Here is a 134,137-nt window from a genome sequence, read left to right as displayed (position 1 = left end):
ACTTATAGATGACCTGGAGCCAGTGGGTTTGGCGACAAATATGTAGTGAGGGCCAGCCAACAAGAGCATACAGGTTGCAGTGGTGGGTAGTATATGGGGCTTTGTTGACAAAACGGATGGCACTGTGATAGACTACATCCAGTTTGCTGAGTAGAGTGTTGGAAGCTATTTTGTAAATGACATCGCCAAAGTCAAGGATTGGTAGGATAGTCAGTTTTACGACGGTATGTTTGGCAGCATGAGTGAAGGAAGCCGATTCTAGATTTAATTTTGGATTGGAGATGCTTAATGTGAGTCTGGAAGGAGAGTTTACAGTCTATCCAGACACCTAGGTATTTGTAGTTGTCCACATATTCTAAGTCAGAACCGTCCAGAGTAGTGATGCTAGTCGGGCGGGCGGGTTCGGGCAGCAATCGGTTGAAGAGCATGCACTTAGTTTTACTAGCATTTAAAAGCAATTGGAGGCCACGGAAGGAGAGTTGTATGGCATTGAAGCTCGTTTGGAGGTTTGTTAACACAGTGTCCAAAGAAGGGCCAGATGTATACAGAATGGTGTTGTCTGCGTAGAGGTGGATCAGAGAATCACCAGCAGCAAGAGCAACATCATTGATATATACAGAGAAAAGAGTCGGCCCAAGAATTGAACCCTGTTGCACCCCCATAGAGACTGCCAGAGGTACGGACAACAGGCCATCTGATTTAACACACTGAACTCTATCTGAGAAGTAGTTGGTGAACCAGGCGAGGCAGTCATTTGAGAAGCCAAGGCTATTGAGTCTGCCGATAAGAATGAGGTGATTGACAGTCGAAAGCCTTGGCCAGGTCGATGAAGACAGCTGCACAGTACTGTCTTTTATCGATGGCGGTTATGATATCGTTTAGGACCTTGAGCGTGGCTGAGGTGCACCCATGACCAGCTCAGAAACCAGATTGCATAGTGGAGAAGGTACGGTGGGATTCGAAATGGTGGGTTATCTGTTTGTTAACTTGGCTTTCAAAGATTTTAGAAAGGCAGAGCAGGATGGATATAGGTCTATAACAGTTTGGGTCTAGAGTGTCTCCCCCTTTGAAGAGGGGGATGACCACGGCAGTTTTCCAATCTTTGGGGATCTCAGACAATAAAAAAGAGAGGTTGAATAGGCTAGTAATAGGGGTTGCAACAATTTTGGTGGATAATTTTAGAAAGAGAGGGTCCAGACTGTCTAGTCCAGCTGATTTGTAGGAATCTAGATTTTGCAGCTCTTTCAGAACTGTCTGGATTTGGGTGAAGGAGAAGCGGGGGGAGGGGGGGGTTTGGGGGGGGGCTGGGCAAGTTGCTGCATGGGGTGCAGAGCTGTTGGCCGGGGTAAGGGTAGCCAGGTGGAAAGCATGGCCAGCCGTAGAAAAATGCTTATTGAAACTATCGATTATCGTAGATTTATCGGTGGTAACAGTGTTTCCTATCCTGGGTGCAGTGGGCAGCTGGGAGGAGGTACTCTTATTCTCCATGGACTTTCTTCATGGAATTAGAGCTACAGGAGGCAAATTTCTGTTTGAAAAAGCTAGCCTTACCTTTCATAACTGACTGAGTATATTGGTTCTTGACTTCTCTGAAAAGTTGCATATTGCGGGGGCTATTCGATACTAATGCAGAACGCCACAGGATGTTTTTGTGCTGGTCAAGGGCAGTTAAGTCTGGGGTGAACCAAGGGCTATATCTGTTCTTAGTTCTACATTCTTTGAATGGGGCATGCTTATTTAAGATGGTGAGGAAAACACTTTCTCATTCTTGAGATCGAAGAACTGTGCAGTGGTGTAAAGTACTTAAGTAAAAATACTTTAAAGTACTACTTAAGTAGTTTTTTGGGGGTATCTGTACTTTACTATTTATAGTTTTGACTACTTTTACTTTTACTTCACTACATTCATAAAGAAAACGTTTTACTCCATACGTTTTCCTTGACAACCAAAAGTACTCGTTACATTTTGAATGCTTAGCAGGACAGGAAAATAGTCCAATTCAAGCACTTAATCAAGAGAACACATGGTCATCCTTACTGCCTCTGGCCTGGCAGACTCACTAAACACAAATGCATTTTTGTAAATAATGTCTGAGTGTGCCCCTGGCTATCCATACAGTAAAAAAAAATATAATAAGGAATTTTAAATGATTGATACTTTTACCTTTGATACTTAAGTATATTTTGGCGATTACATTTACTTTTGATACTTCAATACATTTAAAAACAAATACTTTCAGACTTTTACTCAAGTAGTATTTTACTGGCTGACTTTCACATTTACCTGAGTAACTTTCTATTAAGGTATCTATACTTTTACTCAAGTATGACAATTGGGTACTTTTTCCACCACTGAAACTGTGGAATGAAAATGTGGCTATTTTGAAAAACGTTTCTCACACGCCTACTACAAAATCGCGTTTCAAAATTGGTGTTTGACCTTTCCGAGTTCCGTATGCATTGTTCATACGCTGTGATAACAGCGTCTACAATCCAAAGAAAAGGGCCCTTTCTCTTCTGACAGTGTGAGGAAAAAGGTACATTTCCAGCCAACTATTCCATATGAGTTTGTTGTTTTTGAAAGAGAAAGATAGCTAGTTATGTTATTATTTTAGTAAACCTGTAGCTTGCATTACCTTATGGCTGTTATTCTTCCAGCACACTAACGTTAGCTGGCAGCATGTAAGAAAGCTTCCTACACTACAGTAACTACTAACGTTAGCGTAGACAAGTGTGTTGGTGTTTGCTCAGCAATAATCAATATCGATGTTATAATAAAACCCACACAATTGTGAAATCGTGTGTAACTTAGCTAATATAGCTAGCTTGGTCGATTGGTTAACTATATGCAAGCCTATATGGATATTTTGATTAAGTAGCTAGCTAACGTTAGTGGCTAGCTACTAGCCAATTCATCGCAGACTTCCACCGGGTTGTTTTTCTCATGGCGAGTTAGCTAACGTTAGCTAGCTAAATACGGATTGATTTCTGTTAACGTGACATAATATGTTGATAAAATATTGAATCTATTTATATTTGTTGCCCTCTGTTCCAGCCAGCTATAATTCAATTCAATGGGCTTTGTTGGCATTGGAAACATGTTTACATTGCCAAAGCAAGTTAAATGGATAAACAAAGTGAACCGTAAATATTACACTCACACAATATTACAGAGCCACCAAAAATGACAACAGCCGCGAGACCGACGTTTGAGCCGGCGAGAGGAGGGAGAGGGAAGGGAGAGGGCGATCTCAGTGCGTTGTCCAAACAGTACTCAAGCCGAGATCTGCCTGGTCACACTAAGATCAAGTACAGGTGAGTGACACAACACCAGCTGGCCTTGTGGCATCTTGGCATCAGTCTTTGCCCTTGTGGCCAAGTCTTGCACCAGTAGTTGGGAACAGGTCCCTCTGGTTAAAGATATTGTGCTGTCTCATCCAGTGTGTCTCCCTGTGTGATCCCCTCAGGCAGCTCACCCAGGATGCCCCCGAGGAGGTGCGTGCCCGGGACTTCCGCAGGGAGCTGGAGGAGAGGGAGCGTGTTGCTGTCCGGGAGAAGACTAGAGAGAGGGGACCGAGAGGTGAGTCTCCAGGCATACAAATAAACCTAGACTCGAGATACATTTTGACCTGAACGTAAAATATGTCTGTGTTTAACTGGGTGTAAAGAAGAGCAATGGGATTTTTGCATCTGACATACTATTATGCCCAAAGTTTTGTTTATTTTGTTGACATGAGTCATCTGCAGGGGATTCAAGCCAGCATCAATAAATGGTGGTTTGTCTCTCTTCAATTTTCAGAACACACCACATCCTCATCTTCATCCTCAAAGAGGCCCAGACTAGATCAAATCCCTGCTGCCAACCTGGATGCAGATGACCCTCTCACTGACGTAGGTGCCACCTGTTCATCCACCAGTCACCTTAAAGTCTGTGCTTTTTTTGAAAGCTCAGCCTCTAACCTTCATTGTTTTGTGGTGTAGGATGAGGAGGAGGATGATGACTCTGAGGAGGACAGTGATGATGATGACACTGCGGCTCTGCTGGCTGAATTGGAGAAAATCAAGAAGGAGCGGGCTGAGGAGCAGGAACGCAAGGTAAGTCGCTACAAGACAATCAATCGCTGCTAGGTCAGTTACGCCAGTTGAGTCCAACCAAGTGCAAATATTTTTCAGGTGTTGCTGAGTAGGAGCAGCGAATAGGGCTCTATTGACTCGTTAAATTAATGGATTGTTTTGTTTGATATTATCTCTGACATTTTCAGACTTTAAAGGTCATCTAATGTAGAGAGGAGCATCTGTTGTGTACATCCAGCCTATTTCAGCTATTCATTTGGGATTGAGGCATTTAGCTAGAGTTACAAAACAGATTGTGGGGAATGTGAAATCATTCTTGATTTAGATCACTTGAGGTCTGAAAATATCGGACATAATTTGATCATGTGAACTGTAACATTCTAACGGTGTAATTAATACATCGCAAAAATAATCATTTGGCTGTGTTTATGAAGGTCTTAGGTAACATTAGAATATGAAAAAATATATATATTTCAAATAATACTAGTATTTGTATTATTTTATGTTACTGTAGACTATATTTAAAACAAAAAACACCAAGATTCAAGTGTTAAATCAGTTTTATTCATAGGGTGCCTTTGTTACAACAATGAAAACAGAAAGCATATTTGTTGAAACACGGCAATAGCTTTTTTTATAACCTCAAAATAAATAGATAAATAATCCAACCAGCAAGACGCACAGTCAAAATGAAAACATCCGAGATCTACACATCATTATAAGCAAAACTGTGGGCTTGATAATTAGTGAAAATCGGCACAAAAGCAATAATGGCATTATAATGAATGTAAGTGTCGATATGGCAGCAGTCAAAACATTTATTGTCAGCTTGTGCTTACACGGTGTGCGTATTCACGAAATGGCATCAGTTGGAGTATGTCCATGTTACATAAACAACGAAAGCTGGTGAGTGCATTGCTGATGTTGTTTTTTGCTTGAGATGTAGGGTCTGCGCTCTGTGGTTACATTTTGGGCTGATAATCGGCCTGTAGCACCGGCTTGTTCTACCAAACTGCCGTCCCTTCCTGTCTCACCTTTCATTTGTTTCTGTCTTTTTTCGCGCGTAGGCCTCGGTTCAGGCTGAGGCTGAGGCTCAGAATCAGAAGAATAATCATCAGAGGTCATGGTTAATTTCTTCCCCGAGTCGTTTTCGTTCAGATTTTGTAGCAATGCTAACTCAGCATGTGCATCCATTCGTCTTGGGTCTTCTTGCCATTGTAAATTACACACACTTTCAATGTGTAGCCTACTCCAAGTAGACCAGGGTGGACTGATATAGGGTACATACCATTTTGAGATTCTAGTTAGAATAGATCAATACAACAGAATGGCCGGCACTGTTCTTCATTCACAGTTGGTGATTACATTATTTATGCATCGATGAGCGAGGGGAAGCAAACAACACCCATTCTCCCCCATCATACTTCATTTATTTCATCTGTTATATGTGTTCAGTTAGTTTTGGTTTAGGTTCAGTTTCGAGGAAATGATTGCATTGATTATCAACTGAGCACGGCACCTTCAGCTATCGGGAAGAGCGGAGCAGCCCTACTGTTGGGAGGGGGGGCAACGGGTGGGGGGGGGCATTCAAAAAAATGACTTGCCCTCCTAAAACGGGTTATAGCTCCAGTTCTGTTTGTGATATTAATATTCTAACGACAGTGTTATACAGACTTATTTAGGAAAAATCATGACTTCAAACATGTCGGAGTAATAAAAAGTTGTCGTTAATGTGCAGTCCAAATGACTGCTTTAGCAGTTCTAGTGTTAAACATGTTGACCTTTTTTTTGTAGATTCTTTTTATTTTTTTAGATTAGTGCTTGTGTGCAACCATCTTTAATCAAGGCCAATCAGAAAGCGTTGCTAAGAGCAATACTTCAGCGAATGAGAGCTTTGCGCATGGTCCTCTCTGACCAACATGTTTCGTGTCCTGTGCCAGGAGCGGGAGCAGAAAGCAGAGGAGGAGAGGATCCGCATGGAGAACATCCTTAGTGGGAATCCTCTGCTCAACCTGGCTGGACAGCAGCAGCAGCAACAACAACAGATGGTCCCCACCCCGACTGCCTTCAGCGTCAAGAGAAGGTGTTGAGAGACACACACACACACACACACACACACACACACACACACACACACACACACACACACACACAACTTCTTAGGGCATGGCTGTGGATGACTGTTGTTTTACATCCTCTCCTGTCTCTTTCTCTCTAAGGTGGGACGATGACGTCGTGTTCAAGAACTGTGCAAAGGGAGTGGATGAGGCACGCCGGGAGAAACGCTTTGTCAACGACACTCTGCGCTCGGAGTTCCACAAGAAATTCATGGAGAAATATGTGAAGTAGGACTGCTATGAAGGTGTTCTATTTCTCTCTGCTCTGTTCCCAGTTCTAAGAGGACAAGGAGGACGTGATAGAGATTGGTCTGAAAACATTGAATGAGCCTGAAGAATGGTGTCATCCGTTGACATGGAACACGTGCGATATCCTCTGTATATAAAGTCATCTAATGCCTGACCTGAAAACAAATTTAAACTCGTTTTGTTTCGTGTACAATCATTTTCCACCCCTGAAAGGAATGGTTGCAATAGTGACATCATCAATGTCAACTTTGTTGTTATTGAACTTTTACCTTTTTTAAGCGCCAATGTCAATAAACGACAACAAAAAAGAAAACTCTATGTCTGTGAGAGGGCCTTGATGCTTTTTTCAATGATTTTAGCTTTGTGCCCGGGAGTTAGAATTTGCAATGACTTCCATTAAAAGCTCGGCAGCAAGCCTTTTTTCCTGTCCTTTCAACAACAACAAAAAGGGCTTTGTGGTACATTACCTTCATGACTGATGCCTTTCATTGAGGCGATGAAGAGGAGGTTCAAACCTTTGTAGAGGATGTTAAGTCTAACTGAAGTGAAGTTTATGTTCAATTCTGGAGCTAACCCAGGATAACTGACAACTGCATAGCAGTTGCATTGTTATTATTTAGGCGATGTCGAGGTGTAACTGCGTTGAAGCTATCAAATCTGTGAGCGGCTGCTCTTGTCATTGTCGCGAAACCACATCCGTCCTTAAATCCCTCTCGCGTTAGAAGTTCAGAACGAGAAAGTGTAGGCTATATGGAAATGACACTCAAATTGAAAATCGTGAAACATAATAAGGATTGATATCAGCCTAATTGAGGTGTAGATTACAACACACATTCCAGTGTTTGAACTTGTAACAGGTTGCGTGGGATTTATCCTAATGTGACTTGTGCATCCAATGTCAATGTCCACGATAGGTATAACGGGAGCCACTTGCTGATTTCACAGCTTCAACACAGTTACACCTCCAACATCGCCTAAATAATAAACAATGAAACTGCTATGCAATTGTCAGTTATCATGGGTTAAGGCTGATCTGATTGATTCAAGCCCACGTCTGTGAGCACAGAATCTGGACTCTGGGGTAGATGTAACATAATAAATGTAAATCTGTCTCCATACATTTAGTATATGTTACATTTTGTATGTATTAATTCATTAACTAAAATTCTTAAGTTGTCTGTGATGAGATCCGAACACGCAACCTTTGGGTTGCTAGACGTTCGTTTTTCTACGCCCCCACCCTGACCAACCTCCCTCCTTTTTAGTTTTTGCCTCATGTAACCTGTCTTATGTAACCAAATGTTTAAAAAAAAATCTCTGTGCCCTTGAGCAAGGCACTTAACCGTAATTGCTCCTGTAAGTCGCTCTGCATAACTAAAATGTAAATGTAACGTGAAATACTAACTTGAGTGTCCCGGATTTATATTTGCTATGTTACGTTTAATCTGAGACCAGGCTGATATTGTGCACCACACAGTTCAACATTGCAGAGAAACATGAAAAGATTCATAGAGAACTGTTGTCTAACTATGATGAGCTAAGCTGTTCCCACTGAATAATGGTCTTTTTAGAGCAAAGGTATGGTTTCTCGCATGTGAATTTAAGCTTGCCAGAAATAATTTTGTCTCATGGTGAAAACGGAAAAGCTCTGTATATTTGTATATATACTGAACAAAAATATAAACGCAACATGTAAAGTGTTGGTTTCATGAGCTGAAATAAAAGGTCCCAGAAATGTTCCATACGCACAAAAAACCTATTTCTCTCAGATTTTATGCACAAAGTTGTTTACCTCCATGTAAGCGAGCATTTGTCTTTCTCCAAGAAATCCACCTGACAGGTGTGGCATATCAAGAAGCTAATTAAACACCATGATCATTACACAGGTGCACCTTGTGCTGGGGACAACAAGGCCACTCTAAAATGTGAAGTTTTGGCACACAACACAATGCCACAGATGGATTTGAAGTTTTGAAGGAGCATGCAATTGGCATGCTGACTGCAGGAATGTCTGCCAGAGAAATGAATGTTAATTTCTCTACCATAAGCCGCCATACACAGTCTGCCAAATCCTTTAAAACATTGTGTGGGTGAGCGGTTTGCTGATGTCAACGTGGTGCCACATGGTGGCGTTGGGGGTATGGGCAGGCATAAGCTATGGACAACAAACACAATTGCATTTTATCGATGGAAATTTGAATGCACAAACATACCGTGACGAGATCCTGAGGCCAATTTTTATTTTTGATATCTGTGACCAACAGATGCATATCTCTATTTCCAGTCTTGTGAAATCCATATATTTGGGCCTAATGAATTTTTCAAATGACTGATTTCCATATATGAACTGTAACTCAGTAAAATCATTGAAATTGTTGCACGTTTATATTTTTGTTCAGTATACTTTTTCAGCTCCTAGTGGCGCAAAGGTCCTCAGCGGTTCATCTTCACTCCAGTGAACTCTGTTCTAGGCAGTTTTCTTGACTTCATTCCATGTGGTTCCTGCTTTCATCTTCTACTTACTTCAAAGTTAGTAGTAAAGAATGGTACACACTGTTTTCGGGAGACAGGTAATTGAGTATGTCTTTTTGCGAAACATAGCAAAATAGTTTACTGACTGAATGCAACCCATGTTTTGGTTTGTTCAATTATGATTTTCAGTAAATGTACAATGTTACTTTTCTGACCTTGTAAACAAGGTTTTCAAACATTTTCAGAGGAAATGGAAATAAAATATGAGCGAATGCACTTCAGTTTGTTCTCTAACCATGCACTTTGGTAGGTGAAGACAGTATGCTTTTTCCTTGTCACTTAACAGGAAACAAGTTTTGACTGATAATCTTTGGTATTCCAATACCCACAGTCCTCAGATGTATAGGAATCATTATATTCTCTTCTGTTCTCTTTCACTTTCACTCAAAGGATGATCGCTAATCATAAAACGATTTTCTGCTTAAAAAAAAATAATATAAAATGGCATTTAAATCGGTATAAATCAATAACTAATTCACTGTTTGTCACAGAAACATAAAACTATGTATGATTTATTCTATAAATGTCTAGCATACTTTTACAACCTTTGTTTTGAGGAAAAATTCCAGTTTTGATTTAATAGAAATGCATAAAAACTATAAAATGCCATTTAAAGCGGTAAAAATCAATAACTAATTCACCGTTTGTCACAGAAACATAAAACTATGTATGATTTATTCTATAAATGTCTAGCATACTTTTACAACCTTTTGTTTTGAGGAACAATTCCAGTTTTTACTTGATATAAATACATAACATCTACAAGAAATCTGCCTCCAGAAATGACAGCTTCTTCCAAGTGGGTGTGTGACACCTACCCCCATTGCCTGCTGCACTGCTGCTTGGATTCCACCTGGCGATCTGTTCACCGTCTGCCTTGGCCTGTCTCCCCCTGTCTGGTACAGGTACCTCCACCACACTCACCCCTCTCTCCCGAGTTTTCGCTCACCTCCAGCCCACACGCACTGTTGGGGCGAGTGACTCTGAGCTTGGCTAGCCCCAAGTCATTATATACTGCTCAAAAAAATAAAGGGAACACTTAAACAACACAATGTAACTCCAAGTCAATCACACTTCTGTGAAATCAAACTGTCCACTTAGGAAGCAACACTGATTGACAATAAATTTCACATGCTGTTGTGCAAATGGAATAGACAACAGTTGGAAATTATAGGCAATAAGCAAGACACCCCCAATAAAGGAGTGGTTCTGCAGGTGGTGACCATAGACCAGTTCTCAGTTCCTATGCTTCCTGGCTGATGTTTTGGTCACTTTTGAATGCTGGCGGTGCTTTCACTCTAGTGGTAGCGTGAGACGGAGTCTACAACCCACACAAGTGGCTCAGGTAGTGCAGCTCATCCAGGATGGCACATCAATGCGAGCTGTGGCAAGAAGGTTTGCTGTGTCTGTTAGTGTAGTGTCCAGAGCATGGAGGCGCTACCAGGAGACAGGCCAGTACATCAGGAGACGTGGAGGAGGCCGTAGGAGGGCAACAACCCAGCAGCAGGACCGCTACCTCCGCCTTTGTGCAAGGAGGAGCAGGAGGAGCACTGCCAGAGCCCTGCAAAATGACCTCCAGCAGGCCACAAATGTGCATGTGTCTGCTCAAACGGTCAAACAGACTCCATGAGGGTGGTATGAGGGCCCGACGTCCACAGGTGGGGGTTATGCTTACAGCCCAACACCGTGCAGGACATTTGGCATTTGCCAGAGAACACCAAGATTGGCAAATTCGCCACTGGCGCCCTGTGCTCTTCACAGATGAAAGCAGGTTCACACTGAGCACATGTGACAGACGTGACAGAGTCTGGAGACGACGTGGAGAACGTTCTGCTGCCTGCAACATCCTTCAGCATGACCGGTTTGGCGGTGGGTCAGTCATGGTGTGGGGTGGCATTTCTTTGGGGGGCCGCACAGCCCTCCATGTGCTCGCCAGAGGTAGCCTGACTGCCATTAGGTACCGAGATGAGATCCTCAGACCCCTTGTGAGACCATATGCTGGTGCGGTTGGCCCTGGGTTCCTCCTAATGCAAGACAATGCTAGACCTCATGTGGCTGGAGTGTGTCAGCAGTTCCTGCAAGAGGAAGGCATTGATGCTATGGACTGGCCCGCCCGTTCCTCAGACCTGAATCCAATTGAGCACATCTGGGACATCATGTCTCGCTCCATCCACCAACGCCACGTTGCACCACAGACTGTCCAGGAGTTGGCGGATGCTTTAGTCCAGGTCTGGGAGGAGATCCCTCAGGAGACCATCCGCCACCTCATCAGGAGCATGCCAAGGCGTTGTAGGGAGGTCATACAGGCACGTGGAGGCCACACACACTACTGAGCCTCATTTTGACTTGTTTTAAGGACATTACATCAAAGTTGGATCAGCCTGTAGTGTGGTTTTCCACTTTAATTTTGAGTGTGACTCCAAATCCGGACCTCCATGGGTTGATAAATTGGATTTCCATTGATTATTTTTGTGTGATTTTGTTGTCAGCACATTGAACTATGTAAAGAAAAAAGTATTTAATAAGATTATTTCATTCATTCAGATCTAGGATGTGTTATTTTAGTGTTCCCTTTATTTTTTTGAGCAGTGTATATATTTATTTTTCTTGTACATTTTGCTATTTGCCTCATGACTCCTGCATACTTTGTTGACTACAAACTTTCTTTACCCAACCGTGGGACAGACTATGTTCCCACACTTGGGACTCTGACTCTCTATTGGTTACATGGACTTTTGGCCTCCCATCCTATTCTAACCACCTCTCGCCGGTTTTGTATTAATGTTACCTGATGAAGTTGCTGTACAATATGATCTTGTTGCCGTCTGATGCACATTCAGATGTCATAAATCAGCACTGCAGATCTCTCCCCGTACTATGCCGTGCCTTGATTGTATTACTGTTGATGATATCTGGAAATGTGCATGTACACCCTGGCCCATCTACTGTTGCTAGCCCCAATTCTGACTTGTGCTCTGATATCTGCTTCACTGATTTCTGCTCTCGTAAAAGCCTGGGTTTTCTGCATGTTAACACTAGAAGCTTATTACCTAAAATGGATCAATTGAATGTGTGGGTTAACAGCTCCAATCCAGATGTGTTGGTCATTACTGAGACGTGGTTAAGGTGTTTTGAATACTGATGTTAACCTTTCTGGTTATAACCTTTTTCTGCAAGACAGATCTTCCAAATGTGTGTGGGGGGCAATCTTTACCAAGGATCACCTTCAGTGCTTGGTTGTCTCTACCAAGTCTGTCCCCAAACAATTTGATTTGCTGTTTTTAAGCGTTAAACTTTCAAATAGCTCTTTGTTTACTGTTGCTGGGTGTTATCGTCCTCCATCAGCACCGGCCTGTACCCTACCTGCTCTAAGCTCTCTCCTGGCCCCTTACACTAAGTCTGAATTTGTCCTCCTAGGTGACCTAAACTGGGCATGCTTAAACCACCTGACCAAGCCCTAAAGCAACGGGACTCCCTAAATCTTTCTCAGATTATCACCAATCCCACAAGGTATGACTCAAAACACCCAGAAAAGGCTACTCTCCTCGATGTTATCCTCACAAATAATCCTGATAGGTATCAGTCTGGTGTTTTCTGTAATGACCTTAGTGATCACTGTTTTACAGCCTGTGTTCGTAATGGCTCCTCAGTGAAACGACCTGTCCTGATTTGTCATAGACCCTAGCTAAAAAACTTTAATGAGCAAGCTTTCCTTTATGAACTGGCCTCTGTAAAATGGTATAGAATCAGCTTGATCCCCTCTGTCGAAGACGCTTGGACCTTCTTTTTTTATATTTTCAGTGGTATTGTTAACAAACGCCCCCATAAAGAACAGGTTCAGCCCCTGGTTCGACCCCTGGTTCAAGAATTGCATTTGGCGAATGGCTCGGCACACGCATACTCAGGCTGACTGGCTATCGTTCAGGCAAATGAGAAATAAGTGCGTTCAGGTTTTCCGAAAGGCCAAAGTTAGTTACTTTAAGGAGCAGTTCTCTCTCTGTGGGTCCAACCCCAAGAAGTTCTGGAACACGGTTAAAGACCTGGAGAATAAACCCTCCTCCTCACAGCTGCCCATATCCCTTAATGTTGATGATGTGGTTGTTACTGACAAGAAGCACATGGTTGAGCTCTTTAATCACCACTTTATTAAGTCAGGATTCCTATTTAACTCAGCCATGCCTCCTTGCCTGTCCAACATTTCTTCATCTCCCACCCCTTCTAATGCGACTATCCCCGATGCTTCTCCCTCTTTTCCCCCTGCCCCACTACAGTTTCTCCCTGCAGGCAGTCACTGAGTCCGAGGTGCTAAAGGAGCTGGGTCAGATGGTTTAGACCATTTCTTCTTTAAGGTTGATGCCCCTATCATTGCAAAGCCTATCTCCAACCTTTTTAACCTGTCTCTCCTTTCTGGGGAGTTTCCAATTGCTTGGAAGGCAGCCACAGTTCGTCCCTTATTTAAAGGGGGAGATCAAGCTGATCCTAACTGTTATAGGCCTGTTTATCAAAAGTGTTGGAAAACTTGTCAATAATCAACTGACTGGCTTTCTTGATGTCTATAGTATTCTCTCGAGTACGCAATCTGGTTACCGCTCAGGTTATGGATGTGTCACTGCAACCTTAATGGTCCTCAATGATGTCACCATTGCCCTTGATTCTAAGCAATATTGTGCTGCTATTTTTATTGACTTGGCCAAAGCTTTTGATATGGTAGACCATTTCATTCTAGTGGGCTGGCTAAGGAGAATTGGCGTCTCTGAGGGGTCTTTGGCCTGGTTTGCTAACTACCTCTCTCAAAGAGTGCAGTGTATAAAGTCAGAAAATCTGCTTTCTCAGCCACTGCCTGTCACCAAGGGAGTACCCTAAGGCTCAATCCTAGGCCCCACCTTCTTCTCAATTTACATCAACAACATAGCTCGGGCAGTAGGAAGCTCTCTCATCCATTTATATGCAGATGAAAGTCTTATACTCAGCTGGCCTCTCCCCGGATTTTGTGTTAAATGCTCTACAACAAAGCTTTCTTAGTGTCCAACAAGCTTTCTCGACCCTTAACCTTGTTCTGAACACCTCCAAAACAAAGGTCATGTGGTTTGGTAAGAAGAATGCCCCTCTTCCCACAGGTGTTATTACTACCTCTGAGGGTTTAGAGCTTGAGGTAGTCACCTCATACAAGTACTTGGGAGTATGGCAAGACGGTGCACTGTCCTTCTCGCAGCACATATCAAAGCTGCAGGCTAAAGTTAAATCTAGACTTGGTTTCCTCTATCGTAATCGCTCCTCTTTCACCCCAGCTGCCAAACTAACCCTGATTCAGATGACCACCCTACCCATGCTAGAATATGGAGACATCATTTATAGATCCGCAGGTAAGGGTGCTCTCGAGCGGCTAGATGTTCTTTACCATTCGGCCATCAGATTTTCCACCAATGCTCCTTATAGGACACTTCACTGCACTCTATACTCCTCTGTAAACTGGTCATCTCTTTATACCCATCGCAAGACACACTGGTTGATGCTTATTTATGAAACCCTCTTAGGCCTCACTCCCCCCTATCTGAGATATCTACTGCAGCCCTCATTCTCCACAAACAACACCCGTTCTGCCAGTCATATTCTGTTAAAGGTCCCCAAAGCACACACATCCCTGGGTCGCTCCTCTTTTCAGTTCGCTGTATCTAGCGACTGGAACGAGCTGCAACAAACACTCAAACTGGACAGTTTTATCTCAATCTCTTCATTCAAAGACTCAATCATGGACACTCTTACTGACAGTTGTGGCTGCTTTGTGTGATGTATTGTTGTCTCTACCTTCTTGCCCTTTGTGCTTTTGTCTGTGCCCAATAATGTTTGTACCATGTTTTTGTGCCTCTACCATGTTGTGTTGCTACCATGTTGTTGTCACGTTGTGTTGCTACCATGCTGTGTTGCCATGTTTTGCTGTTATGTTGTTGTCTTAGGTCTCTCTTTATGTAGTATTGTGTCTCTCTTGTTGAGATGTGTGTTTTGTTCTATATTTTTATTGTATTTTTTTATTAATTTTTCTAATCCCAGGCCCCCGTCTGCGCAGGAGGCTTTTTGGTAGGCCGTCATTGTAAATAAGAATTTGTTCTTAACTGACTTGCCTAGTTAAATAAAGGTAAAAAAATATATAAAAACAAAATGTCATTTAAAGCTTTATAAATCAATAACGTTTTCACTGATTATGACAGAATCATCAAACTACGTTTGAATTATTCTATAAATGTCTAGTATACTTTCACAACCTTTGCTTTGAGTAGAAATATCAGTTTTGATTTGATAGAAATACATAAAATCTATAAAATACCATTTAAAGCGGTATAAATCAATAACTAATTCACTGTTTGTCACATAAACATCAAACTAGATATGATTTAGTCTATAAATGTCTAGTATACTTTTACAAACTTTGCTTTTAGTATAAATTCCAGTATTGATTTGATAGAAATACATAATATCTCAAATATTGCATTTAAAGATGAAGAAATCTAATTCAGTGATTGTCTCAGAAAAAAGTGAAAATATGCATTTATTTGCAATAACTTTAAAGAAATGTTAATTTCAAGTGCAATTTGTTCTATATGAAGTTAGACAATGTTTACATAAAGTTGTACAATGTTTACAATCTTAAGTTGTATGCCAAATCAATGTTCGCATTTTTAGTGCAACAGTTCCACATTTTAAAGTAGTTACAAGGCACAACAGTCCTTTATTTATACGTCTCTAATCTAACAGCAGAGGCCCCTTCCAATCATTTTCTACTTTGGCTTTGTTGAAGTCCTTCTTTGTCATCCCCAGACAAGCTGAATGGTACCATCTCTGGTACACAGAGCATTCTATCTGCAGTATTAAAAACATAAAACAGGGTTATGTTTATTTACCTGTAAATTACAGTTCTGGAATACCCAAATTCTGTTACATGCTTTTACAATTAGGAACATTTTCAAATCAAATTGTTAAATTGACTTTAAATGACATGCATTTGACCACAACCCTGACAGAAGCACACATAACTGAGGTGTTAATCATCGTTGAGTATTCAGGCAATATAAATCACATAGTAATAAAGGCATACATTTGCAAAAAACGTATGCGTTGATAAAAAAGGTATCACACATCAATGTTGTAATATCAAACATTACAATAATGGCAGTCTTTGAAATCCAAATCAGTTTAATCGTCACTTGTGCCAAATACAACTTGTGTACCTATTACAGGGAATTGCTGTCATAGTATATATCTAGTATCTTTCATAGTAGAATAATAAAATAGAGTCATGATAATAGAACATTAGAGCAATAACTAGGCTTGCAAAGGGCCAGAATATTTCCCAAAATTCATCAAAAAAGTTAGCTTATAACAGTGAACCTTTTTGTGGGATACACATAAGGCAATTCTAGGTATTGTGGCATATTTTGGTTAAACTATCCCCAATTCAATGGAATTGCAACCCTCTGCATGCACAGTGCATTCTTCCATCACAAGTACAGTGCACTCTTCCAATACATGTACCACTGATTCTCAAGATCTTGCACACTAATGAGATGCTATTGAGCCCACGCCACTACACTGTCTGACCCAAGGACTACATGCTTTCTGGTAAGTTTTGATTCTAATATTGAGTGGGGTGAATATATTTTCTATGACATACATGATTTTCTGTTAACTAGTAAATAGTAGCCTACAGCAAAGTGTGTTTAATACATTTCTAACTTGTTACCAATTTCTGCTAGTTAGTTTTTGCTAACATGTGGGGTTTAGCTTGCTTGAGCCTGCTAACTGAGGAGTATTAATTCACCTGCTTTCATACATGTTTCATTTTAAAACATGTATCTTACAAAGTCGTTTAATCTAACTGCTTAACTATTTATCTGTACATGGAATTGTATTTGTTGTTTTTTTTACTCATTTTTTGTAATCTTTACAGGAAAATGCCACGGGCACTATCTGATGTGTGGAGACATTTCACTGCAGCTAATGTAGAAGGAAAATTTGCAAATACTGTGCCAAATCATATGTGAAGACTGCAACAAAGATGCAGAATCATCTGGCCAAGTGCATAAAGTTCCCTCAGCGCTCACAACAAGCAACCTCTGACAAAAGTCCCTCTACTTCTATTTGAGGTGAAAATGATGAATCAGACACCTTATCGATAGTAACAGCTCATGGTCCTCCTGGAATCACAAGTTTTTGTTGCCTCAATGGAGGAACGTAGTCAGAGAAATGCTGATGAATGTCTTGCTCGAGCTGTGTATGCAACTGGTTCACCTCTGATGCTCACAGGCAATGTGTATTGGAAGAGATTTCTGAAAGTTCTTCGCCCAGCATACACCCCTCCAACCAGACATGCTTTATCTACTCATTTGCTGGATGCAGAGTTCAACAGAGTTCAAGTGAAGGTTAAGCAAATCATAGAGAAAGCAGACTGTATTGCAATCGTCTCTGATGGGTGGTCGAATGTTCATGGGCAAGGAATAATTAACTACATCATCTCCACCCCTCAACCACTATTCTACAAGAGCACAGACACAAGGGAGATGAGCTGAAGGCAGTCATCAATGACCTTGGACCACAGAAGGTATTTGCACTGGTGACAGACAATGCTGCAAACATGAAGGCTGCATGGTCTAAAGTGGAGAAGTCCTACCCTCACATCACACACATTGGCTGTGCTTCTCATGCATTGAATCTGACAATGCCATCCTGTCTGATGTTCAGACACTGCTTGCAGATGTAAGAGAAGAAATCCGTACTGCCCTGCCCACTTCACTGTTGCTCCAAGCAGAGGAAACTGCAGTTCTGAAATACATCAAAAAGCATGAAGACTTCTGCCTACTCGCCGCGCAGACATGTTGGACCCCAAGTATGCTGGCAAGAGCATCCTGTCTGGTGCAGAGATCAACAAGGCCTATGGTGTCATTACCACCGTGCCTGGCCACCTTGGCCTGGTTGAGGGCAAGGTTCTTGGCAGTCTGGCAAAGTACACTTCCAAGCAAGGGCTTTGGGATGGAGATGCGATATGGCAGTCGTGCCAACATATCTCATCAACCACCTGGTGGAAGGGACTTTGTGGATCTGAGGCTCTTTCCCCTGTTGGCTCCATCATCCTCCAAATCCCACCAACGTCAGCCGCCTCAGAGCGCAACTGGTCCTTGTTTGGGAACACACACACCAAAGCACGCAACAGGCTGACCAATACAAGGGTTGAAAAATTGGTGGCCATCCTGGCAAATTTGAGGCTTTTTGAGCCTGACAACGAGCCATCCTCAACAAGGTTGGAAAGTGACAGTGAAGATGAGGCCTCAGAGTCTGATACTCAAGAGGTGGACATTGAGGAGGTCCAGGGAGAAGACATGGAAGCCTGAGAGGAAGACAACCAAAGCTTTAGTTTCGAGACTATCATTTTACAGATGTATGTTGAAAGTATTTTTGGGAGATGCGATGGATCATTGGGAATCATTCAATATTCTCTTTGTTTTGTTGTTCAGTGAAATCATCCCATGTGAAGAGTCAACTCATTTAATTCAAGTTCAATTCGTAACTAAATTGTTTTATTTCTATTGGAAGGATTTAATAATTTGCAATTTGTCTACTTATGATAAGGTAAAAGGTTTATGTTTCTGTCTCCATATGATATTGTAAATGTTTCTAATGCAAAAAACATCTACATTTAAATGGTATTAATATTAATTTGCATATATTTCTGTGAATTCCCATATATTCCTGTTAATTCCTATATATTCCTGTTAATTCCCACAGAAAGTTTCCACCTCTGAATATTCCCCAAAATGTTCAACCCTAGCAATAACACAAGGATAACCCTGATAAAAAAGTGTCAAGACAAAGTCTGATACTTCTAAATGTCTTGAAGGATGAAACTGCATGAGTTTTCATAGCCTCCTATTATATTACACCAAGACAAACCCAGTTGGTCAGATGATCATCAGTTTTCTCTGGATGATGCAAAGCACACATGGAGCCATCTTGCTTCGCATTGAAGACTGGAAAAAAAGAGGACCCCATTTTTATGTATTGTTGACACATTTAAAGATGCTTTCTGGAACCCATAGTTCAAAAGGTTGTGCTTCAAAGACAAAATCTGTCCCTCACAGTTGCATACTACATTGTTCTCTCACTGTCTGTGCTTTGCCCCCTTCCCACACCCTGTACCAAAGGGTTCCCCAAAGATCGTCTTTCAGCTTTATACGACCCATTGGAGTCAGAAGTTTACCTGGAAAACACCTAGTCAATCTTGTTGTAAGGTACTGTAAGTCTGAGAATCTCCCTCCTTTTTCTGTATTTCCTGTTAGCCTAATACAGAATAAAAAATAACACCTCTCCCTAGTGGCCAAGACATAAAAACAGCAAGTTTCCATGAGATCACCATGTGGGATTTAGAAATACAGTCGTGGCCAAAAGTTTTAAGAGTGACACAAATATTAATTTTCACAAAGTTTGCTGCTTCACTGTTTTAGATATTTTTGTCAGATGTTACTATGGAATACTGAAGTATAATTACAAGCATTTCATAAGTGTCAAAGGCTTTTATTGACAATTACATGAAGTTGATGCAAAGAGTCAATATTTGCAGTGTTGACCCTTTTTTTGTCAATTAACTTCTGGGCCACATCCTGACTGATGGCAGCCCATTCTTGCATAATCAATGCTTGGAGTTTGTCAGAATTTGTGGGGATTTGTTTGTCCACCCGCCTCTTGAGTATTGACCACAAGTTCTCAATGGGATTAAGGTCTGGGGAGTTTCCTGGCCATGGACCCAAAATATCGATGTTTTGTTCCCCGAGCCACTTAGTTATCACTTTTGCCATAAGGCAAGGTGCTGGAGTCATGCTGGAAAAGGCATTGTTTGTCACCAAACTGTTCCTGGATGGTTGGGAGAAGTTGCTCTCGGAGGATGTGTTGGTACCATTCTTTATTAATGGCTGTGTTCTTAGGCAAAATTGTGAGTGAGCCCACTCCATTGGCTGAGAAGCAACCCCACACATGAATGGTCTCAGGATGCTTTACTGTTGGTATGACACAGGACTGATGGTAGCGCTCACCTTGTCTTCTCCGGACAAGCTTTTTTCCAGATGCCCCAAACAATCGGAAAGGGGATTCATCAGAGAAAATGACTTTACCCCAGTCCTCAGCAGTCCAATCCCTGTACCTTTTGCAGAATATCAGTCTGTCCCTGAAGTGGCTTCTTTGCTGCCCTTCTTGACACCAGGCCATCCTCCAAAAGTCTTTGCCTCACTGTGCATACAGATGCACTCTCACCTGCCTGCTGCCATTCCTGAGCAAGCTCTCTACTGGTGGTGGTCCAACCCTGCAGCTGAATCAACTTTAGGAGACGGTCCTGGTGCTTGCTGGACTTTCTTGTGTGCCCTGAAGCCTTCTTCACAACAATTGAACCACTCTCCTTGAAGTTCTTGATGATCCGATAAATGGTTGAGTTAGGTGCAATCTTACTGGCAGAAATATCCTTGCCTGTGAAGCCCTTTTTGTGCAAAGCAATGATGACGGCATGTGTTTCCTTGCAGGTAACCATGGTTGACAGAGGAAGAACAATGATTCCAAGCACCACCCTCCTTTTGAAGCTTCCAGTCTGTTAATCGAACTCAATCAGCATGACAGAGTGATCTCCAGCCTTGTCCTCGTCAACACTCACACCTGAGTCAACGAGAGAATCACTGACATGATGTCAGCTGGTCCTTTTGTGGCAGGGCTGAAATGTAGTGGAAATGTCATTTGGGGATTCAGTTCATTTGCATGGCAAAGAGGGACTTTGCAATTAATTGCAATTCATCTGATCACTCTTCATAACATTCTGGAGTATATGCAAATTGCCATCATACAAACTGAGGCAGCAGACTTTGTGAAAATTAATATTTGTGTCATTCTCAAAACTTTTGGCCACGACTGTATATGTAACATGAATTTCAATAATTACAGTATGTACATCAAACCTACATCAAAATACATTAAACCTCCCAAAATGTATTTTGCAGTATCAGTATTTCCTTTTTCAGGCTTTTTTCCTGGCAATAGATTCAACTGTTCAACACTTACAGCCAAATTTTTAATACCCCGGGTATTCCCAGAACACATTCTGGAAAGTCCACAGATTCAGTGGTCACTTTATTAGGTACAACCCCCTTTGCATCTGGAACAGCGTGAATTCAAAACAGTTGATGGAACTGGGAAAGGAGATAGACTGTTTTTAAGTCCAGTTGGAGTTTATTATAGTCAGTACAAACTGAGTGTTGGAATTATTAAAAAAGCAGTTTTGGAACTTTTCTGAGTTACCAAAGACCATAACAGACTGTGCTGTCATTTTGCACATTCTAAAGTTCAAACAAACAGTAACAGAATACCTGAATACTTCTCTGCATGCTTTAGTGTCTAGCACGCCAAGACCACTGGACTTGGTGTATGTAGGAGCAATTTATTTTCGTGAATAGGGTGGATGAACCTAATAAAGTGCCAACTGAGTGTAGATATCACAAACAACTCCTTTTGAGCAGTGTCTGTCTGTTATAAGTTTGATCAATGGGTATAATGGTAAATATGATCCCCAAGGACCTCATAGGCTCACTTGGATATATAGAGTTGGAGACCTGGAAGCCAGAAATCTTTCTGATTGAGAGGGGGTCAAATACTTATTTCCCTCATTAAAATGCAAATCATTTTATAACATTTTTTACATGCGTTTTTCTGGATTTTTTTGTTGTTATTCTGTCTTTCACTATTCAAATAAACCTACCATTAAAATGATAGACTGATCATTTCTTTGTCAGTGGGCAACTGTACACAATCAGCAGGGGATCAAATACTTTTTTCCCTCACTGTATATATACAGTGTATACGTATGTTATGGTTGACTCTTAGTTTTCCTTATCTCCATTGTGGAATGTCCATGTTGATCCTCTTGGTTATCTTGGTCCTCTTGATCCATTCACCTGTCTTCTTTGTTAGTCAGGCCTGACCCCTTCATCCCATAGTTTTTTCCTGTAATCTAATTTAATATGACTGAAGATGCAGAATTTTCTGCCAGGCCCCTTCCAATAGGGTATAACAGACTCGTTAGAACTTCGACCACACGCCCTCTAAACGAACTACATGCCCTCTATCAAATCAAAACTGGAATTTTTCCTCGAAACAAAGATTGTAAAAGTATGCTAGTCATTTATAGAATAAATCATATCCAGCTTGATGATTCTGTGACAAACGGTGAATTAGTTATTGATTTTTACATTTTAAATGGCTTTTGGCGAATGTCTGTTGAATGTGTGAATACAAAACCAACTTTACCCCTTAACAGCAACCGTCTAATCGTTTTTCTCTGACATTTGTCTTGGCACTCAAAATGAAGCCGGGAAATTAGGATAGCTTTTCTCAAATAGTTTTTGTTTCACCAAAACACACATTTCTACAAAGACAATCACCACTACATGAACTTTCTTTGCAGAGAATCCAATTATATGTAGGAGCAATGTCATTAAAAAACGATGTCATGACGTGGCCCTCTTTGGGTATAGCGAGTGCCTTCCCGCGCTCTCCCGCTTACACTCACGTTCTGTTATCTCAGGTCGTAAATTCCTGGAGGTGACTCTCTCCCTCATGCAGTATAGAGAGAGGGTTCACAGTAGAACAAAGGAACTTCTTCTACCTCACAGAACTTGAGAACTGAACAATATCCATGTTTTGGAGAATGTGTAAACGGTTGGTGGAGAATCCAGCTACGACCGGTCCATTTTGTCTAATGTTTGTGACCTCATGAGAGACAATACAGCCACATTACCATAACTCTGTTTATACAAGAGTCTCCGTTATGAGATTTGCATCTAATTATTGTATAAAATGAATGAGTAAAGATGAAACTATTTGTGAAATGATGTAATGTGAGTTTAAACAGTTTAATGAAAGAGAATCCAATTCACTTTAAAATTTAACTAAGTCATTGGTCCGCCCCATGAGCACAGACATTGATCTGGCGTCACAGCACAGCCCTTTTCTGCTGTTCCAAATATAAACCCCACCTGGAGAAGCCCACTTGAGACCATGCGTACCTCGATTACCGAGAGGGTTAAGGTTTGAGTAGAGACCATGCATTCCTCGGTCATCTGAGGGAACTAAGGTTGCAACGATTGTTGAATTCCTAACCAAACCACATGGAGCATTGGCTACACTGGTGGAAATGGTTAAACTCTGAGACTATCGATACCGACAGAATAAGAGAAAATCTTCGATACTAATTACTAGTCTGCAGCTAGAATTTATGTCGAACTGGAATGCGAAGACCGACAACTGCCGAAACATCTATTTTATGAGAACATTTCTGAATGGGACTCTGAAGTATCCATTCTAACTACGAAAGACTCCAGGGACACAAAGAGATGTTCAGATGAACTTTCCAATACAAAGACGGACAATTCCAACAGAGATCATGACGACACACTGAGCGTAAATATACACTGCTCAAAAAAATAATGGGAACACTTAAACAACACATCCTAGATCTGAATGAAAGAAATAATCTTATTAAATACTTTTTTCTTTACATAGTTGAATGTGCTGACAACAAAATCACACAAAAATAATCAATGGAAATCAAATTTATCAACCCACGGAGGTCTGGATTTGGAGTCACACTCAAAATTAAAGTGGAAAACCACACTACAGGCTGATCCAACTTTGATGTAATGTCCTTAAAACAAGTCAAAATGAGGCTCAGTAGTGTGTGTGGCCTCCACGTGCCTGTATGACCTCCCTACAACACCTGGGCAAGCTCCAGATGAGGTGGCAGATGGTCTCCCGAGGGATCTCCTCCCAGACCTGGACTAAAGCATCCGCCAACTCCTGGACAGTCTGTGGTGCAACGTGGCGTTGGTGGATGGAACGAGACATGATGTCCCAGATGTGCTCAATTGGATTCAGGTCTGAGGAATGGGCGGGCCAGTCCATAGCATCAATGCCTTCCTCTTGCAGGAACTGCTGACACACTCCAGCCACATGAGGTCTAGCATTGTCTTGCATTAGGAGGAACCCAGGGCCAACCACACCAGCATATGGTCTCACAAGGGGTCTGAGGATCTCATCTCAGTACCTAATGGCAGTCAGGCTACCTCTGGCGAGCACATGGAGGGCTGTGTGGCCCCCCAAAGAAATGCCACCCCACACCATGACTGACCCACCACCAAACTGGTCATGCTGGAGGATGTTGCAGGCAGCAGAACGTTCTCCACGTCGTCTCCAGACTCTGTCACGTCTGTCACATGTGCTCAGTGTGAACCTGCTTTCATCTGTGAAGAGCACAGGGCGCCAGTGGCGAATTTGCCAATCTTGGTGTTCTCTGGCAAATGCCAAACGTCCTGCACGGTGTTGAGCTGTAAGCACAACCCCCACCTGTGGACGTCGGGCCCTCATACCACCCTCATGGAGTCTGTTTCTGACCGTTTGAGCAGACACATGCACATTTGTGGCCTGCTGGAGGTCATTTTGCAGGGCTCTGGCAGTGCTCCTCCTGCTCCTCCTTGCACAAAGGTGGAGGTAGCGGTCCTGCTGCTGGGTTGTTGCCCTCCTACGGCCTCCTCCATGTCTCCTGATGTACTGGCCTGTCTCCTGGTTGCGCCTCCATGCTCTGGACACTACGCTGACAGACACAGCAAACCTCCTTGCCACAGCTCGCATTGATGTGCCATCCTGGATGAGCTGCACTACCTGAGCCACTTGTGTGGGTTGTAGACTCCATCTCATGCTACCACTAGAGTGAAAGCACCGCCAGCATTCAAAAGTGACCAAAACATCAGCCAGGAAGCATAGGAACTGAGAACTGGTCTGTGGTCTCCACCTGCAGAACCACTCCTTTATTGGGGGTGTCTTGCTTATTGCCTATAATTTCTACCTGTTGTCTATTCCATTTGCACAACAGCATGTGAAATCTATTGTCAATCAGTGTTGCTTCCTAAGTGGACAGTTTGATTTCACAGAAGTGTGATTGACTTGGAGTTACATTGTGTTGTTTAAGTGTTCCCTTTATTTTTTTGAGCAGTATATATATTGATTGCAATTATTCCAAATGAGTGAGCGTTCACGTGCAAAGGATTAGCATTTCAATTATTATAATTATCAACTGTGTAGTGTCTCTTGTCTTTCCCGGTCTTCTCAGTCCACACCCACTTCCCTTATCATTTCCTTGTAACCATATATATTGTTGTTTGTTTATGCATTTCTGTGATTATTTAGTTAGTTATTAAATAAATTATTAAGACAATTGATGTATGGATGATTCATAGCAAAGACTGGGTTCGTGCAGATAACTAACAACATTCGACGTTTGGAATGAGACTAACGTGAGGTAAAGAATGATTCATTAATTAGAAGACTAATTGGTCAGATATTAAAATATCTGAAAAGTTATATTAGGAAAATTATAACTTTTTAATCTGAAGATTTTCCTTGGTGCCCCCGCTTCCTGGTTAATTACAGTTACACGATTAGTTTAATCACGTAATAATAATTACAGAGAATTGATTTGATAAAATAAGTCTTCACTTTAATGATGCCGAAGACAAGACATATAAGAAATTGTTAAACTTACATTTAAATCAAATGTTAAACCAAATTCAATTTGGTGGAAATGTTGGGGTTTTCCTACCAAGGTCATTGCTAAGGTTTACCAATTTAGAGCCAATCATTTCCAGACACTACATGTCTCTTAGCTGAGTACTTCAGTATTACAAAAGGAAAGGGATTCCATGATTTGTATTGAAACACCACTGGCCGGTCTCTCTCCAACTCTCCAACTCCTGTCCCCTTTCTGAGTTATCAAGGCTGAGCTACAGTATGACCACAGTGATCTACTGTCTGTCCCTCCTCGACTACCTGGGCCCCTCTGTCCCTCTGACTCACCACAGACCACAACAGACTCAGATGTTTTTCCTACATATTAAACTCTACTATTACCTCCTCACTTCTCATAGGCTGGTTTTTGCCCAGGCACACCAAGGTAAAGGTAAAGAAAAGAGTGTCACCTAGTAGTGATTGAACTCTGATTAAGGCTCTATTCAATCTGTATCACTGAAGCGTTATAGATTACACGATAGACATCAAAAGATAATTTCCTATTGAGACAACATATGCAGTGTTTACCGTGAACGCAGTCTCCGCTAACGCGGGAACATTGCCTTCAAATTTCAATCACGCTGTAATGCTGACCTTCCGGTTTGTTTACATAGTATGCTAGGATAACTGACATGGCAGGTTAGAGAACTAAAACAGCTGGTTATGTGAATTAAGGTAGCAGGTTATGAGAATGGGGTTAAGGTTAGGAAAATGGTTAGGGTTATCTACAATGCTAAATAAAGGTTACAAAAAAAAGCTACAATGCTGTTATCAACAACTGTTGTCCCCGATGCAACCACTAGATGGCGGAGTAGATTTAGGCTACTCCATCTAGCCACAACCGTAAAACAACCTAAACAAACCATCTGTGGCGACAAATCATCAGTATCTTATTTAGACTACGTACAATCGGCCCACGTCTATTCATGTTGTTCCAGTCCCAATATATAATTTATCATGGCATTAAACAAGATGGTATGCTACTGATTACGGGATCCCATGGCCATTTCACAAAACAGTGAGGGAGCTGTCCTAATATGAACCATATTAACTTTCCAAATGAGAAACTCAAGATCCTATTATATAATCTCCCTGAAGTACCCATAGTCCTTCTCGGACTTTGCTATCAAAGTAGGACTCTTTGGTGTGCATGGGCCTTGTGGATATCGATTACCACACGTAATTGCATCCTGGGAGGAACAACAATAAACACCTTAACCAGCTTACAGCAGATGGTTCATTCAACCACTTTCCCTTTCTTCAGGGGGCTGGAGGTCATACTCGAAGCCTCACCAGTCCCATTTGGGTTAGAATTTCCGAAAGAGAAAGTGTAGGCCAGAGGTGTGGACTTGAGTCACATGACTTGGACTCGAGTCAGACTCGAATCACAAATATGATGACTTGCAACTCGACTTTGACGTTAACACCAATGACTCGGGACTTGAGCCTTATGACTCGACCTGACTTGATACCCTCCCCAAGCCCAAATATTAAAAATGATGTGTGCAGCGCATCAACTCTTTATTTAACGGATTACAGTTTGAATCGGACAGCAGCCAATCAAATTGTGCCAGCTGAGAAAAAGTTGTGCCTGGCAGTGCAGAGGAACGTCGGTGGGTGAATTCAGATGGAGCCCTTGGAAAGATGATACCTAAAATTAATATTTTTGGATATAAAGAAGACGCTGTATCAACAAAAAACGGATTGCAAAACTTGCAAAACATGCGGGAAGAAAATTACAGACTGAGGCGCAACAATTTCCAACTTTGTTCGACATTTGAAGCTGCACAAAGAATGGTAAATCGTGGCTAATATAGCCGACAGCTATATATTTTATTACTTTACTAGTGTATCATGTAGGCTAACGTAATGTTAAATCAATGAGCCTCCACACAGTCAGTCAGTGCGGGAACGTGATCATTGCACCCAAGATTGAGCTACAACTGGCTAGGCAGTTGGTAGCCTGGTGTAGGCTATATAGAAATAATTACGCTCAAATTTAAAAAACATTAAACGAAATAATGAGGATTTCTATCTAATGTCGTAGGTGTAGATTACATCTCACATGCCATGTTTCCGAATTTGTACAAGGCTGCATGGGTTTTCTCTTATTGCGACTCCGTGCAGCCAATGGCAACATCTGCTTTAGGTATAATGCCAGGAGCTGCTTGTGGATATGATTCCTCCTATTCCTTTTGTAGATTAGTCCTAATCTTCAATTTGTTGAAGGCACAAAGACCCCTGAGTACTAAAAGCGGTGAGGCAAATTCTTTCTGTACCGTTATCTAGTGTTCAAAGTTAACAATCATTCACTAATCTCTCAGCTGTTCCTAGGATAGGACATCTGGTATCACAGATCCTATGATAATTGTGGAATGGCATCATATTCTATTATTTTGCATAATATCAATGACAATAGCAGCAGAAAAACCTGCCAAATTACATTTGGTTGATCTCCTATTAACAATCTCAGCAGTGTACAGTCGTGGCCAAAAGTTTTGAGAATGACACAAATATTAATTTTCACAAAGTCTGCTGCCTCAGTTTGTATGATGGCAATTTGCATATATACTCCAGGATGTTATGAAGAGTGATCAGATGAATTGCAATTAATTGCAAAGTCCCTCTTTGCCATGCAAATGAACTGAATCCCCCCCCCAAAATTCCACTGCATTTCAGCCCTGCCACAAAAGGACAAGCTGACATCATGTCAGTGATTCTCTCGTTAACTCAGGTGTGAGTGTTGACGAGGACAAGGCTGGACATCAGTCTGTCATGCTGATTGAGTTCGAATAACAGACTGGAAGCTTCAAAAGGAGGGTGGTGCTTGGAATCATTGTTCTTCCCCCGTCACCCATGGTTACCTGCAAGGAAACACGTGCCGTCATCATTGCTTTGCACAAAAAGGGCTTCACAGGCAAGGATATTGCTGCCAGTAAGATTGCACCTAAATCAACCATTCATCGGATCATCAAGAGCTTCAAGGAGAGCGGTTCATTTGTTGTGATAAAGGCTTCAGTGCGCTCAAGAAAGTCCAGCAAGCGCCAGGACCGTCTCCTAAAGTTGATTCAGCTGCGGGATAGAGGCACCACCAGTACAGAGCTTGCTCAGGAATGGCCTGGTGTCAAGAAGGGCAGCAAAGAAGCCACTTCTCTCCAGGAAAAACATCAGGGACAGACTGATATTCTGCAAAAGGTACAGAGATTGGACAGCTGAGGACTGGGTTCAAGTCATTTTCTCTGATGAATCCCCTTTCCGATTGTCTGGGTCATCCGGAAAAAAGCTTGTCCGGAGAAGACAAGGTGAGCGCTACCATCAGTCCTGTGTCATGCCAACAGTAAAGCATCCTGAGACCATTCATGTGTGGGGTTGCTTCTCAGCCAAGGGAGTGGGCTCACTCACAATTTTGCCTAAGAACACAGCCATGAATAAAGAATGGTACCAACACATCCTCCGAGAGCAACTTCTCCCAACCATCCAGGAAGAGTTTGGTGACGAACAATGCCTTTTCCAGCATGACTCCAGCACCTTGCCTTAAGGCAAAAGTGATAACTAAGTGGCTCGGGGAACAAAACATTGATATTTTGGGTCCATGGCCAGGAAACTCCCCAGACCTTAATCCCATTGAAAACTTGTGGTCAATCCTCAAGAGGCGGGTGGACAAACAAAACCCCACAAATTCTGACAAACTCCAAGCATTGATTATGCAAGAATGGGCTGCCATCAGTCAGGATGTGGCCCAGAAGTTAATTGGCAGCATGCCAGGGCGGATTGCAGAGGTCTTGAAAAAGAAGGGTCAACACTGCAAATATTGACTCTTTGCATCAACTTCATGTAATTGTCAATAAAAGCCTTTGACACTTATGAAATGCTTGTAATTATACTTCAGTATTCCATAGTAACATCTGACAAAAATATCTAAAGACAGTGAAGCAGCAAACTTTGTGAAAATTAATATTTGTGTCATTCTCAAAACTTTTGGCCACGACTGTATTACATGTAATATGCCTCATAGGAATGGCCTCCCAAACTCCAACACCTGTCCACTGCTTTGAGCTGCAGGTGACTAGTCCTCCTCCCTGGTACAATTATCTAATAGGATAATGAAAAACATATAATATATTTAGATTTATTCATGATTTATTCAATTTACAATATTTCAGTGTGTGTGTGTGTGTGTACTTATGTGATTGGACTATCAAAATGAACAAATCCTGCAGAAGGGGCCACTGGTCTAGATTTGGTCATGAGTCACTGAAATTCAGAGATATTAATTGGAGTCAGATTATAAAATAAGAAATAAGAGAGAAAGCTATATACAGGGTCAGTGTCAGTACCAAATTTACAATGATACTGCAGTATTTGAGGTAGTTGCAGTGCTTCAGAAATTATTCATACCAATTGATTTATTTGACATTGTGTTTCAGCCTGAATTCAAAATGGATTAAATTCATTTTTCTCTCTAACCCATCTACACACAATATCTCATAATGACACATTCAAAATATGCTTTTAGAATGTTTTGCTAATTTATTGAAAATGAAATACAGAAATAACTAATATAAATACATTACCAGTCAAAGGTTTGGACACACCTACTCATTCCAGGGTTTTTCTTTATTTTTACTATTTTCTACATTGTAAATGTAATGGCTGTCTTCGTCCTCAGACGAAACAGAGAAGTCATCGTCTGAGAAAGTGGACCAATACGCAGCGGAGTTAGTGTTCATCTTTGAATTTAATTAAGCAAGAACACTATACAAAAACAAAACAAGGAAACCGACAGCCAAACACTCCTGTCAGGTGCAAAACACTAAACAGAAACAATCCCCCACAAAACCCAAAGGAAACACATGCTCCTTATGTGTGATTCCCAATCAACAACAACGAACTTCAGCTGTGCCTGATTGGGAGCCACACACGGCCCAAAACAAAGAAATACAAAAACCTAGAAAAAGAACATAGAACGCCCACCCAATGTAACACCCTGGCCTAACCAAAATAAAGAACAAAAACCCCTCTCTATGGCCAGGGCGTTACAGTAGAATAATAGTGAAGACATGAAAACTATGAAATAACACATATGGAATCATGTAGTAAACAAAAAAGTGTTACACAAATCAAAATATATTTTATATTTTACATGCAGCCACTCTTTGCCTTGACAGCTTTACACTCTCTTGGCATTCTCGCAACCAGCTTCATGAGGAAGTTACCTGGAATGGATTTCAATTAACAGGTGTGCCTTGTTAAAAGTTCATTTGTGGAATTTCTTTCCTTCTTAATGCGTTTGAGCCAATCAGTTGTGTTGCGACCAGTGGCAAATTTAGCATGTAAGTCTTGGTGGGGAAAAAAATAAATAATTGTGGAATGCATGCCAGAAAAGCCACTACACAACACAACACTAAACAATACATTAATTGCACAATAAAGGTGACAAACTGTGCCCAAAAACTGTTAGGGCCAACATAAAGCTGTCCCAACATCTTACCACTGCTACACCTGGCTATCAGCGGAGCATTGTCTCGCAGCGAGACAGTTCAATCAGCCTCATTTACTGCCTTTTAAAAAAACATAGCTGATATTGCTGACTTGCTTAAACAAATGTGGTTTCTGAAGACAATTGAGATGTACAAACGATGGCATAAGGGGACGACAAGCGGATAAGAGGCAATCCGTTATTTCGATTAAGACATTAATGAGCGAGCTAGGACGTAATGTTCGTCAATATAACTATTTATTTAGCACTTTTGAAATGTACAGCGACAGAATTCAGATCATGGGCCGTTCTTACAGTGTTCTCCCTGTACACCAAGTCAGAACCGTAGGATAAATAAAGGGGGAATATAATCAGACAATGAGCGCACTTACAATATTTGATGATTACATTTCTCTAAAACAGGTTAAAGGCTACAATAGAACAGTCAGAACAGTAGTCGAAATTAAGAGGGGTAAATAGACCAAATTATTAGGGTGAGGCACATGGGCTACTAACATCTTACTACACAACATACACTTAGTATTACTTTCTTAGCTACAGTGTACATATCTCCCTGGCATATTACATAATTTACGAAGCAGCATACAATACATTTTTGGACTCACATTGTTCATGCTGTGCTCACTTGAACTGGAAGGTGGCGCGGCGGTCCTCCGAGTTAACAGTTGTTTTGAGCGCTGCACAAGTCCTGCTTCATTGACAGCATGGTCAATATTGAATGTTTATCATTCTAAACTTGGAAAAGAGCCCCTTTATCCCAGATTTGGGACCACACAGCAACTCCATTGATTACTTCCAAACCACTCGTTGAATTTGCGATTTCCAACTTGTTGTGTAATGTTTATGTCCAATGGCCAATGAGCACTGATACGTTTTATCTATAATTTCTCTTCATTATTTATCTTCATATGACACAGATTAAAAAGGATTTGCCAGTAGATTGTCAACTTGATTCATGATGATGACTGCTAGCTAAGATTTTGAAAGTATAATGTTGATATGATCAGTCCAATCAAAGCTACTGTACATATAATGTGATTTGACGTCATTTATCTGTGGCTAATGACCTTGAGCCTTCTTGGATGGGCACTTTTATGGCAGCAGCCGAAGGGCTAAAATGTTCAAGGTTTCCTCTTACACATGGCAGTGATGTAAGATAGAACACTGAGTCAATCACAGCGCAACGCTCCGTATTTTCTGCTGTCTTGCCCCACCACCACAGAAAGCACTGAGCTAGGCTGAAACACCTGCATTTAGGAGCTGCCTTACTCAAGAAAACAAAAAAGAGACCTGTTTGTATGCGGCTTTCAATGATATATATTATTTTTTACATTGTTTGCAAACTGATATGTGACACGTATTAATGGCAAAATAACATGCCAAACAGGCAAGCCCCACCTGCCCTGAATGATGGGTCGCCACTGGTTGTGACAAGGTAGGGGTGGTATACAGAAGATACCCCTATTTGGTAAAAGACTAAGTCCATATCATGGTAAGAAAATCTCAAATAAGCAAAGAGAAACGACAGTCCATCATTACTTTAAGACATGAAGATCAGTCAGTACAGAACATTTCAAGAACTTTGAGTTTCTTCAAGTGCAGTCGCAAAAACCATCAAGTGCTATGATGAAACTGGCTCTCATGAGGACTGCCACAGGAAAGGAAGACCCAGAGTTATCTCTGCTGCAGAGGATAAGTTCATCAGAGTTAACTGCACCTCAGATTGCAGCCCAAATAAATGCTTCACAGAGTTCAAGTAACAGACACATCTCAACATCAACTGCTCAGAGGAGACTGTGTGAAAATTCATGGTTGAATTTTGACAAAGAAACCACTATTAAAGGACATCGATAATAAGAAGATACTTGCTTGGGCCAAGAAACACGAGCAATGGACATTTCACTGGTGGAAATCTGCCCAAATTTGAGATTTTTGGTTCCAACCGCTGTGTCTTTGTGAGACCCTGTGTGGGTGAACGGATGATCTCTGCATGTGTGGTTCCCACCGTGACGCATGGAGGAGTTGTGAGGGTGCTTTGCTGGTGACACTGTCAGTGATTTATTTAGAATTCAAGGCATACTTAACCAGCATGGCTACCACAGCATTCTGCAGCGATACGCCATCCCATCTGGTTTGCGCTTAGTGGGACTATCATTTGTTTTTCAACAGGACAATGACCCAAAACAGACCTCCAGGCAGTGTATGGGCTATTTAACCAAGAAGAAGAGTGAAGGAGTGCTGCATCAGATGACCTGGCCTCCACAATCACCCGACCTCAACCCAATTGAGATGGTTTGGGATGAGTTGGATCGCAGACTGAAGGAAAAGCAGCCAACAAGTGCTCAGCATATGTGGGAACTCCTTCAAGACTGTTGGAAAAGCATTCCAGGTGAACCTGGTTGAGAGAATGCCAATAGTGTGCAAAGCTGTCATCTAGGCAAAGGGGGGCTACTTTGAAGAATCTCAAATCTCAAATATATTTTGGTTACTACATGATTCCACGTGTTATTTCATAGTTTTTATGTCTTCACAATTATTCTACAATGTAGAAAATAGTATAAATAAAAACCCTGGTACTGCAGGTTGTAACAACTTTGATGTTTTGAATACTTCTACTCTATTCATTGTAGCTTGTAATGAATAATAGTAATACATAATAATTAGTAATAGCATTGTAACATGTGAAATTGCTTGAGACTTACATGTATTCTCAGTCCATCTGCAGTTTTTGTATTTTCCTAAACACTGTCTTATCATTCCTTAAGAATAACTGAACATCCAACCATAAACACCCTTTTGATATGTTGTAGTGTTGTCAGTTTTATTCTTGTGTGGGGTGATTTCATAATCAAAATTAACAACTTGAATCAGACTTCAATAAGCCTCTATTTTTATTTAAAAGAACAAAAACACTTGAATATCCTTTGTCATACAGTGATTTACCTATGAAACCAAAAGTGCGTGGTACTTTACAAAGAAGTTGGGACAGTCAGTGCATCATTGTGTCTGTGGTATATAAGACACAAAAATAAGAACCAACAGGACCATCTACATTAATATGCAAGTGAAATAAATAGCAACTAATATCTAACATCAATCAATATGAAACTGTATAAAAACAGACTAACAGCAACATCTCATACTCATTTTGAAGGATTGCTTTGAAGTATTGCTAAATAACATTATGAACATAAATACTGCACCATTAGAGTAACACTAGCGACTTTCTCTACAGTCTCTTCCATTCCACATGCACTTTACACACAAACATGCTTTATACTTCAATGCACATTGGCTGCGTTTACACAGGTAGCCCAATTCTGGTCTAATCAGATCTTTTTTTTGTTGTTGAGACAATGCAATTGCTTAAAAGACCAATTAGTGGAAAAAAAGATCTGAATTGGGCTGGCTGTCTAATTGCAGCCTTCGATACTTAGTCCTAGATTCAATCAGATCACATGTTAACCGGCGATAGCTGACACCCGCATAGCTGGTCTTTTTGCGGTGTCGGATGTGGAACTGCATTAGAGCTGTCAAATCAGAGCGGCTGCTCGTGTGGTCATTGTCACGAAGCCACACTAGTCCCACTTACATTAGAAGTTCAGAAGAAGAAAGTGTAGGCTATATAGAATTAATGACACTCAAATTGAACTAAATAAACTAAATAAGGATTTACACAGTGTACAAAACATTAGGAACACCTTCCTAATATTGAATTGCACCCCCTTTGCCCTCAGAACAGCCTGAATTCATCGGGGCATGAACATTACAAGGTGTTGGAAGTGTTCAACAGGGATGCTGGCCCATGCTGATTCCAATACTTCCCACAGATGTGTCAAGTTGGCTGGATGTCCTTGGGTGGTGGACTGTTCTTGTTACACACAGGAAACTGTTAAGCGTGAAAAACCCAGCACCGTTGCAGTTCCTGACACACAAACTGGTGCGCCTGGCACCTACCATACCCCATTCAAAAATCTTAAAAAGCTTAAATCTTTTGTCTTGCCCATTCACCCTCAATGGTACAGATACATAATCCAAGTCTCAAGGCTTTAAAGTCCTTCTTTAACCCATCTCCTCCCCTTCATCTACACTGATTGAAGTAGATTTAACAGGTGACATCAATAAGGGATCATAAGCTTTCACCAGGATTTACCTGGTAAATTACTGTCATGGAAAGAGCAGGTTCTCCTAATGTTTAGTACACTTAGTGTATATCAGCCTAATCAAGGTGTAGATTATAACACACATTCCGGTGTTCGAATTTGTAACAAGCCTGCGTGGGATTATTATTAATACAACTCATTGCATCCAATGTCAATGTCCGCGACAGGTAGAATGCGGGGAGCCGCTTGCTGATTTGACAAATCCAACGCCGTTACACCTCCGACATCACCTAAAAAACAATGAAAGTGCTATGCAGTTGTCGGTTAAGCGGGTTAACGCAGAACTGATTGAATCTAGCCCTTAGACGTATTGAGTTACTCAGATCCCCGAAGAAAGAATAAAATAATCTGCTATTCCTTAGAAAATAAAAGGTTCAATATAAATCCGTTACCACTTAGGTACCGAGGCTGAAGTTTGCTGGTTAAAATGAGGGCAAGGCTTTGTTCATGTCGCTAGCAATATTAGATAACTAATCACAGCTTTTTAAATAAATAATGACCCAGTCTGACAAACACCTTGTATCTCTGGCAGTAAACACAGAAAGAGAACATCTCTATGGGGAAACTGTGGACCACAGTTCTATAAACAACTTTTGTTTAAATTCTAGAGAACAAATTAGTAGGGGCTTGATCGATCCTCATAAGAACAAAAGGTACAATTTTATTGTACTAAGGTAGATACGGTAACATAGCAACACAGCACTTAAAAAAAATAAACAAGCTATTGATCAGCAGGTAGCCTAGTGGTTAGGGCCAGTGACCGAAAGGTCGCTGGTTCCAATCTCCAAGCCGACTATGTGAAACATCTGTTGACATGCCCTTGCGCAAGGCACTTAACTCTAAGTCCCTCTGGAGAAGAACGTCTGCTAAATGACTGAAAAGATAAAGACCCTAGTTCACACTTCAGATCACTCTCTGACGTACGTCTTTCCCACCACAGCAGGTCTTGTCCTTGTTGTCTTTCTTCAGCCCGTCGTCCAGCCACAATGTAGAAACATCTGAAAGGAAACAAAAAGATCAGACTGAACATCTCAATCTTGCCTATGGTGTGAGGAAGTTGACCATACCTGAAAGAGAGAGACTATCCAGTTGGGCTGGTCTGTGACTCACTGACACCTTTCCCGGTCAGAAGAACAAGGCAACGCAGAGTGTTACACACAACAGAAAACTTTACTTCCAGAGGACATATGAGATGGATGTGGTTCTATCCACGCACTCTTGTCCACTTGGAGAGAGTGACCCAGTCTGACAAACCTGAGCAGGCAGAAGACCTGTCAGGTGTCCTGCCCCCTAGTAGTAGAGGTCACTGGGAGTTTGGGGAGACAGTTTATGATCCCCATAGTCTCTCCGGCACCGTCAGGAGATGGGTGGAGTGAACTGCATGAAGTTATAAAACTCACAGGCAGAGGAATCTATAATAATACCAATCAATTTGTGAACCAATAACCTAGTCTACCCACCCACCCACTCACACACCTCTCAGCTCAGAAGAGTTTGTGTCCTCCTCTCCAGGCTTGGTGCAGTCTTTGCTGTCCTTGTATGAAGTGGATTTTTTACCATCCACCACATCTGTCTTCACCTGGCCCAGAGTCTGCAGCAGACACATAGTGTCAAAGGCCTCACCGCCTCCTTCCCTCAGCAGCTCCAGCACCTGTAGCAATACACCTCACATAAATAGATATGCCGATACCTCAATGTAATACCAGACATAATGTCTCTCTGGGATAACATAATTCCAAGCATATTTTCCCAAGTGGACACTACCTAAAGTTGTCCATTGTGGTTTCAATGACTCAATTAGTTGGAGCACAAAGCTTGTAAGTTATTACTTAAAAACCTAAAATGGGCAACATATGGTCACTGCTGAATGACCACCGGCCTATCATATGACTAAACATGTATAGTAGTGTTGTTACCCACCTGCAGACACTTATAGGACTTCAGCTCACTGAGGTTCTCCTCCAGGAAGAGCAGGTACACGCTGAGGTCGTTGTAGAAGGGCGTGTCCAGGTCCAGAGCTCCGAAGGCCGGCAGCATCTCGTAGGGCCGGAGGAAGCGGGAGCTCTGTCTGGCCGGGCCCAAGGCAGCGTACACCAGCAGGGGAGCCAGCAGGATGTACACCCCCAGGTTGATGTAGCTTAGCAGCCTGAACACCCCCACCGCCACCAGCTTACACTGCACCGCCACCGCACTGTTGTTCCTCAGCACCCCTGTCCGCACGTCACAGGCAAACTCATCGGTGATGGAGGCTAGACGAATGTAGTAGCCCAGGTAGAGGCAGGCCAGCAGCAGGGTGAGCAGGGTTAACAGCCGACACGCCAGGTACTTCACCACCAGCCAGCGGGAGAAACGCTTGGTCTTCAGGTACTGCTCCACCAGAGGGTATTTAAAGCAGCCTTCGGTCAGGTCCAGGGCACTGCCATCACACAGGGAGATTAGGTGGGGCAGGACAGTAGAAGTTCGAGAAAATGGGACTAGCACTCATTATGCAGTTGCGTCAATTTTGCATATTTTCATTCTCCGAGCAGACTAGAGGTCGACCGATTAATCGGAATGGCCGATTAATTAGGGCCGATTTCAAGTTTTCATAACTATCGGTAATCTGTATTTTTGGCCACCGATTTGCCAATTATTTTTTTACCTTTATTTAACTAGGCAAGTCAGATTAAGAACACATTCTTATTTTCAATGACGGCCTAGGAACGGGGGTTAACTGCCTTGAACAGGGGGGATTCGGGGATTCGTTTTTGCAACCTTCCGGCTACTAGTCCAACGCTCTAACCACCTGCCTTACATTGCACTCCACGAGGAGCCTGCATGGCAGGCTGACTACCTGTTACGCGAGGGCAGCAAGAAGCCAAGGTAAGTTGCTAGCTAGCATTAAACTTAACATAATCACTAGTTAACTACACATGGTTGATGATATTACTAGTTTATCTAACGTGTCCTGCGTTGCATATAGTCGATGCGGTGCCTGTTAATTTCTCATCAAATCACAGCCTACTTCGACAAACGGGTGATGATTTAACACTGTCATTGCACCAAACCTAACCATAAACATCAACGCCTTTCTTTAAAATAAATACACAAGTATATATTTTTAAACCTGCATATTTAGTTAATATTGCCTGCTAACATGAATTTGTGTCACTTCTCTTGCGTTAAGTGCAAGCAATCAGGGTATATACAGCAGTTTGGGCCGCCTGGCTCATTGCGAACTGTGTGAAGTCCATTTATTCCTAACAAAGGCCGTAATTGAAGGTTGTGCAATGTAACAGGAATATTTAGACTTAGGGATGCCACCAGTTAGATAAAATACGGAACGGTTCCGTATTTCACTGAAATAATAAACGTTTAGTTTTCAAAATGATAGTTTCCGGATTCGACCATATTAATAACCAAAGGCTCGTATTTCTGTGAGTTATTATGTTATAATTAAGTCTATGATTTGATATTTGATTGAGCAGTCTGACTGAGCGATGGTAGGCAGCAGCAGGCTCGTAAGCATTCATTGAAACAGCACCTTCATGCGATTTGCCAGCAGCTCTTCGCAATTCTTCAAGCATTGCGCTGTTTATGACTTCAAGCCTATCAACCCCCGAGATTAGGCTGGTGTAACCCATGTGAAATGGCTAGCTAGTTAGCGGGTGCGCGCTAATAGCGTTTCAAACGTCACTCGCTCTGAGACTTGGGAGTGGTTGTTCCCCTTGTTCTACATGGGTAACGCTGCTTCGAGGGTGGCTGTTGTCGATGTGTTCCTGGTTCGAGCACAGGTAGGAGCGAGGAGAGGGACGGAAGCTATACTGTTACACTGGCAATACTAAAGTGCTTATAAGAACATACAATAGTCAAAGGTATATGAAATACAAATCGTATAGAGAGAAATAGTCCTATAATTCCTATAATAACTACAACCTAAAACTTCTTAACTGGGAATATTGAAGACTCATGTTAAAAGGAACCACCCGCTTTCATATGTTCTCATGTTCTGAGCAAGGAACTTAAAAGTTAGCTTTTTTACATGGCACATATTGCACTTTTACTTTCTTCTCCAACACTTTGTTTTCGCATTATTTAAACCAAATTGAACATGTTTCATTATTTATTTGAGACTAAATTGATAGTATTTATGTATTATATTAAGTTAAAATAAGTGTTCATTCAGTATTGTTGTAATTGTCATTATTACAAATAAATACTTATTTTTTTTAATCGGCCGATTAATTGGTATCGTCTTTTTTGGTCCCCCGATAATTGATATCGGCGCTGAAAAATCATAATCGGTCAACCTCTAGAGCACATGAACTTCATTTTAGCATGTTTGTATGCATGTGTACAGAAAAAGAAAGAAAAAGTCAACTTCAAGTGAGTGCTGGATAATTAAATCATTGCACTATGCACTATTGCACTTTTAAGAACTGTTAATTGAAGAAAATAAATTAGCATATTCTGCAACTGCCCATTACTGATCTGATAAACAGCACTGCCTATAATCACAGTTCAGACAGATACACATTGTATTTGACTGCTGACCCCAGCCAGGCTTAGTCTCCAGCAGTACGAAGTCAAACGATAAAACAAAATCCCTAATTAGTCCATTCGTCACTACCTGTGCTTCTAGCTAATAAGGTTTCGCTCTCCCTCTGCCTCTCAATGAAAATAGAGCATTTGATCTCATCTTCTATTCCCATGTACCAGTGTTTTCTGTGTGATTATATAGCGAGTGTTCCCGCTCTGGTATTGGCACATGCACTCTGGCCAACAGCTCGGCAAAAACAGTATGGGTATAGCCCACATGAGATTATTATGGACAAAAGAGTGAGATTGTTTATTTGTCAAACGGCAGCCAAGCATAGATGATCATGTCACCAGAATAAGACCCTCGATATTTATTGGAAAGGAGCATCAAGCTCATCACCTTGCACTTTCACCATCCTCTGAAGTTCATCATTAATTTAATCTGTAGCCTAATAAACTGCATGCTTTTCCGACGAGTCGTAGTGGGAGAACCACATGTAAGGGTGTTTAACTGGCGGCAGAGAAGTCAGACGCAGGAGAGAAATAACTGTGTTTCCAACGGCGCAGTTTATTTACAAAAAACCCACCAGAAAACATAATAATAAAAATCAATGGGTAACATAACCCGACGCACACCAGTACATACGTACACTTACAATAGACAATCACCGACAAGGACATGAGGGGAAACAGAGGGTTAAATACACAACATGTAATTGATGGGATTGGAACCAGGTGTGATGGAAGACAAGACAAAACCAATGGAAAATGAAAAATGGATCAGCGATGGCTAGAAGGTCGGTGACGTCAACCGCCGAACACCGCCCGAACAAGGACAGGGAACAACTTTGGCGGAAGTCGTGTCAGTACCCGCCCCTGACGCGCGGCCCCAGCAGCACGTTGACACCGACCTCGGGGATGACCCGGAGAGCGAGGCCCAGGGCGATCCGGATGGAGACGGTGGAACTCTCGCAGCATAGAAGGACCCAACACGTCCTCCACCGGAACCCAGCATCTCTCCTCCGTACCATACCCCTCCCAGTTCACGAGGTACTGAAGGCACCTCGCCCGACGTCTCGAATCCAGTATGGAACCAACGGAGTACGCCGGGGCCCCCTCAATGTCCAGAGGGAGCGGAGGAACCTCCCGCACCTCGGATTCCTGGAGCGGGCCAGCCACCACCGGCCTGAGGAGAGACACATGGAACGAGGGATTAATGCGGTAATCGGGGGGAAGCTGTAACATGTAACAAACCTCGTTCACTCACCTCAGGACTTTAAATGGCCCTACAAACCACGGACCCAGCTTCTGACAGGGCAGGTTTCGGGTCGAGAGCCAGACCCGGTCCCCTGGTGCTAACACTGGGGCCTCACTGCGGTGACGGTCTACGCCAACTTTCTGGCGCAGCACGGCGTGCTGAAGGTGAACATGGGGCGGCGTCCCATGTTTCCTCCGAGCACCGGAACCAGTCATCCCCCGCAGGAGCCTCGGTCTGACTCTGATGCCAAGGAGCCAGAACCGGCTGATACCCCAATACACACTGGAAGGGAGAGAGGTCAGTGGAGGAGTGGCGGAGCGAGTTCTGGGCCATCTCTGCCCAGGGCACGAACGCTGCCCACTCCCCCGGCCAGTCCTGGCAATAGGACCTCAGAAACCTACCCACATCCTGGTTAACTCTCTCCACCTGCCCGTTACTCTCGGGGTGAAAACCTGAGGTAAGGCTGACCGAGATCCCCAGACGTTCCATGAATGCCCTCCAGACCCTCGACGTGAACTGGGGACCCCGATCAGACACTATATCCTCAGGCACCCCGTAGTGCCGGAAGACGTGTGTAAACAAGGCCTCCACAGTCTGTAGGGCCGTAGGGAGACTGGGCAATGGGAGGAGACGACAGGACTTAGAAAAACGATCCACAACGACCAGGATCGTGTTGTTACCCTGTGAGGGAGGAAGATCGGTCAGGAAATCTACCGACAGGTGTGACCACGGCCGTTGTGGAACGGGTAAGGGTTGTAACTTACCTCTGGGCAGGTGTCTAGGAGCCTTACACTGGGCGCACACCGAGCAGGAGGAAACATAAACCCTCACATCCTTAGCCAAAGTGGGCCACCAGTACTTCCCACTAAGACAGCGCACCGTCCGACCTATCCCAGGATGACCAGAGGGTGACGTGTGGGCCCAATAGATCAGACGGTCGCGGACAGCAGATGGAACGTACAGGCGCCCAGCTGGACACTGAAGGGGAGCGGGCTCTGCACGTAACGCCTGCTCAATGTCCGCGTCCAGCTCCCACACTACCGGCGCCACCAGGCATGAGGCGGTATGGGAGTGGGATCCATGGGCCGCTCCTCTGTGTCATACAGCCGGGACAATGCGTCTGCCTTAACGTTCTGGGAGCCTGGTCTGTAGGAAAGGGTAAACACAAAACGGGTGAAAAACATGGCCCACCTTGCCTGGCGAGGGTTCAGTCTCCTCGCTGCCCGGATGTACTCCAGATTGCGGTGGTCAGTCCAGATGAGAAAAGGGTGTCTAGCCCCCTCAAGCCAATGTCTCCACGCCTTCAAGGCCTTGACGACAGCTAACAGCTCCCGGTCCCCCACATCATAGTTTCGCTCCGCCGGGCTGAGCTTCTTAGAGAAGAAAGCACAGGGGCGGAGCTTCGGGCACTGAGAGAGCACAGCTCCAATCCCCGGACACGTCCACCTCCACTATGAACGCCAAAGAGGGATCCGGATGGGCCAGCATGGGAGCCGAGGTAAACAGAGCCCTCAGGTGACTAAAAGCCCTGTCCGCTTCAGCTGTCCACTGCAAGCGCACCGGGCCCCCCTTCAGCAGTGAGGTAATGGAAGCCGCTACCTGACCAAACCCCAGATAAATCTCCGGTAGTAGTTGGCAAACCCTAAGAACCGCTGCACCTCCTTTACCCTGGTGGGAGTCGGCCAATTACGCACATGCTGCAATGCGGTCACTCTCCATCTCCACCTGAGGTGGAAATGCAATACCCTAGGAAAGAGACGGACAGTTGGAAGAACAGGCATTTCTCAGCCTTGACGTACAGGTCATGCTCCAACAGGCGACCAAGCACTCTGCGCACCAGGGAGTACATCAAAATGTCATCAATATACACCACCACACCCTGCCCGTGCAGGTCCCTGAAAATCTTGTCTGCAAAGGCTTGGAAGACTGATGGCACATTCATCAACCCGTACGGCATGACGAGGTATTCATAGTGCCCCGAGGTGGTACTAAAAGCCGTCTTCCACTCGTCTCCCTGTCGGATATGCACCAGGTTGTAAGTGCTCCTGAGATCTAGTTTAGTGAAGAAGCGCGCCCCGTGCATTGACTCTATCGCTGTGCCGATGAGCGGTAGCGGGTAACTATACCTAACAGTGATCTGATTCAGACCCCGATAGAAAAAGGAGGGCGCAGACCTCCCTCCTTTTTCTTCACAAAAAAGAAACTCGAGGAGGCTGGTGAAGTGGAGGACAGAATGTACTCCTGACGCAGGGATTCGGAGACATATGTTTCCATAGCCTCCGTCTCCGCCTGTGAGAGGGGATACACGTGATTCCTGGGAAGTGCAGCGTCTACCAGGAGATCTATCGCACAATCGCCCCGTCGATGAGGTGGTAATTGAGTCGCCTTCTTTTTGGAGAAGGCAAGAGCCAAATCGGCATATTCAGGGGGAATGCGCACGGTGGAGATCTGGTCTGGACTCTCCACCGTAGTAGCACCAACGGAAACCCCTTAACCTGTTATGGCTAGGGGGCAGTATTTTCACGGCTGGATAAAAAACATACCCGATTTAATCTGGTTACTACTCCTGCCCAGTAACTAGAATATGCATATAATTATTGGCTTTGGATAGAAAACACCCTAAAGTTTCTAAAACTGTTTGAATGGTGTCTGTGAGTATAACAGAACTCATATGGCAGGCAAAAACCTGAGAAGATTTCATGCAGGAAGTGGCCTGTCTGACAAGGTGTCGTTCTTCTTGTCTCTGTTTATTGAAGAGTGAGGATCTTAGCTGTCCCGTGACACTTCCTACAGCTGCCATGGGCTGTCAGAAACAGGCGGCAAAACACTGAATCGTGGCTTTGCAGGCTCTGGCTGAAACAAAGTAGCGCGTTTGGGTAGTGGCTGGTTACAGTACTGTGAGACTCAGGCTCGTGCCCGCGTCGACCGAAAGCTTTGTTTTCTTTCCTCTGTTTAGCTAAATGGACATTCCCGGTCGGAATATTATCGCATTTTTTACGAGAAAAATGGCATAAAAATGGATTTTAAACAGCGGTTGACATGCTTCGAAGTACGGTAATGGAATATTTAGATTTTTTTTGTCACGAATTGCGCCATGCGCACGACCCTGATTTACCATTTCGGATAGTGTCTGGGACGCACGAACAAAACGCCGCTATTCGGATATAACGATGGATTATTTTGGACCAAACCAACATTTGTTATTGAAGTAGCAGTCCTGGGAGTGCATTCTGACGAAGACAACAAAAGGTAATCAAACTTTTATAATAGTAAATGTGATATTGGTGAGTGCTAAACTTGCCGGGTGTCTAAATAGCTAGCCCGTGATGGCTGGGCTATGTACTTAGAATATTGCAAAATGTGCTTTCACCAAAAAGCTATTTTAAAATCGGACATATCGAGTGCATAGAGGAGTTCTGTATCTATAATTCTTAAAATAATTGTTATGCTTTTTGTAATTTAGTAAATTGTTAGCAAATTCCCCGGAAGTTTGCTAGTTCTGAACGTCACATGCTAATGTAAAAAGCTGTTTTTTGATATAAATATGAACTTGATTGAACAAAACATGCATGTATTGTATAACATAATGTCCTAGGTGTGTCATCTGATGAAGATCATCAAAGGTTAGTGCTGCATTTAGCTGTCTTCTGGGTTTTTGTGACATTATATGCTAGCTTGAAAAATGGGTGTCTGATTATTTCTGGCTTGGTACTCTGCTGACATAATCGAATGTTTTGCTTTCGCTGTAAAGCCTTTTTGAAATCGGACAGTGTGGTTAGATAAAGGAGAGTCTTGTCTTTAAAATGCTGTGAAATAGTCATATGTTTGAAAAATTGAAGTTTTTGTATTTTTGAGGAATTTGTAATTCGCGCCACGCCTATCATTGGATATTGGAGCAGGTGTTCCGCTAGCGGAACGTCTAGATGCAAGAGGTTAACACCTACCTGAGCACTCTCGCGACCACCCTGTGAGAGCCCTCTGTGGCCAAGAAATAGTGGGGTTATGACAAGCTAACCAGGGTAGGCCTAGCACCACAGGAAGCGTGGAAAAGACTAAGGAGACAATAAGGAAAAGACTAATTCTCTCCGTGTGACCCCCTACGTCACCATGCCCAAAGGAGTGGTGACCTCCCTAATTATCCCTTACCCTAATGGTCGACTATCTAAGGCGTGAACGGGGAAGGGCACATCCACGGGAACAATGGGGGTCCCTAAACTATGAGCTAACGCTCTATCGATGAAATTCCCAGCCGCACCTGAATCTACGAGCGCCTTATGCTGGGAATGCGGGGAAAACTCAGGAAAAGTGACAGAGACAAACATATGTGCAACAGAGGGCTCTGGGTGAGAATGGTGCCGGCTCACCTGGGGTGACGCCAGAGCGCCCTGCCTGCTGCCTCGATTCCCAGAGGAACCAACCCGGCACCGACCGGTAGTGTGACCTCTGCGGCCACAGATGGTGCACGAGCGGGAACCCCCTCCGTTCTCCTTGCGCACCGTCCCTCCCAGCTCCATGGGTATCGGAGAGGGGGTGCGGGAGGATGGAACCACCAGACCCCGATCTGGACGTCCACGAGTAGCCAGCAGGTTGTCCAGCTGGATGGACAGGTCCACCAGCTGGTTAAACGTGAGGGTGGTTTCTCTGCAGGCCAGCTCCCAACGGACGTCCTCGCACAGACTGCAGCAGTAATGGTCGATCAGGGCCCTGTTGTTCCATCCCGCGCTGGCAGCCAGGGTCCTAAACTCCAGGGCGAACTCCTGGACGCTCCTCGTCTCCTGCCTCAGATGGTAGAGATGTTCACCCACCGCTCTACCCTCGGGCGGGTGGTCGAAGACCGACCAGAAACGGCGGGTGAACTCCTCAAACTGGTCCGATACTGATTAATCGGCCGATATATATAAATATATATATTTGTAATAATGATAATTACAACAATACTGAATAACACTTTTATTTTAACTTAATATAATACATAAATAAAATAAATTTAGTCTCAAATAAAAAATGAAACGTTCAATTTGGTTTAAATAATACAAAAACACAGTGTTGGAGAAGAAAGTAAAAGGGCAATATGTGCCATGTAAAGAAGCTAGCGTTTAAGTTCCTTGCTCAGAACATGAGAACATATGAAAGCTGGTGGTTCCTTTTAACATGAGTCTTCAATATTCCCAGTTAAGAAGTTTTAGGTTGTAGTTATTATAGGAATTATAGGACTATTTCTCTCTATACCATTTGTATTTCATATACCTTTGACTATTGGATATACTTATAGGCACTATAGTATTGCCAGCTTAATCTCGGGAGTTGATAGGCTTGAAGTCATAAACAGCGCAATGCTTCAAGCATTGCGAAGAGCTGCTGACAAACGCAGGAAAGTGCTGTTTGAATGAATGCTTACGAGCCTGCTGCTGCCTACCACCGCTCAGTCAGACTGCTCTATCAAATCATAGACTTAATTATAATAAACACACAGAAATACAAGCCTTAGGTCATTAATATGGTAAAATCTGGAAACTATCTGTCACGTTCTGACCAGTAAAAGGGGTTATTTGTTATTGTAGTTTGGTCAGGATGTGGCAGGGGTGTGTTTGTTTTGTGTTGTCGGGTTTTTTTGGGGTATTGTTCTATATTTTGTATTTCTATGTTCGTATTTCTAGTATTTGTATTTCTATGTTAGTTTTAGGAACGACCTCCAATTAGAAGCAGCTGGTTGTCGTTGCTTCTAATTGGAGGCCATATTTATATGGGTTTATTTTCTCTTGTGTTTGTGGGTGATTGTTCCATGTATAGGCAAGGTTACCTTACAGGACTGTCGTGCGTTTTCTTGTTTTGTTTCAGTGTTCACGTATGAATAAAAATATAAGTGTATGGACACTTACCACACTGCGTATTGGTCCGATATTTCTTACTCTTCATCAGAAGATGAAACGTATGACAGAATCACCCACCAAACGAGGACCAAGCAGCGGAGGAGGGAGCAGCAGGAGGTGTATACGGAGTCATGGACTTGGGAGGAGATACTGGCTGGAGAAGGACCATGGAGGAAGACTGGAGAGGATCGAGAACGTTATTCGGGAACACGGCTGGCAAGGAAGCCTGAGAGGCAGCCCCCCCAAAAAAAATTTGGGGGGCACACGGGTAAGTTGGCTAGGCCAGGAAGGGGACCTGAGCCAACTTCCCGTGCTTATTATGGGGAGCGTCGGACCAAGAAAACACCACGCTATGTGGAGATACGCACTGTATCACCAGTGCGCACCTATAGGCCGGTGCGGTCGATACCAGCACTTCGCCCGTGCTGGGCTAGGGTAACTATCCAGCCAGAACGGGTTATGCAGGCTGTGTCCTTCAGACCTCCAGTGCGTAGTCAAGGCCCCGTGTATCCAGTTCCTGCTCCTCGCACTAGCTTTGAGGTGCGTGTCCCTAGTCTGGCGCCTCCAAAGCCAGCCCCACGCCCCAGGCCTGTAGTGCGTCAGTCCAGTCCAGTACGTCCTGTTCCTGCTCCTCGCACTAGCCTTGAGGTGCGTGTCCCTAGTCTGGCGCCTCCTAAGCCAGCCCCACGCACCAGGCCTCCAGTGCGTCAGCCCAGTCCAGCTCGTTCTGCTCCTGCTCCTCGGACTAGCCTTGGGGTGCGTGTCTCCAGTCTGGTACCTCCAGTACCAGCCCCACGCATCAGGCTTCCAGTGCACATTCCCTGTCCAGGACTTCCGGCAACAGTGCCCCGTCCAGAGTGTCCGGCAACAGTGCCCCGTCCAGAGTGTCCGGCAACAGTGCCCCGTCCAGAGTGTCCGGCAACAGTGCCCCGTCCAGAGCTTCCGGCGATAGTGCCCCGTCTAGAGATGGCCCACAGTCCGGAGCCAGCAGAGATGGCCCACAGTCCGGAGCCAGCAGAGACGGCCCACAGTCCGGAACCGACAGAGACGGCCCACAGTCCGGAACCGACAGAGACGGCCCACAGTCCGGAACCGGCGCAGCCAGAGTCGCCCTCCTGTCCGGAACCGGCGCAGCCAGAGTCGCCCTCCGTCCGTATGGACACGCTGCGTATTGGTCCGATATTTCTTACTCTTCATCAGAAGACGAAACGTATGACACTATCATTTCGAAAACATTTTTTTTCTTTCTTTCAGTGAAATACGGAACCGTTCCGTATTTTATCGAATGGGTGGCAACCCGAAGTCTAAATTTTGCTGTTACATTGCACAACCTTCAATGTTATGTCATAATTATGTACAATTCTGGCAAATTAATTACGGTCTTTGTTAGGAAGAAATGGTCTTCACACAGTTCGCAATGAGCCAGGCGGCCCAAACTACTGCATATACCCTGACTCTGCTTGCACGGAACCCAAGAGAAGTGACACAATTTCCCTAGTTAATATTGCCTGCTAACATGAATTTCTTTTAACTAAATATGCAGGTTTTTAAAAAATATTCTTGTGTATTGATTTTAAGAAAGGCATTAATGTTTATGGTTAGGTACATTGGTGCAACGATTGTGCTTTTTTTGCAAATGCACTTTTGTTAAATCATCACCCGTTTGGCGAAGTAGGCTATGATTCAATGATAAATTAACAGGCACTGCATTGATTATATGCAACGCAGGACAAGCTAGTTAAACTAGTAATATCGTCAACCATGTGTAGTTAACTAGTGATTATGTTAAGATTGATTGTTTTTCATAAGATATTTTTAATGCTAGCTAGCAACTTACCTTGGCTCCTTGCTGTACTTGCGTAACAGGTGGTCAGCCTGCCACACAGTCCCCTCGTGGAGTGCAATGTAATCGGCCATAATCGGAATCGGTCGACCTCTAATGCAAACGCTTAGTAAATTTGGCCACTAGGAGTCTTTGAGCTCAGGTGGAAGGGACAAATAAATCATCTAAGGAAGACAAGTCATCTAAAGTTGGAGGCTGGAAGTGAATAAGGCCCTTCGTAGTGTTTACCTGGGGGGGTCGTCAGAAACATCTTTGGTGTCTATAGATGTGGCCAGGCTCTTGGCCAGTCTGATGGCTCGGTTATAGGAGCGGTCCAGCTCCTCCATGATGAAGTTGAGGTCAGAGGAGAGGTGTGGGGCGGCCGTGAAGCGCCAGAACAGAGCAGGGATGTACATGAGGATTGCCACCAACAGAAGGATGTAAGGGAAGAACTGGAGGAGGAGGGCAGAGGAATAAAAGAGGGTGAGAGATGGAAGACAAAAGCAAGAATCGCATGACTGAGAAATTAGGACCAGGAAAATTACAATCCACATGAACTGATTGTAGAAAATACAGAACATTGGTGTGCCCCACATTGGTATGACACACAGAAGTTCATTGTTGTGACCAGGCTTTTGGGAGCTTCCTTGTGACAGACCAAGTAAACCAAACTCATTCACATGTCCACAGGAAGATGTTTAGAGGTGGGGGTGCTTTCATTTTGTCGACCGGGGGGATTTTTATTTATTTATTTATAAGCACCCCTACTTTCCGCGGCTATGCTAATACACCTGGACCTATGGCGATATCATCCACCTCGTCAAGAAATAGTATCTCTCCCAGTTGTCTGAGAAGAGGCTGCATAATTATAATTGTAAAGGCCATGGTAACAGGGCTTTCATGTAGATGAAGAGGTTGACTTCTCTGACAGTCTGGTCTGATTTAACGTATGGCTTACTGCTGAGAGCTCCGAAAGGGGATCTCAATCATAAATATGCCAAATGTGATGCTGCGCGTGATTGCCAATGAGGAGTGTTATTGCCCAACTCCCCATGCAGCCATAACTGTCAATCTCTCACACTGACTGGAGCTGCCCTCTGGCCACTGACTGGAGCTGCCCTCTGGCCACTGACTGGAGCTGCCCTTTTGGCTAACTGAGGGCTTGTACCTTGTGCAGCCATAGGGGGGCACCCTCGACGCCATCAACGCTGAGTTGCTGCTCCTGCACCGCCGCCCAACAGAAGGAGTCAACATAGGCTGCCTGTCGCCATGAGAAGTTTGTAGGGGCAAAACAGCTGATCTGGGTACCTGCATTCAGCCAAAGGGATTGGACAGGGTTAGAATGGGCCAGTCCAGAGTGGAAAGACTAGTAAGTGTACACAGCGTAATGTTCTAATTTTAATTGAAAACAGGAAATAACAGGAAATAGGACCAGTGTGGGCTCCAGCTGTTATCTACTCCCAGTGGACATTGAGTTTGTGAGTAACTGTCCCCTCCAGTTATTTATGTGGTTGTCCCATAGTGTATGCAATAAAAACATGTATTAGTGATTTCACTGTTATTTGCTTGATGTGTAACCTTTATACACTGCTAAAAAAAATAAAGGGAACACTTAAACAACACAATGTAACTCCAAGTCAATCACACTTCTGTGAAATCAAACTGTCCACTTAGGAAGCAACACTGATTGACAATAAATGTCACATGCTGTTGTGCAAATGGAATAGACAACAGGTGGAAATTATAGGCAATTAGCAAGACACCCCCAATAAAGGAGTGGTTCTGCAGGTGGTGACCACAGACCACTTCTCAGTTCCTATGCTTCCTGGCTGATGTTTTGGTTACTTTTGAATGCTGGCGGTGCTTTCACTCTAGTGGTAGCATGAGACGGAGTCTACAACCCACACAAGTGGCTCAGGTAGTGCAGCTCATCCAGGATGGCACATCAATGCGAGCTGTGGCAAGAAGGTTTGCTGTGTCTGTCAGCGTAGTGTCCAGAGCATGGAGGCGCTACCAGGAGACAGGCCAGTACATCAGAAGATGTGGAGGAGGCCGTAGGAGGGCAACAACCCAGCAGCAGGACCGCTACCTCCGCCTTTGTGCAAGAAGGAGCAGGAGGAGCACTGCCAGAGCCCTGCAAAATGACCTCTAGCAGGCCACAAATGTGCATGTCTGCTCAAACGGGTGGTATGAGGGCCCGACGTCCACAGGTGGGGGTTGTGCTTACAGCCCAACACCGTGCAGGATGTTTGGCATTTGCCAGAGAACACCAAGATTGGCAAATTCACCACTGGCGCCCTGTGCTCTTCACCGATGAAAGCAGGTTCACACTGAGCACATGTGACAGACGTGACAGAGTCTGGAGACGCCGTGGAGAACGTTCTGCTGCCTGCAACATCCTCCAGCATGACCGGTTTGGCGGTGGGTCAGTCATGGTGTGGGGTGGCATTTCTTTGGGGGGCCGCACAGCCCTCCATGTGCTCGCCAGAGGTAGCCTGACTGCCATTAGGTACCGAGATGAGATCCTCAGACCCCTTGTGAGACCATATGCTGGTGTGGTTGGCCCTGGGTTCCTCCTAATGCAAGACAATGCTCGACCTCATGTGGCTGGAGTGTGTCAGTAGTTCCTGCAAGAGGAAGGCATTGATGCTATGGACTGGCCCGCCCGTTCCCCAGACCTGAATCCAATTGAGCACATCTGGGACATCATGTCTCGCTCCATCCACCAACGCCACGTTGCACCACAGACTGTCCAGGAGTTGGCGGATGCTTTAGTCCAGGTCTGGGAGGAGATCCCTCAGGAGACCATCTGCCACCTCATCAGGAGCATGCCCAGGCGTTGTAGGGAGGTCATACAGGCACGTGGAGGCCACACACACTACTGAGCCTCATTTTGACTTGTTTTAAGGACATTACATCAAAGTTGGATCAGCCTGTAGTGTGGTTTTCCACATGAATTTTGACTGTGACTCCAAATCCAGACCTCCATGGGTTGATAAATTGGATTTCCATTGATTATTTTTGTGTGATTTTGTTGTCAGCACATTCAACTATGTAAAGAAAAAAGTATTTAATAAGATTATTTCATTCATTCAGATCTAGGATGTGTTATTTTAGTGTTCCCTTTATTTTTTTGAGCAGTGTATAACAACTGAAATATTTCAATTATTGTTAGTAATAATAGGCTATTATCTATGTTATTACACATATTTGGACTGCACATCCACAACACAAATCAATTTGGTGTTACATATTGCCTGGATGAACTATGGAAAGCACAGTCAGTCACTGCCACCCCAAGTTCCATTGACCTCTGCTCAAACTGGCATGTAACATATGATATCATATCTGTAGACTGCAGGGGAATAGATTAAAAAGCAGGGACTCTTTACAGTGCTGATACCACAGAATTAAACTGAACATATACACTGAGTGTACAAAACACTAGAAACACCTACAAGGTGTGGAAAGCGTTCCACAGGGACGCTGGCCCACGTTGACTCTAATGCTTCCAACAGCTGTGTCAAGTTGGCTGGATGTCCTTTGGGTGGTGGACCATTCTTGATACACACAGGAAACTTGAGCGTGAAAAACCCACCAGTGCTGCAGTTCTTGACACTCAAACCGGTGCGCCTGGCACCTCCTACCATACCCTGTTCAAAGGCACATAAATATTTTGTCTTGCCCATTCACCCTCTGAATGGCACACACACAATCCAATGTTAATTGTCTCAAGGTTTAAAAATCCTACTTTAATCCTACACTGACTGAAGTGGCTTTAACAAGTGACATCAATAAGGGATCATAGCTTTTACTTGGTCAGTCTGTCATGGAAAGAGCAGGTGGTCCTAATGTTTTATACATGGCCTTGTCTCAGGATGGTAAGTTGGTGGTTGAAGATATCCCTCTAGTGGTGTGGGGGCTGTGCTTTGGCAAAGTGGGTGGGGTTATATCCTGCCTGTTTGGCCCTGTCCGGGGGTATCGTTGGACGGGACTACAGTGTCTCCCGACCCCTCCTGTCTCAGCGTCCAGTATTTATGCTGCAGTAGTTTATGTGTCGGGGGGCTAGGGTCAGTCTGTTATATCTGGAGTATTTCTCCTGTCTTATCCAGTGTCCTGTGTGAATTTAAGTATGCTCTCTCTAATTCTTTCTTTCTCTCTCTTAGAGGAGCTGAGCCCTAGGACCATGCCTCAGGACTACCTGGCCTGATGACTCCTTGCTGTCCCCAGTCCACCTGGCCGTGCTGCTGCTCCAGTTTCAACTGTTCTGCCTGCGGCTATGGAACCCTGACCTGTTCACCGAACGTGCTACCTGTCCCAGACCTGCTGTTTTCAACTCTCTAGAGACAGCAGGAGCGGTAGAGATACTCTGAATGATCGGCTATGAAAAGCCAACTGCCATTTACTCCTGAGGTGCTGACCTGTTGCACCCTTGACAACCACTGTGATTATTATTATTTGACCCTGCTGGTCATCTATGAACATTTGAACATCTTGGCCATGTTCTGTTATAATCTCCACCCGGCACAGCCAGAAGAGGACTGGCCACCCCTCATAGCCTGGTTCCTCTCTAGGTTTCTTCCTAGGTTCTGGCCTTTCTAGGGAGTTTTTCTTAGCCACCGTGCTTCTACACCTGCATTGCTTGCTGTTTGGGGTTTTAGGCTGGGTTTCTGTACAGCACTTTGAGATATCAGCTGATGTTAGAAAGGCTTTATAAATAAATTTGATTTGAAATTATTTTCCCACGTGATTTTATGAATCAAATGATCTTTCTGCCACAAACCTGTTTCATTACCTATGCTACCTCTATTCAGTCACTATTCCATATGAATACCTTTTAAGGATAAAATATAACAGCAGAGGGGAGTGGATTATGTGAGGTTGTAGAGCAGTGTTGCCATGTTTGTTGTTTTTGTACAAATTGGGCTAAAACCATGTCTCAGGTGAAAATGTATTGGTCGCGGGTTGCGCGTCTTTGGTCTACTTTTAAGTTGCACTGTGGCCGTCATGGCATTTCTCTTAAAAAACATTTCACTGTGACCTGGTGCTGACTGTCTGGCAGTGCGGCAGGCTGTTGCGGTGTGACTGAGTGGTGTGCTACTTGTGTAACCTACCTGACAAACCAATTGAATAAATAGCCTATAAACTTCAGTTTATTGTTGTTGTAGACTTGTGTTATTATGCAATTATTAATGGACATGTTTAGTTAATTCAATTGGAAATGATCAAAACTCTATCGCAGTTGCCAATCAGATGTTAGAACGGATTAGATTGATGTAACAGTGGTCAGATTAGGCTACAGGTAAAACAAATTCAAGAAAATAAACACTGGCTGTTGTTGACAAGCATATTCAGTTCATATACATATTATTCATATTTAATTCAGTGATTGAAATGATGACCCCATCCTCAGTAGCCTATTCCAGCAGGCTATTGGGAAACACTTACCTTCGAAATCACCTCGCTATTCATGTTGAATAATTTAGTCTGTTAATTTGAACTAAGCAAGCTGCTAAATTGTTCCGTTTACATCTTGTCTACATCTTCTCTAGGCTAATGTAAACTATCTGAAATTAGATGTAGGCCGATAGGATTCCTGCCTTTATCCAAGCAAACCATGGCAAAATTGAATGACAATCATAAACCAGATTTTAGTCTGTAGCCTATGCCTATTGAAATGACAAGTCAATCTCGCAAATGGGCCATTTATAACGGTTTGTAGTCTCAACATCTGGCACATAATAATAGCACAATTGCCAGAAAATAACCTAGCATTAGTGTTTTATACTCAGAGATTGAGATCCTCTGTCCAACTTTCATCACTCAAACTCTCCTGTCGGATTTATCTATAGTTATGCACATGTGCAATGGGGATTTATTTACAATTATAAACCTGGTTCAAGCCCTGAATTTTGATTGGATGAAAGCCGTGGTATATCAGACCATATACCACAGGTATAACAAAACATGACTTTTTACTGTTCTAATTACGTTGCTACCCAGTTTATAATATCAATAAGGCACACTTGGGGTTTGGGTATGTGGCCAATATGCGGCAGCAGGTAGCCTAGTGGTTAGAGCGTTGGGCCTGTAACCGAAAGGTTGCTAGATTGAATCCCTGAGCTGACCGTTATTGTAAATAAGAATTTGTTCTTAACTGACTTGCCTAGTTAAATAAAAGTAAAATAAAAATACCACGGCTAAATCCAGGTACTCCGTGTTGCGTCACGCTTAAGAACAGCCCTTAGCTGTGGCTATATACCTTGGGCCCTATTGCTTAAGCATGGCAGTTACATTTGTTAAATAGACATCCATTGATGAAAAATGATCTGGCGAGAGTAATAAGGGCAAATGATCTTTTCTCTTGCCACATATTGAAATGTCTTTATTACTTTTGAAGAAACCCGAATTTAGCTTCTAAGGTTACTATCATTTTCCTTCTTAATTGGCTCAATAACGTTATGGAAAAGGGGTTTATTGTATAAATATGCTAACACCCCTCTTGCTGTGAAAAAAAATTGGGTCTAGTTTTCAGGCATTTCAGGGTTTCATGGTCAATGAGCTATAAATTTAACTTAACCTGGCAACCCTGTTGAGGAGTCATTTTCAAAGATGTACAATGTAACGGTTTCTTCACAGGGGCAGGCGGCGCTGTGGGCCTAATCTCGAACTCAAGACAATACAAGAAGGCTACAATGTTACTACAAATGCATATTGAGGGACAAGCAACTCAGCTCTCCTAATACATGAAGAATTCTCCAATACAGGGCAGGATATTCCGGGGCGAAACAAATGAAATGCAATTTGCCTGTTTCCCGTTGACAGACAGGGGTATGAATTACAATTATGGGGTCTATGGAGCAGACAAAGAACGACCCAGGGATTAGACATGTTTACGAGTTTATCTAATGAGAATCAAAAAATCCATTCGTTTTAGACTAACTAAAACAATTGAAGTAGGTTTTTATTCAGTGCTTGACTGCAGAGGTCTGCTCAAACCAAAAACAGAAAGCCAGAGTTTGTGCGTCGAGAGAAACCGATAATCTGCTCTGCTGTTACTGCTCAATTCAATTGGCTGGAGAATAGTATTTTTATCAATTTCTGTTTGACCCTGATGCTTTTATTCGATATATTTGAACATGTTAGTTTAATTTTAGTTCTACTAGTCTATCAGTAATTCAACTCACCCACTGACACCTCTTGGGCAAACGCGAGGGAGATGAGTAACAAAGGGAGACCAACCGCGATGAAAGTGACTATTTTGTCTACCGCAAGCTCCAGACGGACCCCTTTGTACTTCGACTCTGTTGGATCCTTTAATAAAAAGTCGGAGAAAACGTATTCTGTTGCAACGTGTGCAATCGCCATTGTTCAATGTGAAATAGTCAGTGTAACAAATTTAAAATGAATAGTTATCCAGTTAATACAATGTATCTACTATATAAAAAAACAAGCCGCGCGTTGTCCAAGTTTTTACTCACATTATTTTCTATATAGATCTCGACAAATTAAGATAACAAACATGTTACTTAGCAGAAAGTGCATGCAATAACGCCTGACTCATTAACTGTGTTCGAATACTCATACTAATCCTATTATTTGTGACGTAAATTGAGTATGGATAGAGTTAGTATGCCAAAGGTTCCCGGATGTCGTACTACATTCGCGAAAATACGAAGTATACAAGCAGTGGACACTATTTCCGTGCTTTTGGGGCCCATAATGCAATTCTTCCGAAATGGGCGTGGCTTCACAACGTTTTCTGATTTGAAGAAAATGGCGGAGATATGCAGCCGAAATCCGACGTCAGCGGATACAAATGTATTGCTTTAACTAATTATGACACAGGTTAAGAAAATGTGGAGCAATGTAAGAAAGTAATTACTTTTTTAGTAAGTTATGCTACACTTTATGTTGGCTGACAATGTGTTGCCTACGCTATCCGCAAGAACCGCATAGCATATCATTACAGCAGTAGGTACCAGTATGTTAGCTAACGTAGCTACCTCCTTAGTTGGCTACTAATAAATCGAATTTGCCAGTATATTAACAATATGTTATCTAACTAACTACCCAACGTTTATTGACTTGATTATTCACGTAATTCTTAGCTAAGTGGTATAGTGGTGCGTTCTCAATGGACATAACTTCTCTCTGGCTATCTACTCCGATTTCAGAGCATACTCGTCTGTGTGCCAGACAGCGCAGAATATATGAACCATCAACACCCATTGAAAATATATATATATTTTTTAACTAGGCATATGGCCGGTGTCAGTAAATGTCGGCAAAAAGCTTCTTTCAATTGTTGACAGCAGCACTGTTACAGTCACCAACCCTCTGGATAACATGAAAACAGCCTAACCAGCTCTGCTAGGGCAAATAAAATGGTCAGTGAGTTGTTCTCTCATCTGTGTCTGGAAGTAGATATCCAGTAAGCTTGTGTGCTTGACTGCCATTGTGATGGTCAGAATGCTCGGATCAGTCAGTGTGGGCAACCCTCAGAATTTAGAATGGACAATATGACACCGCTCTGAATATATGAGCGCACTCTGGCACTCCAGATTAAATTTACGAACACACCCGAAGTCATAAAATGTCTAGCTAGTCATTTGTTATGCTAACAATCTATTTTCTATATTTTATTTAGGCTAATGATCTAGCAAGAGGTTGCATGGCAACAGCATCAACTTCCAGTAGACAGGCATAGCAACAGGCGTAGCACTAGTATGATCAACTGAAAGGATACCGTTCGTTTACGTTCCTGTTCCACTGATAATTAATTGCATACACCTGGTGTCCTAGGTCTAAAGCAGTCACTGATTTAGAGGGGATCAATGAAAAAAAGCAGTGGCACTGGCTTCGATGTCCAGAGTTGAATTTGAGGGGCCTATAGGCGATCCTTCTTTTAACAATGGAAGAGCAGTGACAGACTGCTAGTGCCTCGCATAGGGCCACGGCCTTATATGCACTCAAGGCCATGCACTGACTGAGTGTTATCTTTCTTCTCCAGAAATAAATTAGGTAGGTCAATTCTTAGCGTTGCATTGACAGTTTTATTTGATACACAGAATAGTGTTTTTCCCACTGCTGCAACTGTTGCCATGCAGCGGCTCGTGTGATGGTGTTGATGGGCAGGTACACGTTTCAGAATGTTTGAAGGGCCCCAGTGTGTTGGACTATCCTAGACCCGGCACGGCATGTGCAGCACCACGGGCAGTAGCTGGCCTCCCTCAGAAACTCACCCCAGATAAGGTTTACTGTCTCCGTGCTTGTTTTGGGGCTCGTGACTGCATCACTTTTTCCAGTATCCATCCCTCTATTAACAAGAAATAGTTTGAAAGTTATTTGAAATCCCATTTACTGCAGGCCATGAGTGACCTTGTGTGTAAATGTGAAGTACATTTGTGTAAACCTACCCCCCAAAATACTGACAGACACAAAGAGTTTCAGAGAGAGAGATTGAGTTATTTAATGTGCTTGCTGAAGGCAAGACCACTGTAGAATTTTTACATACTCATATTATTATTCCGCCCACTCTAGTACAAACGATTTAAACTAAACAGGAAACCAACTTTTAAATGTGCAGACAGCCCCCACTTAGACTGCTTGAGAAAATGTTTGATAGCATTTACACCTTTTGTACTACAACAATATTTAAATGAGCTTCCAATGCATTTCAACTGCAATAAAAGTGCCATAGATTTACTTGGAGAAACTTTGGGCACGCAACTCCTCTTACACCATTTAAGCTATCAACAACAGACCACCATTGACATGTTCAGACTGACCCAACTTATATTGTTTGTCAAAGGCTTTTTGATACTATTTATACTTTTTGAACTATAACCATTTAAAATTGGCATAGAAGCTCTATTGGGTAGAATTGTACATTTTAGATTTAGCACCGCTCTTCAACCGTTTAAGCTAATAACACCAAACCTACATACAGACTGACTCAATTTAGATTGCTTGCCAAAGATTTTTGATACTCTTCATACTTTTTGAACTATAAGCATTTGCATAAATTAACATGGCTTTGAATGAGAACCATAGGAGTAGAGTGGTAGCTATCCAAAATGGTCCAGCTCCTTGGCCATTTAAGCTGCAAACCTTTGAAACTATGCTCACTTCAAATTCTCTCAAATCTTAATAAAATATCAAGCACACATTTTCTTTAGGAAATGGCCTTTTCTAGTCTTTGAGGAAGACTTTGGTAAAACAATTAAATATATTTTACCTTTATTTAACTAGGCAAGTCAGTTAAGAACAAATTCTTATTTTCAATGACAGCCTAGGAACAGTGGGTTAACTGCCTTGTTCAGAGGCAGAAGGACAGATGTTTACCTTGTCAGCTCGGTGATTCGATTTTGCAACCTTTCAGTTACTAGTCCAACGCTCTAACCACTAGGCTACCTGCCGCCCCTTTCAATAAAACAAATACATTTGGAGACTCGAAAAGATGTTGAGTTTTTATTATCTCATTTGCCTATGCAGACCTCCTACACATTAGCAACTTTAAGTGACAGATTAATAGTGTAAATTACAAACGTTATATCCCCTTATATCCCGTTCAAACGTAGAGATTACATTAACATGACAACTTGACATGAACTTTCCTTTTTTCGTCTGATTAATCTTCATGCAATGTCTTCAAAGAGGAATAATCAAAGAAAGTCAAAGAATCAAAGAAAGATCTGGTCTAACAGAAGAGAAGAAATTGCAATGAAACACTCAAATGTAGTTATGAGAGGGAAAGAAACATCTAGGAGGATTAGCTGGCCACCCTCTTGGTTGGTTGGTTGGGGCTGGAGGTCCTGGTGCCACTGTCTTAGACACTGTTGAACAGACTAAAGAAGTCATTCTTCTGGCCCTCAGGAGCCTCCTCCAGCTCCACACCCTCACAGAAAGACGGCAGATTGAATACTTCAGGGGCTTTCACCTCAGTGACCACTTCGGAATTGCTGTGAGAAGAAGAGAAAAATAGCATGAACGTTTTGGGCATGCAAGTGTAGCGGACATGAGTCGGGCTCATTGTCTTGTGATATAGTAGCCCTGCCTGCAACTTCAAAATCAGTGTCATCTTCGGCCCAATAGGACATTTCCTCTAGGTCTAACAGTCAAGACGTTGGTTTCTCCCGTGGGAGACCATAGAGAACAAAATTCCTCAAATGCATCTAGTACTATGATATACCAAAGTATAGGCAGATAGTAGCAGCTATTATCCATTGCACAAGAAGGTTTCAGTGACCCTACAGCTGCATTAAACAAATGAAAAGTATGCCACTCACCTGAAGAGGAGTGTCATGGAATCAGTTGAGTAAAAAGTGCTGAGTGGTAGACATTCTCCCACAGTAGTAGACACAAAATACTGGCCTGGAGATCAGGCAGACAGACAGATGCTTTGATACATCCTAACAGCTTCACTATATAAACCCACGTTTACACCATTGCCTTCCAACATTATACTTCATTAATAAAAATCACATTGACAGGTTGACTCCTAATGTGTATCATACTCACCCTTAGTCTCTGGCACGGATCCCGTCCATATGTTCACTTTGATGTTCTCCTCCTGAACTGTGTCACTCCCCAAAAACAGCTCAACCTGATGGGCTGCACCAGTGGGGAGGTCAAGAGCGTGAGCATGAGAGTGCAGAGACATCTTCTTACAGGACTGGTTCTTCATGTCAATGTCATAGAAGACCCCCTGAGAGAGATGGATGAGAAGGAGGAAGCATCAGTTATGATGATGCTGTGTCATAACCATAGTAACAAGTGGGTTATGCAACCGTTATGTAGGCCATGTGATGTTATAAAGCAGCTATTCTGAATTGCAATTGGGTTGAAATCTTGCCTTATATGTTTCTGTCAGTTGTCAGTGTTACCTCTTCAAATAGCATCAGGTAGTCCTCCAGATGTTCAGTCTTGTTGAGGTGCATCTCACTTTCAGTGAAACGTATCTTCTTGTCCGTAGAGTCGTAGCTGTAATGTCCAGTTGCCTTGATTTCACCTCCTGTAAGGGCCAGCTGTTTTAACCAGAGAGAAAATAGATCAAGAGAGAGATAAAGATATATAGAGAGATTAATATGACCCAATTCTGTACCTGCAAAAACTAAGCCAACAGTGCCAATAGAGCTGTGTTTAGGAGAAAACATCAGTGGATAAAAACAGGGTTGCCTGAACTGAGAGTCTGGTTTGGTTTAGAAATAATGCAATATAGCCTGTCCTAACATGACACTGGATATTGATAATGGTTAATGGACAAGAGGGCTACTCACCACAGTCAGGACCCCAGTCATATTAGGTGATGCTAAAAGACAAAGTCGGCAGTTAGACAGATTTTCAAACTCAGAGATCATGTGTAGACATATAGGTATACTTTAAGTTAGAAGAGACTGTTGATTTGATAAACCTTGACGATATAACAAAAATAGTCATACAAGTAACAGCAGTTTTCCATACAGTGCACAGCAAACATGAGCCTCAACAAGATATAAAGCAGATGATCCTTACTGCAGGGCTGTGGGCCGTGGGACTCTGCCAGGGCGGTGGCACCCAGACACAGCCAGATGGAGAGGGCAGCAACGGCAAAGGCCTGCATCTTCTCGTGGAGGGAGACTGAGGTTAACACTCAAACTGCACAACTCAGAGAGGATGATCACGACTCCAAGTGGTTCCAGGAACTGTGACAGGATGGATGGACACACTGGTCCTTTTTATCGGGTCCAACCACAGGATTAAACAGAACACCTCCATGGGTCCAACCCCCACAGTGTCTGTCTCAATGGAAGGATGTTGTGGAAAGAGACGGGGGTGGTTTAAACTGGCTGACCCTTCCACCTGGACCCTGACAAACAACATCTGCATAAACAAGGACTTAAGGACAAGCCACATGGAGTCACTGTGGAGCAACGGTCTGCTTTTTCATTGTGTCTCCTGTTCTGTCCTTGTGGATCCACTGTCCTGTCAGCATCTTGTGCTATAGAACCTATGCTATGATTCCTTGGGTACAGTCAACCCAGTTAGTTTGTAAGCCATGAGCCAATATTCAGCTCATAATGAAAGCATGTTCAATAAAGACCAATTTATAATAATGCTTACTGCTTGCTCTTAAATGTATTTTGATGTCCTTTCAACAATAAATTGTGTGGTATCATAGAATATGGTGCACTTTTCAAAATAGAATATCTACTGTGTAAAATATATACCCTTTGTTCTTCTAAAACCTTACCAATGTGATGTTTATTGATAACCTTTTCATGCCCTTATATTAATAGTGCTTACTGTGCAGTTTCTGTCTCTATGGTTGTGAAAGATCCAGCCGCCCTCAGAAGAACTTAGGGGGGCGTCCAATCCAAACACTAAAGGCCCTGTTCAAATGAGGTCGGCCCTCTGTCGTCCTGCTGTCTGTTCTCTGTTTCCCTACAGCAAACAATATTAAACAATATAAGACAAGATATTTGTTTTTCCTTTGAGAGGATGATTATGGTCACATCGCTGAAGGGGTTACGTTCGACTAAATCTTCAACTTAATAGGATTTGTTGAAAAAGTGGGTGGTTGATGTTGATGGTTGATGTTGCACATTTCACTGCTCCACAGCTCAGGTAACACAGCGTGTTGACTGGTCTGTAATCAACCATCTGACATGACTCTGGGTTCAATTCTGGATACATTGTAATAGATGGAATCCAAATAGTGTTATAGTTAGTAGTATGTGTACATGTACAACGTTTATACAGGATAAATATCAGACAGTACTGCCAATCAAAAATTCAGTCGCCCCTGGCATATAGAGAGAACGGATCATGTCTAAATAATAAGTTCTCTCTCGGACAAGAAGAGTTTATCTTAGTGCATCTAGGCTCGGGTATGCAATCAGACTGAAATGGTTCCAGCACTCCCCCCAATGGATTTAGACTTACACTGAGCTGTTCTTCAGCATTTGGACCCTCAACTGGAAGAACAACTGACAGAAACTCCACCAATCAATCCACAATGATTTGTATTAAACGTTTTCCCAATACATTTCTCACTGTTACAAAGCCCCCAGAGAGGGATCAAAATTAGTATCCAAATGAATGTGGACAGTTTATGCTTGTTATGGTCTTTAGGGCTTCTCTATTCCAAATAATATGGCAGAGTATCGATGTACAGTGGGAGATTGAGATTGTAGAAAACCCTTACAATTGGCCATGAGTACTTCTCAGAACCCTCTCTCAAACTCTCTCTATAGCCTTTAGAGATTAACTTTGGGACTTCTTATAGCTGAGGTAGGCTTCCAAACCCTGACCTCAGCCTAAAGTTCAAATGTCATCGCTAACTAGAGTCAAAAGGAATGCCTCAGCCCTGCTTGCTTGGTAGTCTCCCCAAGCGCCCATTTGGTATTACACTACACAAGGCGGACTTCCTCTCTGGGTGGAATGCAACGAAAAGAGTCCGCAGCCCTTAAAAACAGACTCCACCCACGAACACGCACGCGTGTAGATCTACACACGTAAACCGTGAGGCCGAGACAGTCACGGGATCTAAACTGGCACCTCTTTCGGAGACTACCACATGGTGGCGCTCTTTTTCAGAGAATTAAGGAAATGGATTGCTGTGGTCAGGTACTGTCCGCACACTGCAATAGAGCAGAGCAAAAGTTTCAGTGTTCCGTGGTATCGTGAGTGCTCTCTGATTGCTAAAATTTGGAAGGAAAGGTAATGAAAATAAAAAGGTATTGAAACTAAAAAGTGACCAAGAGAGGGGGAATCTGTCAGTGTTCCTCCTAACTGTGAGAGCAGAGGAGGGAGTCACAAGAGTGAGGGAAGCCCTTCTGGAGAGTCATGATTTGAAAGGGGTAGTACGTACAGTATGTGATGCATATAGAGCTTCTCCCCCACAACACACACAAACATATACCATCATACTCCCGAGACCACATCCCTGTTAGAGTTCTCTGCTCACGAAAAGAAGAAGTAGGTACTGTATCTGTCCATCAGGACTGTTGTCCAGACCACTGACCTGTAGTTCACTGCCCACTTCCTCTCTCCAGGTCTGAACCTGACCTGTGTGCATGGGTCAGTTGGGCATAAACAGTAACTACACAGATATACACTCAGATAGTACCAAGGCTGTGTACAAAACTACTTGGCTGATTTTGACTGATCCCTAAGTCGATTAAGCAGCTTCTGTTTATTTTCCTATTCCAAAATCTCAATAGTAAATGTATATCTCTCGTTTGATTATGGTGATTTATGACCATGGGCCTTAGGGTAATGGCAGAGTGCCATTTCATCTCCACTATGGCTCTTAATAACAGAAAGTGGGATGAATAGTCATGATGGTCATGATGGTGGTGGTAATTATGGTAAAAATAGTGACGATGAAGTTCTCTGAGACATTCCCAGGGCTGCCCCCCTCCAGGCGGTTAATTCTGGGGGATCACCAGGAGATCGGCAGCACTGAAACTCCTCTCTCTGCTATTTCTGTCATGGTGAAATAATGGTGAATATGCCAGCCAGTAACCACCTACTCTCTGCACAACTGTGATGAAACGGCATGCTTCCGCAATCAAGAAAATTACTAAGCTCTTTCTCTCATCACTCGCCCTCTGCCCCCCTTCTCTCTAAACCCGTCCCCCAAAAATAATTGTTCAGTCATTCACAATTTGAAAAATTAAAACTAGTGAAAAGTCATTATCCAAATGCTCTTAAAATACACTACATGGCTAAAAGTATGTGGACACCTAGTAGTTGAACATCTCATTCCAAAATCATGGGCATTAATATGGACTTAGTCCTCCCTTTACTGCTATAACAGCCTCCACTCTCTTGGAAGGCTTTCCACTAGATGTTGGAACATTGCTGCGTGGACTTGCTTCCATTCAGCCACAAGAGCATTAGAGAGGTCAGGCACTGATGTTGGGCGATTAGGCCTGGCTCGCAGTCAGACCGTTGGATTGCCGGATGATGAAGCTAGATTAATCACTCCAGAGAAAGCGTTTCCACTGCTTCGGAGTCCAAGCTTTACACCACTCCAGCTGACGCTTGGCATTTCATGAAGCTACGAACAGTGTTGCAACCAAGGACAGACCAATTTAACGCGCTATGCGCTTCAGCACTCGGTGGTCCCGTTCTGTGAGCTTGTGTGGCCTATTACTTCGCTGCTGAGCTATTGCTGCTCCTAGACATTTCCACTTCACAATAGCAGCACTTACAGTTGTCGAGGCAGCTCTAGCAGGGCAGAAATTTGACAAACTGACTTGTTGGAAAGGTGGCATCCTATGACGATGCCACATTGAAAGTCACTGAGCTCGGGTGTGACTGAAATAGCCGAATCTACTCATTGTAATGGGTGTCCACATACCTTTGACCATGTCATGTATAAGGCGGTTCCAGAGAGAGAGAGAGAGAGCTGAGTCGTTTTCTGGATACGGAAGCAGGCTTCTCTCTCCCTCTCTCTCGTCAATGGGTGGTTGTCACTGTTGCCAAAGCAATTATACATGGACAAATATACACAAAAAGAAAAAAACTGCAACAATTGAGAAGGAAAATCTACGAGGGCTAATGTGTATGACATGGTGGGAGCTATTGTCTCTCATATATTATGACAGGCCAGGACATAATCTGCTGCAAAATCTACTTTCTCTACGTTTTCTCCTAACAAAATGCTGATTTTCTCTGTACATTGTTAATGTCTTCCTTGTGAAAATTTGATATCTCTATTTAGAATTTGGTAACATTAAAGTTTGTGATTAAATGTAGATTTCTATTCGTTCTAATGTTGTTATTTGTGGTTGAATTTAGTTGGTGCTTTTGCTAGTCTGAAGGGTCACTCTCTGGTTACGGTGTTTGCATAAAAAAGCCTTGTAATTCTAATATTCTGGATCACAGTGTGTTAGGTGAGTCCAGAATTTTGTGTCTCTTTTCTAAATTTGGAATGCCAGGTGGAATCTCCCAAGATCTGGCCTACAGGCTAGGTTTGGGGCATTTCTGGGCACACCTAGAACATTTAGACAAAATTCCAGGTGTAAAACTTTGGTGGGGCATTTATCCCATAATATATATTTTAAAATTGTAAAGGGGGGGCCAAATTTCTCTGCCATATAGAAGGATATAGAAGGATAATAAATCAAATCATTTTATCCAAATTCTAATTGGTGGGTTAAATTTATATAGGGTCTTTCTAATTGCAAAATATGCTCTGAGTGCTTTATCTGTTAGAGACTTTATGGCCATGTCAAACTGGCCAGATGATCTTCTAGTCAGACCAAGGTAAGCATAGTTGGTGGTGTTTCAGGGTTGTTTCTCCTAGGGTGAAATTATCTACTTTTCTGAGATCTGGACTTTTTCTGAAAGATCATTGGTTTGTAGTTTTTCCTGTTAATTCTTTCTTTCTCTCTCTATCGAGAGAGAAGAGAAAGAGAAGAGAGACAACTATTACTCAGTCAGACTGTGTATAACACACAGAGGTGACGCAATGCAATTTCAAGATGACACTAACCTCTAGAAACCACTCATTTCGAGATGTGTTGATTGTATCCGTTCTGGCTGGCAAAGTACCAGGATGTTGTCTCTGGTTTTGAAACTGAATTTCGAGAACTGAATTTGAAAACATAATCTTAATGCATCTGAGGAGTTGAATATATGAAACTTTTGTAAACTTCAAATGATATATTGTAAACTTGATACACAGACAATGAATGCAATGTCTACCATATTGAAACTGAATATATACATAATTTAATTTCAATATTAAATTAAATATAAATGTCAAACTAAATGCAATATTCATTCAAATCATGATAGGCAAGTTCAATTTATGAATCCAATGATTCAATTTGTGCAAATCAATGTTTGGAAAGCAGAATTTTTGGGAGGGATGTATGTATGGGAAATGCTTTTGTTACTATACATCCGCCTAGATGGTTTGTGCAGTATACATCAAAGTGTTATTGAATAGAAGTCACTTTGAAAAAAAAATAGAACCTGAAGGAATAAAAATGAATATAGAAAATGTGTAGTATCTCAGCTTGTACAACCCACCCACTCATTTAAAAATGTCACAAGGATAGTGTCGTTTTGATTATACAGTTGAGACACTGGGGTGCTTCCCCATAGAGCCCGCCACAACAACACAAAGTGTCGTCGATGAGAGTAGAGAAAAGAAACAACCAAAAAGATTGCGCAAAGGGATTTTCATTTCCGGGACTATTTTAGGCAGTGGTTAGTTCTCTATTTCTGGAGCAAAATACTGTAATTGAGATAATAATGTTGTTTAATCATTCTATAGCATCCATATAAATTAAGGTATAATAGTATATATATAAATTAAGGTATAATAGTATACATATATGTATGTATGTATGTATAATATATATATGTATAATATATATATAATATATATGTATAAAAATGTAATTATGTGCTCAAAATTAATAGTTAACAGTTTATTTACAAATCCCTTCATCCTTACAAACCCCTTTATAATAGTGTATGTATGTATGTATGTATGTATGTATGTATGTATGTATGTATGTATGTATAACATATATATATTATACATACATACATATACATATATATATATATATACATATATAAATATATATATATACATACATACATACATACATACATACATACATACATACATACATACATACATACATACATACATACATACATACACTATTATAAAGGGGTTTGTAAGGATGAAGGGATTTGTAAATAAACTGTTAACTATTAATTTTGAGATTATACTACGATAGAAACCCGTTAGAAAATAATTTCACATGCTACTAATGTAGTGATTATAGATTTTTGAATCCCATTAACTGATGAAGGACAGGTAGCCTAGCTGTTAGGAACGTTGGACCAGTAAGCAAAACCTCGCTGGTTCAAATCACCGAGCCGACTAGGTGAAAAATCTGTTCACGTGTCCTTGAGTCGCTCTGGATAGGAGTATCTGTTGAATTACTAAAATGTCTAATAAATATTTAGTTTCATTACTAAACTCAGCAGAATATCATATATAATGACTAATTTGGCTAGATCGCATTTACACTGTAAAAAGTTACAGAACAGTTTGAGTTTGATAAAAATATGATAACATTGAGTAATTCTACAACAATGAACAATCATCATATTAGGCCCTATTTACCACAAAATGATAGAGAAAAATGAAAAATGTAATTATGTGCTTACTAACCTCTATACTTAGGCAATTGGGCAGGTTAAATGAATCATATTGCTGAAACCGCTACATGGGCTGCTGAGAAAAACTCCAGACCACAACAGAAACTGAAGACATATATAAATATCAAAGGATACAGCTAGGATGTGTCAATCACTGATTGCTATCTCTACAAGGTAAGGCTACTCTGTCTCTGTCCATCTCACTCTAGCAGTACAGATGTTCCATAGCTGGACCACTGGTGGTAAACTCCTTTATCTCTATAGGGCTGGTTTAGATACTAAGAAGTCTGTGTTAGTGTGATGAGATAATGATACTAGCTGCTCTAGTCAATCTGTATAGTTGAAGCATGACAGATTACGCAATCTGTATAGTTGAAGCATGACAGATTACGCAATTCTCCAGTTTTCGATTGAAGGCTGGTGCTAAATTGTCATGGATCTAACATTTGTATTGTGGTTGTTAAGTAATACATATAAGAGAGTTCCACAAGTTACCAACATGTATTGAGAGTTGATTCAGATAAGGCTGGCTATATTTGTTCTGCATGTCGACTTTCATTCACTGACAAATGTTGACATGATTTTGCAATTTAGCAATCACTCATCCTGTCCCTGTCTCTTCCAGATGTCTGTTTGGTGGCAGGTTCTGTTTCTCCAGTGTTTCCTTACCCTGAGCTGTGTGTACCCATGTTGTGCATCCCCTCCAGGCCTACTCAAGTCCTACTCATACTCCCTCAAATCCATCAGGTGCACCCACACCCGGGTACAGCAGCTGCTCAGGAGATATGTGAGTTGACTCCTCTGTTAGCCTCTATTACTGGTGGCTAGTCTGCTAGAGCTTCTGTATGCCCAGAGACAACAGCTATCCTCCCCTGCTACAGGCCATTATCATAATGTACCTTCATTTGTCTTGCCAGAAGGAGGAGCAGTTGGATAACAAGCAGTTTGAGGACAGAAGTCTGGAGTGGAAGACCCTACCCTCCCTCTCCACAGACTTCGACCACTGGCTTCAGATGAAGGTTTGTGTGTGACCTGTACCACCTGTTAACCTGCTGTGGTTTAATGCTTTAAAAAGTTACCATAGAATAGGATATTGTGATATTGTGAATAATGTTATGATCTGGCCTGTACAGGACTGGGAGCGTCTGAGTGCTGCCTCTCAAGACCTGCACACCTTCTGGGCTCACCTGGACATGAAGAGAAGGGACATGGAGAGGGAGGAGGCGGGACAGGGAGCAGCCCACCGGATGGGGAGCAGGGGCAAGACTAAACCCAGCATACCTGAGAGAATACAGCACATTCTGACAGACCTGCGGGATCTCATGACAAAAGTCAACTTTCAGGTACAGACAATGTGCGCCATATACATGAACGAAGTGTATACTTATTCTCTCTGCGCACTATATTAGGTGTTAATGTAGCTACCCACTATGGCTACTCAGTAGCTACTGTATATACACTGTGGAGAAATGTTATGAGCTCAGTCTGATAAACCTCTCTGTGGTCTTTACAGTTGAGATGTGTGAAGAGCTCCAATGTGAGCCCCACCTCTCCCCCAGCCCTGACCCGTGCAGTGAGCCCTCCCTCCAGCCACCAGGCCCCATCAAAGTCCCTGTGGATCAGCCGCCTGGAGGGCTACGTCATCCTCAGGGACCTGGAGCGCTACCTCACCAAGCTGGCCAGAGACTTCATCCTCCTGAAGACCAAACACAGAGGTCCTCCAGGTACCTAGCCCAGGGGCAGATAGACATGGTATGCATGGATTTGTGTTCATAATGCAAACTAGTACTGCACTAGCCTGTGACGGGTTGTGGTTAGAGTGGCTTTTAACTTATTTTGTGGACTAAGGACATTGTTGGATGTGAGAATTTACAAATTGTAGTATTATGAATTATAACACAACAGTATTTTATGTAGTCAATGCACACAGTTTATTTCAGCAGTAACAAGGCAGCTAATAACACCAATAATAATGATATTAGTATTATTCATTATGATGATAATAATCAGCGTTATTATAAGGTGATAGTAATGATATATTTCATTCAGTATTACTATGACAGAAATACAGTACTGTGACTCAATATTGCCAAGTGATGTCAATACCTGCTGTTGTTATTTCAACTGCATTAATGATAGGGTTCAATTAATCAATAAGGCCCGAGGGGGTATGGTATATGGCCCTATTTACCAAGGATAAGGGCTGTTCTTAGGCACGACGCATCACGGAGTGCCTGGATACAGCCCTTAGCTGTGGTATATTGCCCATTTACCACAAACCCCAGAGGTGCCTTATTGCTATTATAAACTGGTTACCAACGTAATTATAACAGAAAACAAGTAGTTTTGTGTCATACCCATGGTATATTGTCTGATATTTTCCGCCAATCAGCATCCAGGAGCCAAACTACCCGGTTTATAATTTCTAGTATTCCCTAAGATCATGATTTGTCATTGTTGCGAGATGCTCGGTTGATTTTGTTAGACTGAAACCAGGTTTACGCATAGTGTTACTGTATGTCTTACAGCCTTACTCTACTCTGGGTTTCTCCCTGAGTTTCCTTCTTTTCTTTCTCTCTCTCGCTGACTCTAACAGCTGAGAGCTGGAAGAGTGTTGAGAAACACTACCCAACATCCCCTTTCTCAACAGTCCTCACTTCACTGTACTTTCCAAAGATGCCTTTTTGCCTATTTATTTACTTATTTATTACTTATTTATTTGTAAAATGGTGTTTATTTTTGTTATTATGGAAATCTAAATATATTTTTTATTTTTATTACATACAAGAGCAAATATATTGTAAAGGACTACAAAATAAAGATGAAGCATAAGATTGAAAATGTGTTGTTTCATTTAATACGAGTTTTGTTAATAAACAACAAAGTATTATGAATTCCGGCAAAACCTCTGAATCCATTTATATATGATAATATGTAATTTTAAATCAATAACTATCTAAATTAAGATGTATAAGTTCAATTGTGCTAACGGAGAAAATAATCATTATCTTGTAGTAGGCAGTGTATGGCTGTGGTCTCACATTTAATGGAGAAAAATAACTTCTGTGTGGCTATAATCTGATTGGCTAAGGCAGGAAATCATCCTGTGGAATGATTGGTTCTCTGTGGATTACAGCGAGGTCGTCATCTTGGGTTGAGTTGAGGGGCCGTCTGCAAAACAAGTCAATTCACACGAGGCCATTGTTAGTCCCTAATGTGGATTATTGGTCAAAACTTCCAATGAAAATATAGGTGATGAAAGAGGTAGCTATCTTTAAAACTCTACTGCTTTCCATTTGACAATCCCAGCTCACCTCGTCCTCCATCTAGAAGTCCTCACCCTCCCTTCCTCAAGCCCTACTGTCCTCATAATAATACGTTTCCTCCTCTCCCGTCTCCTGACTCACCACCAGCAGGTGTCCTTTCTTGCCTTTGGCCACCTTCAGCTCTGGTCCACTGGTGAAATCAATGACCCCCTCCTTCCCCCGAGCCACCGCAAACTTAATACTGCACACAGACAGGAGGAGAGGACCAGAGAGAGGAGAGGAGTGATGGGGGTGAGATGGGATGAGAGAGAGGAGGGAATAAAATAGAAAGGTGTGATTAGCACAAACAGCGCATGACAGTTGGAATGGATTGGCAGAAATTCCCTGAAAAAGGTAATGAAGCTATCCAGTGTCCAGATGATCAGAGAAGCTAGACCATAGAGATCCTATTCTAATTCCTAATTCTATGAGCCAGACCCACCTGTCCTGGCTGATGTTGACCTTGTTCTTCTTGTCCGCCATGGTGGCCAGCTTGGTCACCACCTCGATCACATGATCACACTGGAGCACCACATCACTCTACAGGGCAGACAAGGGGTCAGCGGTTAGGTACTGTACTTTATGGCACCATGGCAGTAAGTCACCATGACAACGGCTAAATAGAATAACCAGGATGAGGTCATCCTGTTACCTTCTGCTTGTTATCCTCACTGGGCACGTGCAGAACCATGAACCCATCAGTCAGAGAACTCACAGAGATGCCTGGAAAGAGAGGAATGGCACCCTGTTATACACTGCAAACACACCACCACTACCTTATCAGCAATGTTACTCAACCCCCCTGCTCCAGGCCTGCCTCACCCCTGGCCCACCACCCCCGGTCCCTCAATCCCCTATAGCTCCCAGCAGAGACTCACTCCTCAGGGCCGAGTAGTCGATCCTCTGCTTCAGCTTGGCCTCAGCCACCAGCACGGCAAAGGAGGAGGTGAGGAGCAGCTGGCGCGGCCGCGCCTTGTAACCCCTCCTATCATACTTAGTCACCGCAACGCCATACTGTCAGACAGAAGAAGAGGGGGATGGAGAGAGAAAGAAAGAAAGAAGAGTGACAGTGAGAGAGAGGGAGGGGTTGTCATAAAAACCAAAAGTTGTCAAAGTTTCTGTATCAATATAGATTCAAAGCAATACATGACTTTGTAGAGACACAGTACACAGGAAGCAGCCAATTAGCAGGATTTAAGTACTCATCCAACAACAAGAGAGTGACAGAGGTGAGACGGGTCATGGTAGACTCCAGTCCAAACTGACACAAACACTGCAGGGGGATAGTATTACAGCATCATGTTACTCACTTTCACTTTGTCATTGCCCAGAGTCTGTATCACTTTGAGGTTGAGCTCCTCACTGTCTGTGAACAGGAAAGAGCATCTGTCAGTGGTGTGTTGGTCAAGTCTGTGAAGTTTTGAAGTCTGTGTACCACAGGAGGCCGCTGAGAGGAGGACGGCTCATAGTAATGGCTGGAATGGAGTAAATGGAATAGTATCAAACACGTGTTTGATACCATTCCATTTATTCCGTTGCAGCCATTACTATGAACCCGTCCTCCCTAATTAAGGTGCAACCAGCCGCCTGAGGTGTGTACCAAGAGTGTCAGTGAGTGTGTGTGCCCTACCTAGTCTGGAGGCCACAAACAGCTTGGGAACACTCTGGGGATAGCTGTCCTTCTGGTCCTGGAAGATCTGACTGGCTACCACCTTCTGCTCCATCTATAGACAGAAGAGACATGTAGAGTTGGAGAAAGAGACAGAAGAGACATGTAGAGTTGGAGAAAGAGACAGAAGAAGAGACATGTAGAGTTGGAGAAAGAGACAGAAGAGACATGTAGAGTTGGAGAAAGAGAGAAGAGACATGTAGAGTTGGAGAAAGAGACAGAAGAGACATGTAGAGTTGGAGAAAGAGAGAAGAGACATGTAGAGTTGGAGAAAGAGAAGAGAAGAGACATGTAGAGTTGGAGAAAGAGAGAAGAGACATGTAGAGTTGGAGAAAGAGACAGAAGAAGAGACATGTAGAGTTGGAGAAAGAGCAGAAGAGACATGTAGAGTTGGAGAAAGAGAGAAGAGACATGTAGAGTTGGAGAAAGAGACAGAGAAGAGACATGTAGAGTTGGAGAAAGAGACAGAAGAAGAGACATGTAGAGTTGGAGAAAGAGACAGAAGAAGAGACATGTAGAGTTGGAGAAAGAGACAGAAGAAGAGACATGTAGAGTTGGAGAAAGAGACAGAAGAAGAGACATGTAGAGTTGGAGAAAGAGACAGAAGAGACATGTAGAGTTGGAGAAAGAGAGAAGAGACATGTAGAGTTGGAGAAAGAGACAGAAGAAGAGACATGTAGAGTTGGAGAAAGAGAGAAGAGACATGTAGAGTTGGAGAAAGAGAGAAGAGACATGTAGAGTTGGAGAAAGAGAGAAGAGACATGTAGAGTTGGAGAAAGAGACAGAGAAGAGACATGTAGAGTTGGAGAAAGAGACAGAGAAGAGACATGTAGAGTTGGAGAAAGAGAAGAAGAGACATGTAGAGTTGGAGAAAGAGACAGAAGAGACATGTAGAGTTGGAGAAAGAGACAGAAGAAGAGACATGTAGAGTTGGAGAAAGAGACAGAAGAGACATGTAGAGTTGGAGAAAGAGACAGAAGAGACATGTAGAGTTGGAGAAAGAGACAGAAGAAGAGACATGTAGAGTTGGAGAAAGAGAGAAGAGACATGTAGAGTTGGAGAAAGAGAGAAGAGACATGTAGAGTTGGAGAAAGAGACAGAAGAGACATGTAGAGTTGGAGAAAGAGACAGAAGAGACATGTAGAGTTGGAGAAAGAGACAGAAGAGACATGTAGAGTTGGAGAAAGAGACAGAAGAGACATGTAGAGTTGGAGAAAGAGACAGAAGAGACATGTAGAGTTGGAGAAAGAGACAGAAGGAGAGACATGTAGAGTTGGAGAAAGAGACAGAAGGAGAGACATGTAGAGTTGGAGAAAGAGACAGAAGGAGAGACATGTAGAGTTGGAGAAAGAGACAGAAGGAGAAAAGGGGAGAAGGAATGGAGTAGGGAGACAGAGAGTGAGAGAGAGTGTATGTAAGAGAGAATAAAATGAATAGAAAGTGGACAGAAATATCCTTTCTATGTGTTCCCGTCAGGTGAGTGACAGTAACAGACAGTAGAGTAGCCTACCTGTTTCTTCCACTCTGGCTGGATCCTCCTGCAGTAGGCCCGCATCATGTTCTGCATACACAACCTGCACAGGTGCTCTGACGCCTACACAGACATAGGGACAGATACAAATAAAACATTGACACATTGTATGTACAACAATCAGACGCATTGCACCATCACACCTTGGCTTATGCTACATTTCCTTCAGTGTGTGTGTGTGTGTGTGTGTGTGTGTGTGTGTGTGTGTGTGTGTGTGTGTGTGTGTGTGTGTGTGTGTGTGTACTGTGTGGCTGCAGTACCTCAGTGAGGCTAGGTGGGGGGACGGGCCAGCTCTTGTCCAGGACACTCTTGGGCGGGTTCCTAACCAGCGTCATCAGGAAAGAGAAACGCTGATGGTCCAGGAAGTACTCATTCTCTGGACAGCGCTCATAGTGGCGGTAGATGAAGCCCTTGATGAACTTGCGTATGATTTCAGCAGCGTGTCTGCGGCGCCTTGCCTTACGGCGGGATTTCATCCCTCTCCAGGCAGACTGGATCACTAGCACTATATAGAGAGAAAACAATCAGTCATATCCCAGAAACACCCCAACAAGCTACAACTGTGCAGAGCTCAGAAGAACAAACAAAATCATATTCTCGGCCTTACTTCATTCAGCAGAAAGTGGCTGCAGAGTAATTGCTTGAGGAAGCAGTAATTGAGAAGCAGGTAAGAGTATGAGCTGTTTGATCCCTCACCTGCGTTTCTGATGCGGTGGTACTTGGCCCTCTCTCGGTAGCCCCTCCATGAGGTCTGTAGGGTGAGAGCTAGAACAGAGCACAGGAACAGAGGAGACAAAATGGTTGACCACAGAACAGACTATATCAATTACATCCTTATTACATTTGCTTAGTGTATTATACATCCTCATACTTCTGCCAAGGGCAGTTCACTGTTAATCATGATCTATGTTATTTTCTTCAATACATTAATTCCCCCCAAACTAAACAGCCTTGTCATCGTCGTCCCTGCTGTATAGTCTTACCGAGGGCGGGCCTCCTGGCCTCCAAGGCATCTTCAGTGGTGAACAGAGTCTTTGGGAAGCGGATGAAGATCTTGGTCCTGCAAAGACATAGGAAATTACACATCAACAACATACTGTCTCATGTTTCTCCTCATAGCATGACTAAGGCAAATGGAAGTCCCCTTACTTTCCGTTCTCCCTCCCCCCTCCCTCCCTGTGTGTACATACTTTCCCAGTTTGTATTCCTCTGGTTTGTAGCCCAGGTGTTGGACCAGAGCGGCAACTCCATCAGCGAGTCTGCCCTGCCAGTTAGGCCACGTCCCAGGACACAGAGACTTGTACCTGTGGTTAAATAAATGTATGTGGTTAATATAGAAACTGTGGTTATAGAAATGTGTAAACAGTCACATAATACATTGCATTCAGAAAGTATTCAGACCCCTTCTCCTTTTCCACATTTTGTTACGTTACAGCCTTATTCTAAAATTGATTTAAAAAACTATTTTCCTCATCAAGCTACACACAATACCCCATAATGACAAAGCGAAAACAGTTTTTAGACATTTTTGCAAATTTATAAAACCATAAAACCATAAAAGAAAATGTATTTACATAAATATTCAGGCCCTTTGCCATGAGACTTGAAATTGAGCTAAGGCGCATCCTGTTTCCATTGATCATCCTTGAGATGTTTCTACAACTTGATTGGAGTAAATTCAATTTATTGGGCATGATTTGGAAAGGCACACATCTGTCCATATAAGGTACCACAGTTGACAGTGCATGTCAGAGCAAAAACCAAGCCATGAGGTCGAATTAATTCCCGTAGAGCTCTGAGACAGGATTGTGTCGAGGCACAATATCATGTCTGGAGGAAACCTGGCACCATCCTTATGGTGAAGCATGGTGGTGGCAGCATCATCATGCTGTTGGGATGTTTTTCAGCAGCAGGGACTGGGAGACTAGTCAAGATCGAGGGAAAGATGAACAGAGCAAAGTAGAGAGAGATCCTTGATGAAAACCTGCTCCAGAGTGCTCAGGACCTCAGACTGGGGTGAAGGTTCACCTTCCAACAGGACAACAACCCTAAGCACACAGCCAAGACAATGCATGAGTGGCTTCGTCGACAAGTCTCTAAATGTCCTTGAGTGGCCCAGCCAGAGCCCGGACTTGAACCCAATTGAACATCTCTGGAGAGACCTGAAAATAGCTGTGCAGCGACGCTCCCCATCCAACCTGACAGAGCATGAGAGGAGCTCCCCAAATACCAAGCTTGTAGCGTCATACCCAAGAAGACTCAAGGCTGTAATCGCTGCCAAAGGTGCTTCAACAAAGTACTGAGTAAAGGGTCTGAATACTTATGTAAATGTGATATTTCAGTTATTTTTTTAAAATATAAATTTGCTAAAATGTCTAATATAATGTTTTTGCTTAATTATTATGAGGTACTGTGTGTAGATTGATGAGGATTTTTTTTTTAACCCATTTTAGAATAAGGCTGTAACGTAACAAAATGTGGAAAAAGTCAAGGGGTCTAAATACATTCAGAATGACAGACAAACATACCTCTGTAGGAAGGCTTCGTAGCGTCGGCGGTAAGCAAAGCCAGCTCTCCTGACTCTCAGGTTCTCCATCAGACCCAGATATTTGACCTGGTGTCTGACCAGAGCCTCATCAAACCTCCCTGTTGAGAAAGAATATTACACTGACAGATTGATTGATTGATTGACTGATTGACTGATTGACTGATTTTACAGTGTATGATTACCTGACTGCTTGGCATCGTTGGGTTTGATACAGCGCACATAGGATGGCTCCTTAGACATCAGGATCTCTATCAGTTTGGCCAGGCTGTTCTTAAACTGAGTGGCCGCCTGCAGAGGGCAGCAGTGAGGTGCGATATCAAACTGTGTGTATTTGTGTGCACGTTAGCTGACTAAACTCCACTTTCAGCACCCAAAGAAAAGCCTGCATTTACACATGACATTGTCCCGTGTAAATGTGTGCTATTCTTTGTCGTGTAAAATAATTATTTGGGTGCTAAAATCCAGTCCGCCCACGCTAGTCGCTGCTCAACTCCAATGTAAATCATGGAGTTGACTTTAGTCGGCTGTGAGTGTATATCTGTGTGTGTATGTCTGTGTGCGTGTTTCTCACCGTCTCTGGGCGTTTTTGGGTGGTCACTTCCTCTCTGTGGAAGCACTGACTCAGGATTTGGTTATCTGACTGGCATATGACCTGGACAGAGAAAGCACAACACAGAACCATATAAACACACCACACCACACCTATGGACACTATACTGTATATACCTACTGTAGTGTACACACATAAACAGTGTGAGGGAGTTCTGAGAGAGTTCATGAGTGTGGTGAGTGTGAGAGTGTTCTCATTTCTCTATTGTTACTCCAGCCTCACCTCTTTCAGGTTTCTATAGAGCAGGTCGGTGTTTTTGTCCAGAAACCCTGTGATGCACAGGAACATAAAACAATACAGAGAGTATTTGTGTGGTTGAAATCAGTGAATTATTTCTTGCAGTTATACCCCAAATATTTCTGTGACCAACTTTTTATTTCGTTTGTCATTTTTTCAGAAGGGTGGTTACAGGTGCAGGTACAGCATTCAGAGTCATATTCAATCAGATATATTCATGTATTCAGTTATCATGACACTCGAAAGAAGAAAAAAACACACCAGAAATGAATATAAAGATAAAGAACAGATAAGGCGACGCGTTTCAGTGCATGCCACCGGAACTGGTTCCTCTGACACGGAACGGCAGTTCTACTATTGACTGATTGATTAGCTAGCTCACCATTGACAGTGTAGTTGACCTCTCCTGCATAATGAATCAGTCTGAACTCCTCCCTGCCCACCGCCTTGCGAGTCTTCCCATTCGCCAATTTGTGACTGACAGACATAGAGACAATTCATATCTTAGATACAGAGCCACAAATATACAAACAAATACATTTTGGGGTGATGGTGCAAATACACAAACAAAATATGACGTGTGTGTGTGTGTGTAAGAGAAAGATTGGACTCACGTGACAAAATGGGCATGGCCTCCCAAAGTGTCCTCGAGCTTCTCCAGGAAGGAGATATCGCTGGGCTCCCCTGGTCTCAAACACTCCTCATCCTCATCAACACATTTCACATTTATACGTTAACATTCAAATAGAGACAGGGAGAGGACAGAGGGAGAGAGATACTAGAGAGGAGAAAGACTAAAGAGAGTCAGATAAACCACTAAACTGAAGTGAATGCCAGTCATTCTCACCAGGATGGAGATGAAGCCTTTGTGTTTCTCCTCCACCAGGTCACAGATGATCTTGTTGTCAAAGTACTTCACCGGCTCCCACTGAAATACACAGTTGCATTTAATGAACTACAACCTCATCACTACATGACAATATGCCTTTCCTAGTACATCTCTATCCTTGTTTTGTCTTTTTCTCTGATACACAGACTCACAGTGATGCCCTCTGCTTCGTATTCCTCCTGCTCAGACTTGAGGGTGAGCTTGATGAACAGCTGCTGCAGCTTCTCATTGCAGTAGTTGATGCAGAACTGCTCAAAACTACAGGGAGATGGTTAGGATTAGAAAGATGGCACAAAACAACTATGCTACAATATGTTAATTAGGCTGCCTAATTCGGATCTTTGTTTCACTAATTGGTCTTTTGACCAATCAGATCTGATGTGAAAAGATCTGATGTGATTGGTCAAAAGATATCAGAATTGGGTTGACTGTACAAACAAATTGCTAACACACACACACACACACACACACACACACACACACACACACACACACACACACACACACACACACACACACACACACACACACACACACACACACACACACACACACAGTAAGTTAACAGCTAGAATGTTTTCAGGTACCTATTGTGTTGGAAGACCTCAAAGCCGTAGATATCCAGCAGTCCTATGACGGATGACGAGCCCTTACTGCTGTTGTACACTTCATCCTGTAAATAGAACACAATCCACTCAGTTTTGGAGGTAGCAAGCAGCATTACGGTAGCTGGCAAAGAGGGAGAGCAATAACTAAGAGTAAATAATAAGTGAATTGTTCTAGCTAGCTATCATGATTGATGTGTGTGAGAGACCTTGAAAGCCAGAGACTGGTTGATCTTCGCCACCAGCCAGGTGAAGGCACGGCCGTACACCGCTTTGGCCAAGGCATCACGGGCTGCCACAGCCTGCTCAAAACTCAACGGGCTTTTCATCTGGAACATACACACGCATAAGTACGCAGTACACACACATACGTACACACACATTGAAATAAATACTTTCATGTGTTATTTCTGGGCTCAGCTGTACTTTATCAGTACCCTCTCTTTTAAACAAATGAATCAAAATATTCATGCCATACACATCAGTGGCATACTGTATTACTTCTTGGTAAGTGGGATATTAGATTATATAAAATATATATAAAATGATATTAAAATTATATCAGCAGGCTAGAGGCATAGTTTTGTATGAAGTGAAACATCCCACCAGACACTCACCTCTTCCCCTTTGGCAGTGAGTTTCTTATGAGTGAGTGCCTCTCTCAGCGCTGGTCCATCCACACCCAACAGCTGCAGAACAAGCAGGGAAAAAATCAACATCTGCCTTTAAAATGGAGAAATAGGGATTGTGTCAGTCTGTGGGAGGGGGTAGAGTTCATGTTAGAAGTTCTAACCTTGGACAGATATGTGAGCTGTGGCTCAGTGGTGATCTGGGTTTCTCCATCCTCCCCTTCTCCAAACTGAGTGTTCCCAAGATGAAGGACACTTGCGATTATATTCAACAGATCCTAGCAGGGAGAGAGAAGAGACACATTTAAACCATGACATTCTCACTGTTTTCAGAGTGAAACTCCGGGTGGGTATTTGCAGTGACATACAGTATGTGCACCAGTGGAGGCTGGTGGGAGGAGCTATAAGAGAACGGGCTCATTGTAATAGCTGGGTGTGAACAATTGGAACAGAGTCAAACATGAGGTTTCAATATGTTTGATATCGTTCCATTCATTCCATTATAATGAGCCCGTTCTTCCATAGCTTCCCCCACCAGCCTCCTCTGATGTACACTGAAGTGTTTCTGACCTCCACCTCCTCTTCATGGAAGCCGATGACGATCAGGGCTTTCCTCACTGTTTTCCAGTCATTCTTGTCATTGATGGAGCTCACCCTGGGACAGCAACCCTGAGAGATACAGGACATCACTGTTCAAATCACCACACACACACACACACACACACACACACACACACACACACACACACACACACACACACACACACACACACACACACACACACACACACACACACACACACACACACACACACACACACACACACACACACACACACCTTGACCAGGTAGTGGTATTTCTGAGCGTTTCTCTCCAGGCCCAACTTGCTGAGCTGGTCTTGTTCTCCTCCCTCCAGCAGCTGGTAGAAGATATGGAAGTTCCTCTCTCCGTGGTTCTGGTGCACCACACGAGACTTCTCCAGTAGGTAGTTGAGGATGTGGCCTCCTATTGGTGCCCCCTAGGGGAGGTTAGGGACAGGGACAGTCAAGGTACTGCTGAGGGTGGTCCTACTAGAGCTTCTTAAGCTGCATCCTGTTTTAGATTCATAGTAAGGCATGCTGTATGGTAAAGCCATGAATGTCACATTTATTAGTCATGCACAATCTTTTGATGGAATGGCGTTCTGTAGAGATAGTATGGCATGAGTGTCAGCGATGGTAGACCTATGTGTGGGAAATCCCTCAACCCAGGAGCTAAAGGAAGGGAAAACAGGCTTACCCTGAAGTCAAACTGGACATCCATGTATTTTCCAAAGCGGCTGGAATTGTCGTTTCGCAATGTTTTGGCATTACCAAAGGCCTGCAGAGAGAGAGCCAGGAAAAGAGAGAGAGAGAGAGAGAGAGAGAGGAAGTGAGTGTGGGAAACAACAGAGATAAGATCAAGAGAGAGGAAGAGAGAGAGGAAACATTAACAGTACAGTAATAGCATGTTCACAGCAGCACCTATCTATTGTTATGGCTTTGTCAGAGATTGGTTCAAAATATGCAATGGATCAACATGCTTTCCCTCATCCACTAATAGAGTTACTTCTCTGAAGGAACGTCATTTTGTAGTGGGCCATTCATTTATTTCATTAATGTTACACAAGTCTCAGTACCCCTGCTATAAATGTCCTTCCTCCTCCAGAGCCTATAGAGGTGCTCATAGGAAGAGATCCTGGGAAGGGGATCTTGGGAGGGGGCGGGGTGTGTACCTCAAGAACAGGGTTGGACTGCAGCAGCCGGTCCCGGATCGTGCTCATGTGGTCAGTGACAGGACAGGTAGTGGCGTAGTACTGGAGGATCTTCTTGGAGGCCTCGGTCTTCCCTGCTCCGCTCTCCCCAGAGATCAGGATACACTGGTCCCTCCTCTCAGTCCGCATGGCCCGGTATGTGTTGTCTGACACCGCATAGCTACAGGATAGAGAAAGAGGGGTGGGATACAAACATGATGTCAGCTAGTGATTGGGCTCATACTGGTGTATTCACATACAGTGGATCACCATCTGATAGTAAACATACACTACATCCTGTAAATGTAATGTTCCAGAGCACATTCACATATACACACACTCATTCTGGTCCTGCTGGGTCAGAGAAAGGTTAAGGATCAGGGGTCAGAGGGTGACTTACATGTGGGGTGATATCTCGTAGAAGCTGACCCCTCGGTAGCGCTCCATGTGTGCCTTGGAGTAGATCTCCAGGTCCTTGTATGGGTTCACTGATACCAAGACTGACCCTATGTAGGTCTGACAGGGAGACAAGACCCGCACACTGCAGTCACCAACCCCTCTAATACCCCACAAAAACACTGATATAAAAAAATCTACCAATAGCAAACATTATGTTAAAGCTACAGATGTAGGATCTTCATTTCAGCCGGATTGCTACAGCTGTCACGTCCTGACCATTGAGTGCTCTTATTTTCTATGGTAGAGTAGGTCAGGGCGTGACTGGGGGGTTTATTCTAGTTTAATTGTTCTATGTTGTTTGGGTCTAGTTTCTGTTTCTCTATGTTGGGGTTTTTGGATGATCCCCAATTAGAGGCAGCTGGTCACCGTTTTCTCTAATTTGGGATCATATTTAATCATATTTAGTTGTTTTTCCCACCTTTGTTTTGTGGGAGATTATTTTGAGTTAGTGCATGTAGCACCTCTTCGTCACAGTATGTTGTTTTGTTTATGGTTTATTGTATGTCTTGCATAGTTTCACATTATAATAAGATATGTGGAATGATATTCACGCTGCGCCTTGGTCCGTTCCTACACACAATCATGACAACAGCAGGGAAATGATCATGCAGCAACAGGAAATGTGAATCTTTCTGTGGATTATAATGATTGGACATTTTTTGTAGGGTACAACGCAAATCAAGTCAAACATTATGTTAAAGCTACAGATGTAGGATCTTAATTTCAGCCGGAAAACTATCCTGCGGCAACAGGAAATGTGAATTATTCTGTGGATTATAATTATTGGACATTTTTTGTAGCGTACAAGGCAAATCAAGTTGAAAAAATGTAAGTGGAAAATACAAACTTTAGAAGCCTTTTTAAACCTCGAATCCACTACAAGTTTGCATTCCTGCAGTGCAGGAAAATTCTCAGCAACAAAAGAGTGATCCCATTGAGATCCTACATCTGTATGCAGTCATTTTTATGATAAGATTTCCATATAGCCTATATGATATGATTCTTTACATAGATGAGTTTCTCTCCAAAGCGTCGGCGCAGGTTCTCAATGAAGGCCGCCTCGCTAGTGTAGTTCTCCAACAGCACAAAGTCCTGCACCCCCACCCTGTCCCGGGCTGTCAGAGTACTCTCCATAACTCTATGAACTCTGCCCTCACCTCCCACCTCCTATAGAGAGAGAGAGAAAGGGAGGGGGATAGAAGGGGAAGACATCATTGCCTGCCGCTCTTTCCCAGATACATAGAATCCCAAATAATATAATATAATAATAATAATAAATGCAATTTAGCAGACGCTTTTATCCAAATTGAATCCCACCACCATGCACTTCAACTAGACCTGAACATTTTTTATTTTTTTTTATCCCATTTTCTCCCCAATTTTGTGACATCCAATTGGTAGTTACGAACTTGTCTCATTGCTGCAACCCAACGGGATCAGGAGAGGCGAAGATTGAGATATGCATCCTCCAAAACATGATCCGTCAAGCCGAGCTGCTTCTTAACACACTCTCTTAAAGGTGCAATATGCAGAAATCTCTCCGCCATTTCCTGGTTGCTAAAATTCTAATATTTTGTCTAATTTCAGTGTATGTGACAAAACAAGCATTCAGAGTGTAAAGAATCATTGTACCATCTAAACCGCTGTGAAATATATTTTCAATAACCAAGAATATTGTATTTTCAGCTGTTTGAAGCTGGTGTACAAAACCAAAAGTTAAAGACGCAAAAACGAGACTTAAGCATGGGAAGCATAGAAATAGAGCACATAGAACAGATCTACCACTTCTTAGACTTGCGTTCAATGAGAATGGCATATCTCTAACTCACATTTCTATGTGAATTTTGGCAGATTTGGTGACATATTGCAGCTTTAACCCAGAAGTCAGCCGAACCAATGTGTCGGACCAACCACCGTCCGACTGACGACCGAGTCAGCTTGCAGGCGCCTGGCCTGCCACAAGGAGTTATTAGAGAGAGATGAGCCAAGGAAAGCCCTGCCGGCAAAACCCTCCCCTAACCCGGATGGTGCTGGCCAATTGTGCACCGCCTTTTGGGGCTCCTGGTCACAGATGGCTGAGATCGAATTCCAGGCTGTAGTGGCGCCTCAAGCATTAGACTGCTGCCCACTCAGGAGGCCGACCTGAAATAATTTGATAGGTATAAGCAATATGTTAAAATCCTCACCTTGCCCTTTGATAGGCTAGGAGGAATTCCTCATATCACTTACACCAATCCAAACCTCTTAGATCTACACAAGTGCATGGAGGGTAGGGCAGAGGGTCGAGTTGGGATTGGGCGTATACTGACAACACCACAGCACTGCAAATAAACACCTCCACAAGAGGCTTGTCAGGAACAACCATATCAACCAGAGGAAAGCACACACAGGACGTTCAGACATGCAGAACATAAATCAAACAATGAAGCCATTTCAATAATCCTTAATATAAACAGTGTCTCTAAGATCCTCTATTGTGTGATTGTGAGATAGCGTATTGGGATGTATATACAGTAAATACAGGCTTTAGCGCCAGTCAGGTTCTGACCAATGCTGCTAAAGAAGTGTGTGTACATGTAAACCCTGGTATTCTGACGACAAACAGAGCACAGACAAGAAATAATACCCAGAGAAGTTCACCGACATGTTAATCCGAAAATATCAGAAGAGAAGAGACAAAAAATATACCTACCGTGAATTGGTGTGTGCATTATCCAGTTACGACTACTATTATCCACCAGTACAGAACAGAAATGTCAAGGCTATGTCCTGCATTCCAGCACCGTTCTACTACAACCAATCACCCTCTAGTCTGTTTGATCACTCACTGTATCAGGTGTAATCATTTGAAGTGCGTAAGCAAACCCCCTAACACACACACACACACACACACACACACACACACACACACACACACCAAGACACACTGGGAGAGGAACAATGGGGTCAGGGGCTTTGGGAACACACAGTCCTCTCAGGGGTGTCGTTAGGGGTTGGTTAATGTCACTAACTGGTCGTTATCTCTGAACGCTTAATGGTGGAAAATCCTTGAAACAACACAAGGACAACAGTGGAGTGAAGCCAAGAACTATGAGCATGGGAAAGCCAGGAGACACTTCCACTCTGCACTCCTACCCAGCCCCCCTCTACCTCAGAGTATTGTTCTCGCAGGTGGCCTTCCTGCAGAAAGTAAAACACACAGAGGAATCCCCTCACACACACACACACACACACACACACACACACACACACACACACACACACACACACACACACACACACACACACACACACACACACACACACACACGCGTGCATGCACGTATAGTGATTTTCTCGAAGGTATTTTAGGCTTAGGGTCAGGTCTTCAAGGATCTCCACTGAATGCGTCTTTTGTGTGTTTGGCTGTTTGTGTGTTTCTCTAAAATGCTGCCTCATCCTCTACGGGATCGGTGTCCCCCCACGGGACGGTTAAGCTAACGTAGGCTAATGTGATTAGTATGAGTTTGGAAGTAACAAGAACATTTCTGAGGACATAGAAATATCTGAAATGTGCAGAAAGCTTCCATTTTTGTTAAATCTAACTACATTGTCCAATGTACAGTAGCTATTACAGTGAAAGAATACTATGCTATTGTTTGAGGAGAGTGCACAGCTATGAACTCGAAAATGTATTAATAAAACAATTAGACACATTTGGGCAGTCTTGATAGAACATTTTGAACAGAAATGCAATGGTTCATTGAATCAGTCTAAAACTTTGCACATACACTGCTGCCATCTAGTGGTCAAAGTCTAAATTGTGGCTAACCTGGAACAGTACGTTAAGACCTTTCTCTTGCATTTCAAAGATGATGGGACAAAACAATGATATTTTACCAGATCTAATGTGTTATATTCTCCTACATTAATTTCACATTTCCACAAACTTCAAAGTGTTTCCTTTCAAATGGCATCAAGAATATGCATATCCTTGCTTCCGGTCCTGAGCTACAGGCAGTTAGAGGTGGGTACGTCATTTTAGGCGAAAACTGAAAAAAAGATCCTTAAGAGGTTGGGTTGTAAGTGGACTCTCAAGTAGTGTAGGCCTAGTTACTGTGGCCCCGTGAACAGGGTCCTGTGGCCCTTAGAAGAGATGAGTGTTCTATATAATATGAGAAAAGCACAAGCCTCTGTGTAGAGTATCAATCGGCCCTGTGGGTAATGAAGTTTGGTGGACCTGTGAGGATGTACAGTTGAAGTCGGAAGTTTACATACACTTAGGTTGGAGTCATTAAAACTCGTTTTTCAACCACTCCACAATTTCTTGTTAACAAACTATAGTTTTGGCAAAACGGTTAGGACATCTACTTTGTGCATGACACAAGTAATTTTTCCAACAATTGTTTACAGACAGATTATTTCACTTATAATTCACTGTATCACAATTCCAGTGGGTCAGAAGTTTACATACACTAAGTTGACTGTGCCTTTAAACAGCTTGGAAAATTCCCGAAAATGACGTCATGGCTTTAGAAGCTTCTGATAGGCTAATTGACATCATTTGAGTCAATTGGAGGTGTACCTGTGGATGTATTTCAAGGTCTACCTTCAAACTCAGTGCCTCTTTGCTTGACATAATGGGAAAATCAAAAGAAATCAGCCAAGACCTCAGAAAAAAATTGGAGACCTCCACAAATCTGGTTCATCCTTTGGAGCAATTTCCAAACACCTGAAGGTACCACGTTCATCTGTACAAACAATAGTACGCAAATATAAACACCATGGGACCACACAGCCGTCATACCGCTCAGGAAGGAGATGCGTTCTGTCTCCTAGAGATGAACGTACTTTGGTGCAAAAAGTGCAAATCATTCCCAGAACAACAGCAAAGGACCTTGTAAAGATGCTGGAGGAAACAAGTACAAAATATCTATATCCACAGTAAAACGAGTCCTATATCAACATAACCTGAAAGGCCGCTCAGCAAGGAAGAAGCCACTGCTCCAAAACCACCATAAAAAGCCAGACTACGGTTTGCAACTGCACATGGGGACAAAGATCGTACTTTTTGGAGAAATGTCCTCTGGTTTGATGAAACAAAAATAGAACTGTTTGGCCATAATGACCATCGTTATGTTTGGAGGAAAAAGGGGGAGGCTTGCAAGCCGAAGAACACCATCCCAACCATGAAGCACGGGGGTGGCAGCATCATATTGTGGGGGTGCTTTGCTGCAGGAGGGACTGGTGCACTTCACAAAATAGATGGCCACATGAGGAACGAAAATTATGTGGATATATTGAAGCAATATCTCAAGACATCAGTCAGGAAGTTAAAGCTTGGTCGCAAATGGGTCTTCCAAAGGACAATGATCCCAAGCATACTTCCAAAGTTGTGGCAAAATGGCTTAAGGACAACAAAGTCAAGGTATTGGAGTGGCCATCACAAAGCCCTGACCTCAATCCTTTAGAATATTTGTGGGCAGAATTGAAAAAGCGTGTGCGAGCAAGGAGGCCTACAAAACCTGACTCTTTTACACCAGCTCTGTCAGGAGGAAATGGGCCAAAATTCACCCAACTTATTGTGGGAAGCTTGTGGAAGGGTACCCAAAACGTTTGACCCAAGTTAAACAATTTGAAGGCAATGCTACCAAATACTAATTGAGTGTATGTAAACTTCTGACCCACTGGGAATGTGATGAAAGAAATAAAAGCGTAAATAAATCATTCTCCCCACTATTATTCTGACATTTCACATTCTTAAAATAAAGTGGTGATCCTAACTGACCTAACACAGGGAATTTTTACTAGGATTAAAAGTCAGGAATTGTGAAAAACTGAGTTTAAATGTATTTGGCTAAGGTGTATGTAAACGTCTGACTTCAACAGTAGGTGTTGTAGTCGTTGGTTTTGTAGTTTTGTGCGTCGCAATCTTATGGAGCAGTGAGGGCTGTGAGTGGAGTAGTCTTGAAAAACAGTGAGGATTGTGGAAGTTGTAGTCCAATAGAGCGATGAGGGCTGTTGTTGCTGCAATACTGTACTATGTAGGGTGCGTTCGTATAACTGATGAATTTACGAACGCTCAACACCCATTGAATATGGCCGGTATCATTAAACGTTGGCAAAAAAGCGTAATTGAATTGTTGCCAGCAGCACAGTTACAGTCACAAACCCTCTGGATAACATGAAAACAGCCTAACCAGCTCTGCTAGGGCAAATAAAATGGTCAGAGTGAGTTGTTCTGTCATTTATGTCTGGAAGTAGCTAGCCAGTTAGCTAACTTTAGCCAGTTGACTTGGGTGCTTGACTGCCGCTGTGAGGTCAGAATGCTCGGATCAACCCTACTCCTCGGCCAGAGCTTCCAGTGTGCGCTCTGAACACTCAGAGAGCGAAACACTCTGAATTTACGAACGGACAATCTGACAACGCTCTGAATTTACGAACGCCCAGAGCACACCAGCGAGAATTTACAAACGCACCCGTAGTAGTGAGGGATGTGAGTGTTTTAGTCTTATGGAGTAGAGAGTCTTGTGGGTGTTGTAGTCCTATTTTGATTTGATTTATTAGGATCCAACGGCGACAGCTAGTCTTACTGGGGTCCAACACATAATGAAAAATACATTACAGACAGAATACTTCATAAATAATTAACATACATTTAAAAACATTAGCATGTAGTGTGTGTGTGTGTGTGTGTGTGTGTGTGTGTGTGTGTGTGTGTGTGTGTGTGTGTGTGTGTGTGTGTGTGTGTGTGTGTGTGCATCTATCAGTTACACATACTGTACATGTCAGTACATACACACAACAAGTAGGTGAGGGTTGAGGGTTATGTAGTCCTATGGAGCCAAGAGGGTTGTGGTGCATCTATGAGAGGCAGCAGGGAGGCTTCAGCGGGACTTGGCTCTGGGCCCCTTAAGTCAGCAGCGCTGGGCTGATTCCCCTCAGTCTCTTCCTTATAAGGTGCCCCTCTGCTCCGTCCCCAGACATACCTACTATGGGTGGACACACACCAGCTCCACAGCTGTCTCTCCAGCATGGATGTGCTAGCACTGGACAGAGTGGAAAATTACCAGCCACCAGCTACAGTATATCCCAGGAGAGCCTAGTGCCAGTCCCAGGCAATGGCATGACTCATAGGAATGGTGGGAGAACTATAGTCCAAATGTTTGTTTTACAATCCTTGTGGGGACCAAAAAATTGATTCCTATTCAAAATCCTATTTTCCCTAACCCTAAACCTAACTCTTCTTGAACTGCACTGTTGGTTATTAAGGGCTTGTAAGTAAGCATTTCACGGTGAAGTCTACACTTGTTGTATTCGGCGCATGTGACAAATAAAGTTTGATTTGATCTCTAGCATTAACCCTTAAGCCTATTTAATTGTTTTCTTTAAAAAGGCAAGTCAGTTAAGATCCAATTTTTTCATTTACAATGACGGCCTACACCGGCCAAACCCGGATGACACTGGGCCAATTGTGCGCCGCCCTATGGGACTCCCAATCACGTCCGGTTGTGATACAGCCTGGACTCAAACCAGGGTGTCTGTAGTGACGCCTCTAGCACTTAGATGCAGTGCATTAGACCGCTGCGCCACTCGGGAACCCCAACCTAACCCTTATTCTAAACCTAACCCTAAAATAGCCTTTTTCCTTGTGGGGACTGATGAAATGTCCCCACTTTTTTTGCTTGTGGGGACTGATGAAATGTCCCCCCCCCCCCCCCCCCCACACACACACACACGACATGTTATGAGCAGCATGTAGAGAAGGAATAAGGTTCTTACCCTGCCTCGGTACCTCATTCTGTCCTAGCTTAGTGTTGTTGATCTCCCTCTCTGGTCCTCTCTGGCGTCAGTGGTCCTCCCTCCACATCAGGAAGACTCCCTAGTTGTTCTAGTGGCTCATCTACCTCCCTCTGTCCATGTGCAATAGATCCAGGTTACAGTTACTCTCTCCTTCACACACACTACATGCTGTCTCTGTTTCTGTCAGTCTGTTTCTCTCTTCCAAACACACATACACACCCTCACACCATGCTCTCCCGCTGTTCTCTCTGTCCGTTGTGCCACCCTCTGAAGACAAAGCACACAGCGTCAAGCCTAAATAAATACCAGCAGTTCAACTTGTTTACAACTTCAGCCCTGTAGTCTCATTGACAGGTCAAGTAAACATCCTCTCCTCCATTCGTCCGCAAGTCCTTAAATCACCACTGTGAAACACAGGCTGTAACTCCGCTAACACGTCACACACTTGGACCAGAGCACCTTCCAAAAAAAGAGAGAAAAAAAGACAGAGGGAAAGTATGCTGGCTGAGCCGGGCCAAAGAAAAGAGAGTTCAAAAGGTTTGGAAAAATCTGCTAACAGCCCATGGACGTTAAGAAACATGGAACCGTTCTGAAACTCTAGAAAAAATGATAAACAAAAATCACATGACGTGGCCCGAGTGCATTTTTTCTATCCCTCCCTCCTTCCTCTTCTCTTCTCTTCTCTTCTCTTCTCTTACAAGCTGAGACAGATTCATAGACGATAATAGCAATAGAACTGTCACACCAACAAGATGAATTTCATACCTAACCCTCTCATTGGCTCTCTTCCCGTCCATGGAAAAAAAACTGTGCAAACACAAGATGTATCACTCTCTTACAACAATACCAGAGCAGAAATGTCTCATTACAGGCTTATGTAACTACTCTGCCACTATCTATATATATGAAATATGTTTGTAGGGTACTGGTATATATTCACACATTTGTTCACACGTTTTGTGAGTGTGTTAGTGATATATCCACTAACCCCCTATGTACAGTATACACATAGTGGAGCAGCAGTGCACTTATTTGACAGTCTCTTTCACTCTACAGTGACCTCACCCCCTGACTTCAGTTTGAGGATGGTTAGTACTATTCTGGATCCTTGGGACGTCCTTAACCTAAACCCTAACCCCTACCCTTAATCATAACCCTTACTTAACCATAACCTTAACTATTTTAAATGTCAACTTCAATTGGGTGATGTCAGATCCCGGATAGCAGGGACCATTTGAGGACAGTGCCCCCCTACTGCTGCCTCCATATCTGTTATGATTTTCACTTACTAATACTATCATTTAAAAACCCAACACTAGAGCCCAACCAATATGTTTTTTTGGATCTGATACTGATTCCGAGTTTTTGGCGAGCAAAACTTATACCGATATATCTTCTGATAACAAAGTGTCATTTTCCCACACTGTTCTCATAAATTGTAGTGATGGGGGAAAAACTTGTCAGTATTTTTCATTCATAGCTTGTTCTCCATCTTTTACATTTATATTTTAGTCATTAGTCATTAAGCAGAAACTCTTATCCAGAGCGACTTACAGTTAGTGCATTAATTTTAAGATCACAGTCATAGTAAGTACATTTTTCCTCAATAAAGTAGCTATCAGAGCTAGCTAGTAAGAGGGAAAATAATCAAGTGTGAGTGTTAATCTACAAAAGGCTTTATTTCTATTGATGCTGCAAATGGACAAGAGATAGCCATGAGAAAACTAGTTTCGATTAATCATGGGAATATAACTGCTGAAAATAAATTGGCTCCCTGTTTAAAAAGAAGATGGAGAACAAGCTATGAAGGAGAAATACTGGTGTTTTGGGGCAGCAAACTAGCACCAAAATAATATTGCGATATTTTCAAAACGATATGATACAATATGATACATCGTCAAACATAATATCCCGATATGTAACTGTATCGATTTTTCCCCCATCACAATACATATACTGTAGAATCATGAGAATCGCAATACATACCGCTTCGGCACCTAAGTATCACAATAATATCGTATCGTGAGGTCCCTGGCAATTCCCAGCCCTAATAAATTGCCATCCAAAAGAGCTATTGTCCAAGAAATATGCTTCAAATGATGATTCCTTACATTGTGATAATGACATCATTAGAAAAGTGTTTGGATAAGCATGTGATTACCTTTTTCATCCTATTTATTGAATATTGGTTATCGGTGGAATTATTGTCCGATACGATATATCGGTAAAAGACCTATATCAGCAGTGAACGGATATAGGCTAATCGGTCGGGCTCTACCCAACACCCCCCAACCTCCCTCTCTCTCTACCCAACACCCCCCAACCTCCCTCTCTCTCTACCCAACACCCCCCAACCTCCCTCTCTCTGTACCCAACACCCCCAACCTCCCTCTCTCTCTACCCAACACCCCCCATCTTCCCTCTCTCTCTACCCAACACACCCCAACTGCCCTCTCTCTCTACCCAACACCCCCAACTTCCCTCTCTCTCTACCCAACACCCCCCAACTTCCCTCTCTCTCTACCCAACACCCCCCAACTGCCCTCTCTCTACCCAACACCCCTCAACTGCCCTCTCTCTCTACCCAACACCCCCCAACTTCCCTCTCTCTCTACCCAACACCCCCCAACTGCCCTCTCTCTCTACCCAACACCCCCAACCTCCCTCTCTCTCTACCCAACACCCCCCAACTTCCCTCTCTCTCTACCCAACACCCCCCAACTGCCCTCTCTCTCTACCCAACACCCCCCAACTGCCCTCTCTCTCTACCCAACACCCCCCAACCTCCCTCTCTCTCTACCCAACACCCCCCATTCTCCCTCTCTCTCTACCCAACACCCCCCAACTTCCCTCTCTCCCTACCCAACACCCCTCAACCTCCCTCTCTCTCTTGCCAACATCATCAGATATCCAGCCTTGTGGAATTTGAATAATGTATTCCAGATGGAGCCTCTCTCTCTCTCTCTCTCTGTTCCCCTCTGAACAGGGTCACTTAAGGGTGGTGTGCAGAACTGTGAGAGATATCTCTCCACCCCATCCTAAGGGACCCACAGTGCATGATATCTCTCCACCCCTTTTTCACCCAATAACAATCAAGAACGATGCTTTTAAACACTTTTTAAAATAACAGAATAGTGCCTAAATAACTTTATGATCTTTATGTTCAGTCCTTCTCCTAGTAGCATAGTCCGCCAACCGCCTGACTGTAACTTGTGAAATGACAGATAATTACATGACCAACTCAAAAACAGCAACATTGTGCATGATACTGTAGCTCTATATCCAACAAATACACATGTTGATAAAAGCTACATGAAACAGCATTGATAGGCTTTAGGCCTATAGTCTGTTACACTACAACAGCAGGACATGCTCTTTCCCCTCATTGTGTTTTTATTGCCGTTTTCCATCACTGGCATGCTGAACCATGGAGGAATGATAATGATCATTTGGGGCGGGGAAGACTGAGCAAGACCAGAGGGGATTATCCCACTGGATGTCATTCTCTCTCTCTCTCTCACACACACACACACACACACACACACACACACACACACACACACACACACACACACACACACATTACTATGTACGTACATACGCAGGTATTCACTCACACACATGCACACATTTTATACATAAAATATTAATAGGAAGACCAGACGGACATCAGTGCTACATCAGTTACACAAACACAAGTACACACACACAATGGATGTGTGGTGAGAGCGTAAAAGAGGTAGACTAATGAGTATCAGGTATAATCCCTGGCACAGAGCAGTAAGCTCATCTTTATCTCTACATGCCAACTCTTACTAGACATCTTTCCCTTTCTCTCAGCCTTTATTCTGCCACTCCTACTCGCCTTCACCCAGTTTGTTAATGTATTATACAGCACTGACGCTTAAACAGTGTTCTGTGAGAGAAGTGGTTTGTCCAGAAAAAAGGTTATAGGTGCATTAGAAAGGAGGTCATTGTGAGGTTGTGTAAACAGCAAAAATGATAATTTTGCTACTATGTCTGTGGCTCTGTCTAGTCTATGAGTCTACAGTATCACACACCTTCTACTGCTCGCTGTCCATCTGTGTTGGATTCCCACAGCCCCCATCTGCTCCCTCTCCCTTTAATCCCACTCCTTACCTCCACTCAGCCTAAGGCACCATCTCCCTGACAAAACAATAGAGCTGTTCCTCTGAAGCCCCACCCACTCCCTACAAAAGCCTATTTCCTGGAGTGTCATTCACTCCCCCTGTCCGTGGGATTGTCCTCCAGAGACACTCAGTGCAACACTTGCTATGTGTGCTTCCATCTGACTTATGTAGAGATTTAGCTTAAACCACACAAACTCATATGGAGGTGAGTGACTACAGGCATTGTCAGGTTGAGGTTTCAGGAAACTACCATGGTTTGCCTTAAAATAGGAAGTGGCAGAGAGGAGAGGAGGAAGTGAGCTCAGATCCGGCACCGGTGCATAGATAGAAACTCCCGAGTGGCGCAGCGGTCTAAGGCACTGCATCTCAGTGCTAGAGGCGTCACTACAGACCCTGATTCGATCCCGGGCTGTATCACAACCGTCTGTGATCGGTTGTGCCCCATAGGGTGGGGCACAATTGGCCCAGCATCGTCCGGGTTAGGGGAGGGTTTGGCTGGGGTATGCCGTCTTAACTGACTTGCCTAGTTAAATAAAGGTTAAATAAATAAAAAAGACACTGTGCGGTATGTCTAAAAATAGGACATGGCTCATGCAAACACAAGCAACAAGCAAAACAACAACAACAGATGCACTGTAGGCCTACAGTAAACAAGCAACTGAGTGACTCTATGCACATGTGTATATTTGAACGGCAGTTTAATAACTTTAGTTTAAGCAACAAAGTGCATGGTCAAATTTAATAAGCTATTAAGAAACTGGATCATTCTGCAGGGAGCTTGATCTTGGCAATACAGTTGCATGTTTGGACATTCCGCAGCTGACAGAAATACGTCAGATAATGTTCCCTCATGCACCACACAAAGAAAAAACATCATATCACCTTCCAGTGAGGAGGGAGGCTCATTCCGAGGTCAAGCTGGTCTAACAGAGGAGGCAAACACAGTCCACACCCAGCTGGTTACACACAGAGATCACAGACCACCACATACCTCCTCCATGTCGTTAAGGCTTGAAGGGACATTGGAATGAAATGTTTAAATGTTAGCTCATAACAAGTTATAAGTGGTTAATAGGAGAAAGGGGTTACGGCAAGTTATAAGTAGTTAATAGGAAGGGGTGGGGAGAGTTACAAAGTCATCACATACTTTCAATGTTGTGTGTAAACAATTGACCATCTGCTGAAGACAGAGGACAGAACTAAAGTTTACAGCAGAGACAACAGTTTAGAATCAAGTCTACATAAGGCTATCTAACAATGATGGTAGCAATATTCTGCTCCATTGCATAACTCTTGTTCCTCACCTGTCAAAACTATAACCTAGGCATGATTACAAAACGTAACACACTGTGAAATTGTCTATAAATTCAATATTTGCTTGAAATAACCCAACATTTTTGGGCCAGCAGGAGAATATAGCAGTTTGGTTAGATACATTTTTATTCTTGCAAATAAATACAATGTTGTATTCAATACATAAGACAAAAGTGCTTAACCTATTGGCTAAATTATACAAGTTGCAAAGTAAAAACAAGAGCGAAAGTGTGTTAGTTTTACAATGTTTAATTAGTAGGTTGTTTCAATACATTTTGAGTGTGATTTTAATGATAAGAATTTTGCCTACAAATAATTAATAATACAGTGCCTTCAGAAAATATTCACACCCCTGGACATTTTCCACATTTTGTTGCGTTGCAGCCTGAAAATAAAATGTAGATTTTTGGTCACTGGTCTACACACAATACCCCATAATGTCAAAGTTTAACTATGTTTTTCACATTTTATAGAAATGTATAAAACGTGAAAAGCTGTAATGTCTTGAGTCAATAAGTATTCAACCCCTTTGTTATGGCAAGCCTAAATAAGTTCAGGAGTAATTGTGTTCTTAAGTCACATAATAAGTTGCATGGTCTCACTGTGTCCAGTAATAGTGTGTAGCATGATTTTTGAATGACTACCTCATCTCTGTACCCCACACAGACAATTATCTGTAAGGTCCCTCAGTCGAGCATTGAATTTCAAACACAGATTCAACCACAAAGACCTGGAAGGTTTTCCAATGCCTTGCAAAGAAGGAAACCGATTGGTAGATGGTTAAAAATAATCCCTTTTAGCATGGTAAAGTTATTAATTACACTTTGGATGGTGTAACAATACACCCAGTCACTACAAAGATACAGGCGTCCTTCCTTATTCAGTTGTCGGAGAGGAAGGAAACTGCTCAGGGATTTCACCATGAGACCAATGGTGACTTTAAAACAGTTACAGAGTTTAATGGCTGTGATAGGAGAAAACTGACAATGGATCAACAACATTGGAGTTACTCCACAACATTAACCTAATTGACTGAATGAAAAGAAGGAAGCCTGTACAGAATAAAAATATTCCAAAACATGCATCCTGTTTGCAACAAGGCACTAAAGTATTCATGTAAAACATGTGGCAAAGCAATACACTTTTTTTCCTTTATAAAATGTCTGGGGCAAATCCAATACAACACATTACTGAGTACCACTCTCCATATTTTCAAGCATAGTCGTGGCTGCATCATGTTATAGGTATGCTTGTAATTGTTAAGGACTGGGGAGTTTTTCAGGATAAAAAATTAACGGAATGGAGCTAAGCACAGGCAAAATCCTAGAGGAAAACCTGGTTCAGTCTGCTTTCCACCAGACACTGGAAGATGAATTCCCATTTCAGCAGGACAGTAACCTAAAACACAAGGCAGAATCTACACTGGAGTTGCTTACCAAGAAGATAGTGAATGTTCCGGACTTAAATCTACTTGAAAATCTATGGCAAGACCTGAAATGACCAAAAAACTATTTGACAGAGTTTGAATAATTTTGAAATGTTGCACAATCCAGGTGGAAAGAGACTTACTCAGAAAGACTCACAGCTGTTATCTCTGCCAAATGTTTTTCTAGAAATTATTGACACAGGTGTAAATGTATTTTTCAATAAATTTGCAAACATTTCTGAAAACATGTTTTTACTTTGTGATTATGGGGTATTGTGTGTTGATGGGTGAGAAAATTATATTTATTCCTTTTTGAATTCAGGCTGTAACACAAAACGTACAATAAGGGATATGAATACTTTCTGAAGACACTGTAAATGTTCCACAATGTAACAATTCTGAAGCCTATGCAATACAAGCTTGGACCGATAAAGGGTAATTGTGTTGACCATTATTATAAAGCTATCAAACGTTGCACTCAGCTAGCTATAAAACACCATAGCCAGCTAGACCTGATAGTCCAGAGGGCAGGTGAAATAATTGTTCCATTTTATGATACAAGTATCAAACCTGGTACACTAATACTAAATACCTTAAGGAACATTTTAAAGATTGGAGGCAGCCTGGGAAGACTGTCAGTTAATCAGGGTGGCCATTTTTATAAAATGGCTGCCATTCAAATTTCCTGTTAGTTATCTACCCACTAAATAAACCCCACAGATAATATGGACAATAATTCAGAGGTCATCACAGCTACGTGAAAATGTTTTGGAATTTGTGATAGAGCCATCCAATTCACACAGCAATGGCATGTCTAAATAAGTATTTTTGGCTATAGTGCGATTGCAGATTTTGTCCATTACCCTCCTGGCAGTGATTTCCAATATGGCCATTGGAAAATAGGCTAAGAGACCCAAGATAGATAATTGGTTGGATAGATGTCACTAGGGGCTCCGGTCAGAGAGCAATCAGAGAACAGACACGGTGCCAAAGTTCACATATTTACTAAGGACTTGTGGTTGGACATGGTAAAGTTGGATTTGTGTGTGGTTCTGCAACAAAGAAGATACATTATAATCAGGTTGCATAACGGAAATGGTAAAGGTGATAAGGATGATACATCTCAAGTAATGAAAATAAGGAAATTACATGACATCTTAATGTTATGACAACTAAACTATAAATGGAAAATAGGAAATAAATGTACTCTTAACTGTGATGCACACAACTGGATATAAACTGAGGAATGGCTTGGCAAGATTTAAATACAAACTAAAGGTTATCAGAGCAGTCTTGATAATTAGTAACAAATGTGTGGCATTGAGAGAGTCAACAGGTGAAATTAACTTGGTTGATAAAGTTCATATCAGTAGTATGCTGCTCCACTCTTGAGGGCTCCACTCTACAGCCCAATGATAGCTTAAAATGTTTGAGGGGGTCTGGAAAATTGCCTAAAGATGCCATACCCTTCACATTTTTTGTAGAAAAGTGGTGAAAATATGTGCCAATTTACTGTTTATTGTCAATGTTTAGAAACGTGACAGGAAACCTGCCCTGTACATGTCACTTTAGGTGAAATACAATACCAGGAGGTAGCAGGTAACAGGTAAACAGGTAACCCATTATTAAACAGGTAACCTCATCAGTAAAAATGTTGTCCAGACTAAAGCATGTCGTCAAACAAAAAACAGTTGCTTAGCAACCGGATACCATCATCAAAGATTTTTATAACTAAACCAAGATAGACCACAACCTGCCATTTCAAATGGGAACAAATGAGCCATAGTGGGCAGAACAAGCAAGGAGGTGGGAAGAGCCAAGCACAAGCTAGCGAGATCCTATTGGCGCATTCTAGCATTCATTTGCATATTTCTGTTAGGGAACGCCTACTCTGTAAAGTGCGGTGTGCAATAGCTCAATTCGCCTTTGTACGCCTTCTAAACAACACTTTTTTTTTTTACTTTGGCAAATGGTAGTTTACAAAAAAGTATACAAAAAAACTTAGTCCACTCTGTTCATAACAGATTATAGTTTTGGGAACAGAAAACTGAATTAAGATCAAATGTTTAATCGATGAGTAAATTCGCAGCATGTGGACCAAAATCCATTTTGTTCCATCGTCTCCCACTGCCGGCCACTGGGCGTCCTCTCACTACCATATTTGGTAGTGAGTGGAAATGTCAACCGGATGCTTCACATTTATACATCCGGTGGAATATCTGTCTCATTGTTCTATCTGGGCCATGTTCTGAGGAGAAAAAAATTGATAGTTCAAATATTTGCATAATCGTTGTGATTGGAGGATATCTGTGAAGGTGATCAAATCAGGATCAAATCTTCTGTTCTTCTAGAGCTTATTAATGATAGAATGTTCATATTTGAAGATGACAGAAAGGCCCATCCCTTTGGCACATGGAGTACAGGGAGTGGACTAACTAAAGAGACTTGTACCCAGGCTAGTATTATTGTACCAAGTTTGATACTTGTATCATAAAGTGGAATTTATCGGTATCTATCGGGTTTTTATCCGCTGGATTATGACGAGGTCCTCCTTGGAGTAGCCTGTTGCCTTCACTATAAATGTAATATTTCATCTAATTGAAGAAATGCTGGAATTAAATCTTACCTTGAAGTTGTATCTTTAGTTAATGTTCCCGTTATTTATGAAAAGCATTCACGAGCTCCGTAATCCTCTCAAACTAGCTACCGCATTAGAAAAGTGGCAGACGAACTGTAACCATGGTGTCCTGTCCTCTCGTTCCAATGCTTCTATTGCCTCCCCGTGCGCAAATAGTTTTGGAAGTACGTCATCAATTATCAAATATATAATTTTGGTGTGGTGTGTGCAGCACTGAAGGAATTTAAAATCTATATATTGCATATATTCGACCTGTCTTCAAACTAAATTGTTACTTCCATTGTAGTAGCACTGGCCCCATGCATATAGACTTGTAAAAACTTATTTACAAATAGGCCTACAAGTACACAACAGTAGGCTACACCAGGGGGCAGCAATAGCCTATATAATATAATCACAATAAGAGAAAACCCCAAGATGCGTACATTGTAGAGAGAGATAGGCTTACATTGCAGAAAATAATAACTTAATGACAAAGCATTTTTATTTGGATAGGAAATATTATTTTTAGGCAATGTTAAAATGTAGGCCTATTGTTTCACTTTCAGATATAACTCTGGTATGAGTGGTTTGCTGTGTGTTGGATTCAATGTATTGGACTATAGAGAAAGGTTGTTAAGGTAATTGTATCATTTTGACGAAATCATCAGTTGAAGTATTCATGTCAAATGTGTGTGTGTGCAGGATGGGTGACTTTTATAGTTTCCTATGAGGCATGAAAGTTCCGGGGGACTCTAAGAAAGATGGAGAAGGTGCAAAAGTGTAGGTTAAATCAAGATAGTGTCGTTTACCTGTAATCAAGCTATTGTGAGCAGCAGTGCTGATCCTTATCACATGAAGAGTTCAGGAAGAGTTATTTTCTTTCCTGCATTAGATTGATGATAGTGTGCTTCCACACATGAGGGATGAGCAGCTGCGCACCTACCTACCATCCTATGAGGATGGCCTTGCCATTCTCACATACTGCAGGCAGAAGACAAAATGCCCTTTGAAATGAAAAGCAAAACTGTTTGACAGAGCCATCAGTCAAACAGAGCTATCAATCAACAGATCAGTCAACAGATCAATCAACAGATCAATCGCCACAGGAAGAGGGCTCATGTGGGGAGACAAAATCAAGAAATGCTCTGCAGAACAACAGAAAAATGTAAGTGGGGTGGATTATGTATCAGAGGAAGAAGAAAACTTTTGTGCAAGTCATTGCCAGGTGAGGTGGGGGGACCCGCAAATGTGATGTCCCCAAGGACTGTAGAAAAAAATAACTAAAAGAAATGGCAGAGAATTTATATTTTCCAAATGGAGAACATTATCACGGAAAAATGTAAGACTTCGATGTGGATCTGACTGATACAAAGAGCATTCAAATGTACAAAAAATATCAAATCACAAAGGGTAATATAATGAGGTTCTACCTGACAACAAAAGTATGTGAAGTGCCAAATTAAACTAATGAAAGAGAAGAAGCAAATGTTGCTGCTGATGACAATGAAACACCCTACCACCAATGCAGCAAAGAGTAGAAACCTAGTTGTCCATTGAGAACAAAGTACTTAAGGAACTGATCCACCATTTCTGTGATGACACCACTTGAAGCTGATGTTCAGATCAAACTCAGTCTTCCTGATGGAAAGTACGAACAGGCCACTGATGAGGGCGGAGTTCTGAGGGACTGTTTATCTGAGTTCTGGGAGTTTTACAACCAGTGTACCATGGGTAGTACATTCAAGGTGCCATTTCATCGATACGACTTTGGGGAAAAGGAGTGGCAAAGTGTAGGCCGCATTATTGCAGTAGGATGGAAAAAGGAGCAACACCTACTTTTGAAAATGGCTCCAGCAATATTGGAACAAACAGCTTTTGGATAACTTCTTGAAGTACATAACCGAAAAGGAGCACTTGACCTTAGAGGCCTGTCGGTCGGATTTCAGCAGTGTAGATCCAGAGGCGTTGACAGAAATCCTGGATATTCACAGCTGTCAAAAGAAGGCAAAAGCAGACAACCTGGAAGAGGAGTTGTTGCACAAAACTCTGATTCAAGAGCCAGCATACATCATACAGCAGTTGGCTACTACACTCTATCCACTGAAACAGGAGATGACAGGGATCTTTGGTGCTTAGGAAGACCTACAGCCAACGGGAAGATAAGTGCAGAATTCCATGGTTTTCCCAACTACCATGACACACAGGAAAGGGCATCCAACGATATACAGTTCATTCAGATTATGGATTAAATAAAACATTTTCCTCAATGTACACCCAATACCCCATAATGACAAAGCGGAAACAATTTTTGAAATGTTTGTGAATTTATTAAAATTAAAAAACATAAATACCTTTTTTACATTGGTATTCAGGCCCTTTGCTATGAGACTCAAAATTGAGCTCAGGTGCATCCTGTTTCCGTTGATCATCCTTGAGATGTTTCTGGTAAATTCAATTGATTGGACATGATTTGGAAAGTCATAGACCTGTCTATATAAGGTACCACAGTTGACAGTGCATGTCAGAGCAAAAACAAAGAAAGTAGGTTGAAGGAATTGTCCGTAGAGCTCAGAGACATGATTATGTCGAGGCACAGATCTGGGGAAGGGTACCAAAAAAATTTTTTAAATGGAAGAAGTTTGGAACCATCAAGATCCTTCCTAGAGCTGTTCGCTTGGCCAAACTGAGCAATCAGGGGAGAAGGGCCCTGGTCAGGTAGGTGACCAAGAACCTGATGGTCACTCTGACAGAGCTCCAGTTTGCCAAAGGGCACATAAAAGACTCTCAGATCATGAGAAACATGATTCTCTGGTCTGATGAAACCAAGACTGAACTCTTTGGCCTGTATCCCAAGTGTCACGTCTGGAGGAAACCTGGCAACATCCCTACGGTGAAGCATGGTGGTGACAGCATCATACTGTGGGCATGTTTTTCAGCGGAAGGGACTGGGAGACTAGTCAGGATCGAGGGAAAGATGAACAGAGCAAAGTACAGAGAGATCCTTGATGAAAACCTGCTCCAGAGCGCTCATCACTTCAGACTGAGGCGAAAGTTCACCTTCCAACTGGACAACGACCCTAAGCACACAGCCAAGACAACGTAGGAGTGGCTTCGGGACAAGTCTTGAACCCGATCGAACATGTCTAGAGAGACCTGAAAATAGCTGTGCAGCAACGCTCCCCATCCAACCTGACAGAGCTTGAGAGGATCTGCAGAGAAGAATGTGAGAAACTCCCGAAGTACAGGTGTGCCAAGCTTGTAGCGTCATACCCAAGAGGAGTTGAGGCTGTAATCACTGCCAAAGGTGCTTCAACAAAGTACTGAGCAAAGGGTCAGAATACCTATGTAAATGTGATATTTCAGTTTTTTATTTTTTATACATTTACAAAAACATCAAAAAATCTGTTTTTGCTCTGTCATTATGGTGTATTGTGTGTAGATTGATGAGGGGAAAAAACAATTTAATCAATTTTACAATAACGCTGTAACATAATGTTTTGGGAAAAAAGTCAAGGGGTCTGAATACATTCCGAATGCACTGTATGATGACATATCTAAGAGAAGCAGATTCACACCGGCTGTGTCTGTTCCTCCAGTTCTGCACAGGATCTGATCTGTTGTTGGGGAAGAGAATCGCAGTCAGCTTTACAGAGATCCAAGGCCTCCAGCAAAGACCACTAGTGCATATCTGCAGTTCTGTTCCAAAGTTGTCATTATAAACTGGGTGGTTTGAGCCCTGAATGTTGATTGGCTGACAGCCGTGGTATATCAGACTGTATACGACGGGTATGACAACAAATTATTTTTACTCTAATTACGTTGGTAACCAGTTTATAATAGCAATTAGGCAGCTCGGGGGTTTGTGGTATATGGCGTTGCGTCATGCCTAACAGCCCTTAGTCGTGCTATATTGGCCATATACCACACCCCCTTGGGTCTTAATATACTATGACAACTACCCAGACATTTGATGTGAGTTGAACAAGATTCTAGAGAGCAAATAGTGGGTCATGGACATTGAGTAGTAGGGAGAGAGTGTCACACCTAGTTCTTGCCTTTGGATACATAATGTGTTCACCCGTGTTCAATGTTTGGTATTCAATGTTTGAACCAATTTGGATAATACCTCTGTTAGTACAGAGGTAGTTGTATGTTTCCTGGTCAGATTTAGATATATTATAGCCTATTCTTAAAGATTCAATAGGTACACACAGTATTGGCAGGTAGCCTAGTGGTTAGAGTGTTTGCCCAGTATGCGAAAGGTTGCTGGATCAAATCCCTGAGCTGACAAGATAGAAAGTTGTCGTTCTGCCCCTGAGCAAGGCATTAACCCACTGTTCTGGACGCTGAAGACATGGGTTTTGATTATAAGGGGTTGGAGTAAATGCGGAAGACACATTTCAGTTGTACAACTGACTAGGTATCCCCCCATTCCTATCATTAATTTATAAGTAAAAAAATGTAATTAGCAACTGCAGATTGGCCCTTTAAGTGAGAGAAGAAGCTATAATCCTCAACAGCCAGTCCATCAAGGATCATAAGTCCATAATTTCATACATACAGATCATCAGACATTATAAGGATGTGTTCTGCCATGAGTTCAAAACAAAGGTAAAACTCATTACAAGTGTAGTCTTTAAAAGCACAGTCCTCCCGACAAGTATCAGCTTCCCTACTGTCCACAGGTTGTAAGTAGTTCTGGGCTCCGTACAGGTTGGGGAACACATACATCATTATTGGCTGACCATTGGGAGTCAGAGCGTTGTGGGATGGCCTTATTCAGTGGTTGCTCCATGCATAAACCACTTGATCCAGCTCCTCCTAGACAGAGGAAATAATGTGGGATTCCCCTGAGCTTGCGCATTAGTTGACACTGATTTGACACATAGCTGAAGAGAGGCTTAAAAAGTTGCTTACCCGGTGTTATTGATACTGTACATAAAGTTGGACATTCATAGGGTTTAAAAGGATACTCAAATTAAGTTTATTTGCACATGTACAGGAATACACACGGTACAATGACATGCTTACTAAATCAGACTACTCAACTAACTATATGAGAGATGGTATTACCTGTATTGTGTTTTGGAAACAAAACTGGATCAGAAATGTGTCTAGGAAAGTGTGTGCAAAGTGCCCATCTCCTCTAAACTGGTCAAAATGGTCCATCCAAAACGATCAACATTTGCTTCTCAGAGTGAGCCATAAACGCTCAGTTCTTTGATTTCCAGAGCTGGGCCCAAAGTGACACAGTCTGTTCCAGCGTCATCCACAGAGTGACGCAGACATTTTTGCATCTCTGCAATATGGGTATTTTCAGTTCCATGATCAAGCCTCAATCTATGGGGGCATCCGTTACTGTCACTCACAGCATCCATGAAATACCCAGCGATGATCCTAGGGTCATTGTTTGTCTTGTAGCCTTCTAGCCATATCATTTTGCGTGAAAACCAGTAAAATGGGCCACAACCATTATATTCTCAACTTCTCAGGTGGTTCCTTGCTCCCAGGTTGGCACCCTCACCATCCAGGAGGCACAGAAGTTGACTGACAGTTTCCCTGTCTGTAACTATTCAGGCCATCCAACATTTCTGGTGCATTCACCAGTAGCCATGCTGTCGACCTAATGTTTGAAGCTGCTGCTGTATGAAAGAGAGCACCTCTGCTCCTTTGGTTTTGTTTTTAACCCGCAAGAGCTGATTCCTGCTTAGAACTCTCTCTATGATCTGAAAACGTATTGTTATGTTGTGTGAATCCACGTCGGAAGTAGTCCTCAATGATATTGTCCATTGCCTATGTAAGAAATTAAGAAAATGAGGTGCTTATCAGGGCCACAAATACACCCCAACCAATCAATGTATAACAATAGACATGGGGAGTCTTGAGACATGGACAAAGTAGGTAACCCCCCGCCCCTCTAATTACACATATTATTACAATATCAGCTAAGCCACGGAAAAGATTAACCCAAATTATCATAAAAAGCAGCACAATATTATCAACTCTGTCAGATAACATATACATTTTATATTTATTGTCCTAAACAGGACATTGACACACAAACACACACACAATGTGTAGCTTAATGGACCACAGGAATGTCTTTACCTGGAAGGTTATTGCTGTGCTGATCTATGCAACATGAATAGATGGAAATCACCACACAATGCTACAAATGAAGAAACATATCCTATATCGCGAAATGTTTAGATAGTATTTCGAAAGTTTTAGGTAGTATCTCGATATTTTGAATTAGTATTTCAAAATGTTGACTTGATATATCTAAAAATCTTGAGATAATATCGACTTTAAAAATGTTTTGGGTGGTGGGAATGGCCTTCTGTAAAAACTAGACAACAACTGCTATAGGACAATATAGGGCTGAGCTTGCAGGGTTGCATCATGTGGGATTTTTGCATCTGTAATTAAAAAATTACTCAAACAGTATTTCATCACTATTGTGTTGATTGATTAATTCCAGTCAATAATTTTGGATTGATAAGGTCTAGGTAGCCTAGCCACCCAGGTTTGAATATAAACTAAATTTGATCACTTTCACATTTTCTCTTAACACAAATAAATATGCCTGATTTAGGCTATAAATACATGCCTTACCACACTACCTCTGACCAGAGAGGATCAGGGTGCATAGGCTTCTCTAACCTACCTGAAGCTGTAAAAAACCCCAAAACAAATAACTATTATTTCACAAAAGTAATGCACTGGGCCTTTACTAGTCCTGTATTACCGGACCATAATAAATACAAATACATATGTATCTCGAAATTTCGATTTAGTATCTCGACACTTTGAGATAGTATCTCAAATGTTTATGATAGGATCTCGAAATGTTTATATAGTATCTCGACATTTTTAGTTAAGTATCTAAAAATGTAGAGTAAGTATCGACCAAAAAAGGTGGAATGGCCTTTCATAGATTAGACTAATAATCATTTGAAAAAATATTACGCATACTATGAAGCATTGGGTGAATTTAGAGTAGGACACAATATTAATAGAATAAGACAAATACATATGGCCTACTAAAGCAGGTGATGCCAATAGAGAAAGCATGAATGCAGCCTAAGTGGTCTTGACACAGAGATATACCAAAGCCAATTTAATTTATGGGAGCTTGACATATGTTGGCTAAAGTCATATTTATAACAGTGATGGCGATTACGCGTGTCGGCATGACAGCCGCGTCTCGCCTTTGTAAATACTGTACGTGCTGCAGTTGTGTGTGCGCGCCGCTGGGCGAGTCTCCTCCGCGTCTGTCTCCGTTGCTGATTTTTTTTTTCAGAGAAAAGGAGAAGAGAATTAGCTCTGGGAGAAGGGCCGTCGCCATTATTGGGAAGCTGGAAAAAACCCACTTTCACACACGCCATCTCTTGTTAAATTGATTAGGACGTTACCAATATGTTGCATTAGGGCTGTTTAGAAGAAACATTGTACAGGAAGTGCAGGAAACTAGACCGGTGTCCCGTACATGATCGATCCAGTATAATGTTGCCACAACAATGGACATAATAATTCGTCAAAAGCAACGTGGTGAAGCAAGGAAAAGACGGCGAAACAAGCTTTTATACGCCTTTCATTTTTAACAAGGAGAGAAAAAGAAAAAAATATGTTTTTACCTTTGTAGTTTTATTATCACAAAAAAGACGAACAGATCAATGGAATAAAAAACATCGAGATGTAGATTTACAATTAATATGTAAGCAAACAATAATAACCTACTTAGTTCTGTATGGGAATCAGAAGAGCCACGTTATTTTTGTTTCTTATGTCCATGCATATCAGGCGGCCAGGGCTGCGGCAAGCGCTGGACTGACGGATGCAGGGAGAATGCGATGGTATGTATTCACTTTCTCCCCATTTTAATCTGAAACACGGATTGAAACCAGTGTTCGAGGTAGACATTCTCATGATCAATTTACGCACAATTGTAACAATTGTCTGTTACAAATGTATCTTTGAGTGAAACTGGTGATTTAAAAAGTCCAAGTGGATTCAGAAATTCGAGGTAAATATGTTTTAGTTACGAGTCGGCAATTTATTCTGTGGACAAGAGGCCTGGTGTGGCCAGTCCTTTCCATGAACATTCATTCCAAAACCTTTGTTAATCCATTACAATATGCATAAGGAGTTGTAAACCGCTATATTGACGATTTTGAACAATATGACGCAAGTATGTGTGTTCTTCTGAATTTAGAAAGCGATGTATCTTTACAATCACAGGGTAGGATAGTGACTTGCTTGTTTTCACTTCCAAAGAATTTGCCTGTTCAATCTGGTTGTCTGTCAGGCCTAGCTCAGCTGAGCGCAATTGACTTCCTACTGTGCCTTTGCTGGGGAATGTAGACATGGTTTGCATTTTCTATAGGTTTAGAATATGAGATGCCGAATTTTGTAAACAATAATGTTTTATTGAATGGCAGTAGCCTATGTTAACACATTTCATTTCAATATTTAAACAGTACACTCACACACACACAGTGTATATATATGTTTCTATTTACATGAGTGATTATATAACAATAATACAGTGTGGTTGTTTTCTGGTTGTACTTTGAGCATCCTCTTGCCTAAACATCAGTATGTTACCATGGTTACCCCATGGATATTCAGTCTGAAAGAAGTCTGCCTAAAAAGACTCGAGTCTACAAGCCATAATGTTGAATAAAATGATATTTACTCTTTATCGGCTGTCTGTGCTGTAGGTCATTTTGACAGTAGGTGGAGATGGGGTATCCACAGGAAAGGGTCGTTTACCATAATTTCTCTCGAGGTTCTCTCTCTTGTATTTTCAATCTCCTGACGTATTGAACATTATGCACAATAATCCGAACAATAGTCAAACATAGTCGACCGAAGCGCGTTTCCTCTCAATCAGCTGGAAGTGTTTGTGGAATTTGCCATATGATTACGTGGGACAATGTTCGGTCTGTGGTTCGGTTAGTCTCAGCCATATTGTACAAGTGTTTGTAGGGTGCAAAAAAACAATATACAGACCAGCGTACTGAAGGTTGGGTTGACATGGGGCCAAAATTGTCAGGTAAAGTAAGTTGAAATGAACTTTGTTCAACATTCTGACTTGCAATGGGACTGTTAGGGAATGCTGAGCCTACATGTTAGAGATGAGGGTGTATTTCACTCTCGATTTCTAAAAGAGACTAAGTCTCGTCATACTTTGCTTTTCCTGTTTGTGCATTGGTTCTAGTTATGGAGCATCTCCAGTATGGTCCCGTCCTCTGTGTATAAAATATACTGCTTGGCAACTTGACAAACAATATTACCCCAATTTACCTGATACTAAAGGTGTCAGCATGCTTCAGAACCTCTTATTACGCTGGCGGCTAGCCAATGTCGGCTAGGCGAACCGAACGAGTGTGCTCGCATACACCCTTAAAAGACATTCGCTTGAAAAATTAGAAAAAAGTCAATATTGTCTTGTTTGTCCATTTTGAGACGCCATAGCCATTATACAGTCGTGGCCAAAGGTTTTGAGAATGACACAAATATACATTTTCACAAAGTCTGCTGCCTCAGTTTGTATGATGGCAATTTGCATATACTCCAGAATGTTATGAGGAGTGATCAGATTAATTGCAAAGTCCCTCTTTGCCATGCAAATGAACAGAAAAAACCCATTTCCACTGCATTTCAGCCATGCCACAAAAGGACCAGCTGACATGTCAGTGATGCTCTCGTTAACACAGGTGTGAGTGTTGACGAGGACAAGGCTGGAGATCAGTCTGTCATGCTGATTGAGTTTGAATAACAGACTGGAAGCTTCAAAAGGAGGCTGGTGCTTGGAATCATTGTTCTTCCTCTGTCAATCATGGTTACCTGCAAGGAAACGCGTGCCGTCATCATTGCATTGCACAAAAAGGGCTTCACAGGCAAGGATATTGCTGCCAGTAAGATTGCACCTAAATCAACCATTTATCGGATCATCAAGAACTTCAAGGAGAGCTGTTCAATTGTTGTGAAGAAGGCTTCAGGGCGCCCAAGGAAGTCTAGCAAGCGCCAGGAACGTCTCATAAAGTTGATTCAGCTGTGGGATCGGGGCACCACCATTACAGAGCTTGCTCAGGAATGGCAGCAGGCAGGTGTGAGTGCATCTGCACGCACAGTGAGGCGAAGACTTTTGGAGGATGGCCTGGTGTCAAGAAGGGCAGCAAAGAAGCCACTTCTCACCAGGAAAAACATAAGGGACAGACTGATATTCTGCAAAAGGTACAGGGATTGGACTGCTGGGGACTGGGGTAAAGTCATTTTCTCTGATGAATCCTCTTTCCGATTGTTTGGGGCATCTGGAAAAAAGCTTGTCCGGAGAAGACAAGGTGAGCGCTACCATCAGTCCTGTGTCATGCCAACAGTAAAGTATCCTGAGACCATTCATGTGTGGGGTTGCTTCTCAGCCAATGGAGTGGGCTCACTCACAATTTTGCCTAAGAACACAGCCATGAATGAAGAATGGTACCAACACATCCTCTGAGAGCAACTTCTCCCAACCATCCAGGAACAGGTTGGTGACGAACAATGCCTTTTCCAGCATGATGGAGCACCTTGCCATAAAGCATGGCCAGGAAACTCCCCAGACCTTAATCCCATTGAGAAGTTGTGGTCAATCCTCAAGAGGCGGGTGGACAAACAAAACCCCACAAATTCTGACAAACTCCAAGCATTGATTATGCAAGAATGGGCTGCCATCAGTCAGGATGTGGCCCAGAAGTTAATTGACAGCATGCCAGGGTGGATTGCTGAGGTCTTGAAAAAGAAGGGTCAACACTGCAAATATTGACTCTGCATCAACTTCATGTAATTGTCAATAAAAGCCTTTGACACTTATGAAATGCTTGTAATTATACTTCAGTATTCCATAGTAACATCTGACAAAAATATCTAAAGACACTGAGGCAGCAGACTTTGTGAAAATTAATATTTGTGTCATTCTCAAAACTTTGACACAACTGTACACTTCCTCAAAATAGTCAGAATTAATCTAAGATGACTCAAGAAATCTGTAATTAATTTACTCGGGTCTCTCCAGAGAAGATTTTCAAGTCCGGGCTCTGGCTGGGCCACTCAAGGATGTTCAGAGACTTGTCCCGAAGCCACTCTTGTGTTGTCTTGGCTGTGTGTTCAGGGTTGTTGTTCTGTTGGAAGGTGAACCTTCACCCCTGTCTGAGGTCCTGAGCGCTGCCGCTGAAAATTATCCCCACAGCATGATGCTGCCACCACCATGCTTCACCGTAGGGATGTTGCCAGGTTTCCTCCAGATGTGAAGCTTGGCATTCAGGCCAAAGAGTTCAGTCTTTGTTTCATCAGACCAGAGAATCTTCTTTCTCATGGTCTGAGTCTTTAGGTACCTTTTGGCAAACTCCAAGCAGCCTGTCATGTGCCTTTTACTGAGGAGTGGCTTCTGTCTGGCCACTCTACCATAAAGGTCTGATTGGTGGAGTGCTGCAGATACGGTTGTCCTTCTGGAAGGTTCTCCCATCTCCACAGAGGAACTCTGTAGCTCTGTCAGAGTGACCATCGGGTTCTTGGTCACCTCCTTGACCAAGCCCTTCTCCCCTGATTGCTCAGTTTGGCCGGGTGGCCAACTCTAGGAAGAGTTTTGGTGGTTCCAAACTTCTTCCATTTAAGAATGGAGGCCACCTTTTAATGCTGCAGACATTTTTTGGTACCCTTCCCCAGATCTGTGCCCCCCCCCCCAGAATCCTGTCTCTGAGCTCAAAGGACAATTCCTTCAACCTCGTGGCTTGGTTTTTGCTCTGACATGCAGTGTCAACTGTGGGACCTATATAGACAGGCCTGGGCCTTTTCTAAAAAATGTCCAATCAATGACATTTTTTTATTAATGACATTTTTTATTTAAGTAGGCAAGTCAGTTAAGAACAAATTCTTATTTACAATGACAGCCTAGGAACAGTGGGTTAACTGCCTTGTTCAGGGGCAGAACAACAGATTTTTACCTTGTCAGCTCGGGGATTCGATCTAGCAACCTTTCGGTTACTGGCCCAATGTTCTAACCACTAGGCTACTTACCACAGGTGGACTCCAATGAAGTTGTAGAAACATCTCAAGGATGATCAATGGGAACAGGATGCACCTGAGCTCAATTTCGAGTCTCATAGCAAAGGGTCTGAATACTTAATTGAGGTATTTCAGTTTTTTTTATACATTTGTAAAAAAAAAAAAAAATGATTAAAACCTGTTTTCACTTTATCATTATGGGGTATTATGTGTATATTGATGAGGATTTTTATTTAATCAATTTTAGAATAAGGCTGTAATGTAACAAAGTGGAAAAAGTCAAGGGGTCTGAATACTTTCCTAATGCACTGTAAATGTTTGTCATTCATCCATGATCAAGGCCATAATTGAGAGCATTTATACTTAATAGTGACCACTAAAGGTCCCGGTTGGCAAGGAAACCAACACCACTGCCCAGCTCTTTGTCCGAAGTGGTCCTTGGCCACCCTCGAGATGGATGACTTATCTTGCATAGTTATGAGGGACACCGAGACCATCCATCCCTTCAATGGTCTTGGCTAGCAATAGGTAGGATGGGATTCCAATTAGTGTGAAGAGTGCTTCTCCTCTTCCTCCACTCCCCTCCCTGCTCACACTACGAAACCTGCCAAGTCATGAGTAGTGTGAAAAAGTGCCAAAATGAAGATGGCTCTGGGCAGAAGTACAATAGAGCTTTATGGCTAGGGAACCGGACTACTTACTAGCAGGTTAATGATTCAATCCCAAGCTGGCTATAGGGTATTGTAACCCTGATTTGATTCACTTGACATGACCAACATCAAATCACGTTTTATTGGTCACATGTGCCGAATACAACGGGTGTAGACTGTACTGTGAAATGCTTACTTACGAGCCAATTCCCAACAATAGAGTTAAAAAGTAAGAAAAATATTTGCTCAATAAAAATGGTAACAAAATAACGAGGCTATATAAAAGGAGTAGCAGTACTGAGTCAATGCGCAAGGGTATGAGGTAGTTGAGGTAATTCAGTATGTACATGTAGGGGTAAAAGGTAGGGGTAAAAGTGACCAGGAAATCAGGATGTATAATAAACAGAGTAGCCGCAGCGTGTGTGGCGTGAATATGCTTGTGTGTGTGTTGGAGTGTCAGTGTGTGTGGATGGAGTATAGTGAGCGTGCATAGACCTAGTTCAAGAGAGTCAGTGCAAAAACATTAAGATATAAATAATACAAGAGGTCGGAGCCAGTGTAGTAGGATTCGATCTTATTCCTGTATTGACGCTTTGCCTGTTTGATGGTTCATTGTAGTGCGTAGCGGGATTTCTCATAAGCGTCCGGATTAGAGTCCCGCTCCTTGAAAGCAGCAGCTCGAGCCTTTAGCTCAGTGCAAATGTTGCCTGTAATCCATGGCTTCTGGTTGGGATATGTACACATGGCCACTGTGGGGATGACGTCGTCCATGCACCTATTAATGAAGCCAGTGACCAATGTGGTAAATTCCTCAATGTCATCGGATGAATCCCAGAACATATTCCAGTCTGTGCTAGAGAAGCATCCGCTTCATTGGACCACTTCCGTATTGAGCGTGTCACTGATACTTCCCGTTTTGAGTTTTTGCTCGTAAGCAGGAATCCGGAGGATAGAGTTATGATCAGATTTGCCAAATGGAGGGAGAGCTTTGTATGTCTCTGTGTGTGGAGGAAAGGTGATCTAGAGTAATTTTTTATTTTTCTCTCTCTAGTTAAACAGGTGACATGCTGGTAGAAATGAGGTAAAACGGATTTCAGTTTTCCTGCATTCAAATCATTGGCCATTGGATGTGCTGCCTCTGGAAGAGCATTTTCTTGTTTGCTTATGGCCCTATACAGCTTGTTGAGTGTGGTCTTAGTGCCAGTATCAGTTTGTGTTGGTAAATAGACAGCTATAGTATGGTAAATAGTATGGTCTACAACTTATCATGAGGTATTCTAACTCAGGTGAGCAGAACCTCGAGACTTCCTTAATATTATAGATTGCACACCAGCAGTTGTTAACAAAGAGACACACCACCACCCTGATCTTATCTGGCTCTGCCCTTCTGTCCTGCCGATGCATAGAAAAACCAGCTAGATGTATATTGTCCTTGTTCAGCCATGACTCAGAGAAGTATAGTATATTACAGTCTTAATGTATTTCGCCTCCATCTCATTGAAGTAGAAGGCCTCGTTCAAATTGAGGTTAGTGATAGCTGTTCTAATGTCCAAAAGCTTTTTTCGGTCATAGGAAACGATGGCGGAAACATTATGTACAAAAAAAGTTAAGATCAGTGGAAAAAAATTATAATACACAAGATGGTATACTGTAAGTATTGAAGGAACTATACTATAAATGGTTCTTGCTTCTCTTGGCCAGACTAAACAAGTTATGTTGCCTTAAAATGTCTGTTTTCCAATGCAGCGCCATTATCTCCATCACATGTATTGTAGTTGTTGTGATCCTTTTGTGGGCTTGTCAGTAGCCTATATGTGATACACTTGTCATTGAGGTAAATAATGTGGACCCATGGCTGAGCGGTCAGAATGGTGTGACTCCAGTCCCATGTAGAATCCTTTCAGGTGACACCTTTCATACAAGGCAAGGAAAGAAAATTAAATCTAGTTTTACTACATACCCCCTCAACATACAGTGCCTACAGGAAGCATGGTACCATCCCGACGGTGAAGCATGGTGGATGTAGCATCATGCTGTAAGGATGTTTTTCAGGATTGAGGGAAAGATGAACGGAGCAAAGTACAGAAAGGTCCTTGATGAAAACCTGTTCCAGACCTCAGACTGGGGTGAAGGTTCACCTTCCAACAGGACAACAACCCTGGACATACAGCCAAGGCAACGCAGGAGTGGCTTCGGGACAAGTCTCTGAATATCCTTGAGTGGCCCAGCCAGAGCCCCGGACTTGAACCCGATCGAACAGCTCTGGAAAGACCTGAAAATAGCTGTGCAGCAACGCTCCCCATTCAACCTGACAGAGCTTAAGAGAATCTGCAGAGAAGAATGGGAGAAACTCCCCAAATACAGGTGTGCAAATGTTGTAGCGTCATAACCAAGAAGACTCGATGCTGTAATTGCTGCCAAAGGTGCTTCAGCAAATTATTGAGTAAAGGGTCGGAATACTTATGTAAATGTGATATTTCAGTTTTGTACCAGTCAATAGTTTGGACACACCTGCTCATTCAAGGGTTTTTCTTTATTTTTACTATTTTCTACATTGTAGAATAATAGTGAAGACAAACTATAAAATAACACATGGAATCATGTAGTAACCAAAAAAGTGTTAAACAAATCCACATTTATTTTAGATTCTTCAAAGTAGCCACCCTTTGCCTTGATGACAGCTTTGCACACTCTTGGCATTCTCTCAACCAGCTTCATGAGGTAATCACCTGGAATGCATGTCAATTAACAGGTGTGCCTTGTTAAAAGTTCATTTGTGGAATGTCTTTCCTTCTTAATGCGTTTGAGCCAATCAGTTGTGTTTTGACAAGGTAGTGGTGGTATACAGAAGATTGCCCTATTTGGTAAAAGACCAAGTACATATTATGGCAAGAACAGCTCAAATAAGCAAAGAGTAGCAACAGTCCATCATTACTTTAAGACATGAAGGTCAATCAATCCGGAAAATGTCAAGAACTTTGAAAGTTTCTTCAAGTGCAGTCGCAAAAACCATCAAGCGCTATGATGAAACTGGCTCTCATGAGGACCGCCACAGGAAAGGAAGACCCAGAGTTACCTCTGCTGTAGAGGATATGTTCATTAAGAGTTACCAGCCTCAGAAATTGCAGCCTAAATAAATGCTTCACAAAGTTCAAGTAACAGACACATCTAAACATCAACTGTTCCGAGGAGACTGCGTGAATCAGGTCTTCACTGCTAAAGGACGCCAATAAGAAGAAGACTTGCTTGGGCCAAGAAACACGAGCAATGGACATTAGACCGGTGGAAATCTGTCCTTTGTTCTGTAGTCCAAATTTGAGATTTTTGGTTCCAACTGCCATGTCTTTGTGAGACGCAGAGTAGGTGAACGGATCTCCACATGTGTGGTTCCCACCATGAAGCATGGAGGAGGAGGTGTGATGGTGTGGGGGTTCTTTTCTGGTGACACTCAGTGATTTTATTTAGAATTCAAGGCACACTTAACCAGCACAGCTTTCTGCAGCGATACGCCATCCTATCTGGTTTGTGCTTAGTCCCACTGTCATTTGTTTTTCAACAGGACAATGACCCAAAACACCTCAAGGCTGTATAAGGGCTATTTTACCAAGAAGGAGAGTGGTGCATCAGATGACCTGGCCTCCAAAGTCACCCGACCTCAACCCAATTGAGATGGTTTGGGATGAGTTGGACCACAGGGTGAAGGAAAAGCAACCAGCAAGTGCTCAGCATATGTGGGAACTCCTTCAAGACTGTAGGAAAAGCCTTTCAGGTGAAGCTGGTTGAGAGATTGCCAAGAGTGTGCAAAGCTGTCAAGGCAAAGGGTAGCTACTTTGAAGAATATAAAATATATTTTGACTATATTAACACTGTTTTTGGGGGGCTACTACATGATTCCATGTGTTTTTCATAGTTTGTCTTCACTATTATGCTACAATGTAGAAAATAGTACAAATAAAAACCCTTGAATGAGTACGTGTCCAAACTTTTGACTGGTACTGTAAATTGTCTTGAAAATGTACGTTAAGATGGCTGTTTAGCAATGATCAACAACCAACTTGACAGAGCTCGAAAAAGAATGTGCTAATATTGTACAATCCAGGTGTGCAAAGCTCTTAGACTCACAGCTGTATTCACTACCAAATATGATTCTAATACGTAAAGTAGTTATTTCTGTATTTCATTTTCAATAAATCTGCACAAATTTATAAAAACGTGTCATTATGGGATATTGTATGTAGATGAGTTTGGGGGGAAAAAATCTATTTAATACATTTTTATATTCAGTCTAACACAACAATGTGGAATAAGTCAAGGGGTATGAATACTTTCTGAAGGCACTGTATTTTAGGTCTCACTTTGTTTGCAGGGAATATTGAGTTTTTTTCTTTGTAGATCTCATTTGCTGTTCTATTAAAAGGCCAGCCCAGCATGAGATGAGATTAGAAATTAATGTCCCTACTCACTGTTCTCTTATTAATTTGAAGGGAAATTATTCTTAGTGTTGTCTTCTTTTAACCACTGTTATTCTTGTGAAGGTGTTTGACTGTTCTTTTTTTGATGAGAGCAGAAATTAGGTTTACTTTGCTCAAACTAATATTTGTTATTTTTTAACAAATGTAAGATTTTGTTTAGCTAATTCTTATTTTTGTGCTCTTTTATTTGGTCTGACAGGGTCATAGCTACATTAGGAATGACTGAGAGAAGCCTCTGTCTTTGCTACACCCCTGCACTGTTGTTGATAAAACATGTAGCACACTAAAGGAAACGGAAACTAAACTTCATCCCCACTGCCACTTTATGGACACACGTCCAAGTGTACTCTCTGATCGAGTGCCTGATTATGGCAGGATGAGTGTCAGCTGATGATAATGATGGCGAAAAAGCAAGATGTTAAGTCACCCACATACAACCTTATTGTGGTGGGTTTGTCAGGAACTGAGAAAGAGAAGGGCCAGTGTGGCGTGGGTAAGTCCTGTCTGTGCAACCGCTTTGTGCGCCCCAGCGCCGATGACTTCTATCTGGACCACACGTCAGTGCTGAGCACCAGTGACTTTGGGGGTAGAGTGGTTAACAATGACCATTTCCTGTTCTGGGGGGAGGTGGGGCGGGTGGTGGAGGAGGGGCCGGAGTGCAGGATGCATGTGGTGGAGCAGACAGAGTTCATTGATGACCAGACGTTCCAGCCACACCGCAGCACTGCCATGCAGCCCTACATCAAGAGGGCGGCCTCCACCAAGCTGGCCTCTGCAGAGAAGCTGATGTACTTCTGCACGGACCAGTTGGGGCTGGAGCAGGACTTTGAGCAGAAGCAGATGCCCGAGGGCAAGATACAGGCTGACGGGTTCGTGCTCTGTATGGACGTCAGTAGGGGGATGAACCGCAACTTTGACGACCAGTTGAAGTTTGTCACAAACCTTTACGGTCAGCTGAGCAAAACAAAGAAGCCCATTGTGCTGGTCTTAACCAAGTGTGATGAGGGGGTTGAACGCTACATCAAAGATTCTCACACCTTTGCCATCACTAAAAAGAGTCTTCCAGTAGTGGAGACGTCTGCACGCTCTAACATCAATGTTGACCTAGCCTTCCTTACTTTGGTGCAACTCATTGATAAGAGCAGGGGCAAGCCCAAGATCATTCCTTATTTTGAGGCCCTCAAGCTCCAGAGTCAGCAGATAGCCTTGGCTAAAGACCGATATGAATGGCTAGTCAACCGCATAGTGAAGAACCACAACGAGACCTGGCTTAACACCAGCCGACGCATGCACACCGCTTCAGAGTTCAATGAATACGTCTTTCTGGAGGGTACAGCAAAATGCAAGAAGCTCTTCCAGCAGCTTGTGTACCGTCTGAAACAGGAACACATTGAGAGACGTCGGAAAATCTATCTGAGCACTCTTCCTCTAGCACTTAGCTCCCTGGTGCCTGACCTGGATGAGATCGACCAGCTGAGCTGGTCTGGGGTTCAGAAGGTCCTAGAGTCCAAGCAGCACTTTGCCCACTGGTTTGTAGTTCTGGAGGACTCTCCATGGGAGGACACGTCTCACATAGACAACATGGAGGATGAGCGCATCCCCTCAGACCTGCTGGAGACGTTACCAGCCGAGGACATTTTCGACGCCCACCTGGAGCACCTGAGGAATGAGTGCAAGCGGGCTGAGATGAGGCAGGAGTTCAAGCACAAGTTGGCCTGTTCTCCCTTTGTAACGCCTGGCAAGCCCTGGGAAGAGGCCCGCAGCTTCATCATGAATGAAGACTTCTACCAATGGTTGGAGGAATCAGAGTACCTGGACCTCTACAACCGCCACCAGAAAGAGATCATCGGCCACGCTAAAGAGGACTTCCAGGAGCTTCTGCTGGAGTACTCGGAGCTCTTCTATGAGCTGGAGGTGGACGCGAAGCCCAGCAAGGAGAAGATGGGGGCCATCCAGGAGGTTTTAGGGGAGGAGCAGCGGTTCAAAGCCCTGCAGAAGCTTCCAGCTGAGAGGGATGCTCTGGTGTTGAAGCATATCCACTTTGTCTACCACCCCACTAAGGAGACCTGTCCCAGCAGCCCACAGTGTGGAGACTTCAAGATAGAGCAGATCCTGGCCTCACGCTTCCCAACATGCTACCCATTCTTCAACGTGAAGTCTTATTTTGGGGATATTAAAGCCGACCGAATCAACCTTGTGATATTGGGCAAAGACGGACTGGCTAGGGAGTTTGCCAATGAGATCAGAGCTCTCTGTACCAATGACGATCGGTATGTGTTGGATGGGAAGATGTATGAGCTCACCCTGCGACCTATCGAGGGCAACGTACGACTTCCTGTTAACTCCTTCCACACTCCCACCTTCACACCCCATGGGTGCCTGTGTCTGTACAACTCAAAAGAGTCCTTAACCTACGTCGTAGAAAGCATTGAAAGGTTGCGGGAGTCAACAATCGGTAGAAGGGACAGCCATATAGCTCAGCTTTTAACATCTCTGCTCTTGGTTACTAAAAGGGGTGTAGGGACCTATGCAGATATTGGGGGAGAAACTGCTTTAGGTCTGATAACACAGGGACAGCAGGTAGCAAGGAGATTGCAGTGTAGCTTCCTCGACCCAGCCTCCCCTGGTGTGGGCTATGGGCACAATGTGAATGAGAGTCAGATCAACCAAGTATTGAGAGGTCTTCTGGACTCTAGAAGGAGCTCATCTTTCAGTAGCAGCTCCCCACCTCTGCCCCCTCAACCTCCAGGTCCCAGAGACTCTCCTCACCAGCCCAGCCCAGAGGCAGACATCCGCATCGTCATGTGCTTGATGTGTGGAGACAACTATGACGTGGAACAGCTCCTCTCTCCCTTCCTACTGCCTCAGCACTGCAGGCCAACATCCAACAGTGGAACCTCGGTGATACTGGAGCAGACAGTGGGACCTCACAAACAGGTGATTGAGCTCTCCCTCCTTTCCTATCACGCCTCCTTCTCCCTGAGGAAGAGCAGATTAGTGCACGGCTACATCGCTGTGTACTCAGCCCGCCGCAAGGCCTCCCTGGAGACCCTGTGTGCCTTCCTATGTGAGGTACAGGACATCATTCCTGTTCAGCTGCTGGCAGTGGGGGAGAGCCAGGTGGAGCTCACAGAAAGTGAGTCTGCCAGAGAGCAGCTGGTCCAGGGAGAGGAGCTGGCCCAAGAGATAGAGGGCAGGTTCAACAGTGTGGTGTGTGGGTCAGGAGGGGTGGTGGGCGGCCTGCACAGGATGGAGATGTTTCATCCCTTCCTGATGGAGGTGGTGGAGAAACGCAACATCGTGGAGGCCACTCACATGTATGATAACGTGGCTGAGGCCTGCATTAACGAGACTGCCTACTCCCCTCGCTGTAGCTCACCCAGCCCCGGCACCATGTTCCTAGACTCTGACATGGATGATGTGGAGCCCTCCCCACCTTACTACGACGGCACACTCACCTCCCATGGTGGGAGCTTCAACCTGCCTGACCTGGACTCCAGCGATGTCTCTGTCATCTCTGACATCAGCTCCTTTGAGAGCAAACTCAATAGCAAAGCCCCGCCCCAGGTGAGACCCAAGCCCTCTGTGACCTTTGACTTCCGGAAGGTGGGCAGAAACCCCTACAACACAGACACCATGGGCCACCGTCGCTCCCTGCCCTCCGCTGTGACATGGGTGCCAGGTGGGGACGGAGGTTACGACCCCTCGGACTATGCAGAGCCCATGGATGCTGTGTCCAAGCCCCGGCCCAGCAACGAGGAGATAATCTACTCTGTGCCCCACGATAGCACGCAGGGCAAGATTATTACCATCCGCAATGCCAATCGGATGCACGCCAACGGGAATGGCTCAGACAGTGAGGCGGACAGCAGCTCCCTGGAACGCCGCAGGAAGTTCTCGGCGGCGGGGGTAAAGCCACGGCTCTACCGCGATCGCTCTAAACGCCTGGGCAAGTTCAGCAGCTTCCGCACCAGCTTCATTGGCAGCGACGACGAGATGGGGGCCCTGCCAAAGACCAAGGAGGATGAGTTCGGAACCCTGAAAGGAGACATCATCAACGAGGAGGGAGAGGACCCCAAGAAGAGGAACATTCTGAAGAGCCTGCGGCGCACTGCCAAGGTATGTGTTGCTTCAGTTAGTAGTCTCCCCTTAACTGCTAATGCGTAAACACTATTCTTTTCAGGCTTTAAAGACTATTCTCTTCAATTGTAGGTCATTGGCCAGCTTTGATACGATAAACGTGGTTAAGTAATGACAACATGGTTAATATGATTTTACATGTAATCTCTTTACTTTAGAAAACGTTTTTGATGGGTAATTGCTTGATTGTTTTACTGAACTTTTCCTCCATGCTAATATGCTATTCATAGAAAGTAAGTTATTCATGTGAAATTCCAAAGTGTGTTGGAATTTTAAGAAGAAAGAAGCCTGCATTTCAGAGTTATTGAGACACTTGAAACGACAGCTATTGATTCTGATGCTGAATACATAAAGGCACATTTTGCAGCTGACAAAGCTGAATAAACATAGTGTTGACATAATGTACAAAAATCTAATGTAGACTTCTGTGGTTATTAACAATGTCAACATTCCTGTGTTTCTCTGCAGAAAACCAGACCAAAGCATCGGCCCTCTATTCCCAAGCCCCTGGAGAGCAGCTACTTCGGGGTGCCCCTGGTCAACGTTGTGTCCCCAGACAGACCTATCCCACTCTTCATTGACAAGTGTGTCCGCTTTATTGAGACCACAGGTGGGTCACTATTTTCTTTCTCCTCTTCTCCCCAGTGTTTGTTCATGTGTATATTTGTCTGATTCATTATGTTATTTGACTTGGATGCTGTGCAAAACATACAAAGAATATTATTCATGGATAATAAGTTAATTCTGAGGTAAATCTGTGTTACTGAAGGATTAAACTGTGTAATGTCTTATTGTTGCACTGTGATTTGTTTTTCCTTACAATCCTCACCTTGTGTAATTTCAATATGATTTACTTTAAGTCGTTCTGGGTGAGGGCGTTATTTTTCTATATACATTTAATAAGCCAAGAAGAACTAACTACACTACAGCAAACGTAGCCAATGATCAACTGCTGTACTGCAGCAGTGTCCTGTACTGCAGCAGTGTCCTCATTGACTTTACTGGAAATGGCTGATGACATAATGCAGATGGTGGTTTCCATCTCTGTCTCTCTGCAGGTCTCAACACAGAGGGGCTCTACAGGGTGAGCGGGAACAAGTGTGAGATGGAGAGTATGCAGAGGCAGTTTGACCAGGGTGAGTTGCTGTACCTAGTCATGTCTGTCTGGTCTAAAACAATGTATCAGACCCATAGAGGGATCGACTGTACTCGCCACACTGTCTGTCCCCAGTACCTGGACTAACCCTGGTTAGTTATGTGGCTAATCAATATATAGACACATGAGCTGCAGAGGAAATGATGACGTAAACTAAATATATTTAGAACCGTGACAAAGGGACTGCCTCTGACACACTATCCTTTTCTCTTTCCCCCTCTCCTTCTCCTCCCTCTGTTTTCTCCCCCTTCCCTTCTATTCCTCACCTCCCTCTTCTTCTCTCTCTCTCTCTCTTTTTTTTCTTCTTCTACATCTCACTTTCCTTTACGTCTCTTCTTCCCTCTTTATCTCCCTCTCTACCTCTCTCCCCCTCTAGACCATGGGCTGGACCTGGTGGAGAAGGACTTTGCCATCAACACGGTGGCTGGGGCTCTGAAGGCCTTTTTCTCTGAGCTGCCAGAGCCCCTGGTGCCCTGCATCCTGCAAGTGGAGCTGCTCGAGGCCTTCAGTAAGACACAGAGCTAGCTGGGGTTAGGGATAGGGTACTGGGGTTCTGGAGGGTTCAGTAAGACATTGGGCTGGTTGGGGTTAAGGAGTGGTTTTGGGGTTCTGGGGGGTTCAGTAAGACATGGAGCTGGCTGGGTTTAAGGAGGGGTTTTGGGGTTCAGTATGACATGGAGCAGGCTGGGGTTAGGGATGGGGGTACTGGGGTTCTGTAGGGTTCAGTAAGACATGGAGCAGGGTGAGATATTCTTGTGATTGTGAAAGTATCAGGTTATTACAGGCTAAGGGTTTGGGGATGACCTCTCATAGAGGGGTGGGATGAGGATATAGAGTTGAAGTTTACATACACCTTAGCCAAATACATTTAAACTCAGTTTTCCACAATTCCTGACATTTAATCCTAGTAAAAATTATTTGTCTTAGTTCAGTCAGGATCACCACTTTATTTTAAGAATGTGAAATGTCAGAATAATAGTAGAGAATGCTTTTATTTCTTTCATCACATTCCCCGTGGGTCAGAAGTTTACGTACACTCAATTAGTATTTGGTAGCATTGCCTTTAAATTGTTTAACTTGGGCCAAACGTTTTGGGTAGCCTTCCACAAGCTTCCCACAATAAGTTGGGTGAATTTTGGCCCATTCCTCCTGACAGAGCTGGTGTAACCGAGTCAGGTTTATAGGTCTCCTTGCTCGCACTCGCTTTTTCAGTTCTGCCCACAAATGTTATATAGGATTGAGGTCAGGGCTTTGTGATGGCCACTCCAGTACCTTGACTTTGTTGCCCTTAAGCCATTTTGCCACAACTTTGGAAGTATGCTTGGGTTCATTGTCCATTTGGAAGACCCATTTGCGACCAAGCTTAACTTCCTGACTGATGTGTTGAGATGTTTCTTCAATATATTCACATAATTTTCCTCCTCATGAAGCCATCTATTTTGTGAAGTGCACCAGCCCCTCCTGCAGCAAAGCACCCCCACAACATGATGCTGCCACACCTGTGCTTCACGGTTGGGATGGTGTTCTTCGGCTTGACAGCCTCCCCCTTTTTCCTCCAAACATAACGATGGTCATTATGGCCAAACAGTTCTATTTTTGTTTCATCAGACTAGAGGACATTTCTCCAAAAAGTACGATCTTTGTCCCCATGTGCAGTTGCAAACCGAAGTCTGGCTTTGTTATGGCGGTTTTGGAGCAGTGGCTTCTTCCTTGCTGAGCGGCCTTTCAGGTTATGTCGCTATAGGACTCGTTTTACTGTGGATATAGATACTTTTGTACCTGTTTCCTCCAGCATCTTCACAAGGTCCTTTGCTGTTGTTCTGGGATTGATTTGCACTTTTCGCACCAAAGTACATTCATCTCTAGGAGACAGACCGCGTCTACTTCCTGAGCGGTATGACGGCTGCGTGGTCCCATGGTGTTTATACTTGCATACTATTGTTTGTACAGATGAACGTGGTACCTTCATGAATTTGGAAATTGCTCCCAAGGATGAACCAGACTTGTGGAGGTCTGCAATTTTTTTCTGAGGTCTTGGCTGATTTCTTTAGATTTTCCCATGATGTCAAGCAAAGAGGCACTGAGTTTGAAGGTAGACCTTGAAATACATCCACAGGTACATCGCCACTTGTCTCAAATTATGTCAATTAACCTATCAGGATCTTCTAAAGCCATGACATCATTTTATGGAAGTTTCCAAGCTGTTTAATGGCACAGTCGACTTAGTGTATGTAAACTTCTGACCCACTGAAATTGTGATACAGTGAATAAGTGAAATAATCTGTCTGTAAACAATTATTGGAAAGATTACTTGTGTCATGCACAAAGTAGATGTCCTAACCGACGTGCCAAAACTATAGTTTGTTAACAAGAAAATTGTAGAGTGGTTGAAAAACGAGTTGAATGACTCCAACCTAAGTCTGTGAACTTCCGACTTCAACTGTCTGTTTTTTGTTCTCGAGAAAGATGTACACAATATACTGATATGTATGTAGGTATGTACACTACATGACCAAAAGTATGTGGACACCTGCTCGTCGAACATCTCATTAAAAATCACAAGCATTAATATGGAGTTGGTCCCCCCTTTGCTGCTGTAACAGCCTCCACACTTCTGGGAAGGCCTTCCACTAGATGTTGGAACATTGCTGTGGGGACTTGCTTCCATTCAGCCACAAGAGCATTACTGAGGTCGGGCACTGATGTTGGGCGATTAGGCCTGGCTCACAGTCTGCGTTCCAATTAATCCCAAAGATGTTCGATGGGGTTGATATCAGGGCTCTGTGCAGACCAGTCAAGTTGTTCCACACCGATCTTGACAAACCAGAATGTCATTGTATTTCCCTTCAGTAGAGCTAAGGGGCTTATCCCAAACCATGATAAACAGCCCCAGACCATTATTCTTCCTCCACCAAAGTGTACAGTTGGCACTATATATTGGGGCAGGAAGCGTTCTCCTGGCATCCGCCAAACCCAGATTAGTCCGTCGGACTGTCAGATGGCGAAGCATGATTCATCACTCCAGAGAACGCGCTTCTACTGCTCCGGAGTCTAATGGCGTCGAACTTTACACCACTCCAGCCGTCACTTGGCATTGCGTGATCTTAGGCTTGTGTGCGGTTGCTCGGCCATGGAAACCCATTTCATGAAGCTCCCGACGAACCGTTCTTGTGCTGACGTTGCTTCCAGGGGCAGTTTGGAACTCGGTAGTAAGTGTTGCAACCTAGGACAGATGATTTTTACATGGTAGGCGCTTTAGCACTCTGCGGTTCTGTTCTGTGAGCTTGTGTGGCCTACCATTTCGCAGCTTAACAGTTGCTGCTCCTAGACATATCCACTTCACAATAACAGCACTTACTGTTGACCGGGGCAGCTCTAGCAGGGCAGAAATTTGACAAACTGACTTGTTGGAAATTACGTGTGATGGTGCTAAGTCACTGAGCTCTTCAGTAAGGCTATTCTACTGCCAAACGTTTGTCTATGGAGACTGTGTGGCTGAAATAGCCGAATCCAATCATTTGAAGAGGTGTCCACATACTGTTGTGTGTATATATAGTGTATGTATTTCGTGCTGCATATAGAGTAACAGATGGAGTAACAGTGTTGATGACATATGAGTCATAGCGTTGACCCCCTCCCTCCTGTGTGTGTGTGTGTGTGTGTGTGTGTGTGTGTGTGTGTGTGTGTGTGTGTGTGTGTGTGTGTGTGTGTGTGTGTGTGTGTGTGTGTGTGTGTGTGTGTGTGTGTGCGCACAGAGATCAACGACAGGGAACAGAGGCTGTACACCATGAAGGATGTACTGAGGAGGTTCCCCAGGGAGAACTATGACGTCTTCAGATTTGTCATGAGCCACTTACACAAGTGAGTGCAGATCAGACTGGCCAACTGTTCCATTCTATGACCTTGGCCCTGACTGCATTGTGACTGAAACCATTTGCATGTTTTGTAACATGTATCATCAAGTAGCTCTTATACCTGTGTAATAATGTTATTACACTAGTAGCTGTTGTCATGCTGTTGTTGATGGCGGTGTATTGTGTTGTCTATCCCAGGGTGAGCCAGCTGAGCAGACAGAACCTGATGACCAGTGAGAATCTGTCCATCTGTTTCTGGCCCACTCTGATGCGGCCAGACTTCACCACCATGGATGCCCTGACAGCCACGCGGACCTACCAGACAATCATCGAGACCTTCATCCACCAGTGTGCTTTCTTCTTCTATAACCAGCCCCTCCTGGACTCCCCCACTGGCCTGGCTGGCCTCCCTGCCTCCCCCACCACCACTCTCACCGGGGGCTCTGCCTATTCCTGCTACCACTCCTCCCCTCCCTCCACCGCCACGCACTTCAGCCCCCTGCAGCAGTCGCCCCCCACCACCCCCCAGTCTCCCCTGCAGTCCCTCCTGACCCCCCTCCACCAACACCCCCACCATACCCCCACCGAGCAAGAGACACTGTGAGAGACACTGAGAAGGGAACAGATGCTGCACCCCTGATCTGATGCTGCTGCACACCTGATCTGATGATGCTGGACCTTAGTCACTTACACACACACCAACACATACATACTGACAGTACATTGTTCGGTCGTCGATAATAACATGTAAACAGAGAGAGGAGACGAGGAGTGTTTGACAAAAAAACTTGCCACTTGTGAACAGCGTCCCGCTGCCCCGCCCCTGTCACCTGTGTGCCAATGCAGATCACCATGCTGACCCGTCCACTCCACCCCCTATAGCCCCTGATAACCTGGGGGCAGAACAGGGTGGCTGTCATTGTTACAGTAAGCATCTCTCTGCCAACCAACCGTTCTTACCCTAACAATACACTACGATAAAAAAAATAAAGTCCAAGCCTCCATGTCAAGCTGGAAGATATGATTTGTGCCCATCACCATGTTTTTCTTTGTGTATAATAGTTTTTAAATGTTCTGTTTGTTAATGAAAGTAGCCACTGGATGTATGGACTGTGCCTCTCTCAGGGCTGTAGTTGGTAACGTACACACAGCCGTGAGGGGAGCCTCCCTGTCTGCCTGCAGGGCCCCTGCTAGGGGGTTGGGGTGGGGACATCCAGGGATGCACTTTAATGGTCAGAATGTTGTAGGGGTTTTGTTTTTAAAGGGGGGTTGTTAGGTCAGAATGTTTTAGTGTGTTGAGGGAACCATACCCATTGCCTCTCTGAAGGGTCCTTCGCAGATCAAAATGTTGTTTACATCCAAACCCTTGTTTTTGTATCCTCATACTTACCTGAAGCACTTTTGAATTATAGTGTTAAGTTCCATGAAATGCAACCTTGATCAATTGACTAGTTTGTTTTAATGGCCGGGTGGGCGTGGCAGTAGTGAAGAGACTCATTAACACGATCCTGTTATTATATAAGTGTTCTTTTAGAGGATTCAGGGCTCACTTTATAACCCCATGGAAAACCCAACCATAATATTGGTTTCATATTCCTCTTAGCCATGTTATAAATAGTTCTGAGCATGCAGGTTTGAATAGCCTGGAGTTTTCCCTCTTTTTAGGACTGCTGTTGCTTTACTGATGTTTTGACTAAGGAAGTCACCTGGTTTGAGTGGTGGTGTTTAGGAAAGTGAGTTTGAGTAAGGGTCAGTTAATCAGACCCTTTAGGATCCAGGAGAGGAATGCTCTTGGTTGAGATGTTAGATCCACTCCATAAGTTAGGGGTTGATGATTAAATTGGCCACATTGAAGATTGATTATGGGAATGATTGACAGTAACATCAGACAGTAACATGACAAGGGTGAGGTTAGTCATACTTGGGGCGGCAGGTAGCCTAGTGGTTAGAGCGTTGGACTAGTAACCCGAAAGGTTGCAAGATCGAATCCCCGAGCTGACAAGGTAAAAATCTGTCCCTAAACAAGGCAGTTAACCCACTGTTCCTAGGCCGCCATTGAAAATAAGAATTTGTTCTTAACTGACTTGCCTAGTTAAATACAGGTAAAATAAAAAAATACCAGGCCTATACATGTACTGTGTCTGTTGCACTGTGCTATCTGGTGGCCATGGAAACCACTGCCCTATTGCAAAATGATAGGTTGCTGGATATGTTGTGGGTATCTAGCCAATTGAGCTCTTTGTACTCATCTAATATTAAGGACCTTAAACTGAGGCAAGGTGTGCATACAGAAAACACTGCCACTGCAATTAACTACAGTACAGTAATAACAGTATAGTATATCCTATAGAGATGGAGCATGTTTGTGGACTCATGCTCAGGAATGTCAACAAAGCAAGAGTAACTACTGTAGCTCCAGTATACTATGGGGTTTATGTTGGTGTTTAACTGTCCTCTCTCTTGTAGAAAAACAAACATGCAGTCAATGTAAAGTAGTTGAATGAATACTCCTACTATATTCTGGATTCTTCTATCAGATGAATGCGTTGCCCCATAAGAGGAGTGCCACGGGCATCTTCTGGGGATGACGGAGTATTGGCCAGGAGGCATGGCTGTACTCGATGTCAGCCATCTTGGATGTTGCTCATGCTGCCAGTTCAGAACAGATCAGTCTATTGGTTGTATTGAGGGTCAACTAATTAATACTTGGGATCACTCACTGGTACTTATCTTTGGGGTTTTCCTGCTGTGGGAGGCAGTTATCTCTGATTGATGGACTAATGCTGCAGTGACTCCTCACCCAGTCCAGTGCAGTACAGTATTACCACACGCACAAAAGATCAGATGGGAGATGGATAGGAAAAACAAACTATCCCAGTAGAATGTGACTTTGGCTCAGAGGACCTATGTGGCTGCATCACTTCATTTTTGACACAACAGATCTGCTGGTAAATGGGAGAGAAAAAGAAGAGAGAGCTACTATAGTAAAATGGTTGTTTATTTGTATGTTAGGGGGTCTAACACTTTGCCCTTTAGTCAATGGTAGAAAACATTTTTTGTGTGTATTTCAATGATTGAAAGTCAATTTTTACAATTTTGTGAATGGTTTAAGGCCACTTCAGTTTAGTGCATGATTTAATAACACACCAAGGGAGAAGGTTCAACCATTTTCATTATTTTAAAACATGAAATTAGTGTGAGAACAATGAAAGTGAAATACAGTAGCTTAAAACAAGTGAAAGATGAAGTACTGTCCATCTACAGCAAACCATGGAATTTGTCTGACTGAGAATGGTGTAATGAAGATGAAGGCCTTATGTGATCTGTATCATAGTTAATAAATTAAATATTGTAAAATTTCCAGACCTCCTGTGATTCTCTGTGTGCATGTGTGAGTGAACACACCACTTCCCTAATCATGGAGCAAAATGTACAGAAAGATCTCACTGTGTGCTTGTTCTATTATAATTTGTATTGCCTATTTAGCTGTCATTCTGTGGCAGGAGATTTATTTGTAATATTAAAACAAAGTATATGTGTACACACTGCACACATGAATGTTATTTCACTATAAGGTATTGCATCTCAATCTCAAACACATATTTCTAACCTTAGGTATGGTTATTTCAGAGAGAGCGAGAACCCCATTGAGGTAAAGAGGTGAAACTCTGCTCGAGTGCCTAATGTGTGGGTTAAATAATTGGGGACCATTGAAGGTGCCATTGAAACACATCAATAATTCACTGTCGACATCTACAGCTTGTCAAGCGTGACTGCTCTGGGTAACTACTACTCTGTACCATCAGGTTTCACTGTTTACTATCTGAATCATCTGATGCCACCTGGTGGCTGTATAACTATAGTGCCGCACCACCATCATACTTCAAAAAAAGATATATATTTAACCTAGCTATGATGTCACTGAATCATACTGAGGTGGAGTGCTTATGGACATATTCAATCTCTCCCTATCCCAGTCTGTTGTCCCTACAGTTTCAAGACGTCCACCACTGACCCTGTACCCAAGAAAGCAAAGGTAACTGAACTAAATGACTATCGCCCCGTAGCACCCACTTCTGTCATCATGAAGTGCTTTGAGAGACTAGTCAAGGATCATATCACCTCTACCTTACCTGACATCCTAGACCCACTTCAATTTGCTTACCGCCCCAAAAGATCCACAGACGATGCAATCGCCATCACACTGCCCTATCCTATCTGGACAAGAGGAATACCTATGTAAGAATGCTGCTCATTGACTATGCTGCTCATCTTAACCCCACCCTGTGCAACTGGGTCCTGGACTTCCTAACGGGCCGCCCCCAGGTGTTGAAGGTAGGAAACAACACCTCCACAAGGATGTGTGCTCAGCCTACTCCTGTACTCCCTGTTCACCCATGACTGCATGGCCACGCACGCCTCCAACTCAATCATCAAGTTTGCACAACTGTAGTAGGCCTGATTACCAGCAATGACGAGACAGCCTACAGAGAGGTGAGGGCCCTGGGAGTGTGGCGCCAGGAAAATAACCTCTCACCCAACATCAACAAAACTAAGGAGCTGATCGTGGACCTCAGGAAACAGCAGAGGGAGCACCCCCCTATCCACATCGACGGGACCGCAGTGGAGAAGGTGGAAAGCTTCAAGTTTCTCTGCGTACATATCACTGACAAACTGAAATGGTCCACCCACACAGACAGTGTCATGAAGAAGGTGCAACAGCCCCTCTTCAACCTCAAGAGGCTGAAGAAACTTGGCTTGTCACCTAAAACCCTCAAACTTTTACAGATGCACAATTGAGAGAATCCTGTCGGGCTGTATCACCGCCTGGTATGGCAACTGCACTGCCCGAAACCGCAGGGCTCTCCAGAGGGTGGTGTGGTCTGCCCAACGCATCACCGGGGACAAGCTACCTGCCCTCCAGGACACCTATAGCACCTGATGTCACAGGAAGACCAAAAAGATCAAGAGCAACAACCACCTGAGCCACTGCCTGTCCACCCTGCTATCATCCAGAAGGTGAGGTCAGTACAGGTGCATCAAAGCTCGGATCGAAAGACTGAAAAACAGCTTCTATCTCAAGGCCATCAGACTGTTAGATAGTCATCACTAGCACATTAGAGGCTGCTGCCCTATATACATAGACTTGAAATCAATGGCCACTTTAATAATGGAACACTAGTCACTTTAATAATGTTTACATATTTTGCATGACTCATCTCATATATTGTATTCTATCCTATTCTAATGTATCTTAGTCTATGCTGCTCTGACATTGCTCATCCAAATATTCTGAATTCCATTCCTTTAGATTGTGTGTATTGTTAGATATTACTTGTGAGATATTGCTGCACAGTTGGAGCTGGAAACACAAGCATTTCGCTACACCCACAATAACATCTGCTAAACACGTGTTTGTGACAAATTAAATTTGATTTGAGGTAACCTATTTTGTTGACTGATTCTTCATGATTGCTTACAGTGCTTGACTGGGACATCTTTAGGCTCCTATGGATTAAATTACTTGGAAATGTCTTCCACAAAAGATGTCAGGTGTATGAAGTTCAACCATGAGTTTAAAGGGGAGACAGTTGAGTTCTAGACAGACCAGTATATTGATACGATCGTAGCATAGATCCAGTCTCTTTAATTAGCATGCCTGTGTGATGATGGTTGGCAGAAGGGAAAGCTTGTGCATGTTAACCACGTACATTATCAACTAAAATGGCTCTGATTAGAATGTCATGCACACACTGTGTGTGTCTGTAGCAGCTATATTTGTGTAATTATGCCTTGCAATGTGCATGTGTGTGTATTTACCATTGATCAGGCTCTTGAGGGCCCTTCAGGGCTGGTAAGTATGGTCCTCTATGTTAAGCTGAGGCTGAAGTGATGTGAAGGAGCTCTGTCTGCTGGCACCTCTTCTCCCCGCTGTTTCCTTCCCTGCTAATTACTAATACAGATGCACTGTCACGGTTGTCATAAGGATTGGACCAAAATGCAGTGGGAATATGTATACTCATCTTCTTTTTATTTTGAAGAAGGAGAAACAACTAAATACGTATACAAAAAAGAACAAAACAGTCCTGTCAGGTGCAACAAACACTAAACAAGGAACAACTACCCACCAATCCCATAGAAAAAACACCCCTCTTAAATAGGACCTTCAATTAGAAGCAACGAGGAGCAGCTGCTTCCAATTGAAGGTCAACCCAATAAACACCACATAGAAAAAGACATACTAGAACTAACATAGAAATAGACTAACAAAGAACATAGCCCAACAAACCCCGAAACACTCCAAACAAACACACCCCTGCCACGTCCTGACCAAACTACAATAGCAAATAACCCCTTATACTGGTCAGGACGTGACAGCACCCCCCCCCCCAAAGGTGCAGACACCGGATGCACCTCACACAAAAAAATAAACCCCAAAACAAAAAAATTATCCTAACTAAAGGGAGGGAAGGGAGGGTGGCCACCGTCACCGACGGTTCTTGTGCTACTACGGAGGTGGCTCAGGCTCCGGCCTTACTCCCCAACCTAATCTGTCCATCCCCGCTAAATGCTTATCAAATTTTACCCATCCCGAAGTCTCTGGGCTATGGCGCATCACTGAAGACCTCGGGCTGATGTGCGTTGCTGGAGACCTCGGACTGGAGGGCCGACTCTGCCGGCTCCGGACTGGAGGGCCGACTCTGCCGGCTCCGGACTGGAGGGCCGACTCTGCCGGCTCCGGACTGGAGGGCCGACTCTGCCGGCTCCGGACTGGAGGGCCATCTCTAGACGGGGCACTGTCGCCGGAAGCTCTGGACGGGGCACTGTCGCCGGACGCTCTGGACGGGGCACTGCCGCCGGACGCTCTGGACGGGGCACTGTCGCCGGAAGCTCTGGACGGGGCATTGTAGCCGGAAGCTCTGGACGGGGACTGCGCACTGAAGGCGTGATGCGTGGGGCTGGCTTAGGAAGCGCCAGACTAGGGACACGCACCACAGGGCTAGTGCGAGGAGCAGAAGCAGGACGAGCTGGACTGGGCTGACGCACTGAAGGCCTGGTGCGTGGGGCTGATACTGGAGGTACCAGACTGGAGACACGCACCCCAAGGCTAGTGTGAGGAGCAGGAACTGGATACACCGGGCCATGAGTAGGCACTGGAGGTCTGGAGCGCACCTCCTGCACAACCCGTCCTGGCTGGATGGTAATAGTAGCCCTGCACAAGCGGAGTGCTGGCACAGGGCGAACTGGGCTGTGCAGAGGCCTGATGGCTGCCATGCGTAGAGCAGGCGTAGGGTAGCCTGGGCCTAGGAGGCGCACTGGTGGCCAGCTGTGCTGCGCAGGCATCCTCCTTCCAGGCTGGATGCCCACTCTAGCACGGCACTTGCGATGGGCTGGGATCGCTCGCACCGGACTGTGCGTGCGCATGGGCGAAATCGTGTGCACTTCCGCATACACCGGCGCTCTCTACTCCATACGCTCCCCATAATAAGCATGAGGAGTTGGCTTAGGGCTCACCCTTGGCCCAGCCAAACTACCCGTGTGCCCACCCCAAAGAATGTCTTGGGGGTGCCTCTCAGGCTTCCTTGCTAGCTGTGTCCCAACATAACGTCCCCGGTCCTCTTCAGCCTTCCTCCATGGTGACTCACCCGCCAATATCTCCTCGCTCCTGGCTGCCTCCACCTGTTCCCATGGGAGGTGATCCCTTCCGGCCAGGATCTCTTCCCACGTGTAGGATCCCTTGCTGTCCAGGATGTCCTCCCATGTCCAGTCCTCTACAGAGCTCTGCTGCTGCTCCTTCCTCCGCTGCTTGGTCCGTTTGTGGTGGGTAGTTCTGTCACGGTTGTCGTAAGGATTTGACCAAAATGCAGCGGGAATATGTATACTCATCTTCTTTTTATTTTGAAGAAGGAGAAACAAATAAATACGTATACAAAAAAGAACAAAACGAAACAGTCCTGTCAGGTGCAACAAACACTAAACAAGGAACAACTACCCACAAAATCCCATAGAAAAACACCCCTCTTAAATAGGACCTTCAATTAGAAGCAACGAGGAGCAGCTGCTTCCAATTGAAGGTCAACCCAATAAACACCACATAGAAAAAGACATACTAGAACTAACATAGAAATAGACTAACAAAGAACATAGCCCAACAAACCCCGAAACACTCTAAACAAACACCCCTCTTAAATAAGGACATAGCCCAACAAACCCCGAAACACTCCAAACAAACACACCCCTGCCACGTCCTGATCAAACTACAATAACAAATAACACCTTATACTGGTCAGGACGTGACATGCACCTATGCCTCGTTTATCAGATTAAATACAGAAACGCCTGCAATG

The 134,137-nt window shown here is 43.2% G+C and overlaps 6 protein-coding genes across 13 annotated transcripts; 3 read left to right on the top strand and 3 right to left on the bottom strand.

The window, feature by feature from the left end:
• Window positions 1-2,437: 2,437 nt before the first annotated feature.
• LOC106603372 (protein CWC15 homolog) lies at window positions 2,438-6,752 on the top strand. Of its 2 annotated transcripts, none has more exons than XM_014196956.2 (7): window positions 2,438-2,536; window positions 3,173-3,314; window positions 3,467-3,579; window positions 3,799-3,890; window positions 3,981-4,094; window positions 6,014-6,156; window positions 6,293-6,752. In XM_014196956.2, the coding sequence occupies exons 2-7, from the start codon at window positions 3,184-3,186 to the stop codon at window positions 6,420-6,422; spliced, it is 723 nt and encodes a 240-aa protein (XP_014052431.1). In that variant the 5' UTR covers window positions 2,438-2,536; window positions 3,173-3,183; the 3' UTR covers window positions 6,423-6,752. The 2 variants fall into 2 exon arrangements, with proteins under 2 accessions (XP_014052431.1, XP_045573016.1); XM_045717060.1 differs by lacking the exon at window positions 2,438-2,536 and adding an exon at window positions 2,662-2,681.
• Window positions 6,753-33,976: 27,224 nt separating this feature from the next.
• panx1b (pannexin 1b) lies at window positions 33,977-56,433 on the bottom strand. Its single transcript, XM_014196953.2, has 6 exons — window positions 55,928-56,433; window positions 49,909-50,048; window positions 48,990-49,192; window positions 37,193-37,688; window positions 36,749-36,923; window positions 33,977-36,270 (listed from the first exon to the last, which is right to left on the bottom strand). The coding sequence occupies exons 1-6, from the start codon at window positions 56,106-56,108 to the stop codon at window positions 36,176-36,178; spliced, it is 1,290 nt and encodes a 429-aa protein (XP_014052428.1). The 5' UTR covers window positions 56,109-56,433; the 3' UTR covers window positions 33,977-36,175.
• A 2,758-nt stretch (window positions 56,434-59,191) lies between these two features.
• Window positions 59,192-61,416, bottom strand: epd (ependymin). Its single transcript, NM_001140909.1, has 6 exons — window positions 61,257-61,416; window positions 61,022-61,053; window positions 60,629-60,769; window positions 60,264-60,450; window positions 60,032-60,116; window positions 59,192-59,704 (listed from the first exon to the last, which is right to left on the bottom strand). Exons 1-6 carry the CDS (start codon window positions 61,342-61,344, stop codon window positions 59,572-59,574), a joined length of 666 nt encoding a protein of 221 aa, NP_001134381.1. The 5' UTR covers window positions 61,345-61,416; the 3' UTR covers window positions 59,192-59,571.
• A 6,713-nt stretch (window positions 61,417-68,129) lies between these two features.
• On the top strand, window positions 68,130-70,758 carry LOC106603239 (uncharacterized). Its single transcript, XM_014196617.2, has 4 exons — window positions 68,130-68,709; window positions 68,840-68,941; window positions 69,056-69,265; window positions 69,436-70,758. Exons 1-4 carry the CDS (start codon window positions 68,500-68,502, stop codon window positions 69,652-69,654), a joined length of 741 nt encoding a protein of 246 aa, XP_014052092.2. The 5' UTR covers window positions 68,130-68,499; the 3' UTR covers window positions 69,655-70,758.
• On the bottom strand, window positions 70,757-99,665 carry LOC106603370 (unconventional myosin-Ic). Of its 6 annotated transcripts, none has more exons than XM_045717054.1 (32): window positions 99,476-99,665; window positions 94,992-95,032; window positions 83,185-83,343; window positions 82,118-82,233; window positions 81,700-81,898; window positions 81,225-81,305; window positions 80,785-80,964; window positions 80,516-80,614; window positions 80,110-80,223; window positions 79,934-80,005; window positions 79,526-79,645; window positions 79,299-79,384; window positions 78,864-78,969; window positions 78,670-78,750; window positions 78,437-78,528; window positions 78,205-78,299; window positions 77,808-77,854; window positions 77,547-77,627; window positions 77,158-77,263; window positions 76,956-77,073; window positions 75,618-75,731; window positions 75,411-75,487; window positions 75,124-75,192; window positions 74,688-74,932; window positions 74,407-74,490; window positions 72,858-72,951; window positions 72,538-72,593; window positions 72,106-72,241; window positions 71,880-71,950; window positions 71,670-71,767; window positions 71,330-71,429; window positions 70,757-71,093 (listed from the first exon to the last, which is right to left on the bottom strand). In XM_045717054.1, the coding sequence occupies exons 2-32, from the start codon at window positions 95,013-95,015 to the stop codon at window positions 71,067-71,069; spliced, it is 3,147 nt and encodes a 1,048-aa protein (XP_045573010.1). In that variant the 5' UTR covers window positions 95,016-95,032; window positions 99,476-99,665; the 3' UTR covers window positions 70,757-71,066. The 6 variants fall into 6 exon arrangements, with proteins under 6 accessions (XP_045573010.1, XP_045573011.1, XP_045573013.1 ...); XM_045717055.1 differs by having other exon boundaries at window positions 94,992-95,119; window positions 99,476-99,624; XM_045717057.1 differs by lacking the exon at window positions 94,992-95,032 and having other exon boundaries at window positions 99,476-99,636.
• Window positions 99,666-106,722: 7,057 nt separating this feature from the next.
• Window positions 106,723-129,148, top strand: arhgap35b (Rho GTPase activating protein 35b). 2 transcript variants are annotated; one of them, XM_014196944.2, is made up of 8 exons: window positions 106,723-107,186; window positions 107,273-107,325; window positions 116,839-120,758; window positions 121,248-121,389; window positions 121,838-121,915; window positions 122,312-122,443; window positions 125,691-125,796; window positions 125,988-129,148. In XM_014196944.2, the coding sequence occupies exons 3-8, from the start codon at window positions 117,030-117,032 to the stop codon at window positions 126,391-126,393; spliced, it is 4,593 nt and encodes a 1,530-aa protein (XP_014052419.1). In that variant the 5' UTR covers window positions 106,723-107,186; window positions 107,273-107,325; window positions 116,839-117,029; the 3' UTR covers window positions 126,394-129,148. The 2 variants fall into 2 exon arrangements, with proteins under 2 accessions (XP_014052419.1, XP_014052418.1); XM_014196943.2 differs by having other exon boundaries at window positions 106,723-107,325.
• The last annotated feature ends 4,989 nt before the right edge of the window (window positions 129,149-134,137 follow it).

This window comes from Salmo salar, chromosome ssa04, assembly GCF_905237065.1.
Source record: "Salmo salar chromosome ssa04, Ssal_v3.1, whole genome shotgun sequence".
Lineage (NCBI taxonomy): Eukaryota > Metazoa > Chordata > Actinopteri > Salmoniformes > Salmonidae > Salmo > Salmo salar.
This window is presented reverse-complemented; position numbering and strand designations above follow the sequence as displayed.

Excerpts from the sequence above, each read along its gene's own strand:
- LOC106603372 (XM_014196956.2), top strand. The coding sequence starts at position 3,184 with ATGACAACAGCCGCGAGACCGACGTTTGAGCCGGCGAGAGGAGGGAGA. Across the intron at positions 3,580-3,798 it reads TAGAGAGAGGGGACCGAGAG|AACACACCACATCCTCATCT; the intron begins GTGAGTCTCCAG and ends TTCAATTTTCAG. Across the intron at positions 6,157-6,292 it reads GCCTTCAGCGTCAAGAGAAG|GTGGGACGATGACGTCGTGT; the intron begins GTGTTGAGAGAC and ends TTTCTCTCTAAG.
- LOC106603370 (XM_045717054.1), bottom strand. The coding sequence starts at position 95,015 with ATGAGCCTCCCTCCTCACTGGAAG. Across the intron at positions 79,385-79,525 it reads ACCAGTCTCTGGCTTTCAAG|GATGAAGTGTACAACAGCAG; the intron begins GTCTCTCACACA and ends TTCTATTTACAG. Across the intron at positions 75,193-75,410 it reads GGCCAGGAGGCCCGCCCTCG|CTCTCACCCTACAGACCTCA; the intron begins GTAAGACTATAC and ends GCTCTGTTCTAG.
- LOC106603239 (XM_014196617.2), top strand. The coding sequence starts at position 68,500 with ATGATTTTGCAATTTAGCAATCACTCATCCTGTCCCTGTCTCTTCCAG. Across the intron at positions 68,710-68,839 it reads AGCAGCTGCTCAGGAGATAT|AAGGAGGAGCAGTTGGATAA; the intron begins GTGAGTTGACTC and ends TTGTCTTGCCAG. Across the intron at positions 69,266-69,435 it reads TGACAAAAGTCAACTTTCAG|TTGAGATGTGTGAAGAGCTC; the intron begins GTACAGACAATG and ends TGGTCTTTACAG.
- arhgap35b (XM_014196944.2), top strand. The coding sequence starts at position 117,030 with ATGATAATGATGGCGAAAAAGCAAGATGTTAAGTCACCCACATACAAC. Across the intron at positions 120,759-121,247 it reads GCCTGCGGCGCACTGCCAAG|AAAACCAGACCAAAGCATCG; the intron begins GTATGTGTTGCT and ends GTTTCTCTGCAG. Across the intron at positions 122,444-125,690 it reads GGAGCTGCTCGAGGCCTTCA|AGATCAACGACAGGGAACAG; the intron begins GTAAGACACAGA and ends GTGTGCGCACAG.
- epd (NM_001140909.1), bottom strand. The coding sequence starts at position 61,344 with ATGCAGGCCTTTGCCGTTGCTGCCCTCTCCATCTGGCTGTGTCTGGGT. Across the intron at positions 61,054-61,256 it reads CCACGGCCCACAGCCCTGCA|CATCACCTAATATGACTGGG; the intron begins GTAAGGATCATC and ends TTTGTCTTTTAG. Across the intron at positions 60,117-60,263 it reads ATCCGTGCCAGAGACTAAGG|GCCAGTATTTTGTGTCTACT; the intron begins GTGAGTATGATA and ends CCTGATCTCCAG.
- panx1b (XM_014196953.2), bottom strand. The coding sequence starts at position 56,108 with ATGGCGATTGCACACGTTGCAACAGAATACGTTTTCTCCGACTTTTTA. Across the intron at positions 49,193-49,908 it reads CCCCCCTATGGCTGCACAAG|TTCTTCCCTTACATCCTTCT; the intron begins GTACAAGCCCTC and ends CTCCTCCTCCAG. Across the intron at positions 36,924-37,192 it reads AGTCCTATAAGTGTCTGCAG|GTGCTGGAGCTGCTGAGGGA; the intron begins GTGGGTAACAAC and ends GTATTGCTACAG.